The sequence below is a fragment of the Peromyscus eremicus genome, chromosome 17, assembly GCF_949786415.1.
Source record: "Peromyscus eremicus chromosome 17, PerEre_H2_v1, whole genome shotgun sequence".
Classification (NCBI taxonomy): Eukaryota; Metazoa; Chordata; class Mammalia; order Rodentia; family Cricetidae; genus Peromyscus; species Peromyscus eremicus.
The window spans coordinates 31,279,141-31,423,319 of NC_081433.1; the positions used below are offsets into that span (position 1 = coordinate 31,279,141).

At 38.2% G+C, this 144,179-nt stretch overlaps 2 protein-coding genes across 5 annotated transcripts in view; one reads left to right on the forward strand and one right to left on the reverse strand.

Moving 5' to 3' along the window:
• Fgf20 (fibroblast growth factor 20) overlaps nt 1-2,082 on the reverse strand; it is a 7,498-nt gene extending 5,416 nt beyond the window's left edge. The window contains exon 1 of the mRNA XM_059244845.1: nt 1,794-2,082. Within this exon, the coding sequence (XP_059100828.1) occupies nt 1,794-2,082 (289 nt within the window). The remainder of the gene's footprint in view (nt 1-1,793) is intronic.
• Nucleotides 2,083-26,451: 24,369 nt separating this feature from the next.
• Micu3 (mitochondrial calcium uptake family member 3) lies at nt 26,452-112,714 on the forward strand. Of its 4 annotated transcripts, none has more exons than XM_059245053.1 (15): nt 26,452-26,862; nt 62,106-62,259; nt 66,294-66,325; nt 77,184-77,262; nt 80,430-80,477; nt 81,886-81,968; nt 83,739-83,810; nt 86,363-86,401; nt 94,880-94,975; nt 100,949-101,049; nt 101,526-101,697; nt 104,441-104,549; nt 106,837-106,994; nt 109,597-109,665; nt 111,935-112,714. In XM_059245053.1, exons 1-14 carry the CDS (start codon nt 26,485-26,487, stop codon nt 109,663-109,665), a joined length of 1,590 nt encoding a protein of 529 aa, XP_059101036.1. In that variant the 5' UTR covers nt 26,452-26,484; the 3' UTR covers nt 111,935-112,714. The 4 variants fall into 4 exon arrangements, with proteins under 4 accessions (XP_059101036.1, XP_059101037.1, XP_059101039.1 ...); XM_059245056.1 differs by lacking the exon at nt 26,452-26,862 and adding an exon at nt 59,541-60,291; XM_059245055.1 differs by lacking the exon at nt 26,452-26,862 and adding an exon at nt 61,728-61,851.
• The last annotated feature ends 31,465 nt before the right edge of the window (nt 112,715-144,179 follow it).

Below are 144,179 nucleotides of genomic sequence, written 5' to 3' on the forward strand. Positions count from 1 at the left end.
CAGATTTCAATGCAGCTCAAGGAAGGTTACCAAGTCTGCGAGTATTCATTAATCTATTCCAACAGAATCTGTCTTCTAAGGACACAGAACACAGCCGAGGAAGAGGTAACAACTACATTACAAGTGGCTAATAAGAAGAATTTTCTTACTCCATTGGTATGAGGGGGGAAAGTCGGATATTGCTTACATTGAACTCTCAGCTGCTTTGCCTGAAAGAGTTAGCACATTTGGGGAGATTTTTATGTAAGGAGTGGGCTACAGTCATTCTACTGTCAGTCAGTGGGCCACCTGGTCAGCGAATTCTTCGGTGTCAGCCTCCTCCATTTAAAAAACACTTTCCAAAAGTGACCCCAGGTTGGCCACTAGGTCATGACACTCTTGACTCACAGTCAGTGGGAATTTGGAAGAGATCAGTGGAAGCTGCAAACACGTGGGTTTTTAAAAGTCAAGTTTTCTAAGCCCTTAAGTGCTGCCAAATGACCACCACATGCTTATTCTCCCATCTAAGGTTACAAACGCTCCTGAAGTGGAGATTTACACTCTCCAAAGTTTTAATGAGCACTGCAAGTGCGAAAAGAAACGGGAGTGTAAGGCTAAGACGAGCATGAGACAAGAAAGAGCGACACCGAGATGATATACTGTAGAAAAAAAAAAAAGTTATGTAGGGCTTGCTCATGCTGGCGACAAATAAATGATATTATGTATGTATTTTTTAATATAATGACACCCTCCAATGATATCACAGGTTAGATAAGGAAAGTCCCTTGAGCATGTTAGCAGGTTAACTGATGAGAGAGAAAAAAAAAAAGTAGCCACAGGGGAAGTATCCCGGGATATTAGAACCAAAAGGCACCTTTAGCAAACCATGGAATTTAACCTATCTTGTCTGTTGTACAAGCAAGGAAGCAGGACTCACACTGAGGAGAGCGAGCGCTTGCTAGCTACCTGGCTGGCCCAGGAGTAAGGAACAGTAGAAACTTTACTGATCTAATCTAGAATCAGCTTCATCCTATTAACCCCTTCTGCTCCCAGGTACTGCTGGCTGTATGTAGAAACGATTCTCTGTGTTCCCAGCCGTATCTTCTTTCTCTTTCCCATTTCCTCTTACCTAAGGTCAATACCAAGATCTCTGCTTTCGAGTTTCGCAATTTCTAAAGGGAATCTTGGCCAGGTGGGCATGCTCCGTCCTTCTCCCTCCTCCCTCTCTCCATCTCCCTCCACCCCCCACCCCCTAGCCAGGAACTCAGAAAACTGCAGTCAGGCAGTCCTCCAAGTAGAACTGTGAAGTCACATTCTGTTTAAGAACCATCCTCCAGAGTGAGAAACCGGAGGATTAGCCGCATAACTGCGGGGCACGCTTTAAGATATAAGATGCTTCCCGTTATTAATTTCCAAAAAGTGAACACAGAATTACAAGTGTGTAAGGAAGAGAACACGATATAGGTACCTCTTATAATAAAACTGCTTGCGTAGCAAGGACTGCAGGGTAAGGCTGGGGGCGGGTTAGGTGGGTAAAACAAGACTTGGGGCCCCAGGCAGTAGAGAAAACAGAGCAGCATCGTGCCCCCCGGGTGAGGAACCCATCCACGCTTTCTCCTCCCACGCCCTGTATGGGGAGCTGCGCTCCTCCAGGGCAGGACAATTTCTCCCAAGCCCAGAGCCCGGCACCTCACACCCCATGGGTCTAGGGTCTCAGGCAGCCCTTTCTCATTCCGTCAGCGTGGAGGGAGAGAGGTGAGAAGAAGCGGAAGGGAGTTGAGGGCACAAGGGCGGGGCGGGATGCTTGTACCTACCGAAGAGGCTGTGATCCTGCCGGGTGCCCTGCACGCTGCCGTCGGGCAGGATCTGCAGGTGGAAGCCGGTGCGGCAGTAAAGCTGCCGCCGGCGCAGGATACCGTGCAGGTGCGCCAGCTCCACCGAACCCGGCCCGCCGCCTCGGGCACCCCGCTCCAACGCGCCCCGCCGCTCGCCTAGCAGCGGCGGCCGCTCCCCTGCAGGAGGCAGCAAAAAGTGCGACCCCACCTGCTGGCCCAAACCCTCCAAGCCGCCCAAGAAGGCTCCGACTTCGGTTAAGGGAGCCATGGACAGGCCCGGACAGAAAGGTTGAAATTCCGGAAAACAAGAGAACCCCAATCAAAACTGTAGCAAGGGTGGCGAGGCTAATGCAGAAAAACTATAGCAAAATAGGCGCAAAAAGTTAAGGCTGGGTTACTCCTGTGAGGTCTCTGCAGGGACAGTGCACTGCACTGTCTTGGAAGCGATCTTCTCTCTTTGGGTAGGTGAGAGCTGGCTGCTGGCTTTGCAGAAACATCTAGAGCTGAGGCTGCTGATTTGAGGCTGGGGCTGGGGGCTGGGGCTCCAGCTCAGCAAACTGATCAGATCAGAATCCTGTGTACATACACTCCCGGTATATATGCGGGTCCTCTTGACATATGCTAATCAAGTCCTTTCAAGCGCGCCTGGGAGGTTGGTTTTGTTTGAAATCTTAAACCAGCCTCCTCTCAACACGTTTTTTTGCTCTTCGGAAGTGACTAAACCAACCCAGCACTTGGAAAACTCCTTTCTTGCACTTGGCCAAAGTCAGTCAGCCAGCAAATTCGGGGAGGCTCAGCGGACACCCCTGGTCCTCTGGGTTGTCTCTGGGACAACCAGGGTGCTGTCTGGCCGCTGCTGCTGTACAACCCACCTTTGATGTGAGCTCATTTGCAGAGAGATAGGGAGCTGGGGGAAGGAGCCCAGCTTTCAGGCTACAGAGGGGGAGGGGGTACAGAACCGGAGATGGGTGGGAGGAGGAAAAAGAGAGTACAAGAGAATTGGACTCCTTGGGAGCTGCTGGGAACCTGCAGTGGACAGGTGCAAAGAAAGGCAAGGAGAGAGAAGGGGAAGGGAAGGGGCGTTACCCGAGGCTTAGGCCTGCCCAGACACACATGAAAGGAAAATCAAAGCTTTGACAGTTTAACTCACTAATTTTAAAACACTAATAAAATGTACAAGCATTACTCTTTTCTTTTATCATTTAGATGGGGGATTTTCTTTACATAATCAAGCTTAGGTTGGGAACACCCTGCCCCCCCCCACACCTTCTCAAGTTCTCTTTAATGTTTATCTTAACTCAGCAAATGATATAACCAGGATTGCCTTCTATCTATATGGAACTCATAAATGGTGTGTGGAGGTCCTGGGCTTCTCATTGGAATAATGAAATAGCGCAGTATAATCGGGAATCGAGGGATTGCGAGTACATCCAAATAGGCCTGTTCACATTCCTATGATGTGCCGTGAACACAAAACGAACGTCAGGAATAGTGTCATAAACGATAGACGCCTCTGGACCCTTATCCAGTCTAAGAGCACTTCCTTTTTCTTAGTGACAATTTCCTAGAAGCTAGCTTTTCTTTCTTTTTTAATTCACACTTCAAGTATACAACTAAACAGAAATAATATTGGTTCCTGATGAGTGTCTGAGATTTCAAAAATTATTGGTCAAATTTAAGAATACCTAATCATATTTGCAAAACAAGAATTGACCTGAAGGAGTTAGACATATATGTACATGTATCTTAAATGTTAAAACTCTGTATGACTAGCTAGCCTCGAGAGCCAGCTGGTGAAATCTTCAGGTGGCAGAAAAATGGAGAATTGCTAGTCAGATTTATTTTTTTTCCCTATGCAGAGAGTTGTAAAGAATAGCTAATATTAGAATTTCAGTCTTGTTTTGTGCTTTATTCAGCAAAAGCCTAACTTTGGGAGCTCAGATGGATTTGACTGGGTTTATTTTATTTTCTCTAAATGTTGTCTCCTTCCCTCCCTCCTCCTTCCCTTCATCCTCCCTCTCCTTTGGATAATTAATTGGCAGGTGCTCTAAAGGAGGTAAAGTGACACTTTTTTGTCACTCTAGGCCTAACTACTGACCCTTGTGGAACCAGGTTATAAAAGAGTCCTTAAAGCAAGTGATTTACTGTTGATAGACACAAAATAAAACAAAAGCCCAGGCTATAAACAGCGAGCAGATCAATTACTTTAGAAACATATATTGATAAGTGTTTTTTAAGGTTGCACCAGGTAAATGTCATGTTATTTTACCTTTCCAATAACAGCAGCCTGTTTTGTGGTGAGACCCCCAAATCCACCATAATCAAGATTTCAAAGCACATCTGTGTAAACATTATCACATCAGTGTGAAGCATCAGCCAATGGGCTTTTACTTTGAACCAAATCTTCTTAATTGCAGTGTTAAATCAAAGAAAGTTAGATCAAAGTTGTGTGAATCTCATAGCAGGATAATTCAGGTAGCCAGAACATACATTGATCACATTTAAAGAGGGGATGCTTAAAGGTGTTAGACTGAGATCAAGTGCCTTTTAATGAGGTTTGTTTCAAGAACTAAGTGCTATGCAACATTTAACACTGTTAATATTCCACAATGAAGATAGTATTGCCACTTGCTTCTAGAAGTATTAGTTTAGTATGTATTTCCTCACATGAAAACTTTCAGTCTGGTGTTTAATTTACAGCTATTAGAATTCTTAAATTTCTTGTATTACATGCACACACACACACACACACACACACACACACACACACCTTTTCAAGCATAGTCACCAAAGCCCAAATAATGCAATAACAGATCTCCTTTGTCTTTGTGAGCCTTAGCATTTTTGTGTATTTTCTATTACAACAATAACCCAAAACAGAGATAAGTATAACCAGGTTATTAAGGGAGAAAGTTCTATATTCTGTTGGGTTTTAGTTCAGAGCCTAACATCATTTATTTGTAGAATAAAGACAGCACCACTTCATAGTTCGCTGTACTCAAGGTTGCTATGAGACATAAATGTGAAAATACACATTGGAACAAGGTTTTAAAACTATAAAGTTTCCTGTGTATAAAGTCCTGCACAACTTCAATTGTTGAGCAGGATGTTTTTATTTTTTACTTTATAATTCAGCAAATGCAATTTGTCTGAAATGCAAAATAAACTTTTTTAACCCACAACGAGAGCTTTAATGTGCAAGTTTTAAATGGTACTTAATGCTATTTTATAAAAGACCAGAATAGAAACAAAAAGATAAGGATTTCTTTTGTTTGCTCTAGTCATGTGACAGGAAAAGATAACGTTAAAGGGTTTTTTTGCACATGCTGTGATGATATCATGGGAAGTTAAATAATTTTGAAGAGTGTTTTACAAGGGTACATTATTCAACGTTTAAGTATACACTGCAATCTAATCAACTTTACCTATGCTTCCTAGAGACCCCACTTGCCTTGCTGTTATACAAATATATGGTATGATCTTTACTTACACAAAATGTAGTTGCAGTTTTCCAGACCATATAATCGTATACGCCTTTTCAGTCAGCATAGTCTCATAGAAACATTTGTTTTTGTACATTCATTGACTCTACATGTGCTTCACTTGAGAAAAAAATAACTCACTTAAAAGTCATGATTTACACCTTAAATAAAACAAAAATCCCCATTGCAACATTATACATTACATACATACTATAAAACATTGGTAGCAACATAAATTTCTATATATAATAAACTGATTAAATAAATTATAATAAACATAATGAGACATTATATAGATAGTTTAAATGAGAAAGATATATGAAGTAATATCCATTATCTTTAGAATATGATATAAATTAAAAAGTGTACAACCAAAGATTAGATACAGAGTGATATCTTTTCTGTAAGAAGGAAAGTAAAAAGAATTTTACATGTATATGCTTATTAAAAATAAATGAATAAATGCATTAGAAACTAATTAAACTGGTTCCTGGATTAAAAAAGGAAATGGAATGAAAGACTGATGGCACTTCTCTGAGAACTTTTTACAGAACTTCGACTCTTAAAAAAAGTGTTTTTCTTTTAAGTAAAATAAACAAAGGTGATTGGGGGGTAGAATACAATCAGGAACAACAGAATCTAGCTGTATAGGTTAAAGCAAATAAAATGACAAGCACATACACAAAAGACAGTGCTTTCAGAAAGTAAGCGGCCCTGCAAAAGCAGGCCTTTGGTTATAGGACTCTGTTCTAAACACCTAAACAAATAAATATTGAACTTCGGTGAGAAAGATTCTTTTTCCCAGCAGTGCAAGTTAAAGAATGGCACAACAGAAAAAAAAAATGGATAGATACGCTGGGGATGAGAAAGGAGTTTATGTAAGGAAGGAAGACTAGAATTTACTCAGTAGTGTTGAATTACAAGTGGTTACCAGTATTAGTTCTCCCTCTCTCTCTCTCTCTCTCTCTCTCTTTCTCTCTCTCTCTCTCTCTCTCTCTCTCTCTCTCTCTCTCTCTCTCTCTCTCTCTCTCCCCCTCCCTCCCTTCCTTCCTCCCTCCCTCTCTCCTTCTCTTTCCTCTCTTCCTTTTCTTCCCTCTCTCTCCCTCTCTCTTCCCTGTCCACCACCACCCTATAGTGTGTGTGTGTGTGTGTGTGTGTGTGTGTGTGTGTGTACTCTATTCACTAAAAAGGGCCTAGATGCAAATATATGCCCAAGCAATGAGCATACCTAACATCCAGACCTTAGTCTTTTTAATTTATTCACATCCTGAAATGACTGGCAAACTTGAAGAAATTATCATGTTGGTTCTAGGACGGGGGGGGGGGGGGGGATTTTTTAGGTACCAGCTGGCAAGGAAACAGAGAAAATTATAAGAAAGTATGAAAGGGACATTGAGTTTAATCTTTGACAATTTGAGCATCAAAATAAATGATAGAATATGATGTTTATGGAACAAAATAAGAATATTCGCAGGCAACTGTTTAAGGGAACAATCAAATGTTAAAAGGGAATCTTTGTATTGTGGGAAAATACCAACTAACAAATAACAAAAACAAACTATGGAATTAGAGAAGGATCATTTTTTAAAATAAGAACACTGCTGGTCCAGACACAATCATTAGTACATGGTAAAGCTAGGTAGTAAGTTTTGATTCAAACCAGCAACAATAATGACAACTGAAATGGGGGGGGAAATGAAGTGTATCTACCACACAGAGAACTGTAACTGTAGTCCACAAACCTAGTGACTACTGTTCTGCCTGGGTAATAAACACAGCAGTGTGACAGATAAACTCCATTTTCCTCTTATCCCTGTATTAGTTAGTTACCTGAAAGAAAAGCTTAAGTGAGGAAAGTTTTCTTTGGCTGCCTGTTTCAGAGGGTTCAGTCCATAGTTGCTTGACCTCATGTGTTAGGGTGGAACATCATTAACCTCACGTGTTAGGGTGGAACATCATTAACCTCACGTGTTTGGGTGGAACATCATTGGCCTCATGTGTTTGGGTGGAACATCATTGGCCTCATGTGTTTGGATGGAACATCATTAACCTCATGTGTTTGGGTGGAACATCATCGGCCTCATGTGTTTGGGTAGAACATTATTGGCCTCGTGTTTGGATGAAACATCATTGGCCTCATGTGTTTGGGTTGAATATCATTGGCCTCATGTGTTTGGGTAGAACATCATTGGCCTCATGTGTTTGGGTAGAACATCATAACCATGTAAGTGTGTGATGGAAGCAGTTCACCTCATAGCAAGTAGGATGCAAAGCGAGAGGAGATAAAGAAAGACTTCAGGGTAAAAATCTAGCCCTGAGGACATTTCCCTACCTTCTACCTTTTACTACATCCCAATAAGACTGTCATGTTATGATCTCAGCGAGGGATCAATCTACTGATTACATCAGAGCTGTCATGATGCAGCCCTCTCTGGAAATACTTGGTGAACACGGGGTGGTGTATTTTACTAATCACCATAATATAGAGATTTACTAATCACCATAATCTCTCAGTCTTGTCAAGTTGACAATGAGTAGTAACATCATGAATCCTAGGAAGAATACAATGCTACTTTTGTATTATTCCAGTCAAAACTTTATAACCTGATTTTATCATGATATCAAATAAACTCCAACTGAGGGTCAGTGTAGGAAACAACTGGCTTGTGCTTTTTCCAAAATGTCAATGGTTCGATGTCCAGATTAAATAAAACTAAGGCGACCTGGAAATTAAATGTGATGTATAATTCTAGCGTAGAGGTTGAACTAGAAAAATAAAACCATACAAATTGTATTTACACAACTCGTGAATTTGAATATGGGGGTTCCATTTTCCATTTCTTTAACCATAAAGAGGAACAAAATAACAGAAACACATAATATAATGTTAACTTTGTATTTCCCTGTCCCCTTTGCATTTGTTATTTTTTTGTGTGTGTTTTTTTTCTTTCCTTGTCTTGCTCAACATAAGCAGGATAATGCTACTGGCTATTATAAGACCTTGGGAAAATTTTATTATTTCCACAGAACTCAGACTTTTTCCTTTCATAAAATTCAAAGAGTAAAATTTCATCTTTTCAGCTTGTGTGAGTACTGTAGGAATCACACGGGTCACTGTGTGTGAAATATAAGGCATGGTTTTTAGTAACCATATTTGTTACCAATTAGCCCTGACTGTTAGGCCACATAACATTTCATGTACTGATTTAGGTTCCAAGAAGACAAAGATAGAGCATGAGGTTTATAGCATCATGAAAACCAGCAATGATATTTGGAACCCAGAAAGAAAGAAATTGTCTACTTTCTGCTGGGGAAAAAAACTTAATCAACAGCTGGGTTTTCCTTTTGTGGGACAGAGTCTGCTATGTTGCCTAGGCTGGTAGTGAACTCTCAAGCCCAAGTGGTCCTTTCATTTATGCCTCTAAAGTAGCTAAGATACTAGTCAATACTCTTTTGAGATGAGTCTGAGACCTTCAGCAGTAGCCTATGTAACAGCATCTTGATGAACACATGTCCATTAATGCCTCACAAAACCTTTCATTATCATTTGAAAACTCATAAAAAAATTTACCTTGAACATACTTGATACTAATTTCATGGGAGGAACTGGCCAGATCACCTTAATTGAAGAGCTTCATTTGGCAATGAATAAGGTGGCTTAATTATTATTATTATCAATACCATGAAGCTAGTGAAAAATATACATAATTTAAATTAATTCTAACGGTATCTCCTACTTGTCCTGAGGCAGATCAGAGAAGAAAAAGCAATTACATCACTAATGTTAAAAACACAGATCATGAGAGTTTGGTTACTTGAAACTGGCCACATTTAAAAGTTGTCTGGTATCAGTGTCACACTAAAGAGAAACACAGTCCTACTAAAATGAAAGCTCATGCAGGAAGGGGTCTGTATCTGTTTTGTTCATTAACAGTTAATTCTACTTGACAATCAAGCTACAAATATCTAAGGAAGTAATAAAAGTTAATTTTTAAAAAATAATTGAAGTATATGAAAAATGGTTCAAAATGGCAATATTGTTTATACACATTACTTGATGGCTCTAGACTCTGCCATTGAACAGTGGATTAAGGAACATAATTATAGCTACTTTTCATCACTTTTAAGTATCTCATTATGAATGTATCCAGAGATGCTACTAAGTTGTTTGTTTGTTATTTTTCCATTTCAAGTAGAGAAACTGTTCTTTAATAGTCTTCATTCTCTGGAAGAATAATACCACATGAACATTACAGGGATGTTTTTACTATGATGATGTAGAAATTAAATTACCACATTCAAATAAATTAAATTTCCAAGAGAATGAAACTGTCAGTAAAATTTCATTTTAAGTGGTACTCTTTCAAATAATGAATCATTCCATAAAACATAGGGGAAAAATTTAATAACTAATAAATTTGTTGTGTCTTTAGAATTAGATAAAAATAAAACTGCCATTTGAGAGATGGAGGTACATGTTTAATCTGTAATAACATCAGTAATAAGGAAGAATGATGTTGTCTTTGAAAGTCAAAAAATGAACTAGTGACCTATTACTTATTAAGCCACCTCAAGATTTTATATCTTGCAAGCAAAGTGATAAGCTGACTAACGCCTTATTTATGCATTCCTCTCCCTTAATTAGAAGTCTGAGTTAATTAGTCCAGTTTAGGAAAAACTGGAGCCTAGTCTGTGGTTAAAAATCTGCCCAGGAGTTTAGCCAAACTAGAGCTGGGGGAATAGGGAAGAATCCATCCCTCCAGGGGAACAACCAAATAGGAGGAATGAAAAGAAGACTTGAAAATTTCTTAAACTTGGCTCAGGTTAGGAAGACACACACAGCTTTCTACAAAGACCAGTCTAGAGTGAGAAGCACTAGCACATGGCAGCTGAGTGATGCATCTGGCAGAGAGACATGGCTGGTATTTGTCTGGAAAGCAGGTTAGAGGAGATAAGGCAAAGCCAGTTACAGCACTGATGTTACGAGCACAGAGCACGACAGTATGGTTTTTGAAATCATCTGATCTACAAATAGTCTGGTTTGAATTCCATCCTATCGAGAAATGCTGATTCATCATTATATAGTCCTGCTAAAATGTACGTTCCGTGAAGGCAGAGAAAAAGGGAAGGTTAAAGAGGGAGGGGTGGGAGGACAGGCTAGGGGAAAGAGTATGAGGAGGGATAACTAACATCAAAAAACTTTGAAAATACCATATGGAAACTTACTACTGTAGAAACTGCCAGAAATATAGACATACAAAAGGAGTTTAAACAGAGTTATCCTACAATGGGGCAAGGCCTCTTCCAGAGACCATAGGCCATCAAATAAAAAGTCCAGTGCCAGGTATGAGATACTCTTTTTGAATAATTTGTTATAATTGTGATCCCATAATGCCCCCAAAATATTACAAGCTGTTGCCATTGTTCTTGAGTATCTTCCAGAACTTGATGGTAAGACACCATCACTAAAGATACCAACACTCTTGAGTCACAGAACACGGAGGAGTAAAGATGGTACAGACCTGGAAGTTTCATCCCTATTGGCTGGCTTTCATGCTGTCAGGTGCTATGCACACTGCAGGGGTTTAGAAAAGTAGTCAACAGCATTCTATAGCTATGAATTCTGTGACCTGCTCTAACAATAGGCCTGACAAAATAGACTCACTGGTACATTAGTGGCATGAATATCACAGGAGCAACCAGCCACTTTTCAAGATTATTGGATTTAGAGCCTCTCCACAAGATAGAACTCAACTCTATTACCACTAACTGGACAACCCATGACTGGCCAAGGCACAGGACCTACGGCAGAATCTAATACCATATTCTGCAAAATGGACATTGTGATAAACTGCCCAATATGTTCTTACCTTTGTACCCATAGATGAATGCATCTCTCAAGCCTCATTGGAAGATTTTGTTTGTTTGTTTTTTGTGGTAGACGGTAATTAATACAGAGCCCCACAACCAGTCAAACTAGAGAGCATAAGAAACTATGGGCTGGGCTGTGGGGCATATGCCTTTAATTCCAGCACTCGGGAGGCAGAGGCAGGCGGATCTCTGTGAGTTCAAGGTCAGCCTGGGCTACAGAGTGAAGTCCAGGAAAGGTGCCAAAGCTACACAGGGAAACCCTGTTTTTTTTTTTTTGTTTTTTTTTTTTAAAAAAAAAAAGACCAAAAAAACAAAAAATAAAGAAAGAAAAGAAAAAAAGAAAAAGAAAAGAAAGAAACTGTGGAAGATTGAACTTAAAATGGGATATATATATATATATATATATATATATATATATATATATATATACATATATCATACCTTTTGGTCCCCGTGGCTCATGGAATGATCTCAGAAGAGGAAGCAGAAAAATTGTAAGAGCCAAAGGAAATATACATCTGCGGCAAAATAGTATATTTCCGAAATATGACAGCTTCTCTGCACACACGAACTCTTGGAAGCTATGACTGCATGCACATGACCTGCTCAAAATATCACGCCCATCTAAATATCCTAGTTAATGGTGGGGGGGGGAGGGGATCATTAAGTCCTGCAGCTAGCTAAGGTGTTACTGTCAGTTGACAACTACTGGGAGAGAGAGTGAGTTTTCTTCAGGGATGTGGTCTTTGAGGCTGCCCATGTTCCAGGACATAGCCCTACTACACCCATGCACATAAAGGCATCACCAGATGGACTCAGTGGCTTTTAGAAAAACAGAGCACATGAAATTGAGAAAGGAATGATGTGTGGCGGGGAGAGGGAGGGGAGGAAATGAAGAAGTTTGTATAGCGGGGCAGATATAAAACACATTATATGCATGTATGAAATTTTCAAGCAATAAAAATTGAAGAAAGTTAAAAGCCCATAACAGCCTTACATAGCTCTCAATTCTCTGGGCTACTGTAACAAGTGGAAGTGGCCTGGTAAAATATACTGTGAACTCTGGCGTATTTTGCAAGTAATCAATTGTTTTGCTTAATTGATACACACATTAGAACTTTTTTAGAAACCTCAAGTAGTTACTTTAATTTCTTGAATTTACTTTACTATTGCTTACAATTAATAATGATTCTAAATTATAGAATCCAGAGATGTAAAAATGTAACTTGACTCTCAAAAGCAAGTACATTTGGGGGAAAAGACCCTTGATCTTGAAAAAATAACCACACCTAGAGGAACATCCACTTGCTGTTACTGTGGGAAAGTGGTTGCTGGTCTTTTCTGGGTCAGCCACTAGAGGACGGTGTGGTCACATGCCAAGACCTTGATGAGGCCAAGAGGGGACCTTTCAAGGCCAGAATGAATGCTGCCAGGTTTCATTTCCCAGCTTCTAGTCCTACCCTTGGCAAATTCTGCATGTAATTCTGACTTCCAAATGTGGAGAGAAGAAAAAAAAATAGCAAAATTAGAACGCGTAGGTGATTGGCAAGACAAAAAAGTCACAGAAAATTGTGAAATGTCAGTCGTCTTGATGGGGAAGGAAATGCAGGTCAGCAGATACCACACAGCTGTCAGGACACTGAGAAAGTGTTGACGCTGAGAATATTTGACTCGAGCTATTCCTGCGAACAAGCTATAAGGTTCTTGCTGGCAGTGAAACCTGGAAATGAGTTCAAGGACGAGAGCTAAGTCAAGCAAATGAAATGGCAAGGAGCTGGTGGCTGGATTTGGAATCCACTGTGTCAAATAAAATGACTAAAGACTTCTTTAAGAACTGTAACACCCATAGGCTGTGTTTATCAGAATCTGTAACAAAATAACAGAATCATAGCAGCAATCCATTCTGTGGGTTTTATAAAATAAGACACAAAAAAAATTTTGACAGCAGTCTTTTATGTCTTCAGCAAACTCAGATCTAGTATTGTTTCCTCAAAGCTGTCAATTATAAGCTGTAAGTATTTCTAAGGAGCCGTTACAATTGAAATTTGTTTTGCAGCTCGGTCTTATTTTCAACCAGGAGATTGTTGACTTGGTTTCCTGAAGCTAGAATAATAATTCAACCACACTTTCACTGCCCTGAAGAAAGAACTGCTATGCACATTAGATTTGCATGGGTTCTCAGTAATTTTATAAAATTACTTTAAAAAACACATAAGGTTTTTGTTTGTTTGCTGGCTTGTTGAGACAGAGTCTTGCAATATAGCCCTGGCTGACCTCAGGTCCTCCCACACAGATACCTTTTAAAACTTCTTTCACGTCTCCTCTTTTGAGGTTCTGAGGATTGAGCCTAGGACCTTGCAACTGCTCAAATCATAAGTTCTTACTAATTAATAGACAACGGCTATCCTGTTAAAACGTAAAATGAAATCTAACCCTCCTGAAGCTTATAGGCTAGCTGTTGAACACACACAAATGAAAAAGAATCCTATTCTGTATTGGTGGGAGTAGCAGGACAGGGAGTTTGGGTGCTTTGCTGAAACTAGGCAGAGGGTGCATGAGGCCATCACTGGGGGAGGGGAAGCTTTTATGTTAAAACACAGGAGTCCTGAGGAGAGGGCGAGAGAAAGAAGGGGCACCAGACAAAAGCCAGATGACAGAGTTTCTCTTGGAAAGTAGGAATCTATTCAGTTGTCTCCTCTCAATCCTTGTCTACATAGTCTCTAATGCCAGCCAACCTAATGGTCTGATAGCCTACCCAAATTTCACAGTAATATTTAATAGGAGAATATAGTTAAGTAACTTGACTTTCTAGGCCAATTCTCACAAACATGTGTCTTCAAATTACTTAAATTCTCCTTCCTGTAGAGTCAGAGCTCTAAGGGAGATGAAGAAGGTTCTAACTATGGGACTCAAATATTGACAGTTCATCAAAGCAAATCCACATATAAATGTTTTATACGTATAAGAGCATGAAGTTTCCAAAGCTCTCCTAAACATACATAATATTTCTGCAGGTCTATCTACAACTTCCCATTTGTTACTGTATGAAAGTTTTTTGTGTAAAAAAATTTATTTTAACACAACCCACTTATATATAAACGTTTAAATCATGAGTTTTAAATAAATACTGGATTTCAAAACTCAGCTAATTTTCAGGTGATTTTTTTCAAGCAATGCCTCTAGGCATTAGCCACCTAAATTTCAGTAACTACCTTTATGACCTCTGTGTAAGTTATGAAGTAACTAGAATGCTCATAGTGGCTGATGAAAGTGTAAAATGGCACCAGCACTTTGGAAAATGCTTTTGTTTCTTAAGAGGCTAAACAGGTATTTATGCAATTATTCACCAGTTCTACATGCAGGCATTAATCCAAGAAAAATAAAAAGATATGCCCATACAAATGATTATGGGAGCTAAAACTGAATATAGTAACTATGCCCATCAACAGGAGAATAGATCATGATACCATAGCATAAACAAGTAGAATACTATTCTGCAAAAAGAATTATTGGCATAAATGAAAAGATAAATCTAAATAACATGCTGAGTTAAAGTAGCCAGACAATCGGATTGTTTGAAAATGATAACATCAATTTATATAAAACTTCCCAAAAGGTAAATACCACAGTCTGCAAAGACAATTAACTTTACAATAGACATCAGATCAGATCAGTGTTGACTTCTAGATATGAAGGATAGTGAATTAATTGGGAGGGGCATAAGGAAACTTCCCAAGGTAAGAAAAATATTTTCTATCTTGAAATGTCTTTGCCAAAACTATTTGAACAGTACATTTGACATACAAGCATTCCAGACTTTCAATAAATGTCAATTGCATTTCAATGAAAAAATAAAGATGAATTAAACATTCTTTACAAAAGAAAAAGGCGCTTCTCCCAAAGGTATGGTTCATGTCTATGCAGTAGTCTCTTCTAGTTTAATGTCATATCAGCCTGCATAGTCATCAGAAAAAGATTCAAAGAAAATTTAATTTCAATGAACAGACTTGAGATAAGACCAAGGGAGCATTTGTGCCACCTTTTGAGATTTATTGAGCAAGTTTCTACTTACTTAAGACTTAAATGGATAAATTGTCCTATTAAACAATTTTCAACTCTTCATTCTTCATTGGGTGTATTTCCAGTTTAAAAGATCACCTTAGTTTTGGAAAATATCTTGAATTTTGTGGGTTAATTTTTAATTGTACTCTTCCACAATAACAGCTTCACAATAACGACAAATTCTTCTGAAGCTCACCAGTAAGTCAGTGTAACATCTGTATTTAGATGTAGCCATGAGTACAATGATTAATTGTGGGTCTCACAGAGCATAAGTCTCTATGAAATACGTTTTGATCAAAGCATATACTCTGAAACAAATACTACATACATCAAGATGATAGTCAAATGTGGTTTCTTTATATTGCACTCGAGGGAGGAAGGAACAGGCCTCCTTATTCTGGAATAACTTGTCCAAGGAGACCTGTACACCTAAGCAATGAGTCAATCATCTAGTGGTTTTCTAGAAGGTCTTATCACCAAGTAAAAAGTCTACTTCCTTTTCCTTCATGTGGTCATTTGGCGTTTGCAGGGTCCTGAGCACAAGATTTGAGATGACCTTGAAAAACTGGCAATCATTTTTTGAAGTGTATGGGTTTTGATATGCTTCAGTTGCCAAAGAATTTAGAAACACTTACACTTTCAAACTTTGTGTTTAGATCCATCTCTAGTTTCTGAGGCACATTAAATTATTTTAACAGAAAAGAAAGCACATTACATAAATTACTCAAATACTACTTTCTTTTATGTGTGAATACCTTCATGTGGATAATATACAAATTTTTAGGTGGAATAAACTTAAGCATTGGTTAAATGCATTACATCACTGATAAATGAATTTGAAATATATTTTTGATCAAAACTAACAGTTAGTGTTTACGTACACCAAGACCTCATGTCCTGCTATCATAAATAAAAATGTTGCTTTTAGCCAATCCAGCCATAGTAGTCTCTACCTGGTGTGAGTAGTATGTTGTGCCCATGTAGTGTCTGCAGGCCTGAATTAATGAACAATCTTGTTAAAGTGAGAAGAACTGGGATCCTCCTCTTCATTAAAGATGGATAAATTCTTTTGGCTACTTACAGCTAAGTGCAAATCCTCAATCCTGGCCTTCCTGAGTTAGACTAATGTCTTATCTACCCCATCTCGTTCTTATGTCAGTTGTTGAATTTTCCAAAAGGTTTCTAACCAGTTGTATACCACAGATGGTATCAAATGCTAAATTATACAAATTTATCACTAGGTAGATTAAATTACAAGTTAATATAATTTACATTCATTAGCTAAATATGAGTGCAAAGGTAATAAGTACCCAAACTCACCCCTTCCTGTTTATTTTGCTGTCACTTATTGTACCTTTCTTTTGTAAATAGACAGTAGAAAATCTGAATGATGGTACAGCACTCTGCATTTCTTCCCAACTCTACAATCAAGTATATCATATTGGTAGCTTAAGAGCATCATGGTAGGAATATTTTATATCTGATCTGTCCTGCAAATGCTACAAACTATAGTTCCCCATCCCTTCTATTCCCAAACTAGTCATTAAACCTTTACCAACCCACCTGGCCATAGGGTCTTCTAAAAGAGGTTGATCTCTCCTTTTTTCAACAACTTGTTATATGACTCCCCAACTTTTTAACATACTGGCTTAAGCTAATGCTTTCCCTTTATAATTTGAATTAAGATTTACAGAGATTGAATGTTCTTGAACTTTCTAGGATCTTTTCACTGACTTCTACATGATTTCATCTAAAAATACATCTTTTAATTGAGTGAGTGGGATTATGATTGCATTCCTTGCAAATCAATGTGTCTTAATGTGTCTCTCCATTTCTGATGGGTTGAATATAAGAAATTTTTAAGTGCTAGACACAATATTTAGGTTTATGTCTTAGATAACCCAGAGTAAACACAGGCAACCGACGTTTACAACAGCCTTTTAGTTTCCTCATCAGTATAATTAACGAGTATGTCTGCTACTGTTTTTTAAGGCTTTTCCAAGTACCCGAGCTCCTAGACTGGACATTGTAAAGGACACTATATAGATAGGATTTATACCCCTCTCCCTCTTAATGAGGGGCTTTTCACATTATCTACTTTGTATTTCAGGGTTCCATATAAGATTTCTTGACAATTTTCACTAAACACTCTTGGGAAAAAATGTATAAAGGGTTAAAAATTTTAGATTAAGCTATCCCTAAATTCTTTTCAGTATTCTTTGACTTTACAATGTTATCATTACAGAAATATTTAAACATTTCTTTATTTGTCTGTTTGTTCTTGCTGTTATTTGCATTACCATTTTTGGAGGAGTCTTGAAGAAACCGTGGTGATCAGTCTCATTCATATAGCTCACCCTTAGCAGACCTATTCATCCACTTTTTCATGTGAATTCTGAGCTTGCCCTGAAATTTTTACTTGGTCCAAATTCTAATTAAACAATACTAAATCACAGATGTTGGCAAAAGAAGAAACTGGTTTGCTGGCCCACTAATTTTCCCCATTTTTGTACACTGAATTCTCCTTGCTACTTTTGATTCTCTGATGGTTCCCTCTTTGTGCTGAGCTGTCCATCTGTTCCGAAGGTTGTCCTTCTGTTTGGATATCTGCCCTTAAAGCAATTTCCCATCTAACATATGCCAGTCCGGGGTTAGAGCCAGAGACAAGAGTATACACTAGTTGCACTAGGCCTTAAGACCAGGTACCTACTGAGTCTGTCCATATGGACATTTCAGTAGAGAGTTCTGCAACCCACAAAAGGGAAACACTGAGCATTGCTTACAATTCTAAGTTCTTTTTGGCTTTCCTTATGAATAAAAAAAATAGCTAGTGACCATCTTTTGTAGTTTCCAGGCACTGAAAAAGACAGTTTGTAAAACATTCTTTGATTAAAGCTCTGTAGTCCATGCCAAGATCATCTAAATTCCTTTTAGTTTTGAACTCTTCAATTAATTTTATTGTTTTAGTTCACACTAAGCTCCATATGCTCCTAAATTTATAGCTTGTAATTCTACAAGATTTTCTAGTTGATAAAGTGTAAGAGAATCAAGAAGAAAGTTTTTTATTTAAAATAAACATTTTATGCAGTAGCATGTACAAAGGACATGCAAAATTTAAGAGTATAGCTCTATGGTTATTTAGAATGGAGATACTTGGGTCAATTCACCCAGGACATTTGCAGAACTCTGGAAGTCTCTTTTCTTAACTAGTCTCATCAGCATTATCTGTCTAGGGAATCAACTATCCTGAGTTCTAACATTGTAAACAAATGGATAGGGCTGGCTGAGAGAGCAAAGGCATTTGTGGACCCATATGATGGAGGGAGAGAACCAACTCCTGCAAATTGCTCTCTGACCTCTACATGCACATGATTTGCACGCACTTGTGCACATACATACACACACAAAAAAATACATAGGAAGTTTAATTTTTAAATATGTTTTTGTACATGTGACTGTTTTGCCTGCATGGATGTCTATGCATTGCATCTGTGCCTTGTGCCCATAGAAGCCAGAAGCAGGTGTCGGATCCCGTGACTAGAGTTACAGAGAGTTGTGAGCTACCCCATGAGTGCCGGGACTCAAACCAGGTTTGGAAGAGCTGCCAGTTCTTCACCACTGAGCCATCTCTCCAGACCCATAAATGAGTTTTTGTGTTTGACTTCTTAGACTCAATTTTATCCTGTGAAATGAATCAATACGATTACACGCAAACTGCAGTTTAGAATTCTTTCTTATTTATAGTATTCAGTTGCTTAAATAACCTATGCCCTTTATGCCTACACTTCCACTGAGGGACATATGAGTAGCTTATATTCTGTTGACCATTACAAGTGATGCTGTTCTATGCATACTTATGTCTTTGGACAATGTACGTCCTCACTTATGTTATTTCAACTAGGAGTGGAATTAATGGGCCACAGGACAAGCATGTGTTGAGTCTTAGTAAATACTGCCAACAGTTTTCAGAAGCTCATTACATATGTTGCTACTTTGGTATTGTGGTTGTGTAATGGATGACTAGCGTCTAGGAAATAGGGAGCTATTTTCCGCCAGAGGATACCCTCTGATGGGCATGGAGCTTTAATCACTATCACTTCCACCTTAGTCAATGTTCTGTTGCTGTGAAGAGACACCATGACCATGGCAACTCTTAGAAAGGAAAACATTTCATTGAGGTGGCTCACTTACAGTTCAGAGGATCAGTCAGTCATCATCGTGGTGAGAAGCATGGCAGTGCACACAGGCAGACATGGTGCCGCAGAGATAGCTCAGAGATAGCTGAGAGTTCTTCATCTGGATTGGCAGGCAGCAGGAAGAGAGGGGGACATTGGGCCTGGATTGAACATTCTAGACCTCAAAGCCCACCCCCAGTAACACACTTCCTCCAAAAGGGCCACGTCTACGCCAACAAGGGCACACCTCTTCATAGTGACACGCCACTCTCTGTGAGCCTGTGGGGGCCATTTTCATTCAAACCACCACAACACACATGAACAGAAGGAGTATGAGAACAAGGTGGGCTCACTTGCTTTGGACAAGGGGCTTTGCTGGTAGCAAATCTGAGATGCTGTTCCATAATATTCCCTAAATAATGTAAAAGTCCCTACCAGCAAGTGGTAGGCAAAGACAGGAATTTTAAGGACTACCCAACAGGAGTTGAGCAACAAAGCACCAACAGCAAAGACCTTGAAGATTACATTAAAAATGCTAAATAGGTGGAATGGTCATGGTTAGACATGACTTGGTGTTAGAATGGTTGATGTTAGAATATAAATGTGCATTAGTAACAATTTGGTTAATGCTAACAGAGAGATACATGAGAATAAAAAGGGATGTGTGACCAGCCAGGCCAGTGACTTTGCCATGGATGATGCTGGACTTCCTTATGGGATCATAAGAACTGAAATTCAAGGCTCTACTCCAATGTGATTGTGCCAGATAATATTTAAAGTGCTAGCCCCAGCACTAAAATCTCATTCTTGAATTAGGCCTTCTCCATGTCCACTTTCTGCCTCCGATGCTTTCACTTTTCCATTTTGGCCTCTACATTGGGCAATGGGTTTCTGGAGAAACAGAACCAACAGAATGAATGTCTATTATAAAAGGGGAAATTACTTGATTGGCTAACACAATAGGACGAGGGAGTCCAATAGTGGCTATCTGTATGCTTGAGAAGCTGGGAATCTTGGTACCTGCTCATCCCATGAAGCTGGATGCCTCAGTAGTTCCAAACTGACACCAAAGGCCTAAAGATTCTCTGGAAAAATGCTGGTATTTAGCTCATATTGGAAGGCTGAAGAGGCTGGAGTCCGAAGTCATTGGGAAGACTGCAGCAGCTGATAGGCTGGTAGCCACATTCAACTAAGAAGAAGCTCCAGAAGGCTGATGGGAACATACTACTTCCTCCAGAGCTTCCTTGTAGCTTTGTATCTAGGTCACCTTCCATAAGGTGTCTTTGAGGGCAGATATCTGCCCTCTCCTAGTTAATCACCCGCAGTCTCTCTCTGTGTCTTTCTGTCTCTGTCTCTGTGTCTCTCTCTCTCTGTGTCTCTGTCTCTCTCTCTGTCTCTCTCTCTGTGTCTCTCTCTGTCTCTGTCTCTGTCTCTATCTGTCTCTCTCTGTCTCTCTCTCTCTCTCTGTCACACACACACACACACACACACACACACACACACACACACACGGGTATCTCCTATCATTCCAAATCCTGTCACATAGATAATCAAGAACAACCATCGCTGCCTCCAATTTGAACCAACCAGATGTGCAGTTTGATTTTTCAGGAAGTAAAACTAATTTTTTTACTTAACGTAGACATTTTGTTGGAGTCTCACGCATTAAAAAAAGGGCCACTCTAGTTCTGTATCCTCACATTCTCCTCTCTGCTTCACAACCATAATAAAACTCCTTCATTTTAACTGACACTATTGAGGTCCTATCATGCGGCAGAAGCTGAGCTCCACAGATGTTCTGACTCCACGTTGCTCAGCTACAGCTTAGGTAAGAGTAAGGGAAAGAGGCTGAGTGTAGATCATTGTCCATGAAGGTGGGAGCTAGTCAAAATAGAAAGCAGATCCCCAGTGCCTCGGGTAACTTCCTGCCCACAATCTCAAACATTAGGAATTGAGCTCCAGGTCCTGGTGGCTAGCTCTCAGGACAAAAGAGCAAGAGAGGGTTGTAATCACACACAGTCCAAACTGCCTCTAAGTAGCACAGCCTCCAAGACTGGGGGATGATGATTAGTACGGCTTCCTGAAAGAGAAGACTGAGATTATTACAGTCCTGCTGTAGTCAGGGCTGAGTGGACCTGAGGATGAGGGAGAGTATGCACAAATACAGAGCATGTGCTTCTCTTCCAGCTAGTCAGGCTTCAGGAGCTCAAGTGCACAAACTAAGAAAAATGGTAAGCTTCTATAGGAGTTTCGTTGAGCTGTTTTGGACAAGCATACTTAAATTTCACACTTTAAACATGAAAGTTACTTATTTGCAAGATGTCAAGTATCAAACGGCTAACATATTTAGGTCAGGAGATGCAACTCCTTTTTATTTATTTTCAGGACAGGATGTATGAATGTAATTGGCCCCCATAAGCTCATAGGGAGTGGCACTATTAGGAGGTGTGACCTTGTTGGAGTAGGTGTGGTCTTGTTGGAGGAAGTATGTCACTGTAGAAATAGGTGTTGAGGTCTGCCATGCTCAAGCCATGCCCAGTGTGACAGTCTCCTTCTGCTGCCTGTGGATCAAGGTGTGGGACTCTCAGCTCCTTCTCTAGCGCCATGTCTGCCTGCATGCTGCAATGTCCCACCATGATGATAATGGGCTGAACCTCTGAACTGTAAGCCATCCAATTAAATGTTTTCCTTTATGAAAGTTGCCATGGTCATGGTGTCTCTTCACAGCAATAGAAAACCTAACTAAAAGTTGGTACCAGAGACTGGGGTAGGCCTGACAATGCTATTGTTTGAAGGACTATGGACCTTGGGATTGTGGATTAGAAAAGCAGTTGAATCCTTTAAGTGCTGCTTAATGGACCACACTAGTAGGAGCACAGAAGAGAGAGGTGCAGAACGTGATTTGATGAACTATGGAGCCTGGCTCAAGAGCTTTCAGAGATGAATTTTAATATGTTGCCTAGAGACCAGTCTTGTGATATTTTGGTGGAAAATGCGGCTGCTTTTTGCCCTTGTCCAAAGAGTCTGCCTGAGGCTAAAGTGAACAGTTTTGGATTACTTCTGTTGCCAGAGGAAATCTCAAAACAGTGTAGTATAGACTCTGGTGTGTGGTTACTAGTGTTAACTCTAATGAACATTTATAATGAAAAAACAGAAGATGAGCAAGGAAAAACACAAAATGTTCAATTTGAGAAGAAAAAGGAGCACCAGGAAGTGGAATGGAGCTAAGCCTGTGTTCAAGGAGATAAACAGATTGAGAAATGGAATAAAGGGAGTGGTGACCTCAGGGTAAGATTCCACTTAGCTAAATTTCTAACTTGTGTAAAGGAACTAAAGGACAATTCAGAGCCTGGTGTGGTGGTGCATACATTTAATCCCAGTACTGGGAAGGCAGAGGATGCCAGATCTCTGAATTTGAGGCCAGCCTGGTCCACAGAGCAAGTTTCAGGACCAACCAGGCTTAAGCAGTGAAGAACAGAAAGCTGTGAAGATGTAATAGAATGAGGGGGCCATGTTCCAGCCCAAGTAAGCAGCAGGACTTGGCAGCTTCGGCCACATGGTTCTGGCTTTAGAATTAAGGATAGAAGAAGAGTTATGGAATAAAGCTGCTGAGGCCAGGCATGTGTCAGGGGTGTCCCTGAATGGAGGTCTAGTAGAGAGGCCATTTCGTGAAGCTGAGAAGTTGAAGCCTGGATTGCTCTGGAGAACCCAAGATATTAGAGATGCCCGTCATGGGATACCTGCTGAGGAGAGCTGCTAACAGTCCAAGAGAAAGTGTGTTGCAGTCAACAAAGCTGAACAGAGTTGCAGATCTGAAGAGTGTTTGACATCAGACATGGAGATGCAGAGTTTAGAGTTTGCCCAGCTGGTTTCCAGTCTTGCTTTGGTCCAGTATTTCCTCACTATGCTCCCTTCCATGCGATTTGGAATGGTAATGTATATTCTGTGCCATTATATGTTGGAAATCAGTGATCTGTTTTTTTTTAATTTTGATTTAATAGGGGATTACAGTTAAGAGATTACATGAATCTCAGAAGAGACTTTGAACTTTAAAACAGTATTGAGACTGTGATGGACAATAGGGATGTTTGAAGTCGGACTAGATGCATTTTGCATATGATATTATTATAAGCTTATGGGGCCAGGGAGTGGCAATTTGAATGTAATTGGCCCCCATAAACTCATAGGGAGTGGCACTATGAGGAAGTGTGGCTTTGTTAGAGTAGGTATGACCATGTTGGAGGAAGTGTGCCACTGTGGAGGCAGGCTTTGATTTCTTATATATGCTCAAGCCACACTCAGTGTCTTAGTTCACTTCCTGCTGATCAAGATGTAGAATTCTCAGCTCCTTCTCTAACATCATGTCCCACCATGATAATAATGGACTGAATCTCTTAACTGTAAATCACCCAGTTAAATGTTTTCCTTTATAAAAGTTGCCATGGTCATGTTGTCTGTTCATAGCAATAGAAACCCTAAGACATGGGGTTTCTCAGTGTAGCACTGGCTGTCCTGGAACTCACTCTGTAGACCAGGCTGGCCTAGAACTCAGAGATCCACCTGCCTCTGCTTCCCAAGTACTAGGATTAAAGGCATGCAACTCCACCACCCAGCATAGCAGATGTAATTTTTAAGTTGAAAAAAGACAAAGCAAAAAAGGCAATTGCAGATTTCAGGAGATAATATGTAAGAGATACTATGTGCCCTAGAACTGAAAAAAAAATGCTATAAAATGCACGTGTATACATATATAGAAAATGAAATGATATGTAATGAATTCATAAGGTGAACCATCTATTTAGCCCCACTATTTGGTATGAAAGTGTGGCCTCCAAGACACTGCAATTGTTGTCAGGACTAGACTCCAGATCTCTAGCCTGTAATTACTACTTGTCTAAGATACACACGTTCCTTAAGAATCATTTCTGGCTTAATCCTTTCATTTTCATTATTTTTTTTTCAGAACAGTCTTTTTCACTTAGACCATCGCGAATAAATGCAAGTGACTATTTCTTTGAAATTTTGAGTTCTCACTGTGCAGCATGGGCTTTGCGGGGGTGGAGAGATCATCACTGCTTCCCTTTAGAATTGACCCAAAAGAGGAGAAAAATTGGGCTCAATCTATATTTATGCAAGCATGGTATCTGAAACTTCAAAAAGTCCCAAATTCCTAATACCACATTTTCTTTTCACTTTTGCCCTGGGAAGCAAACTTGGAACAATATCCAGAGAGCATAGCAATTTGGCTATTTTGTTGCAGCTGCTGTTACAGAGTATATAACACGGGAAGAAAACAATGATTATTCTTAACAGAGTTTGGGTTTCAAATAAAGAAAGTGTGGGAAGTTGGACAACTTCTGTGCACAATGAGACATTTTTATCTCACATTGAGTATACCCTGTAACTCTTACAACAGAGTTTGGCTTCTCCCCAGAGAAAATACTTGGAGAAAACATGGCCTAAACATTTATTAAAACTGGAGAAAACAGATAACTATGGACATAGGTCATACAGAAATAGCATCATCTTAGCTAATTCATTGTTTTCCTCATTTGTAAGGACAGTATATATTTCTTTTCCATTTCTCTTCATAGCTTCTTAGCTTTTAACACACCATGAATAAAAATCTAGTCTGTTCAAGATTTCTAATAATAGTTCATGTTGGAAAATTACAAAAAATCAGGAAATTGTGTTCAGCTCAAAGAAAACAAATTTAGAGGAACTGTGCTACACTCAATGCTATGTATATGTCTACAGAAACACCTTTGGGAAGTAAGTGCTTTGGGAAATCTAAAAACGCCAGAATTCAGAGACGACAAAAATTGAGGGGAAAAAAAAATCCTGGAAAAATAAGGAGCCGCCACAAGTCTTCCCGGTGGTATTAACAGGCTTAAGTGGAAAAACACAATATCCTAAAATAGATATTGCCCTTATATGTCACAGACATTTCTTTTTACCATTTTTAGTAGCTTTAAGGAAGTAAAATTCTATGAACCCACATTAAAGCAAAGCGTATCGCAGCATATGTGATAGATTACTTGCAGGTAAGGAGTGAGGAACAGAAATAGTAGGATGTAGACCAGAAAACCACATTTCGGTTGCCCCTGAGTCCTTAGTTTTTAGCAAAAATCATAACCGACTAATTGAAACCACTGGACTTTATTGTCTATCCCAGATCTGAAACATTTCAGGGTTTCCTGACACCATTCTACATGAAGAGCAGATCAAACACAACTCGGTTATAAAGTTGACACTGACAATGTGCACACCCAAAAAAGTGTAACGTGCACAAAAATAAAGTACACTTGTCAGCTACAGTTCTATCAACAAACTCACCAAAAAAAAAAAAAAAAAAAAAAAAAAAAGGACAAAACTGAGTCTTGAGGATTTTGAAAATCCTTTGTTTCAGCAGATACTCGACAGTTTTATTGAACTGAGTAAGTAGTATTAGGTATACTAGCGTTTCCGAAACATAAGAACGCTAACTATAAATCATTAGCCTGTCGTTGCCCAAAGTCCAGAAACCATCATCATGTAGTCGAAAAAAAACCTATTTTAAATTCAGAACGGCAGTCTTGACGACTTGAAGCACACGTCTGCACCTTCCTCATTTTGTTTCGTTGACGCGGTGCACGTGCAGCTACATCCAGAAGTTCATTCCCGGGGTGTCGGAGGACGAGGAGGCGCGGTTAAGAGGGAGCCGAGCCCGGGGCGTCTCTCGGAGGGGCGCCGGCTCGCCCCGCAGCCTCCGCTCCGGGAGTTCCGCCGACGAGCGGTTCCCCGCTGCTGTCGGGTTCCCGGAGCGGGTGCGGCCGCCGGCTGCGGGGGTGCCGTTATCTCCGACGACTGCGTGGTTATAGCTGGGGTAGCACGGCGGGGAACAGCCCGGCCATTCTGCGGCTCCGTAGCTCTCCCCGCCGTGCGCGGATCTCCCCAAGGCTGTCCCCGGGAAACGCCGGACGGCTGCGTTCGCCCGGCCGCCCCACGGACTGGGCACCGCACCGACTTCTCGCGAGGTTTCAGCACCGCCCCTCCCGCTCCCGCTCCCCCTCCCCTCCGCTCCGGCCGCAGCTCCCCGCTATGGCTGCGCTCCGGAGGCTCCTGTGGCCGCCTCCCCGGCTGTCGCCGACTCTCGCCCCCCAGCAGCCCTTCCTGTCGCCGTGGGGGCGGCCTGCGGGGACGGCTCCGGGCCTGTCGGGCCGGCCTTTCTCCTGCCGGGAGGACGACGACGACGAGGGGGCCGTGGCTGAGGCGGCGTGGCGGCGGCGGCGGCGGCGGCGCTGGGGGGAGCTGAGCATCGCGGCGGCGGCGGGCGGGGGGCTGGTCGGCCTCGTGTGCTACCAGCTGTATGGGGACCCCCCCAGAGCAGACCCCTCGGAGTTAGCGGCCCCAGAACCCGACGATCCGCCCCGGGCCAGGGGGCTGCTGCCCATCCCGGTGGCGGCTGCTAAGGAGACCGTAAGTGACAGCGCGTGCGCGCGCCTAGCCAGGTGACGCCGCCGGAGGGAGGGTTGGGCTGCCAGGTGTCCCACCTGCGCAGGGAGGGCTTGTGGGGCGGGGTGTCGCCGTGGCATTTGACCTTGGAGGTGGTGGAGGCCCTGTGGACAATGACAGCGAGTGGGCAACCTCCAGTAAGGCGACACACATCAACGCCCCGGGGTCCTTGTTCCCATGGATGCTGGGAAGATGGGGATGATGCTGTCAACTGATGCATCAGGACCAGAAAGGTTGCTGCAGCGACCGTGGAGCAACCAAATGCAAACCAGAACACACACACACACACACACACACACACACACACACACACACACACACACACACCGACCGCACACAAGTGCCCCAAATACAGGACTCGACAGGCATAAACACGAAGAAGGGATGGAGGGCCGCATGAACAAGAGAACAAGACCGCTGGGCCCGGCAAGAGAAAACGATAGGAGAACCAAGTGCAGGATGAGTTTTGAAGGTGTCTTCAGATCAAAATCCGCCGCCTTAGTGTATGGAAACCCCCAAGGAATATGGTGCCAAACTGGAAAAGAAAGAGAAAAATTATTTAAAAGTAGTACATTTCTCTCTTTCATTGAAACCAGAATCCCTGAAGTAGTAGATAAAACAAACTAGAAGATAGGATAGGAAAGATGGTAAACTATGAATGAAGCCAACTCCTGCAGAAGCATCACATGAAGATGTTGCGTTGTAATGTAGTTTGTGGGATACAGTAAGGCAAGAGTAAGGGGTGTGGTGTTTTTGTCACAGCTCTGTATTTAATTGTCATGCAAATGGCTTAGAAAGTTGGTCTAGAAAATATTTCCACTCCAAGACTAGAAGAACGGAAGACTAGATTAGGTGAAAATAATTTAAGAGAATGGCAGCTGTGCCCTTTTTAACCTTATTAAATTTTTATATTGTTTATGCTGTGTGTAAGTATACAGTAGTGAATAGATAGATACAAGTACACAGCTTTTTCTGTATGTTTTGGGTAAAGGTTAGCTGTGCATTTAGGTTAGGGAATCTACACTCTGTACCTTCATTTAGTGCTATATCATAAGTACAAAAAAAAAAATACAGTATTGGCAAACTCATTCAATCCCCACATAACACATGTTCTGTTTTGTGACTTAGGAGAATAGCATGACATTTGTGTCTTGATTGACCATGTAAGAACATTAATTAACTGTAGTTGATCTGGAAACATTAACAAGGCGGGGAACATACAAATAGTGTTTTCTTTCCTTTTTAAAAATTGACTTTATTTTAGATTTGAGAAACTTAATCACAGAGTTACATGACATCTGACTTGGACACTTACTAGTTGTGCCATTATAGATTAAATATGTATGTCTCAATGCCTGTTCCCAACAAGCTCAAAGGGTGCTATGGGAATTATAGAAGTTAATATATTTGGAACAGAATGGAACACCTGGTGTGTAGTAAGCAGTCAGTGAATTTATTTTGCCTTTATTCATATTTCGTAGTTTTTATTTGTTTTTAAGTTACTAATGATCAAGTCCAGGGCATCATGCATGCTACACAAGTTCTCTACCACTGAATAATCTCCTCAGCTCTTTTATTATCTATATTTATTTACTTACATTATTATTGCTTCATCTGTACACAATTTTCTGTGTGTTGTTTTACAAGTAAAATGATACTAAAGTCCTGTATCTTATCCTTCTCAGAGTCTCTGAATCAGTATTATAGCTGTCATACCTTTTGCATGTGATAATTTTTCCTTCTGTAAAACATTTTACAATCTTTTTATTATCTAAATATTGGAATTTTCACCATAATGAGCTTTGGCCTGAACATTTTTTTCATTGCTTGTGCTAGGTATTTAAAGGCTTTTCATTATGGAAATTCATGTTTAAAAGTTTCTTGTAATGTTTCTTATACTATTTCTGTTCTTTTTCTCTTCTGGAACTGCTGTGAGTCTAAATTTAAGCCTGCCATCCTAATTTAATTCTAATGCTAATTTAAATTTAAAAAAGAAAAAGCATCCACAGAGAATTATAACCAGCCTTCAGCAGGACTCCAAAGATACATTCACTTTTAGAAGTCTAGATTTGGCATACAACCTGAAGGAGGAAATATTTATTCTTCTAAATCCATCTAGATTTGGGGTTTTGTATTAGTTACATCTTAGTTGCTGTGATGGGCTATTGACAAAAGCAACTGAAGGAAACAGTCTTATCTTGGCTCACAGTGTCAGGGAGCAGTCCTTCATGGTGGAGGAGTCTTGGCAACACAAGTGTGAGGCAGCTGGTCCCATTGCAGCCACAGTCAGGAAGTGGGGAGAGGTGAAGGCTCATGCTCAGCTCACTGTTTGATTTTTATTCAGTCCAGTGCCAGAATGGTGTCATCCGCAGTTGGGGTGGGTATTTTTTTTCCCCGTACCAATTATCCAGTCTAGAAACTCCCTAATATATATGCTTAGAGTTTGTCTCCTAGGCGTCAAGTTGACAACCAATATTAACCACCTTATGGCTGGGCTGTCTTAAGACAAATGTAGCTACCCTCGTAGAGACTGACTATATAATTTATCTTTAATAATTTTAAAGAAACGTCTATCTAAAGGTTAAAGAGAACAATTGGAGTCATTAAAACAATTATATTAACCCTACACTTCGTTGCATTTATGTATTTATGTGTCATATGTTATTTTGATTTTATACACACACACACACACACACATATATATATATGTATACATATATATATATATATATATTACAGTTTGATTGTGAAATGTCCTCAGTACCCTCATTTGTTTGGATGATTGGTCCCCAGCTGGAAGCATTATTTATTTGGGAAGGTTATAGAATCTATGGAAGGTAGAGCCTTGCTGGAGGAAATGTGTCTGTTGGAAGGCTTTGAGTTTTATAACCTGACCCTACTTCCTGTTCTCCCTCTACTTTCTGTGAGGAAATGAAGTGTGATTTCCCTTCTTCTTGCCAGACTAGCCTGGTGTTTCTGCTACATGCCTTCCCTACAGTGATGGTACCTTACATCTCTGGAACCTTAAGCCCAGTTAACCCCCTTTCTCCTCTAAGTTGCTGTTTTCAGAGTATCCTATCATAGCAACAGAAAAGTAACACATACACATGCTTTGTAGAAAGATTAAGTTGAGCTAATTTACCATATTTACCAACTTTTCCTTTTTTTCTTTCACTTTTAATTTATTAAGCTAAGGCAAACATTTCAAGAAAAAAAAATGTCCAGTGTCTAACTTCAGTTGAGGTTACAGCATGCTAAATCACTTCTTTGGAAAATTCAGATCACTTTTCCCTCTTTAGCTAACAGACAACCAGCACCAGCACTGGAAAGCACCGTGTGTTTTCAGGCTGATGTGTAAATCAGGTCTTGCCAGTAGATGAGAGACAGCTAGTATTTGACCTGTTGTCATTCTTATAGACCCTCACCTCCAATTGTAGTGCTCTTCAAAGGAATAGTTTAAAAATAAAATGGAGTAATTGGTGATGAGTATGAAATGGTAGACTAGGTTATAACCCTGGATAGTCTTACAAAAAAGTATCTCAATGTTTTGAATCTGTGTTCACATTATTTTCTAAGGTGTTTTCTGTCATAGGATCTCATCTTCAGAGCTGTATTTTTATTTTGGAGCTTTTCTTTTCATTGAGGCATAATTTATAAGAGGTAACATTGTTTTGGTAAGACTTAGAACTATGTGTCTTAGGGTTTCTATTGTTGTGAAGAGACACCATGACCACAGTAACTGTTATAAAGAAAAACATTTAATGGAGGTGGCTCACTACAGTTCAGAGGTTCAGTCCATTATTATTATAGTGGGACATGGTGGTGTGCAGGCAGACACGGTGCTGGAAAAGTAGCTGAGAGTCCTACATTGTTCAGGCAGCAGGAAGTGGACTGTCTCATTAGGTGTAGCTTGAGCTTATATGAGACCTCAAAACCTGCCTCCACAGTGACACAGTTCCTCTAACAACATATCTCCAACAAGGCCATACCTCCTAATAGTGCCACTGTCTTTGGGGACCATTTTCTTTCAAGCCACCAGACTATATCTGGACATTTTACTCTAATTTTCAATGAAGAGCCATTTTAGTGTTCAGGGTCACTTCTAAGTTTTGTGAGCCTTTATTTTGGGGAGCTGTTTTGCATATGAATATTAATGAAAATTAAAACCCACTGCATATCACCCCATGAAAGTTGACAGTGGCTGTTGTTCATAGTATGCTGTGTTATTTTGCTGATGCTAGAAATTGAATCCAGGCCCCTGAGCAGACAAATCACATGTCATACAATGTATCTGTGAGGGCTAATGACTAGAAACTTAAGTTACAATATTATGAGCAGGTGTGAACAGAATAATTACAGGTTCTTGCAACAGCATGTACAAAATGTGTGCATTTATTTCATCACTCTAAGCATATGATAAAGTAATTTTCTTTGTATACTTCCTTAGTTTTTCAGCATTAGTGTTTAATCAAATGCTTTTATGTTTTTCTTCCTTTGAGATGTTGCACATGTAAAATTATGTATTGAGACCGCTGACCACCTGGCTCACAATAGCTATCAATTTAGTAATTCTGTCAGCAAGTGGCTCCTTTCATCCCTAATTAGTTACTTCTGCATCACTTTGATCATATAATCTGACATAAAATAAACTTAAGTTAGCAAAGATTTATTATGGCTGAAACTTTTGAAAGTTTTCAACATCTCATGGCAGAGAAGGCATGCAGAGCAGCCCAGTCCACCGTTTAAAAACATATGAAAACAGTTGACATCATGGTGGACCACAAAACAGCCAGGTGGAAACCTTCATAGGCTCACCTCAGTGACACCCCCAAATACACACCAGGCCTCACCTCATAACGGTTCTGAGGGTTCCTTAAAGAGCACCATTAACTGAGAAAGAAGCCTTCAAAACAGAAGCATGTGGGGGTTACATTTCAGACTGAAGCCATGACAGTCCCTCACTTTCTGTTTTTTTTTTTTTTCTCTTTTAAATACACAACATGTTAATTGTCTTTGATAGCCTAAACGGTAGTGCACTTTATAGAGTGATCATTTATGGTAGTGGACATAAGTCTGTGTAAATAAGTGTTTTTGAATTTATTGTGATGATATTGGAGATTGAACCCAGGACCTTGAGCAGGCAAATTATATCCTCTATTATTGATTTGTGCCTCCAGCCCAAAGTAATTAATATTTTTTAAACTATTGTACCAAGCACTTTTTTTTATTTCATGGATATGGTACCAAAATTTCTGTTTCATGTTCCTTTTGGAAGTACAATAAATATATCAATCTGTCCATTGTTCATTTAAATACTTTATTCATAGAGTATTTATTGGGGACAAATATGGTGGTATACATCTGTCACCTCAGCTCTTGTAAGGCAGAGGCAGGAAGATCATGAGTTTGAAGCCAGCCTGAGCAGCATAATGACTTTGAGCTCAGCTTGAGCTGCATAGCAAGACCCTTTCTCAAAAATAATTAAATAAAAATTTAAAATTTAAATGGTACTAGGAATTGAGTGGTAAATAAAATAAAATTCATATATTTTTCAGTTTATAATTTAGTGAGACTACAGAATGACTATAATGTACCACAATAAAATGATGTGATGGGAAAAACAGAATGTACCATGGACTCACACAGGAAAGAAATATACTTTAGACTTCACACCTTAAAACTGTGTCTTCCTGGAATAATTAACATTAAGATGAGACTTGAAAAATGAGTAGGAATTATTAGAGTGGGAAATGAGGGCTGGTGGGTAATAGGAGGTACTTGCCTAGCACCTAGGAAGCCCTGAGTTCAAACCCCAGTACCACCATCAATAAAATAAAATTTTAGAAAATTATTAAAGAGTGGGATGAGGGTAATGATGAAGGAAAAATTTCCACTTGGATACGTAGGTCAGACTCTCATGAGAGCTGTCTGTGTGATAGACATAAAGTTGGGAATCATCAAGTGTTAAAAATCGTAAGACTAGATGGTATGGTTTGCAATATGTGAACAGCAAAGCAGCTTAAGGGGAAAGCCCTGTGAGCATCAGTGACTTAAAGAACTGACCAGCAGAGCAGTGCAGATATGAGAAGAAAGGTCCAGACCTGTGGAAAGGAAAACAAGAGGGTCATGAAAGCCAGTGGAGGATGATACTTAAGGAAAGGGAGCAGTAACAGCGAAGGCTATCACAGAAAGCTACCAGTGGATGTAAAACAACCCTCACCTCAAAGGAAATAAGATATGTTTCAGGAGCCGAATATGAGTAGATGTACTCTAGGGGAACAGATTTAAGATTTCTCACATACCACATTCTAACATGGTAGTAGTTTCATTAATGAAACTTCATGAAATGTTTGTTGTTATAGAACAAAAGAAAGGTGCTTTTCAGATAGTTAGTGGAAACTAGGTAGGTAGAGTTTAGCAAAGTGTGAACTCTGTGCTATACGTTTTTATTTATTTATTTATTTGTAGATGAAATCCTAAATGTTCTTATTAAATAAGAAACACAGAGCCAAATACAGAGTTAAAGCCTAAAGATCAGAGCAAGAGCCACGACTCCCTTTAGCTTACCACTCACTGTCATCGCTTCCCCCTAGAGAGAGACCTTCTTCCTGTGTCCTATCTTTTTATTGCCTTTCTGTTCTGCCTTCTCATTGGCTCTAAACCCAACCACATGACTTCCTTGTCACTGCCTATCTATAAAGACCTCCAGGTCTCTATGGTTGGTACTGGGATTAAAGGCGTGTGTCACCATGCTTGGCTGTGTCCTTGAACACACAGAGACTGTGTCTGCCATGTGATTGGATTAAGGGCATGTGCTACCATTGCCGGACTTCTGCTTAATGGCTATGACCTCTGATCTCCAGGCAACTTTATTTATTAACATACAAATAAAATCACATTTCAGCACAAATAAAATATCACTATATTTACCCCTTCTATTCTAATAAAAAGAAAAAGGAAAAAAGTTATAACTAATATAAGAAAAACTATATACAATAAGTACATAACTAAAAAACTTTTTTTCATTTTACATACCAATCCCAGTTCCCCCTCCCACCCCTTCTCCTGTCCCCCCTCCACACACCTCTCCCAATCCCACCCTCCATCTACTCCTCAGAGAGGGTAAGGCTTCCCTTGGGAAGTCAACAAAGTCTAGCATACTAAGTTGAGGCAGGACCAACTGAGCAAGTTATCCCATCCTAGGAAATGTGTTCCAAAAAGCCATTTCATGCACCAGGGATAAGTCCTGGTCCCACTGCCACACGACTGTCACCCACGTTCAGAGGGCCTAGTTCAGTCCACTATTGGGCATATACCGAAAAGATGCCAGATAAGGGATTTACTACTAGACAATTAGAGAAATTAATGCCTACAAGCTGATAATAACATAAAATGGTATCTCTTCACAACAATAGAAACTTAACTACAACATCTAGCGTGCATAAGGGCTGCCTGGGAAGAAAAGACCAGAAAGGGGACGGAAGGCAAGGGAGAGAGACAGACAAGTTGGGTGCCAGCTAGATTGATTCCATGTTGTCCAAACTTCTGAGAAACTGGAACATGTGCCACCCAATATTCCGGCCAGATTCTGCTCAACTCTTAATACAGGCACATGGTCTCTCTTGTTTTTATGGTAGAAGTTATCTATCAGATGGAAATTTTGTCAATTTATTACTTAAGTAGGTTTGCCTATTTTTCAACTTGCTTCCTTTCTTCCAGTTCTAGGAGAGAATTTTCCCTATAAAGCTACTGAGAAAAGATCATAGTTCATATATTTGCATTTGCTGTCAATTCTGTCAATACCTCATGAGTTAGAGCTACTCTAGCTATAGGGTGATACAGGGTACTTAGAAAATACTGCACCTGTGTCTCAATATTAGGATGTCAGTGAGCTTTGAGGCTGTTACTAAATGAGCAATCTGTTTAACACTGGAGTTATTTCTGATGGGATGTGGGCTGGTGAGGAAGATCATAAATTGTGTATAAAAGTCCTCTTTAACGGTTGAGTAGGAATGCCTACAAGTTGCTACTGGTAGAGTGGTAATCAATATAGAACTAGTGCATACCCACCTTTGTTAGCATTAGTGGCTTAGAACTGCCAGATATAAATGCCAAGTGAGATTAGAGGCAGAGGTGAACAGGGTACTTCCATCATCATTTACCAGAAATTGGTTAGTAGATGACAAGAGAACTTATTAATTTAATTAAATATGTTGAATTCTTGGGGATGTTGAGTTTCTAAAGGTAAATAAAAAATGTTGAAAATGTAAGCATTTTACTTTGGACCAATACAAAATCCTTTAATAAACTCCCCTTAAAGACTAACACACATTCTAGGAAGACTTTTCCCTTGAGATGTGCTCTTCTGTAGCAGTCTTTCTTGGACCACAACTCCCAAATCATGACACAGAGACTTATTATTAGTTATTAATGCTTGGCCTTAGCTTAGGCTTGTTTCTAGCTAGCTATTTTTCTTTAACTTAAATTAACCCATTTCTGTTCATCTAAGTGCTGCCCTGAGACTCATTTACCTTATCTATATACTGTCTATCCTGCTTTCTGCTTCCTCTATGTCTGGCTGGCTAGCTCCAAGCTGGCTGGCTCACTTCCCTTCTCTGCCTGCCAGCCTCACCTATTCCTCCTCTGCCTAGCTATTGGCCATTCAGCTTCTTATTAGACCAATCAGGTGCCTTAGGCAGGCAAGGTAAAACAGGAACACATGTTTACGTAATTAAACAATTATTCTGCAACACAAACAAATGTAACATACCTTTACTTAGTTAAACAAATATTCTATTTCACAACACTCTTCTCCATAAAGTAACAGCTGATTAAGTTATCTGATGATAGGCTTTCATTTTGTTTCACATTAAGACATTCACATCATCTCTAAGACCCAAAGTCAAGTTAATACACAGTATAATAATCTTTTAATATCATTGTATTAGGGTGGATTAGTTTGCAATAACAATTACACCTTCAAATTTCAGTGGATTAACTCAATAGAAGCTTATTTATGTAACCCTTCTTGATAGGTAGGTATATGGTTAATAAGGCTTCTCCATGTTTCTGTCTTCCATATGATTATTCAGGGACCCAGAGTGCAAGGTGAGCTTGTTTTCTTTAACAAGTAGCTTCCAGGATTAATCAGAATGCTGACATTATCATAGTTACAAGGTTGAAAAACAGGAGAAACATAGATGAGGATGTTTTGTGGATCAGGCCTGGTAATGACATATATCCTGTCCATACATAATTATACTTTCTAAATGTAGTAATATGGCTATATCTAAGTGCAAGAAATTAAGAAATGTACTCCTGCTACATGCTTAGGAAGAAGGGAAACAGGTTTGGTTGGAAATTAAAGGAATCTTCCTTAGTGAAGAACCACCTCAAGGTGGGACAGTTTTCTTCCAGTGCACAATATGGTAATTACATTACCCTTTATAGTTTCAGTTTCCTCCAGGTCTGCTCTTCCTGTGTGAACCCCCCTGGAAGCACAACATACTGCCCATCTAAAGCCATGAAGTTAGAATGAACATGCATTCTGTTTTAAACACTTAACGCAAATTTTCTTTTTTTCCAAATTGACACATTGCTGTGTTGGAAATACTCTTGTAAGAAAATATTATTTGTTGTATTAGCCATCAAGAACAACAATTTCCCCTAGTTGAACAAATCTTTGACATGTTTCTGTGTTCCTCCACCCCTTGTCTATACATTTTCAGTAAATGTTTTTTAACTAATTAATAGTCAGTATATTTTCTCTACTACCTACTTCAAATATCATGTCTTAATATTTAAGCTCTCACTTCAAGAATGTTATATTTTACTTAAAAATTATTAAAGGATAAAAAACAGATAAAATCCCAAATCTAAAAAATTTAATAAACATAACTATATCACATATAACATTATATAGGTGTGTGTGTATATGTATGTGTACATATCCATATATGTTCATTCCCTGGTAATTTCAGTCTACAAAAATAGATCCCACTGGCTTGATGAAACTGTGGCATCTGCTTTCCAGTTTTAGCTTCACCATTTCCTCATAGTAGGAGAAATTTATTGACTTTAGTTTTTGTTGAGTTAAACATCTTGATGGTCCTAGAGTCCTTTCCCAAGAGCATTGTATAATCCACTGACAGGTTGGGAGCCTGCTCTGGCAAAGCTATGTTGGTGCTGGAGACCGAGAACTTAAGAGAATTTGATCTATTTCTTTGAATGACAGGTTTTTTCTCTACTTTGTGGGTAACTATCTCATACTGGAAAACATTTCCAACATTTTCTTAGATGGTTTAAAGCATCTGTAAATAGTCTGCAGGAGTGAAATCATAAAAGATAACTTAGAATTGTATGTTAACTATGCCTTTAAAAATGCTTCTCAAATAAGATGGGATGTATAAGAACATTGAGTTCTCTGCCACTTTCTGTCTCTTTGACAATGATTAAACCATGTAACCTTTCAGTGAGATCATTTCGTCACTTCTGAAGTGTCATGGAATTAGGATTCATGAGGTCTGTTTCACCTATAAAGATCTTTAAAGCTAAGTAGCATTCTATTTGGTTAGTGGTTGTTTTAATCATTTCCATTCCATAATCCCCTGTAACTCTCACTTTAAAATCTATTTTAGCTGTATGTGGTTGTGTATGCCTATAATCTCAGCACCCGGGAGACCACAGGATTGCTAAGTCAAAAACCAGCCTGAATTACACAGAAAATTCTTATTATAAACTATCAATCAAGTTATTAATTCAATTTTTATAAATTACTGCTTTTATAAACTTTGTCACAGATAGTGTCTTTTTGACTTTCATTGCTGTTAAATTTAAGTAGCTCTTAGGTAAACAAAACAAACCATCAGTAGGGTGGAAATAGACTGCCAAGACTAAATCATCCCTGTTTTTTTAAAACTTATTCAAGCTCTAAATAGTTGCACATGCCTGTAATTCCAGCTACTTGGGAGGTTGAGGCAGGGATTGCAAATTTGAGACCATTTTTAGACAGTAAGATTCTGTCTCAGAAACAGGGCTGAGTATGTAGTTTAGTATATAGTAAGAACTAAATTAGAATTGTATTTTAATCATTACTTTAAAAATGTTTCTCTGTAGAAGTTCCCGTTTACTACAAAAGGAAGCTTTGTATGTATTTCTTGTTTTTCTTTTTTATAAATCTGATTTATTGGGAGGTTTTGTTTGTTCATTTGTTTGCCTGATTGCTTGTATTCTAGAAAGAGAGGGGAAAAGGGGGGCATGGAATAAGATGGGTTGGGAAATGGAAAGGATCTGGGAGGAGTTGGGGGAGGGGAAAACACTATCAGACTATAATGTACAGAAAAAAAAAACTTTTTCAATAAAAACATAAGGAAATAAATTAGATCATTGTAATAAAAATGTTTCTCAAATGAGTTAGGGTATATAACTTAACTTTTAAGCTCTCATTTTAAGAACTAGCAAAATCTCAAATGTATGCATTTTATAAATGAAACTGTATATCATATATAATAGCATTATATATACAAGGCTATACATCCAATCTCTAGTGTTGTATAAAATCAAAACAATAAGCATTGTTTTGCAATGAGTTCTGCAATGAAAAAAATGAATATTATTTTGAGTTTTTATATCTTTTAATTTTTCATACATTTTTCTTATATACTTTTATGTAATTTTTTCCAAATATAAGAGTTAAAAAGTTGTGTATTTACCATTCAGAATTAAAAAATAATATTTTGACATTTTATACTTTTATTCAGAAATATATACTCCCTAAATGTGCTGTATTTTTTAAGAGCAATATTGAAAAACAGAATTTCCCTTCTCCTTTCAAAAACAAAAACAAAGAAACAGACTATTTTAAAAACAGTTTAATTCACAGCAAATGGAGCAGAAAGTATAGCATTACCATATACTTCCATATGCAATCTCCCCTACTACCAGTACGTGGCTTCATGATATATTTAATACAACTGATAGACTTACATTCACTAATTAGTACTACCCAGTACTGTAGATATAAATATGCATACCCACTAAAGTTCCACTCTTGGTGTTACACATTTGTGGTTTTTAACAAATGTCTAATGGTATGTGTCAACTATTGTAGTTTTATACAAAATTATCACTGTGAGGGGTTAGCTATTAAGAAGAGATTAAAATTTGAAAGAATACTCTAGAAATAAGCAGACTTGGAAGGAAAACCTCCCTAGGTTAGAATTTGAGTCTTCTCAGTAGTTGCAGAATCTCCAGATGCTGGGCCAAGGCTAACAAAGAGACTGGCTTGCTTGGACTGGCAGCGTGAAATCCTACCAGTAGGGTGCCATTTGGTCAAGGCCTTCACTTGGGAGACCTCCTCCCAAACCCTGGGGATGTAGGCCTTTCAAAGGAGGTGGTTGGCTAGTTAACCTTGACATAGGTCAAAGAAGCAGACAGTTCCACTGATGGAGACCAGGTGGCCAAGGATTCTGGATGTGATCTTAAAAACTTCCTTGTTTGTTTTCAGGTGTTCTAATACATTCCCATGGTGAAATGCCCACTTGGTAAGAATGCCTTGCTGGAACATCTTTACAACTTGTATGAGACTGTAGAGAAAGGAGCAGATGAGCTGCTCTATGATTGACAGGATGTACTGAATGCTGGTGTCCTCCACAAGTCCATCTTGAAGCTCTAAGCTGTGTGGCTGTGGCAGAGATTGGGCTGCTAAGGAATAATTGAGGTTAAATGGTAGCATCATCACCTCTTCAGGGAGGACACCACAAGAAAGAGCTTATCCACAAACTAGTAAGAGGACCTTACAGTAAAACAACGTGCCAGCACCTTGTTGTCAGATTTCCACCTGTGTACCGTTGTTATTTAAGCTGACTAGTGGGTGATACTTTGGCAGCCCAAGTTGAGTAATATAGTTGGTAAATTCAGGGTGATTTACTTGGGGGAAAGTAGTGTAAACACTGATGATATATTTATGTTCCTTTCCTTTAATTGCCACCTAGAAAAACTGTCTTAGAGCTTGTATTAGTTTTGTGTACCTGTCACCAAAATATATATAAAACTGACTTAAAAGATTCATTTTGGCTCCAGGTTTCACAGATTTTAGTTTATAGCCCTTGGCTCCTTTATTTAGGGAACCATAAGCAAAACACCATGGCTGCAGGAGCATGAAACATGTGGAAGAAGTGGCTGTTCATGTCAGGGTAGAAAGGAAGCAGTGAGATGAGAGGAAAGGTCTGGGACAAAACACTGCCAGAATAACACCCCCCAAGTGACTGACTTCCTTCATCTAAGCCCCACCTCCTACAGTTCACAGCACCTGCTAAATAGTGCTGCCAGCTGGAGACCACACTTTCAACACATAAGCCTAATGGAGACCTTCATTTTCAAACCATAGCAGAGGCATGGTATAGCCAGGCCTTTCTGGCCGTGGTTGCATGTACAGCTAAAGATTTTGCCTCAGAAAGCTGGCTGTGACTGTCAAGAAGTAAAGAGTGTCACCACATTATATACCCTAGACTTTTGGAACTGAATGAGACCGAGAGAAAAGTGATAGAACGGAAAGTAGATGGGAAGCTCAAGGAAATGCAGGCAGTTGAAACAATTTTATCACCATGGACAAATGTAGTGGGCATCCAACCTAAAGCGCACATGGAGACTTGGTTTAAACCTGCGGCACAAAGCTGAGTATCTAGACTTTCAAGAGTTAGCCAATAAAGAGGGGATTCTCTTGACTATCAGAGAAAGAAGTATTCTCAATAATCTTTGCTTTGTCTTTGTAATTTTAGGCTTAGTATTTATCTATTTTGAAGCTAAAGTTCAGAGAGGTAGTATTTTTCCCAAGGTTACCTAAATAGAAAGTGGTGAAGCTGACATTTGAACGTAAGCCTGAAGGATTGCAAAAGCAGTGTACTTTTATTCCAATCTACCAAGTTGTGTAACAGGAAAGAATACTGGATTGGGTGTCAAAACATCTGACTACTAGTCCTAGATTCATTTGCTGTCTATGTGACCCTGGTGACAACCTCTATAGACTGTTAACTCTTTTTTATCAAAATTAGACTAATACATTTTCTATTTCCATGTTAAAGATAATATGCTGATGTAATTATAATCTTAAAATATATTTTTATAAAAGAGAACACACTACTCTTAAGTAACAGTTGAGTGTTTAGTCCAAAAAAAAAAGGACATTTATACCACCACCTCTGAGGCTAGGGAATCATTGCAGAAGAGGAACAGAAAGACTATAAGAGCCAGAAGATAGGAAGAAAGACTATGAATATTGACTTTTGGAAATGGCAGAGCCAGTGTAGTCATAACCTCCCAGCAGCTGTGGATGTCTCCAATGAACCTTTCACAATACTGACTCCATCAGCAAGCGGTCAGTCATGTATTGCAAAGGGCCCATGGGGCCCACCCCTTCCCAGATGAAGTGAATGTTAGTTACTAATGGATTCCAAGGTCTTTAGTTGTATATTCACTGAGGTGTACACTGGGCTCCAAACCCATGACCACACAATTGATTCCGGTTAAACTCAGTGGGTCTCAGAAACAAAGGAGGAGGTATTTGAAAAGGAATTTTGAGAGGAGAGGGGCTTAGTAGGAGGTTGAAGAGGGAGAGGGTTAAAATAATCAGAATGCACTTGATGTCTGACATTATCAAAGAGCAAATTCAACAAAAGTTACACATTTTTAAAAAAGATAATAGACTATTTTAAATTTTGTTTTATCTATATAAATATACATTTCTATAAACAAAATTTAAGACCAACTTTTCTATAAGTATTTTTGCCAACTATGTGTTTTGTGAATTTTATATTACCCTTAAATCTACTGTATCCATTTCATTGTCCATATTCTTTTTTCAAGTGGTTTTTCCAAGATATACTTCATATACAACTAGTAATAGGCTTCTTTCTGTATTCCACCTTCACTTAATATTGTCCAGTGTTATTTGTACAATTTACTTTCTGTTTCCCTGATAATTAGTGAGGTAAAGACTTTTTTTATTTTTATTTTAAAACAAGGTTTCTCTATGTAGCCTTGGTTGGCCTGAAACTCATATATGGAGCAGGCTGGCCTTGAACTCACAGAGATCCACCTGTCTCTGCCTCCTGAGTCCTGGGATTAAAGGCATGGGCACCATGCTTACTTGAAGTAGAGAACTTTTAAAAGCATCTTTTCTAGAAATTATCTTTTCTTGTATTCTGAGTTTGATTTTACCATTTTCATGCAGGTAATTTTTATTATGAATTACATATCTCTGAACTTTAAGTGCAAATATCTACTGTATAAATATTTCACTAAACTGATAGAATGTCCACATTTTTTCCCCAAGTAACATGGGTGATTTATTTTAATTTTCAGGAATTTTAGCTTCTTATTGAAAATCATTGTGAGATATATACATATATATTTATATGTAAGTACATACATATTTTTATTGATTTTTCAAAACAGGGTTTCTCTGTGTAACAGCCCTAGCTATCCTGGAACTCGTTTTATAGACCAGGATGGCCTCGAACTCACAGAGATCTACCTGCTTCTGCCTCCCAAGTGCTGAGATTAAAGGTGTGCATCACTGCTGCCCAGCCACTGTGATATTTTTAAAATCTTCATGTCATACAGAAATCAACTTTCTACTTTACTTAATTCTTAATACTTCTTTCTTTATTAATTGATTTTCCCCAGCTTGATAACTTTCACATTTTTATATTGTTGATAATTTTGTGAAGAGTAATAAATGATTAGTTTATATGGTCTATTTATTAGAAACAATACTAATAATCATCGTATATGTTTTGTTATTCAGATCTTCTCATATGGTTTATTTCTATTTTAAGAGATTGAAGTCTCTAGCTGGACAGAGGTAGCACACACTTTTAATCCTAGCACTCAGAAGGCAGAGCCAGGTGGATCTCTGTGAGTTCGAGGCCAGCCTGGTGTACAGAGTGAGATCCAGGACAGGCACCAAAACAACACAGAGAAACTCTGTCTTGAAAAAACAAGAGAGCTAGAGAGAGAGAGAGAGAGAGAGAGAGAGAGAGAGAGAGAGAGAGAGAGAGAGAGAGAGAGAAGAAGGAGGAGGAGGAGGAGGAGGAGGAGGAGGAGGAGGAGGAGGAGGAGGAGGAGGAGGAGGGGTGAATTGAGATTGAAGTCTCAGCTCTGGTTTTGAATTCATTTAATTCATATTACATTTCTCTAACAGTTGCTCATTGATCTATAGCTGTTTATTTCATGATTAGTTATGAGTTTTTCATTGTCCCATTTAATACTTATAACTTTTAATTCTATGTATATTCAGATATTATCAGTAATGTTTAACTATGACAGTTCTAAGGGACATTTATTTGGATTTTTGAAAAGTATAACTTGAGAGTTTCTCTTTCTGTATTTGTTTGTGTATGTTGGGGATCTTGTACATAACAAGCCTTCACTGTACTAATGAGCAGTCCCACTAACCCCATGAGGTATTCTTTTTTTAATGAGACATCTTAACAATATTGTATTTGTTGTGATTGGGAACATGTTTACATTTACTTTTGTTGTTTTATGAATGTATGTTCCTTCTGTGTCTTTTGTCATTAGATTGAATCTATTTATTGTGATTAGGAACATGTCTGCATTTGTTTTTGCTCTCTTATGAATATATGTTCCCTTGTTCGTATCCCCTGGCATAGATTGGATCCATTTTCTTGGTTTTGTCCTTTTAGTGGTTTGAAAATTGGATGTTCTGTTTTTAGTTTTAAATTTATTGGCTACACACAAAATTGAATAGTTTATAATTAGGTATCTTAGCTCACACCTTTAATCCCAGCACTTGGGAGGCAGAGGCAGGAGGATCTTCATAAATTTGAAGCCAAACTTGTTTATATAGCAAGTCCCATATCATCAAGGGCTACATGATGAAACCCTATGTCAAATAGTTTGTAATATGTAGATCTGAAAATTAAGGATAAATCATTAAAAGGAAATGTCCCGTCCCAGGGAAGATACATGATTATGTTTTACACTGTTACCTTCTGCATCTATGTTTTTCTTAAGTCAACTAAAGTTTTTTAGCTTTGCGCCTTTCCTGGATCTGTAGACCAGGCTGGCCTCGAACTCACAGAGGTCCGCCTGCCTCTGCCTCCCGAGTGCTGGGATTAATGGTGTGTGCCACTACCACCTGGCCAACTGAAATATTTTTAAGAGATATGTATTTGTTAATTTTCTCATTGCTATGACCAATTACCTGACAAGAAACAGCTAAAGGGAGATGAGGATTTATACAGTCCATCATCCTGGTGGGGAGGGCATGGCAGCTAAGAGGTCCGTGGTGGCAGGAATGGATGCAGTTGGTTCCATCCTTTAGCACTCAGGAAGCAGAAAAACAGGAAGCCTGAAAGGGCAGTAACCTTAAGACTTGCCTCTTCTGTCCTAAGGGATCCACTTCCACCTGGCCCATTTTCCAAAGGTTCCATAGCCTCAGATTAGTGACATGATCCTGGCTTCACAATGCCACTTTCTCCAGCTAGACCCCATGCACTAACAGTTCCACAAATTTCCCAAACTGTCACCAACTGAAGAACAAGGATTCAAATATTAGAACCTCTTGTGTGTGTGTGTGGGGGGGGGGGAACGTTTAACATCTAAACTATAACAAAATAGCAGATTGTTGGCCTTGGTTTGTTTGATATTCTTTTCTCACAGTGCTGAGGATCAGACCCAGGGCCTCACACATGCTCACCTTGCACTCTACCATAGAAGTGCCCCCTAGCCTTGATGCTAACTTTTGCAAATATATTTTAATTGTTAAAAGAATCATCATTTAATACTTACAGTAAGTTTTACAACTACATCCATGCATTGACTCATTCAGCAGAAATTCTTGTAGGCACTGGGAAATCCAAGAAACTAAATAACTAACCATTTCTGCCTGTGTGCTAAATGAGATCATTGTGGGGAATATTATAGATAAAGAGAAAAAGAAAAATTAAGGGCTGACTCTAGGGCATGGTATAAATGAAAAGTACCCAAAAGGAGGGACTAAGAGAGATGGCTCAGTGGTTAAGAGCATTTTCTGTTATTACAGAGTACCAGGGTTTGCTTCCCAGTACCCACAAGTTAGCTCACAATTGTCTATTCTGTAACTCCAGTTCCAGGGGCTCTTACACCCTCTTCTGGCCTCCTTGGTGTCACTGCCCTAGAGGTGGCAGAACTTTGGAGAATGGAGCCAATAAATGAGGCGGACTGAAGTCTCATGCAATAGCCAACTTTATTCAAAGCATCAGACAGTTTATACTCTGAGGGTTAAGAGAAGTCACATGAGTAAAGTGTAGAGTCACAAGGACAAGCTGCACGTGCAGGTAAGCATATGCCTCCATAGAAGCATATAAACAAATAACAATAGTCAGTTGTAATGAATAATCTGAGGTAAACTCACTCCTATCTACTACACCCGGGAGGGTCACAAAAGCCCATTCCAAGAATAACTTCCCGAAGTAGTCCTCCGACGTCCACAGGTGTGGCAGGCACTCACTTATACTACACATACAATCAATCAATCAGTCAATCAATAAATAAATAAATTTGTAATTCAAATACATTAACTGTACAATTTTTTTTAAAAAAAAGAACAGTTCCACGTTTTTGAAGAAACTGAAGTCACAAGACTTTTGTCTTGGTTTCATGCAGTTTTCTCACAAATCTGGCACCTGGGCATTAGGCACAAACATGATGAGCAAAACATATGCAGGCAAACACTCATACATATAAAAAATCAATTTTTAATTAAAAAAAGTACTCAAAAGGAACTGCCAGAAAGACAGAAGACTAGCAGAAGAATGAGGTTTGGGAAATAGACAAAAATGAAATTTTTCAAGGGGGTTACCAACTGTGTCAAATGGTGTAAGATGAAAATTGAGAACTGACCTTTGGATTAAGCAACAAGGAAGTCATTGACAACCTTGACAAACAGTCTTAGTGGAGGAAGAGAGCAGAGCCTGCTTAAGTTCAAAGGAGAATGAGAAGAAATCTGAGACAGGAAATGTAGACTGCTTTCCCCAATAGCTGCTGGAAAAGGTAGGAAAGAAGTAGAAGGGAGAAGAAGGCTAGCTAAATGGAGAAGTAAGACAGGCTTTCTAAGGCCGGAGTAGTAGTGCAATAGGCATCCTCAAAGAGAAGTATTCAGTAGAGGAAGAAAATCATGAAATTGTAGGGCAAGGGAGGTATTAGAGGAATAATGTATTCAATAGACAAGAAGAGATAAGCTCTAAGCAGTACTTTGTGGTGTTGCTCTGCCTTCCTAAGAATGTCCTCACTTATACTTTACCAGCTATTAAGGAATGTACTTGACAAATCTGTAAAGACTAAGGTACCGCAGCAATACAGATAGAAACATAAAAATTGGGGCCAATGAGATGGCTTGTCAGTTAGGAGTACTGGCTGCTCACTTATCAAACCAGGGTTGATTCTTAGCACGCTTGTGGAGGCTCATAGCCATCTGTAACTTCAGTTCCAGAGTATCTGATGCCCTCTTCTGGCCTTCCTGGACATCAGACATGCAAGTGGTGCATAGACATACATGTAGACAAAACACCCATGCACATAAAACAAAACAACCTCTCATAAATGACCAGTTCTTTATTAACACCTTTATTCTTATCTGACCTCAGCCAGGAATATACTACTGGCTTCTCTTCAGCTGTGTTCTTCCATATAGATATATTTGTTAAGCATCAAAACATTTTACCTTGAGTGCTTTGGGATTTTCCCTACACCGGGAATTTGATGATTAACCTTTGGACCACCCAGCAAGCTAAGAAAGTGTTAACTCTTTTATCTTCTTAGACTCTTAAATAAGCCTCAAGCCATATGAGAAAGTTAAACATAATTCTACCATGAACAGCTCTTCTAGCTACTTGAATAAAATCATAAGTATGTCCCATAAGATTCTTGACCAACAGATTCTTAAATGTAAGTGCAAAAAGTTATTTGGTCTTTAATGTTTTATAAAAATGTTGGCACAGTTGCCAGCATCAGAAAGGACCTATACCAGATGGTCCATTTCCTATGTATAATTGAATACATTATTTTTAATTTTCAAATTTAGTATTATTTGATTTAATTAAAATAAATGTATTTTAAATGAAACTGGTAATGATGTCTATTCTAAATAATCTGATTAATACAAATGTTATTTATTTTTCTTGCTATTCTTCATTCTCATTTCTCTGTTTCTTGATTGTTAAAAAGTAATGCAATGTACACTGTTCAGGTAATTGTTTCAAATTACCTTTTTATGGTATTATCAGCTTGTAGGCATTAATTTCTCTAATTGTCTAGTAGTAAATCCCTTATCTGGCATTTAATCTTGCCTCCCTGGGAAAAGCAGACCTTACCACAGAGTAAATTTTCACATTGCTGACCCGAAGTAACTAGAGACTGTGTCTTGGCAGTGAACCTTTGCTTTCTGTTATTCATAGGAAGGATAATGATGTACTCTGTTGCCTGAAGGCCCTAGTTAAACTCCAGTAATAAGTAACGTCTAAATGTTGTTTGCAAAGGTTTGCACTTGGAAATTCCAGGGTGATAATTGCATTGACACATTATTTTTGTTTCTTTTGGAAAGCACGGTAATTAAAAATACAGCTTTTAAAAATTTCTGCAGTAAGCTCATCTTAGTTCTGTCAGCTTGACTTTAGAGGATCTACACAGTAATCTAAAAATGGTCACTAATTTTATTACTAAATTATGTGTGTGTGCACAGGAGCAAGTACACTCACGTGAGTATGCATGCATGAGTAAGCATATGCACTTGCCTGTGTGTACCTGTGTCCAGGAGAAGCCATCAGCTGTGTGTCCTAATAACTCTGCTTTATTCCTTTGGCAAAATGTCACTCATTGAACCTGAAGCTAGTTGGGTGGCCGTTAATCCTCAGTGATTGCTCCCACCCCCAGTTCTGGAGTTATGGGAGCCCATGTACCCATATCCAGCTTTTATGTAGGTGCAGGGGATTTGAAATCAGGTCCTCATTACTGTAAAATAATTATTCTTATCTGCTGAGCCATCTCCTCAGCCCCAAATTCTTCATTTTTTTGAGCTTCGAACCTGAAGTGAAGCTCACAGACTCTTACTAGTGAAGAAATGATAGTTTTTTCTAGAGATGAGATTCCCCAAACATTTGTTGCTAATGTGAAAAAGAATGTCAAATTGTTCTAATTTTCTAGAAAGTGTAAGATATAATTTCTTAGAAAAATATAAAGTTTAAAATTTCTGTTAACTACAGAAGTCTATGATTTTATCTTCTACTCTGTGGCCTTGTGAGTACAGATAATTCATGTGCTAATTGTGAGGCCTATGCTTGGGTAGTTTTAAACAGGTATTTTATAATATCTAATGTGAAAATTTTCCAGTTGATTAATGAAATTGCTACATGTAAAAATCCTTTGGGTCTAGCAAGCCAAATTGGTAGAACACTTGCCTATCATAGATGAGGCTCTTGGTTCAAATCCAAGCACCACATGAAATCAGATGTGGTGGTGCATGTCTGTAATCCCAGAACTTGGGAAGTGGAAACAGGGGTGTCAGAAGGTCATTATCATCCTTAACTGTACAAGAAGCCTGAACTTCCTCAGACCATATTTCAAAACTGCAAAGATTTTTAAAGTACTTTGGCAATGCCTTCCCACAAGTATATGGTGTCAGTATTTTCCTGTTTTGTTAAAAAAAAATAGTGCTATAAGATTTTTCCAATGTCTAATTAGAATATTTCCATGTAAAGCCACAAAATTCTAGTTGTATTACATTTAATTTGTAATATTTGTCAAAATTATTCATGTGTTATTTCATTATTTTGAAATTTGATGATAGTTTATTTTCAGAATGAAATTTGCTAACAATGATGAAAGAAGTTTAACTTTTAGAATTTTAAAGTTAGAATTATAGTTATTTTGGTTGATATTTTAACTATAGCAACTTGTCACCAGATTTAGTTTAGGAATACCTCCATTTCTAATTAGAGAGTAAAATGTAAAGATCATGATCTGCTCACCTATAGTTAGTTGAAATTACTTTTTATAAATTATAGGGCAGTAATGGTAATTACTCTTCACCTTCCTCTAGATACATACATAGGTTTCTGGAAAAAGAACAAAAAGTATATGCGCATCTCTTATGAGTGAAAAACAAAACACGAAGATCTTAACATGCAGGGTTATCATAGGGTAGTGTTTATGGGGGAAAAGAGATACAGAAGTATTTTGACAAATTTGGAAATACAAAGCTCAAAAAAAGGCAAGTACAAACATTGCATTTCAAATTGAAGATGGCTGCATTGAAGACTTTCAGTCAGAGAGACACTGCTTGCATGGTGATAAATGTGCATGTAGACTGTCATCCAGAATTAATCACTGCACCTTTGTGTACCTGCAAACTGATAAAGACAATTTAGATGTTACCTCTCATAGACATTTTAATACCTCAGTTTTGGATTATGTGTTAGTAGTCTAAATCACTCTTACATGCATAATTTTAGTATTTTTCTCTCTCATCCTTTATATTACACTAGTGTTTACCTCTCTAGTTGCTGGTGTGAATCTGGGAGAGCAGGACCTAAAAAAAAAAAAAAAACGAGATAGACTAAAGTCTCATGCCATAGCCAACTTTATTCAGAGCATCGGGCAATTTATACTCTGAGGGTTAAGGAAAGTCACCTGAGTAAAATGTACAATCACAAGCACAAGCTGAATGTGGTAAAAACCATGTTTTTCTTTGGAGGCATATGAACAAATAACAATAGCCAGATATAATGAATAGTAAACTGAAGTAAACTCACTTCAATCCATTACACCTGGGACAGGCACAGAAGCACATTCCAAGAACAATTCCATGTTTTGAAGAAACTGAGGTCACAAGATTCTTGTCTTGTTTTCTTGGAGTTTTCTCATAAGCACTCAGAATTCTCCTCATATGACTTCATTCTTGGACTGTGTTCCAACACATGAGCACTTGATGTTCTAAAAGGTAGTGTGACACAGAGTGTAAACTGTTAGCCATAGTCTCTTCTCTTCCTCTGTAGTAGTTAGGGAATAGTTCATTTTTCATTTGCCAGCATCTCAAAAACTTGTATGGCCAAGTGACTAAACTCTCTTCAGCTCAGTGGTGAGGCAGATTATACCTCTCCTAGTCTGACCATAAGTACTTCCCACATGAACTTCTTGCCATTCTTTCACCCTCTCTTTGGTGTCTTGTGGCAGTCACCATTACACTGGGTCTATGAATTGCTGCATGAAGCAGAGTTCCTTGAGCCCACATCCAACCCTAGTCCAAGAATATTCTTCCTGGATCCATAGATAATAGAGAAATTAACTCTCTTCCATTGTATTTGAGCTGATTATTACATTTGAAAAATTGAGACTAATTGACAAAATAGACAAGTGAAAAGGGCCCTTATCATTGGGAAAGGAGAAGATTTTTTTTTAATGAAGATAATTAACTTTGTCAGATCGACTAGTCTACTATATTCTCCTAGTATGAAAGTTCACCTAACTGTCCACCTGTAGTTCTAACTTCACCACAAACACTACGACCAGTAGAAATACATAAGGAGTGAGTTAATTGCTCATGAGGCCATTTAAACATTGTTGATGGGACTGATCCCTGTGACTTGGTTCAAATTTTGTATCTAAAGAAAGTTCCTAAATTCCTACCTTGTACCCCAGTGACCTTATGTTAGTTTTCCAAGGACTAAATTTCTTCTTCCTGACCCAGACTGCTCTCCTGGCTTGATTTGCTCATCTCTAAAGGGTGGACTGCAGCAGTTTGCATGCTACTTAACCTCTGAGTGCCACCTGTGCCCTAGCTGAGATCCAGAGCTTGATCTTATACTTCCTGGGGACTATGCCAGTTAAGCCATATGCTCCATCTTCTTCAGCTGTCCTGTTCTGGTTTTCCATCCTCTATACTGCTTCTAAGTCCCTTTGTGAAGCTGCTTCTGTATCCTGACAACTTTCAACCCTTTCCAAGTTATCTCCGTATTTGTCTTTTTGTCCAACACCTAGCTGTTTCCCTATGTCTGAACACCTAATATTCATTCAATTTAAAAGCTCTAAATTCTTCTTCAGAATTTCCTGATATATAAACTGGTAAAGTTGTACATAATCCATTTGTTCTTGTTACTTTCGATTTTTTAATTTATTTTTTAAAAGTTATTTCATTTTACATACCAATCCGAGTTTCCCTCTCCCTCCCCTTGTCCCACCACCCTACCTCCCCCGATCCTACCCCCTGATCCACTCCTTAGAGAGGGTAAGGCCTCCCTTGGGGAGTTAATAAAGTCTGACATAGTAAGTTGAGGCAGGGTCAAACCCATCCTCCCTGTGTCAAGGCTGAGCAAGGTATTCCACCATAGGGAATGTGTTCCAAAAAGCCATTTCATGCACCCGGGATAAGTCATGGTCCCACTGCCAGCGGCTCCCCAAACAGATCTAGCCACATAATTGTCACCCACATTCAGAGGGCCTAGTTCAGTCCAATGCATGTTCCCCAGCTAACAGGCCAGAGTCCCCAAGCTCCCACCAGATTGGGTCAGCTGTCTCTGTGGTTTTCCCCATCATGATCTTAACCTCTCTTGCTCCTGTGGTCCCTCCTCCCTCACTTCAGCTGAAGTCTCGGAGCTCAATCCAGTGCTTGGTTGTGGATTACTACATCTGCTTCCATCAGTTACTGGATGTAGGTTCTGTGATGACAATTAGGGTAGTCACTAATCTGACTGTAGGGGAAGGTAAAGTCAGGCACCTTCTCCACTATTGCTAGGAGTCTTAGCTGGTGTCATTCTTGTGGATTCCTGGGAATTTCCCTAGCACCAGGTTTCTCCCTAACCCCCTAATGGTTACCTCTACCAAGATATCTCTTTCATTGCTCTCCTTTTCTGTCCCTCCCTACACACGGCCATCTCAGTCCCTCCCATTCCCATCCCCCATCCTTCCTTTCTACACCCCCCCCCCCTAGTTTACCCAGGAAATCTTAACTATTTTCCCTTCTTGGGGCCCTCCATGCGTGTCCCTCTTAGGGTCTTCCTTTTTTTTTTTTTTTTTTTTTTGGTTTTTCAAGACAGGGTTTCTCTGTGTAGTTTTGCGCCTTTCCTGGAACTCACTTGGTAGCCCAGGCTGGCCTCGAACTCACAGAGATCCGCTGGCCTCTGCCTCCCGAGTGCTGGGATTAAAGGCGTGCGCCACCACCGCCTGGCCTAGGGTCTTCCTTTTTATCTACCTTCTCTGGGGTTGTGGATTGTAGACTGGTTATTCTTTGCTTTGTATATAATATCCATTTAAGAGTCAGTACATATTGTGTTTGTCTTTCTGGGTCTGGGTTACCTCATTGTGGCAGGGTCCTGTGCTGGTGTTCCTTTTGGGGGAGGGGGCAAGTAGGCACAGAGTCAATGACACAGACTTCCCAACTTGAAACAACAAGCTCAGTTTATTCAGGAAGAGGCAAGGCTTATGTACCCTCCACCCCACCCTGGCTGCCTCTCATTGGTCCAGGTCATCTCCAGATTATGTCTCAGCTGCTATTGCTAAGGCCCTTAGGCAGACCCAGGTTGGCTCTCGGAAAGTTTCTTATTACTGGTTTGGGCCAGCTGGCCCCCAGGTCTGTTAGGGATGAGTCATCCCACATCTACTAAGGATGATTCTTTCTAATTCCATCCATTTGCCTACAAACTTCATGATGTCATTATTGTTTTTTAACTGCTGAGTAATACTCCATTGTGTAAATGTACCACATTTTCTTTATCCATTCTTTGGTTGAGGGGCATCTACGTTGCTTCTAGGTTCTTGATATTACAAATAATACTTCTGTGAACATGGTTGAGCAAGTAACCTTGTGGTATGATTGAGCATCTTTTGGGTATATGCCCAGTAGTGGCATTGCTGAGTCTTGAGGTAGATTGATTCCTAATTTCCTGATAAACCGCCATACTGATTTCCAGAGTGGTTGTATAAGTTTGCACTCCCACTAACAATGGAGGAATGTTCCCCTTGCTCCATATCCTCTCCAACATAAGCTGTCATCAGTGGTTTTGATCTTAGTCATTCTGGCAGGTGTAAGATGGTATCTCAGTGTCATTTTGATTTACATTTCCTTGATGACTAAAGATGTTGAACAATTGCTGTGGGATAATGTTTTTGTACACTGGTTTAATAAAATGCTGGTTGACCAGTAGCCAGACAGGAAGTATAGGTGGGATAAGCAGGCAAGGAGAATTCTGGGAAGAGAAGGGCTAAGTCAGGAGACACCAGCCTGCCGTCCAGAGAACAGCATGTAATGGCACACAGGGAAAGCCATGGAACACGTGGCAACATATAGATGAACAGAAATGGATTGAGTTTAAGTGTAAGAGCTTGTCAGTGGTAAGCCTGAGCTAATGGCTGAGCAGTTTTAATTAATGTAAGCTTCTGAGTGATTATTTTATAAGTGACTGTGGGGTCCATGCGGTTGGACAGGACCAGAGAAAACATCAGCTACAAACAATTCCTTAAATGTCTTCCAGCCATTTTAGATTCTTCTGTTGAGAATTCTCTGCTTAGCTCTGTACACCATTTTTAAATTGGATTATTTGGTATTTTGATATCTAGTTTCTTGAGTTCTTTATATATTTTGGAGATCACCCCTATGTCAGATGTGGGGTAAGTGAAGCTCTTTTCCCATTCTGTAGGCTACTATTTTGTCTTGTTGACTGTGTCCTTTGCCTTACAGAAGCTGCTCAGTTTCAGGAGGTCCCATTTATTAATTGTTGCTCTCAGTGTCATTGCTAGTAGTGTTATATTTAGGAAGTGGTCTCCTGTGACAATGCATTCAAGGCTACTTCCCACTTTTTCTTCTGTCAAGTTCAGTGTAACTGGATTTATGTTGAGGTCTTTGATCCATTTGGACTTGAGTTTTGTGCATGGGATTAGATATGGATCTATTTGAATTCTTCTACATGTTGACATCCAGTTATGCCAGCACCATTTGTTGAAGATGCTTTCCTTTTCCATTGTATAATTTTAGCTTCTTTGTCAAAAATCAGGTGTTCATAGGTGTGTGGATTTATGTCAGGATCTTCAGTTTGATTCCATTGATCCACATGTCTGTTTTTATGCTAATACCAAGTGGTTTTATTACTATAGCTCTATAGTAGAGCGTGAGGTCAGAGGTGGTGATACCTCTGTTGGGGGAGCCTACCCATTTCTCTGTGGGAGGCCCACTCCTACTTTTTCCCCAGGGTACTCTTGAGGAGGGAGGAGGGAGAAATATTTAAATAGAAGGATAGAGGGGAGAGAAACAGATAGATACACAGGATAGCCTCAGGAGGGCCTGGATCATAATCCACCAGCCTCTTCAGTATCTTCTAAAGGGCCTTTTGTAGAAATGCCAATGTGTGGAACAGAAGACCTCCCCCTAGCACAGCCAAATGCAGACCTTTCCAATCGCCTGGTAATCACACATGTGGTCAAGCAATCCTCCAGTGAAGCTCTGCTGGGTTCAAGCTCAGATCTCACTATGAAACCTTTGTGGGCCTCCACAACTCCCCGCTCTTGATATAATAAAGGGTCCTCTAGGCTCTTGAGATAGACTGTGCCTGTATTAGGTCATCCTTCTTGATTAATTTTACATACATACATTCAGGAAGCTACCTGTCTTTGGCTACCAGCCTCTGGCAAGAGGGCGTACAGAGCTTAACTCAGCTCTGAACCAGGTTGCTCCTAAGAGCTTGCAAACAACCACAGCAATCTCCATAGTTGCCACATCTCTCAGTAAAGGAGTAGAGAATAATAAAGATGGAATATTCTTTTTTGAATGGGTCTAAGGTGATTACAGCAGTGTTAGCTGCACCCAGCCCTTTTCTAAATCAAAACTCTCTCCTAACAGATGTTCAATAAAAATTTCAAGAGACTATTTTGATTCCCAGGAAAAAACAGTCATTTCAAAACACTTCAAAGTATCAACTCAAGTAAACAAAAGCCCATGATAATTATAAAGACACTTTCAGCTGTTTAAGTAGCTCATATATACTTGTGTTCCTATCACAGCAGTAGAATTTCTGTATAAACTAACTTGATTGTGGGAGGCCTACCCCTTTCTAAACAGAAACAGAGGAGGAGTGGAAACTTTTAGGAAGAAGACAGAAAAGCTCCCCTAATTATGACACCTTCATTTAAGTTTTCCAGGGGCCATTGAGACCATAAAATTATATTTTGAGCTATCCTAAAAAGTGTTCAAGTATATCTTAAGGTAAAGGAGTAATAAAAACTTCAAGATGCTTTTAATTGGATTGATTTGGTTTATTATTTAAAAATTAATGTTACCTAATTTGTCCAGACTAGTTAGATATTGATGGAATAATAAAAACAATTCTAGTATGAACATTAATATACATATTTACACTTTTTAAACTTACATTCAGTATTTACACTTTTTACATATTTATAAGTGGCATGAATATCATATTTACACTTTTTACAAACTTATATTCAAAAGGAAACTCCATTTACACTTTTTACAAACTTACATTCAACATATTTACAAGTAACATGAATATCACTATACATATTTATACTTTTTGCAAATTTATGTTCAAAAGGAAACTCTATGGGACTATTTTACAAACTTTAGCACACATCTAGAAAGACTTTCTTAACAGAACTGTTATATTTTCTTTCAACAAGACAGAGAGTTCCCAAATCATGAGTTACTGCAGTTAAAATTGTAGGTGAACTCAAAACTGCTTCATTTCTGTAGTTCAGAGTTCATGGTCAGCTTTGATATGAGATTCCTGTGGGTAGCCAGCAAGCTTCATTTGGTAACTAAAGGTACAATTTCCCCCTTCTTAATTTTTTGAAGCTGTATCGTAAGATTGCCATGAGCTCTTTCAAGGATGTGTGGTTTTTGATAGATTTTTATTAGACCATAAGTTTTTTGCACACACAAGCAACTTTCTGGTGTTCAGACCATTTTTTCCTTGCTTTCTAAAAGGTTTCAAAGTGGCTTGTTGACAAACAGCTTTAGCATTTTAATTGCCTCCTGACAGGCAAGCTTTCACCTATTTCTTGTTTTCAGGAGGTAAGGCTAACAAGGCTTGTGGTAAATGTGGCATTTTTAACTCCTTAAGCTGTTTAAAATGAATTAAAACATGCATTTGCTCGATATTTTCCTTGGGCATCTTACTACTCTGTTACGGGGAATGAAAGCTTTTGTCTCAGTCTATCTGCATTTTTTTTCTGAGCCTGCTTTCCATGCCACCAGGCTTTTTACCAACTATATTTCACAAGCTACCTTTCTCTATACTGTCACACTGTTACAAAGTGTATTTCCCATGCTACCTTATGAACTGCATTTCCCAGGGTGCCTTTCGGGGTCTGGGAGAAAACTCAGCTGCAGCCAATGACGGTCCTGGTTTTGTTCACACGGTCAAAATCAAGTTTCTGCTCTTTTATCATGAGAAGTTTTTGAATCAAGATTAAGCTTTTCACCTGACACCATCCCCAGAACAGATCACACATGTCCATGTGCACTCAGACATATGCTTTTTACAAGAAGTGAAAACTTCTTAGTGCTTCACTCTCCCACCTCACCAGATCAGTGAATTTTTTTTTCCCCAGATAGAACTTCTTTGTCCCTGCTAGCCTCTTCCCCCAAGATGCAGAGTCACTGATGCTGCTGCCACAGCTCAGGACCTACACTAAGAGCCTCACGCTCTTTTCCCGAATCCGGGACCAACCAAGTGTCCCCACAACAGCCACACCTATAGCTGCTTTTTTTTTATTGTAGGGAGGATCCCAAAGCCTCCACTGCTTCCTCCATGCCAGCAGCCCCTCCCCATGTCCTGCACCACCTCTGCTGGGGCTCCACCCTAGGGAGAAGCTGTCCCTGCTTGGCTTTTTTGCCTGCACTCTCTTGGGCATCAGCTCTGGCCGCAGGGGACTCTGGCTGCTGTTTTTCTAATAATGGCTTGTAGGGGAGATAGGAATAGCAAAGAGGATTTGCCATGTTTCAAGAGGTTTTTTTTTTTTTTTTCTGTTTTTTCTAGGGCCATTACAGGTGATTTTCCCATTCTGATAGATGTTATTTCCAGGTGAATCTAATTTTTGCCCTTACAAGAAGAAAAGAACTCTGAGAAGGAAAGACCTGAAAAGCTTTCAGTTTTTTAGTGAGAGATTACTAGGTTTTTCCCAAGACTATTCCCTATACCCTGCTTTTGCCAAGAGGAAACCAACTCTGATAGTACGATTTATCAGCAAGCATTTTTATCCAGTCACAATAGAGCAGAGGATTTGGTCACATCCTTGTCCACCTCGGAAAAAAAATTTTTTTTCCTGCCACTCAGGCCTTAAAGCTAAGCTATCCACAGGGATCTTTTTCTGCCCATTTTCTTTCAGAGTATTTTTTTTCATGACTTCCATTCTTCCCCCAGGAATCTGCATTCATAGTCCCAAGAACACAGCTCCACTGTCTTGTTGCTTTACTATCTTACCCAAAGCTTTTTCTACATTATATTCCTATATCCTACCTTAAGTTTCTTTTTACACTATATTCCTACCTTACACTTTTTTCCTAGTTTTTATAGATAGAAATTAAGAGAGAGAAAAAAAGAAAGAAACCTAGATAGAGATACTCGCTGCTGCCTAACTTTTCACTTCGGCATTTCTTTCAGCCACCTTACTTTATCTATACTCCTGAAAATAGAATACCCCCATCTTCATTATACTACAAAACTAGACATGCCAAACTGCTTTTTATGGGGCCCCCAACCCTCCTTTCACTAAGTCCCTGGTGCCTATTCTTGGCACCATCTATGGGGAGGGGGGCTATCCATTTCTCTGTGGGAGGCCCAATTCTACTTTTTCCCCAGGGTACTCTTGAGGAGGGAGGAGGGAGAAATATTTAGATAGAAAGATAGAGGGGAGAGAGACAGATAGAAACACAGAATAGCCTCAGGAGGGCCTGGATCATAATTCACTGGCCTCTCCAGTATCTTCTAAAGGGCTTTTTATAGGCACACCAATGGGTAGAGCAAAAGACCTCATCCTAGCACAGCTAAGTACAGACCTTTCCAATCACCTGGTAACTACAAACATCGTCAAGCAATCCTCTAATGCAGCCCTGCTGGGTAAAGCAAGCTCAGATCTCACTATGAAACCTTTGTGGGCCTCCACAAACCTCCAGAAGTTCCTTTATTGTACAGGATTGTTTTGGCTATCCTGGGTTTTTTGTTTTTCCCTATGAAATTGAGTATTGTTCTTTCAAGGTCTATGAAGAATTGTGTTGGAATTTTGATGGAGATTATATTGAATCTGTAGATTGCTTTTCGTAAGATTGACATTTTTGCTATGTTGTTCCTACCTATCCAAGACCATGGGAGATCTTTCCATTATCTGATATCTTCTTCAGTTTCTTTCCTTAAAGACTTAAAGTTCTTGTCATACAAGTCTTTCACTTATTTGGTTAGAGTTACTCCAAGATATTTTATGTTGTTTGTGGCTGTTGTAAAGTGTGATGTTTCTCTGATTTCTTTTTCAGCCTGTTTATCATTTGTATATAGGAGGGCTACTGATTTTTTTTTTAAGTTAATCTTGTATCCTGCCACATTACTGAAGGTGTTTATCAGCTGTAGGAGTTCTCTGGTAGAATTTTGGGGGTCACATGTGTACTATCCTATCATCTACAAATAGTGAAAGTTGGACTTCTTCCTTTCCAATTTGTATCCCCTTGATCTCCTTTTGTTGTCTTATTGCTCTAGCTAGAACTTCAAGTACAATACTGAATAGATATGGAGAGAGTGGACAGCCTTGTCTTGTTCCTGATTTTAGTAGAATCACTTTGAGTTTCTCTCCTTTTAGTTTAATGTTGGCTGTTGGCTTGCTGTATATTGCCTTTATTATGTTTAGGTATGTTCCTTGTATCCTTGGTCTCTCCAAGACTTTTATCATGATTTTGTCTAAGGCTTTTTCAGCATCTAAAGAGATGATCGTGTGGTTTTTTCTTTCAACTTGTTTATATAGTGGATTACATTTACAGATTTTCATATGTTGATCCATCCCTGCATCTCTGGGATGAAGCCTACTTGATCATGGATGATTTTTCTGATGTGTTCTTGGATTCGGTTTGCCAGTATTTTTTTGAGTATTTTTGCATCGATGTTCATGAAGGAGATTGGTCTGTAATTCTCTTTCTTAGTTGTGTCTTTGTGTGGTATGGGTATCAAGGTAATTGTAGCCTCACTAAAAGAATTTGGCATTGTTCCTTCTGTTTCTATTGTGTGGAACAATTTGAGGAGTATTGGTATTAGCTCTTTGAAATTCTGGTAGAATTCTGTGCTGAAACCATCTGGCCCTGGGCTTTTTTTCATCGGGAGACTTTTTATGACTGCTTTTATTTCCTTAGGGGTTATAGGTTTATTTAAATTGTTTATAATCTTGTCTTGATTTAATTTTGGTTGTGGTACCTATCCAGAAAATTGTCCATTTCTTTTACATTTTCCAATTTTGTGCAGTACAGGTTTTCAAAGTATGACCTGATTATTCTCTGGATTTCCTCAGTGTCTGTTGTTATGTCTGCCTTTTCATTTCTGATTTTGTTAATTTGGATGCTCTCTCTCTGCCTTTTGGTTAGTTTGGATAAGGATTTGGCTAAACAAGTGAAGGACCTGTATGACAAGAACTTTAAGTCCTGGAAGAAAGAAATTGAAGAAGATGTCAGAAAATGGAAAGATCTCCCATGCTCATGGATAGGTAGGATTAACATAGTAAAAATGGTAATCTTACCAAAAGCAATCAAAAACCCAACAGTTCAATTTAAAAGTGGGCTATAGAACTGAAAAGAGAATTCTCAACAGAGGAAGCTCAAATGGCTGAAATACATTTAAGGAATTGCTCAACGTCCTTTAGTCATCAGGGAAATGCAAATCAAAATGACTCTGAGATACCATCTTACACTCATCAGAATGGCTAAGATCGAAAATGCTGAAGATAGCTTATGTTGGAGAGGATGTGGAGCAAGGGGAACACTCCTCCACTGTTGGTGGGAATGCAAACTTGTACAGCCACTTTGGAAATCAGTATGGCGCTTTCTTAGAAAATTGGAAATCAACCTCCCTCAAGACCCATCCACCCTTGGGCATATACCCAAGGAATGCTCAATCATACCCCAAGGATACATGCTCAACTATGTTCATAGCAGCATTATTTGTCATAGCCAGAACCTGGAAACAACCTAGATGCCCTTCAACTGAAGAATGGATAAAGAAAATGTACATATACACAATGGAGTACTACTCAGCAGAGAAAAACAATGACATCATGAGGTTTGTAGGCAAATGGATGGAACTAGAAAAAAAATCATCCTGAGTGATGTAACCCAGACTCAGAGAGACAAATATGGTATGTACTCAATCATAAGTGGATACTAGATGTAAAGCAAAGGATAACCAGATTGCAACTCACAACTCCAGGGAGGTTACCTAGTAAAGAGGACCCTGAGAAAGACACAGGGATTGCTCAATGACAGAAAAATGGATGAGATCTACATGAGCAAACTGAGGATAGGAGGGGGATAATGGAGGGCAAGGGTCAGGAGAAAGAGCGCTTAGGGGAGAGGGAGGTACCAGCTGGATCAGGAGCAGAGTGGGAGAACGGGGAGGGAGATACCATGATGAATGAAGACCCCAAGGGAATAGGAAAAAGCAGAGTGCTAGAGAGGTCCCCAGAAATCCACAAAGTTACATCCACTGTAGACTACTGGCAATGGTCTAGAGAAAGCCTGAGCTTTCCTGCCCTGGTGATTGGGTGGCCAAACACCCTGGCTGTCATGATAGAACTCTCATCCAGTGTCTGATGGAAGCAGATGCAGAGATCCATGGCCGAGCCCCAGGTAGAGCTCCAGGAGCCCAATCGGCGAGAGAGAGGAGGGATTGTATGAGCAAGAATTATTGAGACCATGATTGGAAAAAGCACAGGGACAAATAGCCAAACTTGTGGAAACGCATGAACTGTGAACCAATGGCTGAGGAGCCCCCTTGGAACTGGACCAGGCCCTCTGGATAAGTGGGACAGTTGATTAGCTTGAACTGTTTGGGAGGCCTTCAGGCAGTGGAGCCAGGACCTGTCCTTGGTGCATGGGCTGGCTTTTTGGAGCCTGGGACCTATGCTGGGACACTTTGCTCAGCCTTGGTGTAGGGAGGAGGGGACTGGACCTGCCTCGGTTGAGTCTGCCAGGCTGGGATGACTCCCCAGGGGAGACCTTGCCTTGGGAGAGGTGGGAATGGAGGGTGGATTGGGGGGTGAGAGGAGGGAGGACGAGGGAATCTGTGGCTGATATGTGAAATCAAGTTAATTATAAAATATATAAAAATAATAAATAACTTCATGGCAAAAAGTAAAGACAAATAATCTTCTCATTCTAAGGAAGATTTATTTCTAATATAAATATGTTTTTAACATGTAAAAACTTAATTTATAATCACATAAATAAATTTCTTCAAGGCAACTTGCTAGTATCTCAGAGATAGTTTGACCAGTCAGTTGTATAAATTTATCCTAAAGTATCCTTTGTAGATACTGTTAAATATTTTCAAGCCTTGTGCTTCTGTCTACAAAGAAAGGCCTTGAGGGAAGTAGAGGACTCTCCGAATGCCTATGTACAAGTACCTGCTAATCCTATTCATTTTGACTCTATGCAAAATTCAGAAATACCGTTGATGCTGTATTCTGCTAGAACTGTACTTTGTTCTAGATTATGATCTCAGCTCTAACCCTCAAGCATCACTGTCCCAAGGCTTCTGTAGTGATAGTCACAGCCATAAGCAACAACCCTGAAGGCACTGGTTTCTCCCTAGATAAGACATAGACAAGATCATGGAGCACACACTAAGCACTCAGCAAGGACTGGTGTCCCAATGCCACTGGATATGTAATGTTCTCTCCAACTAAACCTGATGGATGGTAGTTTAAAACTCCTCAATCCCTTAGCAACACCATGTGGTAGGATCCTTCAAACATCAATTCATTTTATTACTGTAAACATTTTCCTTATGAAGAGATTGAGGTTTTATGAAGGGATTGAGGTTATAAGAAAGTAAGTTTTCACTCTTTTACATTTACTTGAGCAATTGACTTTTAATAATTTAAAAGCATCCATCTTCTTAAAGGTGGTGGTGTTCCTCCAAGTTAATATTTTCCTGCTCTCTTGACCATAGGTTGCTACTGGCAGAGCTGTTACTGAAGATTTGGACCTCTATGCTACATCTCGAGAGAGACGATTTCGTTTATTTGCATCTATAGAATGTGAAGGACAGTTATTCATGACTCCATATGATTTTATTTTGGCTGTTACAACAGATGAACCCAAATGTAAGTAAAGACTTTAAATTGCCTTTATAATTTTACTTTCATAATAATTTAAAATATATTAATAATATCGTGATAATTTTCAAAGACTTCCAAAGATGATGGTAAAAGTAATGGATACTAAGCAGTTCTGGTCAGGTTAAATAGATGACAATAAAAATGAACTTTGAAGAGAAGAATCTCAAGTTTGTAAAAATATGGGATAGTATACATATTTTAGAATACATAACAAAAGCAATGTGACAACTCAGAATTCATTGTGTTATGCAATGTTTGCAGACTGATATTTCTTATAAACCTTTATTATGTCTAAAATTGCAGAAATTTTGAGTCACTTCCTTGTATATTGAACTTCAACACCACCTTCTTTTAGATATTCTTATAAGAGATTAATGTTCTACCTTTTATTTCTTGTATCCAAAATGAGTAAAGTAATTTAGAGGACTGGCATTGAAGTTAGTCTTGCTCAAGAATTCTACTTTTCTGTCTTCTACATTTGGCTTAACTCCTGAAGTATAAAGATGGGCTAATTCTGTCCCACTTTTCCATATGTTAAAGGAGTGGTTTTCAAACATTTGGACAGCTGCATAGTTTTTGGAAATGCTTTATTACTGACTTAATAAAAAAAAGTAGCAAGATTCTTGTTGGGCGGTGGTGGCGCACGCCTTTAATCCCAGCACTCGGGAGGCAGAGCCAAGTGGAGCTCTGTGAGTTCGAGGCCATCCTGGTGTACAAAGCGAGATCCAGGACAGGCACCAAAACTACACAGAGAAACCCTATCTTGAAAAAAAACTAAAAAAAAAAAAGTAGCAAGATTCTTGTATACACTTTTATATCCAACCAATTTTAATATGTTCTTTTCAATGAAGTGTATAAAGAAAATCCACTTCACAGATAACAGGTGGTTAGGAAAGGGAAGACTACTTTCTTCTGACCTTGGGCATTCTCTTTTTACATTGTCACAACTTGCTAGTGGTAGTTCAGGCTTTCAAACTCTCCAAAGATGGTTTTGAAAGATTCTCTAGAATGAAGGGATTTGGGCTAGATTAACTGGATGGCTGGTTGGTTAGAATGAGATTGAGAAGGAAAAAAAAGTCACTGAATTTTTGACTGATGTATCAAATATGTAAAAGTTGGATTTATCTAGTTTCAGCTCACTGAAAGATAACTAACTAAAAATTAATGCACCAAATAAACTGGCTAATATTTGCTTCAATTTTTCATAAAAATATGTGATAACTTAGACTAGAGCAGTTATAGCCATTTTCCTCCAGAGCAAAACCAAACTTTAAAATTTTTTCAATAATTTGACAAACTTGTGCAAACTAGCTTTTAATTCTTTCTAACCCCTCAGTGCTGGACATTAGATCCAGGGCTTTGTATATGCTGCGCAAGTGCTTTTCTGCTGAGTTTCATCACAACCCTCAATGAATTTAGATGCTTTGAATTCTCAACAGTGAAGATCAGGGAGAGGTCTGAACATTTGGGATTTGTCTGTACATGATTTGTAGTTAATGCTATGTATGTTGAAGTTGTCCAGAGAAATACTATACTATTTTACATGACAGGGGACCAATCCTTGAGGAACTCTTACACTTCCAAAGATGGATATACAAATGCTAGCAAAGGGTAGGCCTCAAGAGCACTATCCAGAGACACAAGAAAAAACAAACAAAACCCAACATAGAGTGGTACAGTCATGGAGGCCAAAGAAAATGGTTGGGGTGGTCCAGTGAGTGGAACACTGCTGAGAAGTCAGTTAGACGAGGATAGAGTAGATTCTAGACTTAGCAATATGAAGGTTGCTGAGGATTTCAGGGAATTGACGAGGACAAACACTAGGATACAGAGTGGAATACAGAGGAGGAACTGAAGGCAGTGACTGGCAAGTATCTAGTCCAGATGCTCGGCTCTGACAGGGAAAGGAAATGCAGCTGCATTGGAATTTGAGGTAGAGGCTTGATCATGCAAGATTTTAAATCCCCCAAAATTTTAAAAGTAGAATTTGGTTTTGATTAGAGGGAAAGGCCTGAGAAAAACACACAATCAAGACAGTAGTGGTGTATTTACAGTAGCCACTTTGGAAATGTGTAGGGGAGAAAAAGCTGAAAATTAAGTAGGGCTCTTTAAATAGTAATTATAAGGCTAAGATAAGCTGTATAGCCCTTTGACTTAATTAACATGGTATAATATGAGTTATTCTTTAATTTTGAGTAACCTCATGAAGAATTTTTTGAGAATACATTGTGTGTGGCTAGTAGACTAGAACCAGTATTGGATCTGTCATCATCATTGTGATCACTTGAATTCATAATTAAGATTTTTAACATCTCTGATATAATTTTATGATGACATTCAATAAGAAAATGCATTTAAGTATTTACTTAGTAATTGTAGCTCAAATGTTAATTGTAAAATATACCACATTGTTATTGGTAACTTCTTTAGAAATTATTTTTTCTTATTTTTCCCTTTAAAGTAGAGTTTAAAAGGTAAATTTCTCTTCTAGGATTAGAATATGTAGTTATTTTCCTATAGCATCAAGAACCATTTTAGTTTATATGTTTAAAAATACACTATTAATTCAGACACAAAAATATATCACAGATATGATTAACATCAGCCTATAACTTGAGAAATAAAATACTTCTAATATTAAATCTACTATAAATTTAATGCCTCCCTCCACCTGTTATATTTATATACTCAGTGATTTCTTATGATAAAGGAATTTAGAAAGTCAGAACACCCTTTGAAGACTTATCTTAATGGTTCTTTAGTCTTTATTTCTTTAACAGCTAATAATATTAAACATGGTACATTTCCTGCAGAATGAATATGTCTTTTGTGAATAATCTACTCTGGAAATCTCATGAAACCACAAACTCAAGAGTAAATCTAACTTCCTCGTTGGATAAATAGCTTCTGAGCATTGCATAAGAACATGTCCATGTAGTTTTACTTTTTATGTATTTTTCTTACACTCTTTCCGAACTGTTATTTCATTGTTCTTCTTACTAAAAGGAGCCATGCAGAATTATGTGTACAGTAGCATAGGTAAGGTTACATGTCAATCCTGTGATTTCTGTGCTTGATCTCTATTCATATATACTACCTAGGTAAAAGAAAGATTTATTATAAAATAGAAGAGAATTGATCTCCAAGAAAAATTAGTTTCAAAATTTATAAAAGTATATTTTCACCTTTAATCTCAAGATGAGTTAGTATATTGCCTTAAAAAGAGAGTTGCATAGCAATGTGCCTTCTGTATAACTTTAGATTTGGTATATTTTTAATTATACAGACTTGCTATGTAGAAACAATTACTGATAGTCCACCAGTTTTTCTAATGATGGTATACTGTAGAACTTAATTCCTACCAACCTGGAGATATTCTTAGCCATTTACAATGTCAGAATCTGAACAAAAGAAGCAACAATTTGGGCTGTGCATCTGTCCATGTATTTACTGTTTAAACTGAGATCATCGACATGACAAAGAAAATGGTATTTTATTCAGCTACTACACTTGTGTCTCCAAACTACTTCTAGAACAGCCATATACAGAAGGGAGAATGTAAATTGGATAAGAACTTTCCCAGCTCTCTGTTAGCTCCTCTTCTCTTTGCCACTATCATTTTTATCCTGGACAGACCTTCACCGATGAATTACTTCCACAAATGCTCACTCATCTGATTCCAGCATGAATATTTTATAAGTATCATTATTTGTCCTTCAAGTCCCATAAAATATTTAACATTAAGTAGCTTAACTTAACATGGATCCTGAAAGGCCCAGCCATAACCCAGTTATGGGGAGAAAAAAAATCCTGTGACACTGATTTTACTTATTATAAGTTACAGTATTTTAAACAAGTAGATACCATGAAAAGATCCTATCTTAGACTCAAATATTGAGGGTAAAAAACTTATGCCTTTTGAACATAAAAGCTTGATTTTGAGTTATGGTTATATATGGTTACTAAATATGGATAGACATTACATACAATATTATCTAATTATTTTATATTTATTTTAGTTGCTAAAACGTGGAAGTCACTTTCTAAACAGGTAAGTTAAAGCTCTTGGTATACAACATATGCATGTACACACATGATACACACGTGTAGGCACACATGCACATTATCTGATTATATATAATTATATGTTTATATGTATGTGTGTGTGTTTTACAAATTGAAATTACATAATGGTGGTATTTTTTAGTCTTCATAGTGTCAGTAAATAAAGGTTGGCAATTCCATGTGCTAGTGAAGATAGAGGTTAATTGTCATGTGTGAGTATAAATTAGTCTTCCTTGTTTAGAAACAATTATCATTTCTGCTAAATTGAAGCTGTATAGACTCTTTACCCAACAGGTCCATGCCTGAGGTTAAATTCTACAACAGTACATTCACATGTACCTAGCAAAGTCCAACTTAATATACTTTATAACTAGGTCATTTCACATCTGTGTTCATACCTAGAGAAATCTTCAGTTACATACAGAAGAGGGTTCAGAAGTCCATAGACTACTCATCATGCTTTAAAAAACAAGCACATGAGTAATAGACCTAATACATTTTCAAAAAATATAACTCCATTCAGACAGAATTCAAAACTGGGAAAAGGAGACTACACTATTAAAGGATTCATCCACAGTTGGCAATACTAAGAGAAAAATTAACATAAAATTCAGACAGTAGAAACATCAGGAAGGGCCTCAAAGTAGCTTCTAATATACTAATGAGTGTCTGCTTTTAACTTAGCTACTTTTAACTTCCTTAACTAGTAAAAGGCAAATAAATGCTTCCTTGTGAAACTTCAGAAACATTCTCTTCACAGTTAAATGTAAGATAAAGGTACATGCTATCATAGCAAGAGAGCTAGCAAAGAGACATACCTCATTAGCTGAGAATTCTAGACTGCCCTGATAAAGTACCACAGCCTAGCGACTGAAACTGAATTTATCATTTCGTAGTTCTGCAAACTAGAAACTTAAAGTCAGGGCATTAGCAGGTTGGTTTATTCTGAGGATTTCCCCCTTTTCTCTGGCTGTCTTCTCACTCTGTTTCCACTTGGTCTTTCCTCTAATAATTTAGGGGGATCTCATAACAGTAGTATTTTTGAAGGACCTGTCTCCAAAGTAGCCAGGTTCTTAGGTACTGCATTAGGGCCATAGTATATAGTATGTCGAGGAGAAGGGGGAGGGTAAGAGTAGAGAGGAGGCATTGTAAGGACGACAGTAGTGGGAATAATACAATTAAAAATCATATCCAATGAAAGTTTTGCAGGTTACTACTCTATATAAAAATAAATAAATCAAAGTTAATAACAGGCTGATATTCAATTTTAAATTAATAATGACAATTATAAAAACTGCATTAAGATACATTTCACAATAGCAACAAAATCTATCATGTACTTAAAAGTGTACCATCTTAGCTGCTTTTCTATTTCTGTGACAAAGCACTAAGGCAACTTAGGATAGAAATGATTTCCTTGAGGTTGTGGTTCAAGATGGCAGGTCAAAGATGTGGCAGCAGAAACAGCTGAGAGCCCTCACCTTGATCCAAAAATAGGAAGTAGAGAGCTAGCTCAAAATGGAACAAGTCTTGGAAACCTCATATCTCACCCGCAGTGACATACTTCCTCCAGCAAGGTCACACCTTCTTCTTTTTTTGGTTTGTTTGTTTTTTGTTTTTGTTGTTATAATTTCTTAAAATTTTTTCATTTTACATACCAACCACAGTTCTCCTTCCCTACACTCTTCCCATTCCCTCCTCCCCACTCCACTCCTCCCACCCCCATTCACTCCTCAGTGAGGGTAAGGCCTCCCATGGGAAGTCAACAAAGTCTGGCACATCATGTTGAAGGCAGGACCAAGCCCCTCCCTGCTGCATCAAGGCTGAGCAAGGTATTCTACCATAGGGAATGGGCTCCAAAAAGCCAGTTCATACACTAGAGATAGATCTTGGTCCCACTGCCAGGAGCCCCACAAACAGACCAAGCCACACAGCTGTCACCCACATTCAGAGAGCCTAGTTTGGTCCCCTGCAGGTTCCCCAGCCTTCAGTCCAGAGTCCCTGAACTTCCACTAGCTCAGGTCAGCTGTCTCTGGGTTTCCCCATCATGATCCTAAACCCCCACCCACTGCTCATACAATCCCTTCTACCTCTCTTTGACTGGACTCCAGGAGCTCAGCCCAGTGCTTGGTTGTGGATCTCCACATTTACTTCCATCAGTCACTAGATGAAGGCTCTATAATGACAATTAGGGTAGTCACCAATCTGATTATAGAGGAAGGCCAGTTCAGGCATCCTCTCCACTATTGCTAGGAGTCTTAGCTGGAGTCATCCTTGTGGATTCTTCCTAGCACTAGGTTTCTCCCTAACCCCTTAATGGCTCCCTCTATCAAGATGGCTCTTTCATTGCTCTTCTTTTCTGTCCCTCCCTCTAGTACCTCCCCTCACACCCTCATGTTCTCATCCCCATCCCTACACCTCTCCCCTCTTCCCAGTTTACCCAAGAGATTTTATCTATTTCCCCCTCCCAAGGTGATTCATGTGAGTCCCTCTTAGAGTCCTCCATGTTACCTAGTTTCTCCGGGGTTGTGGACTGTAGCCTGGTTATCCTTTGCTTTACATGTAGTATTCATTTATGAGTAAGTACATACCATGCTTGTCTTTCTGGGTCTGGGTTACCTCACTCGGGATGATTTTTTTCTAGTTTGATCTGTTTGCCTGAAAATTTCATGATGTCATTTCTTTTTACAGCTGAGTAATACTCCATTATGTAAATGTACCACATTTTCTTTATCCATTCTTCAGTTGAGGGTCATCTAGTTTGTTTCCAGATTCTGGCTATTACAAATAATGTACTATGAACATAGTTAAGCAAGTGTCCTCGGGTTATGATTGTGCATCCTTTGGGTATATGCCCAAGAGTGGTATTGTTGGGTCTTGAGGTAGATTGATTCCCAATTTTCTGAGAAACCGCCATACTGATTTCCAAAGTGGCTGTTGTTTTGTCTCATTTACTGTCCTTTGCTTTACAGAAGCTTCTCGTTTTCAGGAGGTCCCATTTATTAATCATTTGCTCCCATTGTCTGTGCTACTGGTGTTATATTTAGGAAATGGCCCCCTGTACCACTGAATTCAAGGCTACTTACTGCTTTCTCTTCTATCAGGTTCAGTGTAGCTGGATTTATGTTGAGGTCTTTGAACCACTTAGATTTGAGTTTTGTGCATGGTGATAGATATGGACCTATTTGCAATCTTCTACGTGTTGACATCCAGTTATGCCAGCACCATTTGTTGAAGATAGTTTCTTTTTTCCAAGTTTTGGCTTCTTTGTCCAAAATCAGGTATTCATAAGTATGTGAATTAATGTCAGGGTCTTCAATTTGATTCCATTGATCCACATGTCTGTTTTTATGCCAATACCAAGCTGTTTTTATTACTATAGCTCTATAGTAGAGCTTTTGAAGTCAGGGATGTGATAAGGCCGCCCACACCTTTTAAAAACTCCCTAAACAGCCATCAACAAGAAACATATTATACTCTGGGGCCATTCTCATTCAAACCACCAAATTCTACTTCTTGGCCCCCATGACCTCTGGTGGCCATATCATAATGCAAAATGAGTTTAGTGCAACATCAGAAATCCTCATAGTCTTTCAGTTTCAACACCAATTTAAAGTCCAAAGTCTAACATCTCTTCTGAGACTCAAGGCAATTTCTTAATTTTAACACCTACAAAATCGAGCTGGGCGGTAGTGGCACACACCTTTAATCCCAGCACTCAGAAGGCAGAGGCAGGCGAATCTCTGTGATTTTGAGGCCAGCCTCGTCTACAGAGTGAGCTCCAGGGCAGGCACTAAACTACACAGAGAAACCCTGTCTCAAAAAACCAAAAAATAAAAAATAAAAAAAGTATATAACACCTACAAAATCAAAAGGAAATTACATACTTCCAACATACAGTGGCACAGAATATGATTGCCATTCCATAAGGGAGGCATTGCAGCATAGTGCGGGAATTCTGGACCGAAGCAGGACTGAAGACAGAAGGGCAAACTCCAAATCCTGTAGTTTTGTGTCTGGTGTCAGAGGGCTGAAATGGCTCTGCCCCTCCAGCTTTGCTCTTGGGATGGTTTCACTCCCTGTTGGCGCCTCTCCGCAGAAGCTCTCTCATGTCTCCAGCACCTCTAACATCTTGGAGATTCCAGCACAATCCAGGCTTCACTTTTACAGCTTCACACAATGTGGCCTTCAGGACCCTTCATGCAGTGCCTGGCCTCAGCCGTTCTCCTTTTTCGTGGAAGAAGATTGATAACCCCTTTAAAGCCAGAACCATGTAGCTGAGGCTGCTGGGTTCAGCTGCCCACTGGGATGGAGCCTTCTTGAATCAGATTTGCAGCAGCTTTCCTTTGTTGTTGATTTTTAGGAGGGGGAATCCCTTAGGCCTTTCCCCTTCACAAGTTGATAGCTACTTGCGACCTCCCCTTGAGGACACCACTCTCTATATTCTATTTTCAGTCAGGCCTTGCTTCAGTTTTATCTCTTTCAGCACAAGCCTTGACTTTATCATTAAATTTCTTGATGTTATTTTTCTCTTCCAACTGTACACTTCATATTTCTTTTGTTCCACATGTGCTTTTTCATTGTAGACCTGCATAGTAATTATAAATAACCATGTGATAGAGTCAATATCAGACTGTCTTGAAATCTCCTCTGCCAAAGAAATTAGTCCATTGCTTTTTAACTTAGCCTTAGGAAAATTCTTAGGACAAGGGCAGAAAGCAGCCACATTCTTTCCCACAACAGCACAAGAATGGCCTCTAGTTCAGTTGCTGTTAAAGCCCTTGCTTCCCTCTAAAGTCTCTTGAGCTGGGCCTCCACAGTCCACATACCTCTCAGGACTGTGTCCCAGGCTCCTAGTAGGATGGTCCATTAAGCCCTGTTTATAGTATTCAACCACTTTACTAGTCCAAAACCCCGAAGTCTTCCATATTCATCCAAAACCACATGGCCAGGTATGTCACAGCAACAGCCCACTCCCTTACCCCAACTTCTATCTTAGTTACTTTTCTGTTGATGTGACAAAACCCCAGGACCAAGGCCCCTTACAAAAGAAAGTGTTTAAGTGGGTTTGTGGTTTCAAAGGATCGGACACCATGATGGCAGAGCAAAGTCATAGCAGCAGGAATAGCTGAGAGCTTACATCTTGATCTGAAAGCCTCAAAGCTGATTCCCAGTGACATACCTCTTCCAGCAAGGCCACATCTCCTAATCCTCCCCAAACAGCCACCAAGTATATACTAGAGCCCAAGTATTCAAAGATTTGTCTATGGGGCCCATTTGCATTCAAACCACTACATGTACTTAACAGAGTATGTACAACATTTTTAAAATGTCTTTCAAGGACAGGAATAGATATAGTATCATGTTCATGGGTACTGAACTATTTATAATAATACTTATATCCAAATTTATGTACAAATTATTGTTAATATTAGTCTTACTCTAATATAATTTCAACAGATTCAATAAATTGATTTTAATTTTCACTTTTTGAAACATTTCAGTAAGGACTCTAAAATACTTAGAATGGTTTTGAAAAGGAAATAAAGAGGTGACAGGAATGAAAACAAGTGATTCATATTAATAAGATTGATAAAGATTAATAGTAGGTTGATAATTAAAATGATACTGTATCATTGCAAGAATATTTTAAGTAGATGAAGATGAATAATAATAGTAACAGAAAAATCCAGAGGCATTTTAGGGAAGATCTGTAAATCAGTAGAGAAAAGCCCCAATCATATGTAAGAATAATAGGCTTTCCCTATGGGGGCAAATGAAGCTAATCCTCATAATCCACCATCATATATAAAAGCTAATTGAAGATGGATTGTGTTCTTTTTTTTCCAAGCATCATGGCTAGTAACTTTAGGTTTCATTAAAATATATTTCACATACTTAGAAGGATGAACACGTCATAATACGCCATGGCAGTTGTGTATATGTACTATGAAAATCATCTCAAATTTGTAAAAGTACATATTGTATTTGTCACAGCATAGATACTTACCAACAGTGTTCATACTTTACCAATGGTTCATTCACATATATGATGATTATGTTTAAATAACCTATTATGTATCAAATACTGTCAGAGCTATCTAAGTAAATTGATAGTCCAGTGAACAGTTGGCTATAATTGTAAACAAATTCGAGAATTGTGCATATATTGGCTGTCTTATTCTTCCACCAATAAACATTAACGTATCAGTTGACTGTTAGTATCAAAAGAGATAATGTTCATGCTCAGAGGTAATGGAGATAATAAGTTTCAGGGAACTGGGAAATAGAATTGGAGATGCTTGTATATGTCCTTGCCTATAGTTATATTTTACCCTTATTAATTCTCAGGACTACACCTCACTCCACATAAACATAACTTTGGTACAGCACTGACAGATTTCTTAAATTGTGGGCCATTGTAAAGTATCATCAGATGCTTTCATGTGCAGGAGAAGAGAAGAACACAGTGCAAGCAGTTGAGCCTCGCAGTCCTGGCTACCAAGTGCTAGTGGTGCAGTTGGCACCTAGAAACGCTTTTCACAAAGATTCAGAGAATTTCAGTGCAGCACCTTCTCTCTTGCCTTCAAAATGTGATTTAAAAAAAATAACAACTTCTACCCACCTGAGTCTCAAGTCCTACCACCTTAGAATTTCCAAAAGGGGGGAAAAAAAAGAGTAACCTCTCCCCACATATACATCTTAGCTGAAAGGTCAGGTCTGAGTATCATGCAAATGTACTCATTCAGAAGATTCTTCTACCAAAAAGTGATATTCACTCCCATGAAGGGAGTGATACTTGTACCGACCAAAGAAAATAATGTCTTGAAAAGTATATGTGATTATTGTTGAGAGAAGTGAATGTCAGAAACTTTTATCCAACCCTAAAAGAATTCCATGATGCCCGAACTCAAAAATGTTTAAAGATTGTCATAATGAATATAGACTTGTTACACAGAGGAACAGGACGTCACCAAAAGTAATAGCAGAGTTATCAATGCCAGTTGGGTTTTTGTTTGGTGTTATATTGTGTTTTATTTATGACTAAAAACTATAAATGCTAAAATGTAAAAATTGAAGAACACATAAGAGGATCTTTTTAGATAAGATACATGAAGCAAACCACAAAAGAAATTACTGGCAGATTTTACTAAATTAAATAACTTAAACTGTAGCTACCCAAACAACAACACTAAAAGATATTTGATGCATAGGAAAATGCATTCATAATTTATTATCCAAAAAACAACTTTAAAAGAGGACCTTATAGTTGTCTAGAACTTGTGTAAATTGATACTAAAAAGATAATCATCTTAATAAGAAATGGACAACATAGCTTGAATAGCTAGCAAATACATATGAAATAGTTCAACTAATAACCAAAGACATGCAAATTAAAGCAGTGATGTTCTATTCCACAGACACCAGATGGCTAGCTTCCAGAAATTTGACAGTGTCAATACTGAGCAAGGGCATGAAGGAACCAATTAAAAAAATAGATGATGCCTTTGCTTTGGGGAGGGATATGGTAATGGCTGATGAAATTTAAAATGTATATTTGAGGTCCTATTAATAGGTATGTATGCTAAAGAAAGGTTTAAATGTTCACACCTGCTCTCTTATTCATGTTTCCTGACACACTGATGGAAGAGTGAAAAATTTAGAAACCATATAATCATTGGGGAAATGGATCAAATAATTGTAAGTAGCATACCATGGATAACATAGTAATACAGAATGAAATAAATGTGTTAGAGCTGTGTGTATCCAGTTTTAGACCTAACAGATACAGTTAAGCAAACAGCTAGTGGCAGGATGCTGATGTTTTCTAGGCCCTAGGAAGTCAAAATAATTTTCCTGATTCTGGGAAGCTGTTTTATTCAGTCTCATTCTCTCACAGGTGTCAGTAGATTTTTCTAAAGGCTGTATGATGAGTGATGTTATCACTCTTGACAGCTAATGGAGTGTGTGGTTGTGTGTGCTTGTACTTTAGTTTTTCATTTTTCACATTTAAATAAACATTGATGAATACTATACAGATAAACATCTTTTGTGTCCTTAGTATTTTAAAAATGTAAACAGCTAACTTTCAAAAGTGCCGTTTTAAAAATCCACTGTGTAGGCATTAACATCAAAATAAAGACTGTTTGACATGAAGATATATTCATATTATGTAAAAAACAAAGTAAAATACAAAACAGTATATAGAGAATAAAGATTTAATATTTACAATAATAAATGGCTATATACAGTATCTATGAGAGAGTTAGATTAAAAGAATATTAAATAAAATTGAAGTGTGTTTTGTCTTTGAATATAATTTTTCTTTTCTAAACCTACAGTTTTCCTATGCAGTGTGTGTGTGTGTGTGTGTGTTTGTTTGTGTGTGTGTGCACTAACTATATTACTAAAAAACTATACTCATAATTTTAGAAAATTATGTAAGTACTTTAAAAACACCTATAACTTTAGGAAAGTAAAATTAATTCAGCAAATGTGTATTTGTTTCCTACTTGCAATGCTGCAATGTAATTGTGGCACTGGACGCCCCAGAATTAGTATCTGACTCCAGTAATTTAAAGACATAGTGCCCAACAGACTGCTCTCTTTACAGGTGTGTACCCCAGTTCAGAAGTCTCAAGGTGCCTCACTTCTGACCTTACAGGCTACAGTTCCAGGATTTTCCTACATCTGGTGTAGTAGTTTACTAAAATGACCCATAGAACTCAGAAAATGCTGTAGTTGGGATTACAGATAAATAACATTTATTAAGACATCCCAACTGAAGAGACAGACTAGTAGGTCTGGAAGCGTCCTGACCAAGAATGTCTGTCCTCTCTGCATGTGGAGGCAGTCTGTCGCTCTCCGAGCATCTTCATGGGCTCCAGTGAGCTCAGAGTCTAGACTTGTCTTGGGTTTTACTTCTGAGGTGTAAGTTTCCAAACTGTTGATCATGTCTTTATCTCTGTCTCCACCTCTCCTTGCTCCCATCCTTTGTTCTGGTGAACAAACACCATCCTGAGTTATTTCCTTAGTGTACACTCAAGTGTAACTAATGGATTTCGTCTTCCTCACAGGAGTTGGAGACAAAGGCCAAATTCATTTTATGTGGAACAGTAGTATAATAGAAAAGATAAGTATTGTGAGTGAGGAAACAAATTTCCAGCATGAATGGATATACAAAGATTTTAGTAAATGTTAAGAATCAAAATTAGCAGATAACAAAAATGATCACTAAAGCAATTAGATGACCTAGGCCTGGAGAAACTATATTTTTATTAAAAATAACTACTTGAAATCAATGAGAAGCAGTTTCTGTAATTTGCTTCTATGTGCCTGACTTGTGAAAATTACTTGTCCAGTTTAGGTCTAAGTAAAATATGTGTGAGAATTGGTTACTAGAATTAAATAAGCTATTACGAGTCGATTGTTAATCACATAAAGGACTCTCAAAAAAAGTAATTGATTTTTAAAATCAGAACAGAGATTGGAGTACATAGTTATAATAGGAGAAGATCAATATTTATACAAGAGAAATAGTATAAATTTAAGTATGTACAGTGTATTGAGGATTTTTTAATCTCTTAATTTGACAAAAATATTTTAGTTTCATCTAAACAGTAAATAGCCTAGTCTTACCTGTTTGCCATGGTCCCCTATTGGACACTGCTCATCAGCTTGGCATCTGTTACCTGCAGTGCAGATAAATCCCTGTGAAGGGAATGAATGCTAGAATCTACACACAGGCTTCCAGGAGTCTGGAAAGCCCCTCAGAATGCCCCTGCTTTTGACATCCCAAAGGTTTCTTTTTTTCCTGATACCTCAGCTTTGCAATTTAAAAATATTGTTTATAAACACCACAGAGCACTTTCTAGATTCCACTTACCAGGAAAAGTCTGTTTGAAGTATTCTCAAACTTGAATGTGCATAAAAATCACCTGGAGGTCAGGGAAAATGCAAGTCTAGTTCAGAAGGTCGAGAGGAAATGCTACTCTGCATTTCCATAAGCTTTCAGATGACACTGGGATTGTTGGAAACCAGTGTGACAAATAAGGATCAGATCTAGAATTGGAAGTGACTTCTACATTAAAAATGTTTTACTGAGAAAAGTAATTTTTAAACTTCAAATTATCCTTTCACTGGTTTTCCTTATAGTCAATCATTTTATAGTTGTTTCCTTTTTATTTTTATTATTTTTGCAGAATATGTATAATCTGTCCAAATATTTTTATATAAGCAATGTTCAACTGTTTAAATTCTCCAATAATTTCTCACCAGCAGTGATAATTTACTTTAAGAAAGATGAGTACAAATCAATATTCCATTTACCCAGTATTAAGATTCTTTGCATTACCATTAAAATACTCTATTCATTCTTAGCATATTCCTTTGCTCATACGTTTCTTTTGCTCAAACTCAGATAAATCCAGGCATGCAGCAAAGAAGAATATGGAGACAGCTGGTCACCTGATTTTAATGAGGAAATCTACATGGCTTTTATAAAACAATCCCTTGTTCCTCGCTCCAGAACTCAAGCTTGCTGTTTTATCTTAACTTAGTTGTCTTGCTATATGCATCTAGTTAGGAAATTTATCTGAAATTTTGAATAGTTCTAATTAAGTTTAATATAGCATCTTTAGCATATATTTGATATTTGCATTGTGGTCAAGTATTTGCCCACAATGTAGTGGAATAAAGTGCAGGTATAGAATAAGATGATTAATGTCACATTTCTGGTCATTTAAAAGGAGAATTTCCTGGGGAGGATGCTTACATTTTTTTAAGATTCATGTTGAAAGAAAGTGATTTGACTACTAATCAGTATTCCAATCCTTCTTTTATAGGAATTAAGTCAGATGCTCTCAGAAACACCACCAGTTTGGAAGGGATCATCAAAGCTCTTTCGAAATCTTAAAGAAAGAGGTAAGCTAACCTTAGTGTCTGTGTATTTTAATATTGACATGGATTGAAAATTGTATAGATATATTTTCAATCCATATATATATATATATATATATATATATATATATATATAAAACCAAATGCAAATGTTTCTGGGTTACTAATAAAATTTGGTATAGTGTGATTAAGGACTATGTTGTCACTATATACGTACACAAATATATATACTTTCAGACCTCTTTAGCATCATTTTCAACCATACTGAAAAGCATTTTAAATTTGCTCATAGGAAATACTTTTCAAAAATATTAGATCTTCAAATGTTAGTTTTTATCATTCCATTTTGCATCTAAGGAATAATAGTTACTTCTCCAGTTCATGAACATACAAGGCTAGCTTGTGCTACGTGATGCCTTGATTAAAAGAAAAAGAAAGAAAGAAAAAAAGTATCTTGGATTTAATTGCAGTTTCCTTTTATAATATTTTCCCAGTTGTTCACATGAATGAAAGAGACACTTTTATTGTGGACATTTTTAAAAACTAGGATTGAAATACTAGATTCAGGTATATTAAAATACTCCTTGGATATCTGGGCATGGTGGTACATTTCACTATTCTCAGCTTCTCTGGAGCCTGAAGAAGGAGGATTTTGAGTTTACAGCCAAAGTAGACTACATAAGCAAATACATCTCAAAAAACAAAAATATTCTTAGAACATTGTATTCATATTTTAGAGTGAGATAATAGCACTGAGAATGTTCAAAACTTAAAAAGAATAGGTAAGTATAATAAATTTTAAATTTTTTGCCTTAATATATCTCATGGGAAAATAAATGAATCAAATATAATCTGAAAAAATTGCATGGAAGAAATAAATCTTTTTACCTAAGAAAAGGTTAGCCTGGAAGACCTAACCCTCTACATGTTATATGCATTTTTTTATATTTTCTTTCTGCCTTTGTTTATTTTTCAGGAGAGTATTCATTTAGCACTGTTCAGTAAAAGTTTCTACAGTGATGGAAGTGTCCATATTTCTTTTCTATTTTGTATAGAAACCATTGGCCAGTTATGATTACTGAGGTCTTCAAATGTTGCTGCTGTAATGGAGGAATGAAATTTTATTTGGATTAGTCTAAATTTCAATACTACACCTGCTCATTAATTACCTATGGGATATTTTGTATCTGTCTCATATTCTTGATATTAGCAAGATCATTAAACCATAGTCTTATAAGACTTTAGAACCAGCTTGCTAGGTGGTTGAGAAATACTGAACTTGATTTGTGTGTGTGTGTGTGTGTGTGTGTGTGTGTGTGTGTGTGTGTGTGTGTGTATACAGAGATTAAGTGGTGGGAAATTTTTAAAGCTAAATCTTCACAGCTACTAAATATTAATTTAAAAATTTATTTTATCTTTTTAGCTATAACTGAGTAAAAAATTAAGCAACTTCTTATAAAAGCAGTATGTAACACTTAGGAAAACATGCAATAGATCAAGAAATAGTAATTTAACACTGTCATGTTTTTAAGGAAATTCTTAAAAATTTTTAATTGAATTTTTAAAACCTAGTTGTCATTTCTTCTCCCTTCCTCTCCACTACTCAAGACAAAGCCTCTTTAAATAGCCCAGAGCTGTCCTTGAACTTACAATCCTCCTGCTTAAGGCTCCTGATTGCTCTGCTTTAGTTGACATCTTCTGTATCCTTTACTTAGAAAGACTGTACCATTACTATATAGTACCAATTGATGTTATGTTATTGTTTGTCCTACTTTTAGCCTTAAGCAAATCAAAGGGTTAATCTTCTAATTTTTTTTTCTGGTTTTCTGTTTATAGTTAGGAAGCATTGGGAGTCTGTAGTTCAGGTTCAGCAGTATTTTCTTTTATCCTTGACCATTTTCTTTAAATTATATCACTTTCTTCTCACTTCCTGTGTGCATAGTAATCCAACTCAGTAACCAGGTAGCCCTACAGAAAAATGTCTGACATGACTCTCTGCAGTCAGTTAGTCATTCTGTTAATTAATCCTTTCATAAGAGAAACCTTGAATTAGTCATCATTAAGTATATGGTATTTTAAAGTTCTTTATATCAACTATAATATTTTGTCATCTACTAAGTAAACTAGAACAGTAAGAGGACTCTTAAATAATTATATTTTTACAGCCATTGACTATTTCAGAATCTCTCTCCCATAACGTTCATGGCAGTCATCCAGAACTATCTGTCTCTAGGTCACAATATTCTAGTATAAACAGAAGAGAATCCTTTCCCAGTCTCATGGGTAGTTCCCTTCATGTCCCTGACAAACTGCCTGAGTGACTCCTAATCTCTTCATTCTGTAACAAAGAGTTAATGGAGCCTCAAAGAACATCAGATAAGTGGAGATTTAAAGTCCACAATCTATTTAAGGGTGCTTTTTTTAATACCTTTTACCGAACATCAGATTGACTGCAATCTAGGTAAATATTGTAGATTTATTCCTGAACTTAATTTTTTCAGTCTTTTCTTGGCCAATTAAGCTATTAATTCTAGCTTTAAAAGTAGAAAAGAGTAGCCTTGAAGTGAAAAATGTGATAACAGAATGTGTATTTATTTACTTCATATACATTCTTGGTAAAACTTATAGTTATGGGATACAGAGAACTCTCAATGCAAAAAACATAAAGTGAGGGCCACTGAATTAAAAAATCCTTAGAGTCAATTAACGATAAAAACTGTTATAAAAGTAGCAAATGATCATTTGACAGAAAAAAAACTGGGAAATGTAAGGTTTTATTTTTGAATGTTACACATCAAATTTCTAAGCAAGTAAATATAAGTGTCTTATTCAAGTGTTACTAAAAAGTGACTAGGTTTTTCTGACCTTTTTATGTTTCACATAGTAACAACAAGTAACAAATTTCAGAGTTAAACTATAAATAAACATTAGCATGTTGCTTTTGTTGCCAGTATTTTTATCATGAATGGATGTTTTGTAGGAATTTTTATAGTGGCATGTGGAAAAATTTAAATAAAATGAATTTTGCTACATTTGCAATGATTTTATAATATTGTAGTCCCATTTAAAACAATATTTAGCATATACTTTAAAACTATTCATAGTTTTTATTATATACAATATTTAACTTTTATGTTTGTGAAATGTAAGTTAATATTTTATAAAGCATAATTGACACTATTTTCTTCTAGGTGTGATTTCTTACACCGAATATCTTTTTCTTTTATGTATTTTAACAAGTAAGTAAACTCATTAAATTTATTTCTAGATGTATTTTTCCTTATGATCTTAAAAATATACCATAGCATACTATTGGAAATTACCTGTGTATGTCAGTTGTTGAGCAAATTCATGTCTAGATATCACAGGAAAATGTCAAGTATAACACTGTCAGTGTCAAGAACCTCTATATTTTGGCTTGTGACAATAATAAAATGTTCATCAATTATATATTACTCTTTGGGGTATAAGCTACATGAGACCCTAAAGATCAGAACTTACAGTAATTTATAAAGTTTCTATTATATGCATTTAAACCAGGTTTCTGCAAGTCTAATGTGAAAGAGTAGCAAGTCTTGAGTCTCCTAACTGCTGGTGAGTCTGTCCAGATGCCCGTCGTCCGTCTGCTGCAGTGGTTTAATCTAGCACACACGCAGCAGTGTGTATGACATGTATGGAAGGTTGCCTAGAGCTTGGGTTCAGTTTCTTTTCGTGCAGTGGAGGACACTGTGTGTTGCACTCCCTGTGCTGCACTCCCTGTGCTGCACTCCCTGTGCTGCACTCCCTGTGCTGCACTCCCTGTGCTGCAGCTGCCTGGCCTTCCCATGCCTTGGGCTCCCTCCCCAGGGGGCAGTCCTGGTCAGTCCTGCTCTCAAGAGCTCCCTGAGAGTAGTAGCGTTCTGGTTTCCTTTTGAAACACCAGAGTCCTTGCTTGGCCCCACTCTTCAGACAGCTCTCTGGCCCTTCTCTTTAATCCCTGCATCATGCTTCATTTTCTTCATAGAACTCAGGTTGTTTGAAATGATTGGTTATGTGGTCAGTCTTGTGGTGGCTGTGAAAGGTCAAAAAGAAAATTGTTTCTTGGACTTTGGAGGGCCTGGAATTACACATGAAAACATTTTATAAAAGCTTCTGATTTTTCAAGCTCCTGAAAGTTTAACCCCAGATCTGTACTCTCATGATCACATTTATTCCACAGGTGGTCTTAGATCATTTTTTCTGAAGAATTTGAGCTGGTGCATTGTGCTGTATCACTCTTTTCTGCCACTTTACGTAGTTGGAAATACTGAAAAAACATTCAAATGCAGTGACCTCCTAGTTCCTTTTTAACAAATAGGCAGAATTTGGATATTTGTTTAGAGGGACAGATGTCAAATATTTCCTTTAATGCGATGCAATAAGTAACAGTCAAGTACTTTGAGATCTTATTTTCAGTTCTGTTACTAAGTCTGCAATACATGAAGCAGAAATATGTATCCTTTAGTATAACTGTAATTGTACTTAATTTATAGTAACATAATGCTTTTCATTTGTTGTTTATTTTCTGCAGTATATGTGTCTGTCTGTTGAATGCATGGATTTTATACTTTTAAATACATTTTTTCCATTTTATGAAAACTTTCTGTTGTTTTTTTTTTTTTCTGGCAGAACCTCATGCAGGTTTTAGAATAGCTTTCAACATGTTTGACACTGATGGAAATGAGATGGTGGATAAAAAAGAATTCTTGGTGGTATGTACATGATATACTGACGTTTCTAACACTTAAATACTGCTTACTTATATGTTATGTTTTTGTGTTATTAGGACCATTAATTACTATAATGTGATGTTTCACCTGAATCTAATAAGCAAGTATGTACTTCAAGTAATGTTTACATTATGGAAGTCTAAGTGATATTGGGTTTTTAAAGTTGAATATAGTTGGAAGTTTGGAATTTGTCAGATATCTTCTACTTGATGGATAATAGGCTGTCCTGAGATTATGTTTGTCCAGCTAACACTCAGTTTCTGTCACATCGGCCACCTTGCCGTAGCTCTTTACCATAGGAACCTTTCCTTTTGTCAGTTTGACCTCACTTTTCCCTTTCCTTTTCTCTTCACTCACTGTTACCTTAGACTTTAAGTGTGCAGACCCACTTCCCTGTTCCCTTCCTTTTCTGTGACCAAGAGCTTTGACCTCTGGTCTTCCTCTTCTGCTTACTCATTTTCCCATCGCCCCTTCCAAATTGTTTTTTTCTTCTACTTCTGTATCCAACGTCTGTTTCTGTGGCAAAATGCTTTCTCTGGTTGTCTTTTTTTTTCTTCTGAAAATGTGTGTGATAGAGGGTCTTTGTAGACATCACGGCCAACAGAGTAATGATTCGCATGAGGCAAGAAGGAAGTCCAGTTCAACATAACTCAGTAGCTTGTGTTGATTCAAACTTCTAGAATCTGATGCGGGGCAATTTATTTTAGGCATATTTAAGCACAGCACAATTTGGGGAAAGTTTTCTGATGATAATTGACTCAATCCCCTACACACAATAAAGCTTAAGTCATGACTACATCAAAACTCTTTGTAAGTTACATGTAACCTCTTCCATAAAGATGGGTTCTATAGATTAACCACATGTGACTTCTTAAGGGTCTTGGGGAGGATCTGGTGTGGCCTGACCATACAGATAGCACAATCACCAGGCAGTTAACCACATCCGTGCCCTGCTTTCTGGGTGGAACACAGGTTATTTTTTAAACATTAAAACATCTCTTCCTTTGGAGAGAGACCACCCTGTGTGTTTACCGTTCTTAGTTTCCATTGTGCTCATCTGTGAGCACAAAGACCTCATGGCCTCTACAGTAATGGAAGCAGGGTCAGAGTTTAAAGATGAATAATACTGTTTACAGCTGTAGCTGGCATTTATTTAGAAATAATAGACAAAGTGCTAGGTAATTTTTTGTGATATTTATTTTGTATAGCACTCTATAAGGCAAGAGATTTTCCTTATTTTTCAAGTATGGAAAATGAGCCTTGGACAATTTATCTGAGAAATGATATCAGCAGTATACTCTCTACAATGTACAGTTACTGCAAGAACTTTACAGGTGATCTTGTCCTTTGTTCATACATCAACAAATCAGAGCAGTGAGAGCTGTGTGGCCTGAAACAACATTAGTGTGAGACCAAAGCTGGACTCTACCAGAGTCCTTGGGGACTGCTTCCATGTTCTCTACAGCCCAACAGTTCCATCTCTTCTGTCTATGCCTCAGACTCAGATCTCATGCCTTTGTGTTGAGATCTAGGGAAATGATAACATTAGAGACATTTAATTCAACTGTGAGTTTCCAGTACCAAAGAATGTATTTTTTCTTGTGAAAAATGTTTCAGTCAGAAAATATACCTAGAGTAGTTTAAATGTTGGTGAAATTACGTTGCTTGTTTTTAGGATGTATTTAGCATAGAGTAATGTATAGGTACCTCAAAATTCTGATGGAATTCAATTCCAGATTCATTTTCTTATAGCTTCAGGAGATATTCAGGAAAAAAAATGAAAAGAGAGAAACTAAAGGAGATGAAGAGAAGCGTGCATTGCTGGTAAGACATGCCTTATAGTAGTTTCAGGTGGGTTTTCCAGGTGAGAATTACTTGGTACATGTTGAAAGAGTGTAACATCTAAAATTTGAATCTTTTCCTTTATTGAAACCTTTCCAAAGGTTTAATGTAGTAAAATTACTTCAGTATCTTATACATCAATATCAATATTTATGTAAATATTGATATTAAATATCTGTACCCACAGTCATATTCATTAAACCACTTTCATCCATGCTGTTGTTATTTGTGAGATTTGAAGGGTATATATCATATAGTAGATTAATAAGATCATTATGCATGTAAAAATTTAAAGGTGAATATGCAAAGGTTTAATTATGTGAATGAATTTAATGATAATGTAACATAATGAATGGTAAATATAAGGGATTAATAATAATAATAATAATAATAATAATAATAATAATAATATGGACTTTCTGCATCTCTTAGAAGTAGTATAGATTCCTCTGGGTTACATATTAGTGCTTTGTTCTGAAGTTAGAATTGACAGTGTTTTATCCTTTCAGTCTTCATTTTATTTTCCCAAATATTTCAGTCTTGATTAACAGGCCAGTTTACATAATAAAAACAACAGACTGGCCCTAAGCCTTTACTATCAACTGCAGGACTAGGTTCTTTTCATGCATTTTGTCATTTAATCTATCCAACAACCTTCCTGTTGTACATAATTATGGATGATGAAACTGACCATTATAAAGTTTAAATATTTTATCCAAAGCTATAATACTGTTCAATGGCAAAGTCACAGTTTGAACCTGTGGTGGCCAGCTCTGAATTCCATACTTTTACCCATCTTCAGTTATTCATTTGCTACTTAAATACCAGAAAATGCTATATTTTTGTTGCCATATAACAGACACTTGGCTAGAAGTATGGTTCTGGTCATTAGCATTTTTAAAATACATTGGATAGCAAAGGGAGAGGGAACTGGAAAACTGCCACCAGCACACAGTGGGGAGTCAGCATCAGCACGAAAGCCAAGATGAAGGAATTTTAAGACATTCAAAGCAAGTATGTCATGATAGTGATGGAATCACATTAACTTGGATTAATTAGGCAAAGTCTAGGTAAATTATGAAAGCTCTATTTGATCATCTTATCCTAGATGATCTCTTATTTCCGTATGTTAGTGATGCATTCCCTAGCAAATATATTGGGAAAGAAATGTAGTTTTAAAGTTTAAAACATAGTTTTAAACAAGTAAAAATAACACATAAGTTGTATAGAACTTTATATTATATATGTAAATGATTTCATTACAGTATTTAATCTCAAAGGCACCTCAGAGATGTTAACCTTAATCTAAATAGCACTGTTAAAAGTTCATTATTTAATTTAGTCATCAGATGTTCCTCTCAGTGATTCTGAAGTAGTCTTTAGTTTACCTCTCACTGATAGCACCATTCAGCAGCACAGTGCTCTACAAATCCTCATTTCTGTATTTGATAGTGACAGTCCTTGGTTTCAGTATATTAGTCATATTTCAAATAATACAAATCTGAATTGATTTTATACTATTTTATCTATAGAGGATCAAGTAAAATACAGATGGTTTTGTCAAGTTAATACAAATGATAGTAAACATGTACATGTATTCTAAACATTAGGTTGAACTTGAAGCAACTAAAATTTATCTTATAGCAAAAAATAAGAAAAATCCCCAAAAGAAAGTAAACCAGGCTCCTAAGCTAACTTTGGAGGGTTTGAATATTACCTCTATGATGCGTTACCTGTGTGATCTTCAGCAAGATTCTTAACCTCTCTTCTCAGTATTTTTAGTTTTACAAATGGTAGAATAATGTGGTCACCATCTGTAATTTTATGAGGATTAAATAAGCTAAAATGCTTAGCTATTTACCAGTAGAATATATAGTTATAAAAATAAACATTAAAAATGTTAGCTAATGGACTTGATAGCAACCTCATGGTTTCTTTAGCCAAAAATTAGCATATGCAAATCAAAATTATAAAATACTTCCATGTCAATAAAACCCATAAATGAACATTGTGTTCTGAAGCCTGTGCTAAGACCACACAAAGTTCTACTCCCCTGTAGTCTTCATCACATTTCTGCCGGTAAGTATATGCTCACTGCTTCCCAGGGGAGCAGAGTCTGTTGTCCTACAGTGATAGTGCCACTAGGGTTCCAGAGCAGGCCTCTCATACCATTGTCACCAGCATGCTGCTGAATCTACCATTCCCATCTTAGGGAAGATCCTGGGACCTCTCCACAGCATCCATGCCTAAGAGGAACATGTTTACTCACAGCCGTAGTTCTTTCACATATATCTGAAATGGCTGAAATGAGCACAGATTCATTTGATGTTTAATTATATTAGATTTTCAAAACTTTGCTACTCATCTTTAACATTTATCTCACTTGTGTGTGTGTGTGCTTTATAGAGAATTTAGCATAATGATTTGCCCTTCCTAATTGATTATTTTTGTCGTCTTTTTCTTTTTTTCTTTTGCTGTACTTGGGTTCATTCTGAAATGTGACACTTCATTTGGCCCTTTGTGCTGTATGTCAGCGTCTTCAACTTTATGGATACCATTCTCCTACTAATAGTGTATGTACAACACTTTAAATGTTCCTTATGTATATAGCCCTCACCTGTTGTATTAGATAATGTTATTTCTTCGTATAAAGCAATATCTGCTATTTAAACTGTTTTGGAATTTGTTAATACAGTAGGATGCGATCAACCCAAAATTTCTTTTCTTGATTTATGAGACAAAAATATAAAAAGCAATTGTATATCTTTATTAGTTATATATCTGTAAATTAAAATAAATGTGAGTGAATAAGTACCACTAGAAATTTTGGTAGAGTAATTGAAATTTTATATTTTTCAGCAATTTATGAAGCATTATACAAAAATAATAGAGCAGATAGGCTCTCTTCCTGAAGAACACAGGTATTTTAAGAACTAAATTCAGACTTCAGTCAATGCCAATAAAAGCATGTTAATGAATAGACTTTTCAATTTTCAGTTTTCATCTTTTTCTGAAACTCTGTTGCCTGCCTACTTTCTCTGATCTATTAAAAGGATGTATAAGATGCTACTCGTTACATTACTACACAAAGATGATTACGAGTTTTGTTCTTTTGTTGTGAAAATTTCTATAAGTGCTCTTCTTAATTGCTATAATTGCTCTTGCTTAATTCTTAATTTAGAAAAAATTCTTAATTTTCTGTTCTCTTGAGAATAAACTTATTGGTTAGCCCAGCACATAAGAACTTGCCCAGAATAGACCTAACCTTTTCCTATAAACATATGCAGTTCATTTGATTTTCCCAGGTATCCTTCAAGCCTATAAAGGATTCCTCAAACTATAGAAATTCTACCTGAAAGTCCTTAAATTCAGGGACAAGTGTTTAAGGTGTCATGTACAATTCTAAAAGTGGGCATATGACCTTAGTACTATTTAATTAGCTACTCTAAACTGTAAAAATACTTATTTGGATTTGAACAAATACTGGAGGCAGTTTCAGCATCAAGTAAGCACAGGGTATCCTGCCTACTCATAAGGAACAACAGGGAATAATTGGAGAGCAAGGCAAATCTATGGGGCTCACATATCTGATTGTTTAAATTTGTCTAAGAAATGGAAACATTTTCTATAAAATGTACAGCTGCTTCCCAATAAGAGAAATTTTTAGTTAATTTTAGAAGTATTTCCCTGATAATCATTTAAAATTTTGTAAGAACTTATAGAATGAAAATCTTTGGAATATCATATGTACTTTTAAACATATTGTTAATAGTATTTATGACATTATGGTTTATTATCCATGTCATTGTATGAGCCACTTTTTAACCATGGCAGTTTCAATGCTTCCTTTAATTTCATAAGTAGTTACCATATAGTTCAAACTGTACAGACTTTACAGTCTCAGGGGTTAAGAGATTATCAATAGCCAGATTTAAACAGTGTATATTTTATTTATATTATCCTTGATGAGGAAAACATATTATCTTTTTTATTTTATTGGTTAGCACATTTTTCATTTTATTTTATTGAAGACAGCTTCTGTCCTCATGTGAAATGCATGTGAATGTGATGTAACTTCATGATCTTCTGATCTACATGGTCAAATGGATGACATAATTTAACTCTCTTAAGAACTGGTTTGATTTTATGAAATTTTTTCTATAGTAGAAGTCAGTCAGTAATGATTTTCCTGAAGTGCCTTCAGCAAGGAGGTGGGATCTGGACTGGAGACAGACACTCTGACCTCTCAAGTAGCCTGTTCCAAGATGAATTCTTCCTGCAGTCGGTTCTGCCTGTTTTCTTACCCTGCTGCAGTGAAAGACTGAGGCTATTCCCTTGTGTCTATGAATATAGCAGTTACTTCAGTAGCTCTTCTGCTCAAAATAACCCAGATTCTTTTCATTTTTCTCATGTAGTCAAGTCTTGGTTATTTTTCCACCGTGATGAAAAAAATACAAAAAGAAGGTCAAAAGAATGAATAATTCAAATAACTCAAAGATCAAGAATGTTTGACTTCAGCATCCCCCATACAGTTTTTTAGAATATTGTTCTTAACTACCCTAATTACATTACTATCAGAAAATACGTCAATTTTTAATACCATTTCTCTGGTATTTCATCATATGTTGAACTGTGTTTTATGGGCTAAATGTTGATATTCATAAATAATCTCTATTTTAAAAGAATGTGTCTTTTTTGGTTTATGATGCAGAGCTATAATATATCTGTACATATATTTTAAAATATATGTATATTTTTAAAATATATATTACCATGCATGTTAATTGTGTGTTTGCAGTTTTCTCTGTCATTACTGGCAGTTTTGCCTGCTTGATCTGTCAATTGGTATATTAAACTAAATGTTACATTTATAGATTTATTGTCTACTCAAAATGTTCTTCATTTTTATTTTACCTATTCTGAGACATTATTACATGTGTAAAAATATAGATTAATTATGTCTTAGCCAAATCTCTAGTAGGTATTATACTAGATTTCTGGGTATATTTTGCCTTATACAACCTCTAGTTTAGTTATTAAGTATAGACTACATTTTTAATTCATATTTTAGGTTTTTTAATCATCATTTCCTGTAATGATAATGAAGCTTTTCTTGATTTTAAAAATGTATTTTAACTCAAACTTAATACAAATTAAAATGAATAATTATAAAATAGCTCAAGAAATACAATGTTGCTATGCTCCAAAATCCCCTTTATACTCTCTCCAGTCATAATTCTTCTCTGCCCCCCAAATGATCACTGTAACCGTGGATTATAGATAGATCTTTGCTTCGCTACCTGTGCATTCTGAAAACTATGCTTTAGTTTACTCATTTTGCACGTTACATGAATGGAATCCTTGTAGGTAGTTCCAGCTCAGTCTCCTTTATTGCTGCAAGCATGGCTTTATTAGTTGTTCTGTCAAGAGAACGTGGTGGTTCATGGAGAAAGTAGCTAGTTGAACTTGTAACACATACTGTCTTGCTGGGCAGTTCCAGCACCTGAGTATGCAGCAGAAGTGCCCCATGAATTCTTCCTGTATTGCCACACCAGATACTGAAAATCTGTACTCAAAGTTTCCAGCAAGTGCATTCTTAAGTGGAGTCTTCTTTTCTCCAGCTGTGAGTGTGTGGCACTGAAGATTGTGGTGACTTTGGTCTTTGATGACACGGTCTCTTCTCATTGTACACAGTTACCAGGACTTTTGTTCCTTTTTTACTATCAGTACAAGTACGAATACAAAACCAAAGGCAAATAGCTTTTGTAAGACTCTGTAGGATGTGTTCATGTTAGATTTTGTCTGGTCTTTTCATTTATTCTCAGTGAGCAAGCTGGTGCTAATTACTGCTCTCTCATCAACAGTAGCCTGTTATACCTTTTTAACTTTGCATTTCTCATTAACTGGGAAATTTTTTTTTTAACTGGGAAATTTTTTTTTAACTGGGAAATTTTTAATGGTATATTTTGTGAATTACACTCATCTCTCTTCTCCTGGCTGGTAGCCTGTGCCTTTTAATTAAAAAATTCAGTTGATTTACATTAGTATGATTACTTTCTGATGTGGAATTTAGTTATCTTTCTCTGTAAATCATTCTTTTTTCCTTGCTTTACCTTGCCTTCTCTAGATTAACTGAAATTTATTTTTTATTTAAGTTTAGAAGATACTTAATATATTTCTGTGTTTGCCTTCTGAGTTTTTGATGAATATACCTAAACTAATAGTCTTAGGCAATGTCTTTATGCCCTTCCTTAGTTATAAGCTTAGGATGCTTACCCATCTTTGATGTCTCTCAGCATAGTTAATTGGAATTCTTGTATAGTGTCTGCATTATTCTTTTTTCTAATATCTCAAATTAGATATTTTAAATACATACCATCAGTGTCTATGATAATTTTACTGTGTAGCTTGGACTGCCTTTATGCTCTTGATTCTCCAGCCTCAGCCTCTCAAGTGCTGGGATGACAGGCTTGTGCCACCACTCACGGCCATTGATGCTCATTTAGAATTACCTGCATATTTACCTTTCTTTACTCCATTTCTGTGTGGAGCTAAGATGGCTCCATTTGTAAAGTACCTGCATTCTGAGTTCTGATGCCCAGAGTCCACATCAAGGCCACGTAGGTGGGACTTGTATGTAACCCCTGCACAAGGGACTGTGGGACAAGAGTAGATGGGTCCCTGAAGCTCATGGCCAGCCAGTCTAAAAAACTGATGAACTCCAGGGACCGTGTCTTGTCTCAGAACGTAAGGTGAGGAGTAAAGGAGGAAGATAACTATTGTTGACATCTGCCCTAAGCATACATACATTAATGCATGTATATTCCTGTGTATCCACCAGTCCACATGATCAATTTAACCTCACCCCTTTCTAAACCTTGTAGTCTAATAGTCATAAAATGTGTCCTCAAGAGCGAGTCCCTCTGTAAATTCAAAAATAAAACAATGATTTAGCAATATAGCTCTGCCATTGAGCTTTAGCACGTCTAAGGCCCTGAGTTCAATGCACATCACAACCAAAAAGAAAAAGTCAAAACCTCTCTTCTAAAATGTCTTTATTCTAACTTAACATGTGATGATAAAATTTATACACTGGTTTTGGGCTTCTATAATTGAAATTAAAAAGGTCAACTCTGAACGTAATTATTTTTCTTTTGTAGGTAACCTGGGTCTCCTCCCAGCCCAGCTTTCCTCCCGCTTTTTATTGAATATAGATTTTTTTCTCATATAATACATCCTGAATTCAGTTTCCCCTCCCTCTACTTCTCCCAGTTCCTCCCTACCTCTCCTTATTTCCAGATTCACACCCTTTCTCTCTCTCATTAGAAAAAGTACAGCCTTTAAGGAATAATAGTAAAACATTATAAAATAAGATAAAACTAACACATCAGAATTGGACAAGAGAAACCAACAGAAGGATGTGTTAGTTTTGATAAGATCCTCTCTAGGGTGGAGTGTTCCAAGATCTCTCACTCTCTCCATAATTTCTGCTGTGGGTCTCTGTGTTAGCTCCCATCTCCTGCAGGAGGAAGCTTCTCTGATGATGGTGGAGCAAAGCGCTGATCCCAATGAGTACCGCAGAAGGTCATTTTAAGTCTTCTCTGACTTTGTTCTCTGTAGTCTGGCTGCAGTGAGCCTCTGTCCTCCTTTTATCTGGGTGAGATTTGTTGAGCTTCTAAAAGAGGAAATTCTTTTCTCCCTTTTATTATTGAGAATTCACTGTCTTTACCTACATGGTATTTCCCATCTTTCTCTGTTACTCCTTTCTGGAGCCTTCATGGACACTTGTTTTGTCTTACATGTCTGTTAGCTTCTCTCTGAGAGTTTCACAGACCTGGAGAAAACTAGTCCAAGACAACACAAAATATAAAGAGAGTTTTGTTTTTGTTTGTGGGTTTGAGTATGTAAAGTATTTGTTCAGTTGTGGATGGCTTTCGGCAGTCATTATTCTGCTTATCACAGTGATAGCTCACTACCTCTAAGTCTTCCGAACTTTCTTTGACCTTCGACACTGCTCTTTCCTCCTTCTCTGCACTCCTTTCTTCCTGTCACAGGTGTCAGTGACAAGATATTAGAGAACCACTCGAGTCGGACCCTGCTTTGACCGAAAACAGAAAACAACTTAGAAATTCTCAAATCTGCAAAGTTTAAGACGTTTCATTTATACCTAGCCTCTGGGTTTTGACCAAAATATATAGATAGAGATAGATAAAGATATAGATATCAGTCAGACTTAGGAGGTAGAACATTTTACCTGCTCCATCCTTTTTTGAAGTTCTTTTGAATAGTCCATGCATTCTTTTCTCTCTTTTAATGAAAGTCCACAGTTAACTCGTTCCACTGGTAAGGGCTGAAAGCTGAGATAGCACAGTGAGATGTCTTCAGGAAGCCTGTACATGCTGCCTTCTGTTTATCCACCCAAGCATCGGCGCTGTCTGTCTCATTACATCTTAGGGCCTGGTTACAGTTGTAATTTTCTATCTTTCTGTACACCCGTATTCGGATATTGAATTTGCTCTACATTTCTTCCTTTTAAATTCTAGTTTGAGCTTCTTATTTACTTGAAGATAAGGGCTTTATTACAAAGCCCTACTTATATTTTTTTCTGCTATTAAATCTTCCTACTAGTTTTGCATGTTACAAAAGCTCACTCTTAATTATAGCATTAAAGTTATTCATTAAAAATTAAATACTAGCTTAAAACCAGACATATATGGGCATCAGTGAGGATGCCCAGCAGGAAGTGATCTAGCAAATATCTTTTAATTGCAATAATAATTGCTCTGAGAATATTGGATCTTCCCTCAGAAGCATTATATTTTAAAAGATGGTATAAGATAAAACAGAAAATATAGACAATCACAGCATTCTGGAAACTCATATTCTAGCATGATTTCAACTCTGGAGCTAAGTGAAGAATGAGAGAAAAAGCTTTGAGGGGGGCTATGTGTTGTCCTCTTTTTTAAATTGTTGCTGCCTTTTAAGCCACCACCACTACCAGTGTTGGTTAGGTCGCAAGGGCCATAGCTAGAGGGAATTCTGTTCCATCAGGCTCCAACTCTTTCAGAGTTACAAGGGAACTTAACTAAATCTCTGTCCTTCTAAAGAACTCAAGATTCAGAGGTTAAGGTGGAATTAATTCTGCTCTTCAGAGAGGCTGAACAGCAAGTAGCTCACCTCCTCTCCTTGCTCAGGGCCTCCAAAAAAGCCCTCGTGCTTCTCCTCGCCCCTCCTTAAAAACCCTTCTCCCCCTGGCTCCTCCCTGCCACTTCCTGTCAGCTAGTTGCTGACTCAGCCTCCTGACTGCAGGTGGATTTTATATAATCAAACACATCTTTGCTTCATTAAACAAATGTTCCAGAGCATAAACAAAAGTAATATACCTTAAAATACTTTTCTGTAACAGCTATAAAACTGTTATGTTTTAATATCTAAATTTTAAAATAGTAAAGTACACAGACAAATATACATTTTAGTGTTTTTAACTGTAAGGAAGTTGAAAGGGGCAGAAAGTCTGATACTGAACCATGCAGGGTATTGCTCTAATTTCATAAATCTGGTTCTTTTCTATACATGTAAAAACCTACTAGCGTGGTTTCACTAAGTTGTTTCTATTAGCTCTTATGATAGTGGCCAATAAGCCATATTTTCTAGTTTAGTGAGTTTAATAAACCTTTTTTAAATCGTGTTTTAATGTTCTAAGTGACAGGTAAAATGCAAAAATGTTCAAAATAGGTCAATAAAATGAGAGTAAGTTGTTAATCTAGCATCTTTTGAGGTTATTTCTAGTTTGAGTAAGGGAAATGCGCTGTGCTGCTTTTTTTAAACCCAGTTTTCCCAGTGCAGTTTGTAACTGCTTACTGCCAGTTCAGTTAGAAAAAGCTGTAATGACAGATCCTTGTCCTGGGACCACACTGATACACAAGCGTGTATGTCTGGTACCCATTTCCAGCTACATAATACTTTATTATCAGCAAATTATTAGCAGTGGACATGTTGTCTAGTTAATTATGAAGTGTGAAGCTGGCTAAAATTAAAAAATACCTTTGAAATATTCCTAGTACATGCTATAGTTTTAATATTCCCTCCAGATTTCCTGTCTGTTTGCTTGAGACGGAATCTCACTATGTTGTCCAATCAGGCCTTGAGCTTTTAGGATCAAACAGCCTTCTGCCCTGGATTCTAAAGTATCTGGTAATATAATCACATGCACCACACCTCACGATACCCACTTTTTAAAAGTAAGACAGAAGAAAAAGAGAAAAGTTCTATTATCCTGCCATGGTACATTTTTATCTCTCAGTAACCAAAAGATCTATAAGCCTAATAACTTGAGTATTCATTGAAAGTCCAGACAGAACAGAAGCTGATTTTAATGATTTTTGTTTAGAGTTTCAGGTTAGGCTTGTAGTTTTTAACCTTAGAAATTCCATCACACCAGCCAATAATGAGATGAAAATGAGTGTCCTGCCCTTGTAAGCATTAAATGTACCTTATCTTTCATCACAGACACAGCTGTCAAATCCTGGGATAGGTTTACAACATTTGATTTAAACAGTTACATATATTTTTTACAAGCTTTGTATTAAAGTTTATATCTACTAATATGGATAAGTTTATTTTGATTTTGTTAGTCAAACAAGATGGATGATTAAACAACTAATTTCTGATTTAGATAAGCATTTAACAGGTTACTACAAATTTACAAAGATCTCCATATACCACTTCACACAACGTGTAAATAAAAATTTTATGTCATACTTTTGTAGAAGTTAATGTATGCCTCAACAACGAGGAAGACGAGATTGGAGAGCATGATTCTTTTTGACATAGCCACATTGTGCTTAGAAACAGGTTATATACCATTTCATCCCTGAAAGCACCATGGCTCTGCTAGCTGCATAATATAATACTGTTGTGTACAGTAGAAAGACAATAAAGATAAGTGAATGGTCTCTCTTCTCTTGGTTAAAAGAGACATAAAGCATGTAAGTTATTGTTCACTGTGACAATTCTTTAGATTTATGATGTTGTTCTTAAAACTTCTACAGGTACTTAAAACAGATACTGAGGAACTCGTCTCCAGAAGCTACTGGGATACCCTGAGACGTAACACAAGCCAAGCGCTCTTTTCAGACCTTGCAGAGGTACTACAATGAAACCTCCATGTGGTCCTTGCACTAGATCCATTTTGTTAATCTAATCTTCGTTTGCTTTTAGACTCACAAAATGAAGCAAAAACAATGTACTATTTATTCTACTTTTTTTGCTTTTTTTTAGTAAATTGATAAGTACTATGTGCCATATATAATTACTATATAGAAAGAGTATTTTAATATATTTATTATACTGATAGAAGATGCCTGTTATTATTGTCTGTGTTGATTGAACTTGTTTATTATATAAAGCATAACTTTCCAACTTATTTAAAAGGGAATAATAGTAAGTTTTAATTAAGGACCACTTCCTAGAAACTTGAAATAGTAATAGAGATTTGTAAATCCACTGAAACTATTTATCTTCCAACGTAATAGTGTTACATGAAATACTAAAATGCTTCACTTATAAAAGATGGCTGGCTCTTATGTTAGATTTTAACAATTAAACTTCCTCAACTAATAGTGAACAGTTTACCAAGGGCAGGGGTGCAGATGTATGAGATGGTGTGATATGAACATTCAGTCAAAGAGTGGAGAAGTTGTTTACCATTATATTACTTAAGATTGCCAGTCCATGTTTAAATAAAAATCCAACCAACTCAGATTCTGTTTTATGATTGTTTGAATTTGATGCTGGCAGACACTTTAGTACTGCACTCGGGACGGACTGCCTCTCTTCCTCTACTCCTGTAGTGCCACCATCAACAGGCTTTAAATCTGAATTTTAAACTTAACATCTCATTTCTTTTCTAAACATTAACTGTGTGATTCAGTGTTAGAGGGCCTGACATGCAAGTGTGAGGACCTGAGTTCAACCCTCCTGCATTCACAGAGAGGGCTGGTGCAAAGGCACATTATATATTCTTTAGTGCCAACAGTGAGGAGGAGACTGGAGGACAGTTGCTGCTGCTTGCTGGCCGCAATCTAGCTGCATTGACAAAGCCCAGGTTCATTGAGAGACCCTGTCTTAAAAAAACAAAACTAAAGTACATCACAACCATTTGTGACTTCTTTTGCTTTTCTCTTTCTTTAAACTTTGAGGTGAAGCCTTATTTAGAGATTATCTCTGTTACTGCACTCCTACATTGTAGAAAATGAGGATTAACTATGTCACAACTTATTATAATTTCTCATGTTACTATGGATACTAGTATGATAGAATTATTTTTAGTATCTTATTTCAAGATTCAGCTGATTCAGAAGGAAAGCTTAGAAATTTACTTCTGTATTTCTTCATTACATATAATATACAACGTTTAAAATATTATAGGTAAATTAGATCTTAGCCTCTTTTTTTCTCATTCCACTGTGGTGATAGATTGTGTATCCTAATAAAATTTGCGTGAAGATCAGAGAACAGAACAAGCCACTAGATTAAACATAGAGGCCAGACAGTGGTGGCACACACCTTTAATCCTAGCACTTTTAATTCAAAGCCACCTAGGAGTACGTGAGATTGACTCAGTCTAGGACAGAGACAGAGGCAGGCAGTGGTGGCACATGCCTTTAATCCCAGCATTTGAGAACTCATGCCTTTGCTTAGGAAGCACACGTTCCTTTAATTCCAGCACTAAGAAGGAAGTGATATGACTGAGTGGAAAAAGGTATATAAGGCATGAGGAGACAGGAACTAAGGTCCCTTTTCAGCTAAGAAAGCTTTCAGGCCAAGGATTCAGAGGCTTTCAAACAGAGGATTCCTGCAGTTGGCAAGGTGAGACATGGCAGTGGTTTGTTCCTTTGTCTCTCTGATCTTCCAGCATTTACCCCAATATCTGGCTCCGGGTCTCTATTAAAAGACCATTATAGATTTCGAGCAACATTCCATAGCAGCTTACAACTATTGGTATTTTAAGTCATAGAGAAATCATGTTTTTAAAATTACTGTAAAATTATATAAAGAAAATTTGCATATGTCATAGCTGGCACTAATTTCTGACCAAAATAATTCAGAGTACAATATGACAGGTATATCATACAGTTACTGAAATCAGTTTATCAATACCAGTATTTTAAAAATTATTTTGATTTTTACAAATAAAATTTAATTTTTTTATGCTATAAGTTCTACTTATACATTGGATTATTCAGAAACGTCATTATATTATGTTTAAAGGTTTCCCTTTGCTGGAGATTAAGGTTATTTTCACTTTGTAATCAATAGAATTTGTTAAAAGACTATGTTAAAACTTTATTTATTTATTTTTGTATTTTTTGGTTTTCTTCGAGACAGGGTTTCTCTATGTAGCTTTGGAGCCTGTCCTGGAACTCACTTTTTAGACCAGGCTGGCCTCGAACTCACAGAGATCTGCCTGCCTCTGCCTCCTGAGTGCTGGGATTAAAGGCATGCACCACCACTGCCCAGCAAAACTTTATAGTTTGATGAATTTGTATTTTATATAAATTTTGAAATTTAAAATAACTTTGGTCATGCATTTATTATTGGGCTGAGGACTGAACCATGCTAACACATACTACCACTGACCGATACCCCACTACCTCTGAACTAAGTCCTCTGAGCTACTTCTCAGCTGATAGAACTTTTAGCCAAAAAAAGAAGATTTAAATAGTGAACTTGTGTGTAAATGGCCCATGGGGATTTCTTTGGTTTTTTTCGCTTTGTTATGAAAACATCTGAACTCATTTTTTAACAATAAGCACAAGAATCAGAAGGATAAAGTCTTTTATTTTTGCTTCCACCTTCTTGTAATTTATGTAAATCGCTAGGATACCAGAACACTGGTATACCTTTCAATGGCTCCAGGGCTCAGATTTCCTAAGGGAATGCGGTCCCCATTTGCATTTTCTGGTGTTTTGTTTAGTTTTGTTTTTTCTCTAATGTCCAGTGTTACTTATCCTCTGTTGAACTGGATTTCCTGAATGAGTGCAAACTGAAGCTAATAAGATCGGACACTGAAGACTGGGAGTGAGGGTCTTCCCTGCTCAGTGAGGCCATTCCAGCAGCCTGTGTACACAGTCCTCATAGTAGGCTAGTGTCATCCTGACATGGGGGACATCACAGCACTGAAGGCAGTACTACATTACCCATGCCCCTCACCTGTGGTGCTCCTGCAGCCTCTCAATTTGAAAATCTTGTTTGAAGTTTATGCAGATTTCATTTCGGTAACAAAGAAGTAAGCATGTACCATGTAACAGTCTTTTTTTCCCATTATCTTTGGAAATTACTTTCGTTTTGTCATCTAAGTCATGTTTCAACTTCTTAAACTTGACAAAAGTAAGTAAAACATGATCACAATAGACTATATGAAAACAATTTTCAACTAAGAAACAGGAAAAATTCTGCTCCATTTCTCTAGCTTCCAGACAGGTGCACTGGTTTTTTCATGCTAATAGGCTAGTGCCTACTCTTAAGCTCAACTTGAGCATGCCTTCAACTTGAGCATGCCTCCAAGATCTCTTTGACCACCCTGTTTACAGCTGAGCTCTTCAGAGCAAAATAAAATGATTGGGTGAGACTATACAAAAATCATGAAAGTATATATGAGTAACATCATTTGATTTTCCCAGTGATATTTTGCACCTGTGACTACCAAGAGGAACATGTGTACACTTTATTTATCTTCATAGTGTAGCATTCGCTTCCAAGTTGTTATAGACAAGATTGTCAGTGAAGTCGATACCTCTGATTTGAAATCCTGTCCTTTTCCCACTAGAACAGTCTACCTTCTCCACCCAGTTACTGGTGAATTAGTGTCTTTCAGGGTTACCCTTTCCTTGCATGGGACACTGAAAGAAAGGCTGGTATCTCCCTCATTATTTGACATTCATAATATGCTTTTCAAACAAATTTTTTTTTTTTTTTTTTTTTAATTTTCCGAGACAGGGTTTCTCTGTGTAGCTTTGCGCCTTTCCTGGAACTCACTTGGTAGTCCAGGCTGGCCTCGAACTCACAGAGATCCGCCTGGCTCTGCCTCCTGAGTGCTGGGATTAAAGGCGTGCGCCACCACCGCCCGGCTTCAAACAAATATTTTTAGGATAGTATGCAGTACTCAGCTACCTGTATTATTTTCTCCACTAACAACCGGATGGGGCTGTTAGCCAATCTTCAGGGACGTTGTAGCATAGTAGGGCTTTCTTCAGGGATTTGGACCACTGAGGATGCTTTGGATTTCTCTGTAAATTAAAATGAGAATGGGTACTAGGGTTCTTTCAAAGTATAAGGAAGCTGTATACTGGAGACCAGTAAGAAAATCCATACTTAATTATTAAAAAATGGGTAATTACTGAAGAATTTAAATAATTTTAACTTATTTCAAGTACAGATTCTCTACAAGATAAGAGTTTTTGGCATTTTGAGGGGAGTGTTGGATTTGGGTTTGGATTTAGTTTTTTGAAATAGGGTTTCATACAGCACCAGCTGGGCTGGAACTCAGTAGGTGGCTAAGGCTGGCCTTGAATTCCTGATTCTCCTGTCTCAGCCTCCCAAGTTCTGGAATTAAAGTCATGTGCAGTCACACCTGGCTCACTTTTGAAGAAAGACATGAATAATCCAAGTAGCATGGATCACTTTTTAGAAAGCACTTTAATGGAGTGCAAGAGGAACATCTAAGAGGGGAAGTAGGCAATCTAATTCTGCCACTAATTCTGTCCAAGAGAAAGGAAGTGAGATCCGACTAATGTTGACAACTAGAACTACCTTTGTGAAAGACAGGGGAGAGCATTTTGAGGAATCAAACTAATATCAAAATGTACCTTGTAGATGATGAGTGAGACACAATTGCCACAAGACCCATCTCTTTTAGAAAACCATTCTGCTTCGTGACTTCTGCTCAGTGCTATTTCAGCTCCTCACCTTCAGTGGCCACACACAACTGCTTACTAATATTGAAAATGGTGGCCCTGCCTCCTTTCCTTACGCTTCCTGTGAGTTGTAATCAGTTGAATTTCCTGACCTGTGTACTTGAATCTATAAAGCAGGTATGGGTTGATGACAAAGTAGATAGGGAAGGAGAAGAAGAGGAAAAGGCTAATGAATCCCTGAAGTGGGAAGTTGCATAAAGTAATTCCATTATGTGAGGCCATAATCAGACACATTAGGAGTGTGTGTGCTGAGACACAGTTCAGTAAGTTGAGTAAAGAATGGAAATCCTGCGCAATTAACTTCTTGACCATTCAAAAAAATTACATCATGCTTCGTGTTGAAAAAAGTATAGTGATAAAATTACTACTCTAGTTCCTCTTTCTAAAAGCAGTATCACATTTATAAAATCAGTTGTTACATAATAGATATGGTTAGAAGAAGCTGTTTTATGAAAGTTTGGGTTTATTCTCTGTCATCTCCGTATAGTCAGTATTTTTGGAGAATATCCATCTTTTGAATGAATTTTTCAGGTTGTTTAGAAAAAAAACCTAACTACTTAAATAAAACAGCATAATTAAATGATGTCTAAGTAACTGAACTATTTTAGATAATATAAAGTGTAGGTACCCTATGTGCATAATAATTTCAGATAGAATACTTTTAAAATATAACTATGACTTTAACATTTTCGAGAATAAAGATCAATATTGCTCAAATTTCTGTTTTTAAAATTTGACCACTTTTGTTAGTTATATTCATAGTTACATTCATGAATATAGCCTTTGCTCTTCATTCTAATGTTTGTACATTACATTCTTGGTTTTTTAGGTGTTTTTATTTTTATATGTAAAAGTGTTTAGCCTGCATGTATGTATGTGTACCATGTATGTGCCTAAGCCTGTGGAGATGAGAAGAAGGTTTTAGATGCCCTGGAGCTGGAGTTGTGGGTGGTTGTGAGCCACTTTGTGGGTGTTGGGAACCAAATCTGGGTCTCCTGGAAAAGGAACAAGTGCTCTTAACCACTGACCCATCTCTCCAGCCCCTCTTGATTTATATTTTGATAAAATTCTTCGAGGGATATTGAGTATCCTGCTTTGCTTTATTTTTTCTTTTTATTGCTAATTTTAAATTATGTTTTTAAGCGTGCTGATGACATCACAAGCTTAGTAGCAGACACTACACTTCTGGTACACTTTTTTGGAAAGAAAGGAAAAGCTGAGCTCAACTTTGAAGATTTTTATAGGTGAGCTAAATTTCTGTTGAAAATGATTAGACTGCTAAAGTCAAGTGATCTTGGGAAATCATCTAGTACAGTGATACTGTGCCACTCTGGTCTTAACAGAAAATACTCCATGTCCTATCCACTGGTACTGCTCTCTCTGGTTATATTTATCATATATAGTGACTGAAAGATAAAAACGAGGACATATGGATTGTTATAGCTTGTGTATTTAGAAGAAAATTCCTCAGTATCAATGAGCCATAGTAATAATGGCCAGCATCATTTCTACCCAACAAGGTGCTGTTAATCATTTTGCAGATGGGCAGGCTCAGGCCCCAAGAAAGAAGCTATATGTTCATGTAACACAGTCACTGAGCAGTAATTCCTCAGTGTGAAGTTTTGAGCCATTATATAGTTAAATTATTTCCATGTAACCTTTTCTAGGACAGTAAATATTTGATCATTTACCTTGTTCATTTTTCATTATTTTATCACAGATTTATGGATAACCTACAAACAGAAGTTCTAGAAATAGAATTTCTTTCCTACTCTAATGGAATGAATACTATCAGTGAAGAGGATTTTGCCCATATTCTTCTACGGTATACTAATGTGGAAAATACATCAGTATTTTTGGAAAATGTGCGCTACAGTATACCTGAAGAAAAGGTGTTTAACCCCTTATGTTTATTTTGTTACATCCATTATATTGAAACACATTATCCAGTAAATGGCATTTTTATACACTGATTAAGTAATTTTATTAGTTTAGCTTCTCTGTGAATTAAAAACTATTTTTGGATATATTACATTCTTTCCCTCTGTATCCCAAGGACTGTTAATTTTGAATTTAAGTAGAGATCAGTATTCTTAGAAATACAGAAAAATCTTTAAGACTATTTGTTTTTTCAAGTTATGACTATTGTTATTTTTCAAGAGAATTCTGGTGAGTTAGGTATTTTGACTAGTATGGAAACATGTAAGGCAGCTGATATTGACATTATTCCTGTCACCCTCTGCTCATTTGGATAGCACCTCTAATAAAAGGTCATTTGAAAGGTGCCATTGCTGAGTGAATGATCTTATCTGCATTTGAAGTGAGGCTTTTCAACAAGTTTGGATGCTGTGAATGGTTAAGAACCCAGGACAATTCCTTGTGTATTTGCTTGGTAGCCAATGTGCTGTCAGCCCTTTGGAGCAGTTGCATTATCTAGTGGTGTTTGAATGCTTCATTGCAACCAAATAGAAACTGCTGTCACAAGTATCCCTTTAAGCCTGGGATGTTTGGGATGGATTGCCTTCTGTTTGTTTATGGAAGGATCAGGTTAAACTGTTCAAGGAAACTTGCAAATAGTTTGAGTTTGTTTATAGAGTGGACACACTGTGACAGTGTTAACAATTCTCAGACTACTCTAAGGAATGAAAAAAAAAGGCTTGATGCATTTGGCTATTACTTTACATTATCTTTTAATCAAAGGACTTTTATCTGTTTTGCCGACTAAGCTGGATTTTTTCCAACCAGTAGATAATTTCCTTGAAATAAAAATTATAAATTATGCTATTCAAGCTATATAATATTATATAGGACTTTTAATCTATTTGTTTTCTTTTTCTAATGGAAACATGAAAAACTAATTCAGAAGATCAAATTGCAGGATGACCTTATAGAAACTTTTTATAGTTTTTTTACAATTAATTTTTGTGTCTAAAATTATTTCAAAATAAAAAAATCTGAAGTTAAATTCAGCTTTTCTATAAACCTAATTTATGGAAGTATCTCTGCAATTCTTATCACATGATGATAGCTTGTTCTGGATTCTTCTGTCATCTCTCAGAACAATCTTGCAGGCATTGGCATATTTCTTTTGGAAAAGGAGGAACTAAGGACTTTGGCCACTTGTCCACTCAAACCCAAGATTCTCTAAGCAACTGATTCTTCTACTATACTCTACTGAAATCTTTCCCTTCCATCCACCCTCATCCTCTTCCCCCCAGCAACAGAAAAGAAAGACAAGCTGATACCTGAATGGCACTTAACATTTCTAAACTAATTTCATTTTCATTCACAGATATTAAATATAAGGCCTTATTCAAGGCACAAATGATAAAATGACAAGATAGGCAAATCCTTCTTCAATTGAAATATATTTTACTAGAAAAACAAAATAAGTAAACAAAAAGAGATGTACTTCCAAATAAAGAGAAATGCTATGAAAAGGAATATGGAGACTAAAAAGAAGGCAGGCTGTTAGAGTTCTTCTGAAGTAGCTTTGAACAGAGCCTGTTACTAATGAGCTGTGCAAAAATCGGACGGAGAGTACTTTAGACAGGAGAGCAATAAATAGCAAGGGCCTGGGGACAGAGCAAGCTTAGTTTATTTAAGAAAAAGCTTTGACATTTCATAAATAACCAGGAAAATAGCAGGTGATGAGAAGGGAGAGTTAGACACATGTCGGGTCTGATAGAACTCAGGAAACTAAAAGGGGGCTTAGATGTAATTCTAATGGTGATACTAAGAGTAAATAGAAAGCTGTCACCATGCTTATAAATTTTAATGTTGGGGGTCTGGAAAACTACCTTCCTCATTCGTTCCCTGGCCACCCAGCACTTCCTTACTGATGCTCCTCTTCACTTACCCCTGCAGTCAAAGCTAGGATTTGGAAAGCTGGAACTGTTGGCTCTGTGGAGTTTTTTTTCCCTGTATATTTCTTGATTACTTAAATTTTGCTGATTATATCCAAACCTGAGATGCATTACTTTTATTTCAAATACTGTTCCTATTTAACTGAAGTAACACCAATGGTAGAATTGCAGCCATGAACCATCCCAGAACAGGTGGTTCTGAGCACACTCCTTCATTGTTTAGTGCCCTCCTGTGTTGGACCTCTTGGTGCCTTCCTGTGCAGTCACTGCACTTCCCCCTGGTGACTTGGCTGCATTTGAATGACTGAACAGGTTCAATAGATGACAGTTGACGCTTCCTCAGCTTCCTAATTTGTGTATTATTATTATTATAAACCTATTGACAGCCCGATGCCGAATCATGTGAAAGAATATATACACAAAGCAAGCATGTTTTTATGGGTTTCTTATAGGTTTAGGAAATGGTGTTTAGAGGATTATCGTAATTGGAACTTTTACAGCCATTTTTATTGAAGCACTTTTTGAAACTTGGTGTTGACAGGGCAATGTCTTAAAACAGTTTACTATTAACAGAGGAACAGCACTACCCAATGGAAATAAGTCTGAGTGAGTCCTGCAGTTTATTTAAAGAAAATTTTCCAAGTATGCCTGGAGTGCTTACTTATGAAATGTATTACAGATCCTAATGTTTCCCTCTATTAAGTATGTTGCACTTAATTTTAATACATTTGTCAATACTAATTGTTTCACCTTTACTTTTCCAAAATAGGGCATCACATTTGATGAGTTCAGGTCATTTTTCCAATTTCTGAACAACTTAGAAGACTTTGCAATAGCCCTCAATATGTATAACTTTGCAAGCCGTTCTATAGGACAAGGTAAGAAATCATTCTTCAAAATTTGAAAGTCAAAATGTCCCTACCTTGTTCCCAGAGACTTTGGAAGAGGCTAGTGAGGGATGTTTGATCATGCATCAGCTTACCTGAAAGTCTGGTTTTATAATTTCTGTGGGAAATCAGTGCTGAAACTTAAAAGTATGCAAACTCTAGGGGAATGTGCTGTTTTCTTACTGGGTTTATTTTTGCCCTTTAATTTCATGTTATGAGGAAGAACTAATAATGTGTATTGTAAAAGGTCTAAGAAGAAACCTTGAGGCTTCTTGGTAACATCAGGGAACACATGGCAACCTGTAGAAGCTGCTGCTGGCCATTCACCAGCTCCACAAATTCTCACTGATCTTTGCCTAATCAGAAACCAGAAATACATGAGCAGAAACACTTAGCCTTTAACTTAAATTAACGAATTTTTGAGACTGATATATAAAATTGATTACTTTTTTTTAATTTTCAAAGAAACACATCTGTCATATAACTTCAAATATTGATGTCTTCAGGACTACCTCACCCCTTGCTCATGGGTTGACTAAAAAGCTAAATCCTTTTTCTAGGATTCTCTCCCTTGTAACCACGTCCTTATTAAAACTTCTTGCTGAGTAGGGTCTGATTGTGTCTTTAAGGCAACTTTACCTGCCTCTGCCAGAATCTACTATGTTAGATCTCAAATTATAGTCTTTAGTTTTTTTATTCTCAAATTCTAGGGAAAAGCCAAACTACACCCCCTAAACATTAATGATAATTACTTCTCTCAAAAGCATAGTAGGGGTAGGAGCATTGAAACATGAGGGCCTGGATTCAAATTGCCTGTTTCAAAAACACTCAACACCCACATGTTAACGTCTTTTGTATAGCCTCATTTTATTCATTTAATTAAGAGAAACCTGAAAATTTTTTATATTTCATTCTTTCTCTAAACTATATGCTCAAACATTGGAAGGCATGTCTTCACAAATGATGTATTTTATCACAAATTTTATATATATGTATATATATATATATATATATATATATATATATATATACACACACACACACATCCACAAATTACATATATGACATAAATATTTATATCACAAATGATATAAATATATCATATATTTAATATGTAGTATATGTTACTAGAATAATATATCCTTTAAAAGAAATTAGTTTATTTGGTTCAGAGCAGAAAGTTGCTTTCTTATTTTCTGGAACTAGGAAAAAAGAAAAATTTCATTGTGTCGCTTTTTCAAATGTATGGAATAATATCTTTTGCCTTTGTTGCTATTGGCACATCAATTCAGGCAGTTACTTCTTAAAAGGTATTTGCAGGCTGGGCGGTGGTGGCGCACGCCTTTAATCCCAGCACTCAGGAGGCAGAGGCAGGTGGATCTCTGTGAGTTCCAGGACAGCCTGGTCTATAGAGCTAGTCCAGGACAGGCTCCAAAGCTACAGAGAAACCCTGTCTCCAAAAACCACAAAAAAAAAAAAAAAAAAAAAAAGGTATTTGCAGTAGCCACCTAAGTGGCATTCCTTCCGCTAGCTAGTCCTGAAACACATGGAAGACTCCCCTCAAACAGAAATGAACCTTTCTTTGGTATAACAGCTGTGGAAAACTTCAAGTTTCCCAATTGTCTGTTGGAGAGTGGACAGGTTCCTGACCTCACCATCTATGCAGCGCTTCCCCGGGCCCCCAGTGCTCTGTTCTCCCTCACCAGGACATCCCATTATCAACACACTCTGCAGTCTCTACTCCCTCAAAGCACAGGTTCCTTCAGTTCTCTCATGTCCTCTGCTGAAACCATCCTCCCTTTGGGGCTTAGCTCAATGCATAATCATAGCCTTTTGAAATCACTCCCTGCCCCTTCCTCCCTCCTCCCTCATCCACGCTGTAGACAGAATTAATCTCTCGTCTCTAAATTCTCAAGAGCATTTTTCCAGAATGTTTTGTGGGATCCTGTGTAATGGTTATATCTGCCAATCTTGTCTCCCATCTGAACTGTGTCTTGGGAATTATTTATCCTAATAACCTCTAAAGTGTCTCTTGCTGACAGTAGCTGCTCCTCAACATTCATTGATTGAGAGTGTGTTAATAACCATAGAGCCATGCCTCGTTCATTAAACCACAGTGTCTTCTTTTTCCCTGAAAGACAGCAGGCTTAGTGGAAGTCATGTGCTGTCTACCATCGTGGCTCATGTTTAGGAACAAAAAAAACTTGTTACTGCCTTTTCGGTAATGGGCATCATATACTAAAAAAGATCCTGCATTTCTTTTGGGACTCTTATCCAGATGAGTTTAAACGTGCCGTCTATGTAGCTACGGGACTGAAACTTTCCCCACATTTGGTCAACACCGTCTTCAAGATTTTTGATGTGGACAAAGATGACCAGTTAAGTTATAAAGAATTCATTGGAATTATGAAAGACAGACTCCATAGAGGATTCCGGGTAAGTCTGCAGATTTTAACCCTATTGATAATCCTGTTTAACTCTTAAGTTCAAAAAGAATTTGTGACATTTTAAGGTTATAAACATTAAATGGTTTTTTAACTAAGATTATATAGGCCTTACCTACTTTAAAAACAATGCAAGATGATAAAAGATAATTTTTATTTTATTTTTTTACCTAAATTTTTTTCATTTTACATAACAACCACAATTCCCCCTCTTTCCCCTTCTCTCACTTTCCCCCAACTCCCCCCACCCCCATCCACTCTTCATGGCGAGTAAGGCCTCCCTTGGGGAGTCAACACAGGCTGGCATACCAAGTTGGGGCAGGACCAAGCCCCTCCCCCCTACGTCAAGGCTGAGCAAGATATCCCACCATAGGGAAAAGATAATTTAAATATATATATATATATATATATATATATATATATATATATATAATTTTAACTCTTTTTTCAGGTTTTTGGGTTTTGTTTGTTTTGGTTTGGGGGTTTTTTTTGGGGGGGGGAGGGTGTTGAGACGGGGTTTCTCTGTGTAGCCTTGGCTGTTCTGGACCTCACTCTGTAGACCAGTCTGGCCTCGAACTCACAGAGATCCACCCATCTCTGCCTCCTTAGTGCTGGACTAAAGGTGTGCACCACCAGCGCCCATTTACTTGATTTTTATATTCAGTTAGAGAACGTCTGTTGCTGTTTGGGGGAAGGGCATTGCCAGTTGTTGTCATTTTCATGTAATCCTTTCATTGGCTTCAGACTTGGGAGCTAACAGGAAACTGTCCTTGTTGCACATTGGATGTTTCCGTTAGGAAACTGAGGCTCTTAAGTCACTGCATACACACTCCTATGAATAAAATAAACTGGAAATAATTTTTCCTGTCTATTTTTCCTGTTGACGTACTAATAAATGACAGAAGATCATCTTCCCTTTTCTAAAAAACTCTTTTTAAAATTTCAACTATAATGTGGCTTAATAAAGGCTTACACTGCTAACATACTTACTGGACATTCCAGAAATAGAAGAGGAAAAATCCTTTTAAAATTAACAGCTGCTGTAGTCAGTCAGAGATAAACATTTGAAGTATAGAAATATATAGAAATATATATATATATATATATAGAAAATTATCACTTAGAAATTGTCATTCAAAAATTTAATGACTTCCTGTCCAAGCTGTCTTGGAGAAGATGCTGTTGTACTTAAGTGCCACCTAGTGGTAGCTTGTTAACATTTCACATGCTGCTACAGACACTTGTAAGGATGTTCATAGAAATCCATTCATCTCTCCTCAAAAATAGCCAGGTCCAATTTAGTATGGACCCCACTGCAAGCCTGGGCACAGCTTTCCCTCCAACTACCATGAGTCTCATTCTGTCCACTAATCTGCATGTGCCTATGTTCCCATAGTGTTTTACTAGTATTCGCCCATTGTTACATGAACACATTGTAGCGCAATTATCTTTTTTTTTTTTTTTTAATTTTTATTTTGCAATACAATTAAGTTCTACATACAGGCACAGATTCCCTTGTTCTCCCCCCTCACGCCCCCCTCACCTTCCCCCCAGCCCGCCTCCCATTCCAATCTCCTCCAGGGCAAAGCCTTCCCCACAGACTGAGATCAACCTGGTGGACTCAGTCCAGGTAGGTCCAGTCCCCTCCTCCCAGGCCGAGCCAAGCGACCCTGCATAGGCCCCAGGTTTCAAACAGCCGACTCATGCAATGAGCACAGGACCCAGTGCCAGTGCCTGGATGCCTCCCAAACAGATCAGGCCAATCAACTGTCTCACCCACTCAGAGGGCCTGATCCAGTTGGTGACCCCTCAGCCATTGGTTCATATTTCATGTGTTTCCGTTTGTTTGGCTATTTGTCTCTGTGCTTTATCCAACCTTGGTCTCAACAATTCTCTCTCATATAAACCCTCCTCATTCTCGCTAATTGGACTCCCAGAGATCCACCTGGGGCCTAGTCATGATCTCTGCATCCAGATCCCTCAGTAGTTGGATGAGGTTTCTAGCACGACAATTAGGGTGTTTGGCCATCCCATCACCAGAGTAGGTCAATTCGGACTGTCTCTCGACCATTGCCAGCAGTCTGTTGTGGGGGTATCTTTGTGGATTTCTGTGGGCCTCTCTAGCACTTTGTTTCTTCCTATTCTCATACAGGAGTGGGGGTAGTGAAGGACGAGGGTCGAGGGAAAGAGAGCTTGGGTGAGTGGGAGATTCCACCTAGATCAACAACAGAGAGGGAGAACAAGGAATAGGAGACCATGGTAAATGTAGCGCAATTATCTTAATCCAGTTAATATAATCTTGCACTTCTTTGTAGTGTGAGGCATCTAAATCTATTTTTAAGCAGCTTTGAAATACACATGGTTATTAGCTATGGCCACCATTCTATGCAATTGATCTTGAAAATGCATTTTTCCTGTGTGACTGGAATTTGTACCTATGGTTCACTTCTTCCTGTGTCTGCAAACCTTCCCATCCTGAAAACCAGCATCCTGCTCTATGTCCATAAGTTTGGCTTATAGATTCAACATATAAATTAAATTATACTGGATCTCTCTCATGTACATGTGCACATTTGTAATCCTTTATTCCACAGGGTTATAAAACAGTCCAGAAGTATCCGACCTTCAAATCCTGCCTGAAAAAAGAACTTCACAGCAGATAAGTATGTTAACTTAGGTTTATTCTAATTTCTCAGTAATAATTGAGAATAGATACATTTTTATAACATCTAAACAACAGATGAGAATGGATTAGGGTTGGGGCTCAGTGGTAGAGCACACGTTAAATCCCATGTTCCACAAGAGAAGAAAACAGCTAAAAGAAATGTAATTGTCACCTACAATTTGGTGGAGACAGAGAGGGTGTCGTGGTTTAAAAACTGTATATTCAGGAGCTGAGGACATAGCTTTGTTGGTAGAGTGCTCACCTGGCATGCATGAGGCTCTGGTTTGATCTCCAGAATCACAGGTGTAGTAGTGCATGGCCCCTTCTCCCAACATTGGAGGTAGAAGCAGGAGAGTCAGAAATTCAGGGTCATTCTCAGCTACATATCCAGTTCCAAGCCAAGCTGGGATACGTGAGAGACTGTCTCAAGAAGGAAAAAGGAAGGAAAGAAGGAATTTTTTATGTTAAGTTTGTAGCTCGGTCCCTGTGCAGGTACAATACTCTGTAATAGATTAGCACCTAGGGAATTGGTGTTAGTTTTTTGAGAGAGCGTGGTTCTAAATGTTGCCACAAAAATGGCAGCTTTACTTTTAAAGAATGAGCTTAGGTGTGTGGCACTATGCTAAGCATTGTTCTTACTTAATTCTCACACATAGATCTGTTTCTCGCCCTTCTTTGCATTGCTGAGAATCAAACCTAGTGCCTTGGGCGTGCGAGGCAGCCACTCTGCCACTGGTTCTCATCCCGAGCCCTTGGTTCTTGTGGTCTTGAAGTCATGACCTTCCTGCTTCTGCTTTCAGAGTACATGGACCATAGGCTTTAACAGCTGTGCCCCTGAGTCATTCAGGAAGTCAAAGAAATATCTCAAACTTGTAGACTCCCAGAATCAAGATTGGTTTTGATTTTAAGTATCAATAATAACTGTATAATTTTGGTCAGTCATTTTAGGCTCCCATGATGGAGGTTTTGCTGCTCATTTAGAATGAGAATATGTTCTTATGTATATTTCTAACTATTTCCCTCAAGCTTAAACCTTTTATGTTTCCCAAAGTGGCTCCTCATGGTACTGGTAAACAGTTTTTAAGAGAAAAGACAAGTTACTTTGTGTCTTTATATTTCCACGGCTGTGATAAAGTACTTCAGGAAAAGCAGTTTAAGGGGGAAAGGTTTACTCTGGCTCACGACCTAAGGGTACTCAGTCCATCCTGGCAAGAGGGCAGCAGGAGCATGCAGCAGCTGCTCACACCTCCTCCGCAGTCGGAAAGCAGAGAGCGGTGACTGCGTACTGCTGCTCACTGCCCTGCCCCATTTATAGGTTCAGAGTCCCGGTCAGAGCGGTGAATCCTCCCATCTCCACCCATGCAGTCCATGCCACTCCCGCAAGTGTGCCCAGAGGCTTGTCTCCTTGGGTGATTTCAGGTTCTCTCAAGTTGTCAACACTAACCAACCATCACACTTTGTCAACTTTGAGAAACGTCAAAGAAATGGCCACATTACTATGTTCCTCATAGATTTATCAGCTTTCACTGCTGCTATTAGTTTTTGTCTTTCTACAGAGAAACTGCAGTATGAGTGTTTTGTGGGGTAGTTTGGAGGCCTAGTATTATATGGAATCCACTTTGGGAAGCAGTGGTCCAAGACATTGAGAGACAAGCAGGCTTATTTATCTGTTAAGGTAACTTGTGATTTAGCTACCTAAGGTCGTCCATACTTCTATTTTAAGAAACTGTGTACTACCTTATGGAACAAGAACAACTCACTGAAAAATTAGTACCATCCCATTTATACATCTCTCTGTATATAGTGTCCCCATCATAGTTGTGATAGCATCACACGGACCCTACTGGTAATATGTATTAGTGCGTAGAACCATAGATCAAAATGATTACCTAAATCAATGCCTTTCTGAAACTGAGTATTAAAGAAGTGTCTTAACAAAATATGCACTGGGGCCAGTGAAATGTCTTAGTGAATAAATGCACTTGGCCCAAAGCCTGACAACCTTAACCCACATGATGGAAGGTGATAATAGACTCCCACATGCATACATTCACATGCTGCCCCCATGCACAAGTATGAATAGATAAATACAGTTTTTAAAAAGCTATGAACTTTTAAATACTTTATTTTTATATTTCATATGCTCAGTTTTTAATTAAATGCCTGACTGCTTCATGTAATTTTTGTAAAAATTGGATTAATGTCATTACCTTGAGTTACATTATATAACTATTGCTTTGGCATTGTGGGTTTTTTTTTTTAACTAGATCCTCCTAAAACAAAGATTGAAGGATTATGATCTATGTGACAAGGCAAGAAGCAAGTTTCTGAGTGTGGATCCAAGTGTGAAGTCAGAGCATGCAGAAAATAAAGGGAAAGTGAAACACTATGAAATTACATTTTTTTCCTTAAACTGAGTCTGTCAATGTGAAACAGAGGAGAATTGAATCTTCTAATTACAAGGTTTAACCCTGGGTTTGATCCCTAGTGCCACCAAGAGAACACTTACTGCAGATGCTGAATATGATCAGTTGACCTTTCACCTTGACTGATGGAAGTCTGAACTTTTTCATTCCCTTCACAAGTACATGGGTAGTTCCAGTAACTGAGAATGTATTTAGATGTCTATTTATTTATTAGAAATGTCTTTATTTCAAAAGAATTTATGAATGATAGAATATAGATAGCTTAAAAACAGAAACACATTTTCTTCTGGTTTGGACTGTGAACCTGTTTTCAGGCAATGAATATTGCTTCCAACTTGTCTTAGGGCCCTTAAACTTGTTTGTAAGTCCCTGTTATTTACCTTGTATTTAATTACACTGAAGTAATTTCAGAAAACAAGTGAAAATTTACTAGATAATATGATGGTTTACATTGTACTTTCAACTTTTAAAAGTACTTATGTAATATACATTGTTGGATTTGTGTAAATTTTTCTTTGTTTTTGCTCTTCTTTATGTGTTTTGTTTTATTTCTGTACCAAAGTCAACAGGATTTCAGGTATTTTATTTTAAAAAAAACAATTTAGATTTTTTTTTTTTTTTTTTTAAGAAAGCGTAGTGATCACAGGCTGATGCTAGAAGCCAGGACAGTGGTAGTAGTAATTACCATGGGGTAAACGTGGTGCTGCTCCTAATTGCAAGTAGAATATGTGGAAATAATATTAGTAATATACTGGATATTATTAATATGTCTATAGCATCAAAACTAATATAAATGATTTAGAAGATTGATGTACATTTAATAGGTAGAAGATAATCTTTTGTTTCTTGCAAAAGGACCACATGCAAAATTGATCCAAACAGCCAGTAGTGATGAATCATTTATATATAACTCATTATGTCAAAATAATATGTCCTAAAAGGGAAAATAAAACTTTCTATTGGAAAAACCCACTTGAGAAACTGGACAAGACAGTCACAACTCAAGGCCTGCCTGGGCTGTAACACAAGCTCAAGGCACTTGGGCAACTTAGAAGAACCCTGCCAAAAATAAAAATGCTGGGGAAATAAGTAGCTGGCAGAGTACTTGCCTACCATGTGTGAGGCCTCAGGTGTAATTCCCAACACTGCAAACAAATTTTTTTTTTTTTTCAGAGCTGAGGACTGAACCCAGGGCCTGGTGCTTGCTAGGCAATCGCTCTACCACTGAGCTAAATCCCCAACCCCACAAATTTCTTAAAAATAAGAAAGGAAGGAAGGAAGGAAAGAAGGAAGGAAGGAAGGAAGGAAGGAAGGAAGGAAGGAAGGAAGGAAGGAAGGGAGGGAGGAAGGAAGGAAGGAAAGAGGAAAAAGAAATATTAGATTTTTCACATTAAAAAAGAATTTTAGAATACTTAATAGAACTTTGGCTACCTGATAAAATTGGTTTATACAAAGGTATTATAAAATAAAGCAATGAGTTTAAGTTAATATATTTATATATTGCATGTATTATGTTATTAATCTAATTTCTAAAAGATTAATATATTCATTTATCTTCTTCCATAAGACTTATTTAGTATAAATTGCATACACTCCAACCATTACTTTCTTTTGCATATGAAAATAGGAAACACTGGCTTTATTTTTCTAAGTTATTGACTGTGAACTTGATCTGCATCAGCTTATTTATAAAAGTAATGTTATTTCGGTGTTATTAGTATTGATTGATTTTGTGTTTTTTAGACTTTTCCACATTCTTTGTCTGGTATTATTTATTGCACCAATATAGAAATATAATGTACAAAATAGTATAGTATACTTATTTAATTTGACCAGCTTTGAAATTTTAGTCATTTGATGTCTAGACTGAGATGCCTACCTACCTACTCATTTATCATGCCTCAGGCCTGGAATGTTCTTGGTAATATATGAAATGTAAAATAATTGAAAAAGTACAAATTAGTCTTTGGCATTTATCATAAATAAATGGAAACCTTGTTAATATGGATTAAGAATTAAATAACCCATTTAAAGATCCTTTATAAGTCTTGTCATTGTCCCAAGGAAATAACACCCATAATATAAGCATAGTCACTATTCTTTATTGCTTTATTGTGAATGGGTCAGTTTACAAGGTGGCAAGATAATATAAAAATGAAAATAAATAAAATATTCTGATGAATTAATATGGTAAGAGAATAGTGAATTACAATGATTCCCTGTGTATTACTCTTAAACATTTTTGTGTATAAAATGGAGGTAGAAATATCTCACTGGGGTGTTGGTTACATCAACTGAAATATTTTGAATGTTTTGCAAATAATGCACTAAATACACATATGTTAGCTTCAATTTTTTCCTCTACAAATTATACAGATTTGACAAACATTAAACTCTACATAAAATTTTAGTGTTATGCTTCTTAAAGAAAGTCTACATGATAAATGATACTTGGTACTTTTCAGAATAGTTTATAATAAATTGTTTTAGCTTGAAGTCTGATTGTTACTATAAATCTTAATTTTAAAGCTACATGTCTTACATTGTTTTATTATCTTAAAATAAATGTACCTTCTTTGAACCAAGAAACATTGGAGTTTGCTATTGTGTATATCAGTGAACTAATTTCTTTCTGAAAATATTATTTCCTAAATTGGGAATCTTTGTGAGTTACCATTGATCTTAAATCCACTTCCATAGTTTTCCATGCCATCAAATTGAACTTACGAATACCTCTGTAGAGAAGTAAACTGCAGAGTCTTGGAGCCTTCTCAAAGTGTCTCAGAGAGATCCCTATCGTATAGAACTATAGCTGTTATTAATAGAAAGATTTTCAGAAAGTTGACATGTGACTTAACAGATAGTCTATTTTGTTTCACAGAACTAAACATTTAAATGGCTTAAAGCCAAAACTATAGTAGCCCATGTTACTAGTATTGCTATTTTTCATAGGAGTTATCTTGTTAAGAGGACACCTAGAAATTATATTTTAAAAGTCTGTTAGTTATCTTTCTCTCCTGTTTTATTTTGGTTTGGTTTTAGTTTAATTAAAGTCTTGCTTTATAGCCAAGGATGGTGTTTTAGTAAGGGTTTTTATTGTTGTGAAGAGAGACCACGAACACAGCAACTCTTAAAAAGGAAAATATTTCATTGGGGTGGCTTACATTTTCAGAGATTTAGTCCATTATCATCAGGACATGGTGGCATGCAGGCAGACATAGTGCTGGTGAAGTAGCTGAGTGTCCTACACTTTGACTTGCTGTTAACAGGAAGTGGTCTGTCTCACTGGGTGTGGCTTGAGCATATATGAGAGCTCAAAGCCCACCTCCGCAGTGGCACACTTCCTCCTATAAAACTACACCTACTCCAACAAGGCCACGCCTCCTAACAGTGCCACTCTCTTTGGGGGCCGCTTTCTTTCAAACCACTGCAGATGGACTCAAATTCCTTGGCTCTAGCCATCCTCCGACCTCAGCCTCCTGAGTTCTTGGAATTTCGATGTGTGTCACCATACCTCATCCCACTTCTGCTGTCAGTAAATACACAGTTATAAAATTGCAGTGTTTGTATTCCCAAAGGATGTGAAACTGTGAATTGTATAATATTCAGTAAGTAAAGTGAAAACCATAAGCATTAAGAAAGTATTATATTTTCTTTTTCTTTTATGAGCAGCATTTTTACTTTCTTAGCAGCTCATGAAATAATGGCTTATCCTGCAGTGTCACATGTTGTATTCTGTGAAATATCTTTGTAATTGTCTTTATATTATAATAAATATTTTTGACATCTTAAAAATAAGAACATAGCTATAAAATTGTAACTTTATGCATATAAGTATGCAATGCTTGTAGAACATAAAAAGGTTACTAGGAAGGGGAGCTGTCTCCACCCCCTCACCCGAGGTCAATGGCCCCAGAATTACCAGCATGGCTACCAACCAGGCCCACAGCCAGGTCTTGGGTTGACCCACCCCAGCATCTCCTCCATCTAGGACCTGCTGGAGCTGCTGAAGGGACTGGTCCTATGGAACAATACTCGAAAGACTCATGGCAGCCACAGAATATCCCAAAGGAGTTCTGGTGAGGGTCCAGTGATGTTGGTGTACCAGAATCCAGAGGCCTTGAACCAGAGCAGTGACTCATTGCAATAAACATTTGCCAGTAAAACAATGGGACAAAGAGGTGGACTATATGGCACACTGAAGCCTCCATTGCCACCAGGACAAATGAAGAGATGTTGGAAAAGCAGAAAACCAGAAGCAAAGAGATTTGTCTATTGTGATTTGTGGCTTGGTTTGGTTTGGGTTTGGGTTGGTTTGTTTGTATGTTTTTGCTTTTGCTTTTGTTCCCTTGTTTGCATACTTTGATTGGTTTCCTTATGTGGGGGGTGTGGCAGGGATGAGGGGAGGATATGGGGGAAGTGGGAGGTGAACAGAATTGGGGTGCATGATGTGAAACTCCCAAACAGTCAATAAAGAAGTTAAACTTAAAAAAAAAAAAAAAAGGTACTATGAAATTCATCTTGCAGGGATAATTTTGTCCACTTTGTGAAGGACAAAAGGGACACATGCTAATGAGAAATAAGGTACATGGAAAAAGGATCTGAAGGGGAAGAGTTTTTTTTTTTAATTGGGACACAGCAGGAAAAATAATTTTAAGTACAACATGCACATAAAGGTAAAAAGTGATACGTGTTTTCATGTGAGTTCCAGATGGCAACGATGGTTTTGTAGTATGTAGGGCTCATGAGTATGTGGGGTGGTTTGGTGCCCTCCACCAGTGCTGGTGAAGCTGTCTGAATGAAACAAAATTATTCCCCCAGATTTTACCTCTGGAACACAGTATCACGATGTATACACTTACATTTATACTTTTATATGTCCACAAGTCTATGGTTTCAGTGAAATGGTATATCATGGAAAAATAGGGAGTTTGTTTATGGTGTTGGTATGATATGATCTGCAAGATACTTATATGACAACACAGTGGGGTTTAAAATGTGTACTCTGCCACTGTTGTGCTCAAAATATATTTTCATTACATAGTACTGTATTGCAATTGTATTCATTATATCAGTTATTCTCAACCTGTGGGTCACAACCCCTTGGGGGGATTGAATGACCCTTTCACAGAGGTCACCTTAGACCATCTGAAAATACAAATATTTATATTACAATTCCTAACGGCCACAAAATTACAGTTATGGAGTAGCAACAAAAATAATTTAGTGATTGGGGTCACCACAACATGAAGAACTGTATTAAAAGGTTGTGGCATTAGGAAGGTTGACAGCCACTTCATTGTATATATTTTAAAAGCCAAAGAGCTATAAACTCTCCTTTTTAGTCAAAATTGATAACTTTCCCCATTTCAGTTTGCTGAAAATTTTATGTACCTCATTTGCCTGTCACTAATTCATTCTAGATTCATCTCACCTGGTTCCCTTTCCTCTTGGAAGCTGCAGGCAGGCTTTTGCTAACCCCCATTCCAGTAAGGCTCTCCTTGCTGCACCTTGATCCAGCAGGCCTTTTATCCGTTGGTGGTGCTGGCACAGCAGTGGTTCATCTGTGGACTCAACATCCAGTTTTGAAAGGAATGTTTGAAGTAAGTATTTTGAGAATGCCCTCTCCTTTCGTCCTCTCTGCCTGTTTTTTTCCTGAAAGGACCTGTTACTCAGACACTGCACCTTCTACACTCAACCTGTAATCTTTTCCTCCCCACTATTCATCCCTGTCTCCTTGAGATACCTTTTTGTCTTTATCCATCTGTTTAGATACTTTTTAAATGTTTTTAGTTATTTATTTTATGTGTGTCTGGATGTTTTGTCAGCATGTCTGTCTGTTTGCTACATGTGTGCCTGTTGCTTGTGGAGGTCAGAAGGGGGCATCGGATCCCTTGGAACTGGAGTTACAAGTGGTTGTGAGCCACCATGTGGGTGCTGGGATTTGAACCTTGGTCTTCTGCAAGAGCAGCCAGTGCTCTTATCCACTGAACCATCTCTCCAGCACCCAGATTTTTCTTAATTCTACCATTTATGTTCTGAATTTTTCTGTCTTCTCTTTTTGTTCCATATGTACATTACTTATTTCTAATTGTCTAATTTTCATTTATTTGATGTCTTCTACTTCTTTTATTGCCTCATTCTTTTTTGTGAATTTGTGCATCAGGCCTCTCATGTTACAAGCTTTTGTTCAATGTCTAGTAGTTCTTTGCTGTATGCTTGTATTTTACAACACATTGGAGTCTGTGTGTGGATAGGGTGAGGTCTGAAGGGATAGATTTCCCTTTCTGCTCTTCTGGCCAGCCTGCCTGGCTGTGAAGCCCTTTACTATCAGTGCTAACAGGTCTTTTCTCTGGCTAGGATTCTGTCAGATAGTTCAAAGCTTCATTTTGATTTTGTTCAGAGCTGAATACACGAAAGAGATCTTGAACCACCTCCCACCCCCTTTGTTCCTCAGAGCTTTCCCTTCTGTGCATGGAATCCTTTGGAAGCTTTGGAGGGCTCTCTGCTGGTGGACGTTAGGGAGGAGGAAGAAGGGAAGGACAGGGAGGACCCTGATCAGCCTTTCAGCCAGCCATGTATTTATAATGCAAGCTTTGTGGTGCCATCATCCTTCATCTCGAGCTTTGGGAACTCAACTCGGGGAATCCACCTCTACACAGTTCTCCCCTACTATAGGCATTTGCATGCATTTGACCTAAGTTAGTTACTGCCCATTTCTGAAATTAAAATTTAAAAAAATCCTTTCCCTGTATGATCATTTCCAGTATTCTTGTCCATGAAGAAGAAAACTTTACTTTAAAAAAAAAATCAGCTTTTATTCTGTTATTTTGGTATCATTTCAAGGAATGGCAGAAATGTGTGTCCAAAACGACATAGAGTACTTAAACTCCATCTTCTGAATATATCTGGAAATATATATAAGAAACTTAAAAATGGTTGCCTTTGAAAATTTGAACTTTTGTTATTTTTTTTTATTTAATGAGCTGCTATGGAACTATTTTTGAATATTTTTAACATAACTACTTTTTTTATATGTATGATTGTTTATCTATATGTATGTATGTCACTACATGTGTGTCTGGTGCACTGAAAGTCCAAACAATGAAGTCAGGTTCCATGGAACTAGAGTTCCACTTAGTTGTGTCTCCATGTGGATGCTCAGAACCAAACCTGGGTCCTCTCTCTGCAAGAGCACCAACTGCTCTGAAACACTGAGCTGTGCCTTTGCAGCCTCATGTTTACTTCACGGAAGTTTAAGGTTTATTTTATTTTTGATTATGTGTTTATGTAAGGAGGTTCCCACAGAGTCCAGAAAAGGGGAGCAGATCCCATATAGCTGGAGCTACAGCAGTTGTGAGCCATCCAACGTGAGTGCCGAGAACTGACCCTAGGTCCTCTGTGAGAGCAGTACATGTTTTTACTCACGTTATTTATAATCAAGACAATTTTAAAATTTTTCTTTTTTTCTATATTTTTTCAACGCTGAGCACGTCAGCTTGATAATTTTTTTTTTTTGATTTTTCGAGACAGGGTTTCTCTGTGTAGCTTTGTGCCTTTCCTGGAACTCACTTGGTAGCCCAGGCTGGCCTTGAACTCACAGAGATCCGCCTGGCTCTGCCTCCCAAGTGCTGGGATTAAAGGCGTGCACCACCACCGCCCAGCGATAAATATTTTTAATCACATTTATTTGTGAGACACTAAACTTAATGGCGACTGTACTTCAGCATGGCGTCTCTGTAGGAATATTTCCAGACAAGCAGCTTGAAGCATGCAGGTAAGGAAGCAGGGAGCTTAAAGGTAAACAGATTAATATGATAGCGGTTTTAGACCAGGTAAAATGAGAGTTTGGGGCAGAGTGGAAGACAATGAAAATCTCCACTCTGTGCTGTATATTGCTCTGGGTGTACTATGAGAGTTAAAAGTTCAAGCTGAAAACCTAAAAATAAGTGCCATGAAATCTATACTTTTATGTCACTGCTCTTTGGTGCTGAGAAGTTCTCAAGAAGGTGGGTATATTATGTACCATTTGTGCTGTAATATTTAATTACAGTGAGTGTACAGATTAGCTGTCTCAAAGATCCTTTTGAAATCAGATTGCACATCAAATCTGCATTGTGCCTGCTAAGCAAGTGAATGTAGGAAAGAGGAGAAGGTGATGTCAAGTCTTATTGCAAAAGGAACAAATAGAAGAATAGGATTTACTAGTTGTTCAGCCTATTAAAGCATAGCCGATTGTCAGCCTTCATTTGTCACGTGTGTATTTCTAACATTTACAGCAGCTCGGGCCATGCGAAGTGTTTAGTTTATATTTGCACTGAGAAGTAAATTAGGAAACAAACAAATGCTACATAGGCTATGCTAACAACAAAGTTTCTGATACTCACTTTGCTGAACAGAAAATGGACATGTGTGTTTTTGCTTCTAGACACATGCAGTTTCAAAGCTAAGCTTAATTCCTATGCACAGTTGTTGGACCCCAAATATGTTCTAGTGATTATAGTATCCAGGGATATTTTCCCCCTTTAGAAAAAATATAGAAAAAAAGAAAAATTTTAAAAATCTGAGAGTTGAGCTTCAGGTAGTCATGGGTGGGAACCAGATAGCTCAGAACTCAACTTGCTATAAGCAAGCAGGAACCAGAATGTACAGAAGAGGAGCCTGGGCCAGAGCAAAGGGATGGAGTGGCAGTTGGAACTTTAACAGTAGTGAGCCAGCAATGGGGGGAGGGGGGGATTTTCTCTGAACCCACAGTTTTCTACTACCAATATGAATATAATGTGCTTGAAATGGCAATTAGACTTCTCTGAGTTGGAAATCTTAAGGAAGGGGTCCTGAGATAAGTATGCACAAGCACATGTGTGTGTACACATACAACTGGCTGAAGCAGAAAAAAATCATCGGAGTTTCTCATAGGTTACAAACACAGTGTGTGGTGCTTGTGTGTGCCTGTTTGCTGAGTGTTAAACCCAGGGCCTCATGCTTGCTAGGCGAGTGAGTATTCTACAACTGGGCGAGTATTCTACAACTGGGCGACACTCCTATCCACAGCATGACTTCTTTAAAAAGATTTTATGTTTATTTTATGTGTATAGGTACCAAGTATATGCAGTTCCTGTGGAAGCTAGAAAAGGGCATAAAATCATCTGGAACTAGAGTTATACAAGGTTGTTAGCTGCCATGTAGGTGCTGGGAACCAAACCTTGGCCCTCTGGAAAAGCAACAAGAACTCTTACTGCTGAGGCACCTCTCCAGCCCCAAGCATAATCTTTTTTAAAAAGATTCTGACAAATGCAGAACAGGAAAGCAACTATGGATCAGAATTAACAGCAGCATTGAATTTAGACTCCAAGAATATAGATGTTAGAACAGAGCTATGGTTGTATTTTATTTGTGCAACCAAATAAAGTTTATCTGAGGATCAGAAGAAAAAGCCAGCCACTATATATTAAACATAGAAGTCAGGCAATGGTAGCACACGCCTTTAATCCTATCATTTGGGAGGCAGGGATCTGTCTGGATCTCTGTGAGTTCAAGACCACACTGGGAACAGAGCCAGGCATGGTGGCACATGTCTGAAATTCCAACATTCCAACACTAGTTAACTATAAAGGTTTAGAGGTCTGTACAGACAGACAGGAAGTGACAGAGCTGGGCAGGAAGAGGAGTTGATGTAACTGAACAGAGAGAGCAAATGAGATAGCAGAACAGAAAGGCATATAGGCATGGGTATACAGGAAGTAGGTCTCTGGAAGCTGAGGTTCGGTAAGGTGAGATTGGTTGTGGCTTTCCATATTCCTCTGATCTCTCAGGTTTTAACCTCAATATCTGGCTCTGGGTTTTTTTATTTAGTAAGACCATTTAGCAATTCATCTACACAGAGTACAAAATGCAAAAGAGATACATTTGAAGTAAACCAGGGAAATGCATAGAGTATTTTTTAAAATACTAGGAATTAAATAAGTACAGTAGGTAGCATTTCTAGAAAATAAACAATAGAGTTGAAATTGAAATCACTGGATAGTTTTGGCCAAGTAACTGTTATCAAATGGATCTTCCACCACAAAGAGCTACAACATTGTACAACAAAGAACAAAGGAACAACAGTTCGGGATTTTGTTCTTTACTTGAGAGAAAGGAAACCTATATTCACCTCTACATTCATTCTGGCTTTCTGCTTTGGTGTACATTGTAGGTAACCAGAACTCAACAAAGAAGAAAAAAGGTTGGGGTGGCAGAAATGAGACCAGAATTCAGTTACTTGGTAGTTGTGTATGGGGGAGAGCTTGACCAAAGAAAACTACACAGAGAAGCCCTGAGGTCTGCTGAGCACCAAGTCTTTGACGGAATGTCAAGATGAACATTAGCAGGGTAAAATGCAGGGGAGCATGGCAGAAAACAGCTCCTGGCAGTCACAGTGCTAAGAGGTTCTGACTCCAAATCAGAACTTACAGGTCTCACTAAGTATCCCAAATATTAAAGACAAAACTTCTACCTTTGATAAAGTAGTATCTGTCTTAGCTATGGTTTCTATTTCTGTGATAAAACACCATGGCCAAGTGTTGTAGAATATTACTTTAAGGTGTATTACTTTTGTTTATGCTCTGGAACATTTGTTTAATGATGCAAAGATGTGTTTGATTAAATAAAATTCACCTGCAGTCAGGAGACTTCGTCAGCAACTAGCTGACAGGAAGTGGCAGGGAGGAGCCAGGGGGAGAAGGGTTTTTAACAGAGGGGCGAGGAGAAGCATGAGGGCTTTTTTGGAGGACGTGAGTAAGGAGAGGAGGTGAGCTACTTGCTATTCAGCCTCTCTGAAGGGCAGAATTCTACCTTAACCTCTGAATCTGGAGTTTTTTAGAGGTACAGAGATTTAGTTAAGTTCTGTTGTAGCTTTGAAAGGGTCAGTGCCTGACGGATCAGAATTCCCTCCAGCTATGGCCCTTGCAGCCTAACAGCTGCTGGTAGCAGCTGAGCTGCAGTTGCTGTTTTGGACAGCTGTGGCTTATTAAAGGCAGCAACAACTGAATAAAAGGACAACAGGCAAGGGCAACTTGGGAGGAAGGGGTTTGTTTGAGCTCACAGCTTGTGGTCAGTCGGTCATTCAGGGAGGTCACGTGGAACTTCAGGTGGGAACCTGGAGGTAGGAACTGCTACAGAGGCCATGGAGGAACACTGCTCACTGACTTGCTCTGCCTGCTTTTGTATGCACTCAGGCACACCTGCCCAATGGTGGCACTGCCCACGGTGGGATGGGCCCTCCTACACCAACCCTAATGAACAAAATGCCTAACAGACTTGCCTACTGGCCAATCTTATAGAGGCGTTTTCTCAATAGTGATTCCCTCTTCTCAGAATATGTCTGTTTGTGTCAAGCTGACAAAACCCAACCAGCACAGTGTCCATTGCCCCCACTATGAAGTAAAAAGGTGTTGTACCTACTAAGAAACAGGAAAATAGGACCCTTAAGTACAGGGGAAATTCAGTCCACAGAAGTATGTCTAGAAATGACCCCATATTTGAATTAATAGATTAAAAACCTGGCATGCTATGGTAATCTCAGTTCAAGAGACTAAATAAAAAATTGAACATAATAGAAATATGAATTATATGTAGAAAAATGAAAACTGCAAAATCCAAAGGAAATTATAGGTGTAGATATTTTTGGCTGGGTTTGGTGGTGTATACCTATAATTCCAGTACTCAGAAGGCAGAGACAAGCAGAACTTAGTGAGTTTGAGTCCAGGCTGGCCTACATGCTGAATTTTACGCCAGCCAAGCCTACATAATAATACCTCATCAAAAAAAAAAGTAACTGAGTTAATGAAAGTTTAGGGGAGGAATAAAAGACTGCTAATCTTGAAGGCAAGAAGATACAAGCCATCTAAATGGATGCACAAAGAAAAAATATACTCAAAAAATAGCATCTTACTGATTGATAGATGGAAGCTCATAAAACAGCTCCCTAAGGATAACGGGATGAAGAAGGAGTAGGCACCAAAGGAACATTAAGGAAGTAATAGCCAATTTGTTTTCCATATTTAAAGAGCTATATAAACCAGAGTTTCAAATTTAATGACTCCTAAACAAAACCCACACTTGATGGCATCCTAATCAGATTTCTGGGAAAACAATTGTCTTGAAACTGGTAACAAAAGATGGAGACGACACAAAAGAACAGAAGACAGTGGTGCCATACCCATAAAGTACAGAGTTAACCTAGAAGGCTTTATCCAGAAGAATTGCCTTTCACCGTAATGATGGTAGGAAAGAACCTTCATATAAAGACTAAGAGAGAAAGCCAGCAGATTGGCACCATAGGAAAAACTAGAAGTTGTCCAGACATGGAAAATAAAACCATCCAAAAACCTTGATGGGTACAAAATGATCTTTCAGTAAATACATAGTCCTCTTAAATGTATAGAAAGGCAATTAACTGATTAAAGAAGAATAATGTATTATTGAATTTATCACTTAAATGTTTGCTAATGATACCACAAAGAACAGAAAGTGATAAGTGGAAGCAGGTTGTTGTAAAATCCTTACATCACAGTTGTGGTGATGGAACAGTTCATTCAGCTAATGTATGGTATAACCACAGGGCCATAAACCAGATAAGATGCAGTGATGAAGTTACCCATGAGGCAGGAAAGAACAAACAAGAAAAAAATACATAGAAAAATAATTGCATGAATCCAACAAGTTAATAATAATTCCATGCTGTGGTGTGTGATATGATTTGACTCTGAAGGAAGGGTTTGTATGTTATATGTTTGGTCCCCTGTGCTGTCCATGTTGGGGAATATGGAACCCTTTGGAGGTGGAACCTAGGGGGAAGCCCCTACTTGGTTCACTGTGGACCTTGCTCTCAAGGGAAGACTGGTATCTTGGAAGTGAGTTTTTGCAAGATTGAGATTTTTTAGGAGGGTACTAACCCCTGACCCATGCTTTTGCCCTCATCTGGTGATGTGACCTTTTCCTCCCACATATGCTCCTGCTAGTAATAACCCTGTCCACTCAGGCCTTACCACCAAGCTGATATTAGCACCACGGTTTCTAAAGCCCAGAACTGGGACCGAATCAGTCTTTATAGTACTGAATTTGGGGGCAGGAAGAACAGCTCCATTAGCAGAGTGCTTGCTCAGCACTCATGAAGCACTGAGCTTGGCCTTCATTTCAGCACCACATAAACCAGGCATGGCACCCACTTGTAATCCCAGTGGAGGCAAGAGGATAAAGAGTTCAAGGTCATCCTCAACTACATAGCAAGTTCAAGGCCAACCTGGGATAGGTACGATCTTGTATCAAAAGAACTAAATGAATAAATGAAAGTAAAAACAAAGTCACTCAGTTTCACGTATTTAGCTGTAGCGATGACAGATTAATACTTACATTAACTAGAAGCTGACTCAACATTTCAATACAATAAAATATTGTATTTTTAAAATGGTCTCTATTTTATGTATGAGTGTCTTGTCTGCATATGTGTCTGTACATGCTTGGTGAGATCTTCTGGAACTTGAGTTACAGATGGTTGTGAGCCACCATATGGGTTCTGGGAATTGTACACAGGTCATTTGGAATAGCAGCCAGTGCTATTAACTACTGAGTCATCTCCCTAGCCCCCTAAATACTGAATTTTTAATAAGTATTATTTACTATCTAGTGGTGATATACTTTACTTATATAAAGACATAGATAGTGTATACAAAAGATGATGGAGAAAACCACTAATAATAAGGAACTAAAGTGGTTATACTGGCCTCAGACAAAGTAGACAACTAGGCATGGAATGTCACCAGATACATTTGTTGGAGTCATTAGGAGACAGAAGCCATACAACAATTTCAACAGGAAAATAATTTCAACTCTTTTATCCACCATAAAAGAGTACAGGAACAGTAGAAAGGTAACTTGTGAAAGTTGAAGAGAATTCTAACTATACCTTACCAAGAACAACTTTATTAGTTCATTTTCTCAGTACTGTGACAAAATACCTCACAAAAGCAATTATTCCGGCTTGCAATTTGAAGGGACAGTCCCTTAAGGCATGGTGTTGAGGGTGGCTGTGGTAGCTGGGGCAGGAACATGACTCAGCTGGTCACATTTCATCAATCAGGAAGCCACAAGAGATGAATGCTGCCCCCTCCCCCATTTTATTTTTTGATTTTATTTTCCCATTTAATTTTTCCCCTTTTCCCATTTTATTCAGTCTGGCACTCGAGTGTCCATGGACTGGCGCCACCCACATTCATAGTGTGTCTTTCCACCTCAATAAATCCTCCCTGGAAACTGTCAATGAGAGGATTCCAAATATAGTGCACACAGTAATGGAAATAAGCATCACTGCTAGGGTTGAGACGGGCTCCTGAGGTAGCACTCCCACTACTACAGCTGAGATCCAGACTGCTTGAGAAAGTCATAGCTTGTTCCCTGCATCAGAGAGAAGTCACGTAGGCGTCTCCTAAGTTGGAGCATAATTGGGATTTGCTGAGAGTCTCCAGGATGCCAGGGAGGCTGTCTATACAAAAAAAGATCCTCAATCGTCAGAGGCCCCGACTGTTGTCTCAACTCTGTAAGAACCAAGGCAGCTGCTGATAGCTAGGCATTGTTGGAGCTGTGACCTGGAGAAGGCAGCCCTCTTCAGGAGCCTAGAACACTGGCAGAGTAGCTTTGCCACAATAAGGCTAAAGAGTGAGTGTGGGGAATAATGGCCTTGGTTGGGGCAATTGATGGCATGGTCATGGAATCTAAGATACCACCCCAGTCTAAGGAAGTCCTGGAGAATGTTGTAACCTGCAGGCACCTAGACCACATAAGAAATATATATATATATGCCAGTAGAATAGAAAGTGCACTTTGAAAGACTCCAGAAGTACCAGAATCAGGGAGGGAAAGTTCATCTAGAATCTTCTACCTGCAAGATTTAACCAGGCTACCCAGCAACAGAAATGTTTGCAAAGCCCAGCTTTGTGATTACAGAGTAAGAGGAAATAAATCGATGAACATCACACTACCCCTTTGACCACTCAATCCTCCTCCATATGTACCCTGCACAGTGTGTCACATCCCACAGGACAGTAAACAGCCCTTTATTTCCCCCAACAGAAGACTCACTGCCTTCTCAAACTGAAATACAAAGCCCGATATAATACATCATAAGCTCTATATTAATTGCCCCTCAAAATCCATCATATTTTCAATAATTGGTCTGTTGCATTAAAACTCAATTATAGAGTTAACCTCTAGCAACTTGTGTGTAATTAAGGGAAAGAAAAAGATTAGTTAATTCACATATGAATAAAAAACAAGAAAAAACACAAAACCATGATATTCCTTTGATCTCCTTTGTTACACGGGGCCCACGTCACTCTTCTTTTTGCCTCCACTGTTAGCCAGAGCCTCTGCTGAGGTTTCTTTAGCTGGTTGACTAATTCAGATCTTCATTCCTAGAAGGTCTGAGTCCTCTGCCACTCTATTTCATTTGAGTTGCTGTAGGTCCTTTCCTATGTGATGCTGAGTACTAATAACCCCAGAGAATCTCCTGACTTCCTTAGTCCTCCAAACTGAAATGTACAGCAGTAACCCATTTTCCTATTGTTAATAGAGACCAAATTGTTCCAACTCTAAGAGCAACCTACCTTTCTGCACATTGGTCTCCGTGCATAAGAAATGCAAAACAGCCAAACGGGAATCTCTTTTTCTCCAGTTGAGAACAATTCTTGTGTCACCTAGAGGAACCGTGCCCCATTCAGGAAGTAAGATATGCTGCTGGGGGCGGTGTATAGCTCAGTGGTGGAGTTCTTGACCAACAGCCATGAAGTCGGCCTGAGTTGACAGGCTACACAAATCCGACTATTTTCTGCCTAGGTCCCTGTGGCCTGAGAACTGGGGAGCTGATAGCACTCTGGAGGCTGGCAGAGCAAAAGACTCAGGAAACCTGATGGTTCAAAGACAGTCTTTTGGGAAGGATTCCCTCTCACTCGAGATGAGCCTTTGTGTTCTTTTCTGGAGTTCAAATGATTGGATGTGGCTTACCCATTCAGCAAAAAATGCTTTACCCAGATGACTGATTATAATGCAAATCTCATTGAAAAATTCCCTCACAGAGGCATCCAGAATAATGCTTGAGCAAATATCTGGTCACCAAATGTCAAAGTGACCCAGCATTAAACATCAGAATACCTTTATAATTTTGTCCCATCATCTCAATTATCTATTCTGCTCTCATACCACAGTTTATGGCTGTCACCCCCTAAGACAGACTGCCTTCTCAGAGGATCTGTAATAGATCATAAATACTTATGAAGAAAGGGAATTTTCTCATTAACTTTTCAACCTGACCGCTGTTGGTGTATGGCAGAGAAATTGGTATGTTCAGCCATTCAGCTGAACTCTTGGTCACTCTGAGAGTTTTTCAGCTGATCCCCCTCAGTTTTGTGGTATTATAGGCAAGTGAGCTCACAGATGTCTTTTTTATTTTTATCCATGTTTATTGTTCTTAGACACATTTCCTGTATTCTTGGGTTAATAATGTCTTCCAGAACAATATAAAATACTAATACACATAGCAGAGATTGTTCGGTAACCTGATTTTATGTCTTCAAATTCTATCAACTCATCAAATAAGACAGCGCCTCTTCTCCTTCCTCCCTAAGAAGTCCTGACACCTGTGGGGTTGGGAAATATGGCAATGTGGGATTTTGATTTCTTAAAAATATTGCTTTTAAAATATTTATTTATAGCCTGATAGTGGTGACGCATGCCTTTAATCTGAGCACTCAGGTGGCAGAGCCAGTCGGATCTCTGTGAGTTCGAGGCCAGCCTGGTCTACAGAGTGAGATCCAGGACCAGCACCAAAACTACACAGGGAAACCCTGTCTCAAAAAACAAAACAAAAAAATATTTATTTATTATTTATATGGATGCCTTACCTGCTGTATGGCTGTGCACCATATTTGTGCCTGGTGTTCTCAGAGGCCAGCATTGGATCCCTCAGGGCTGGAATTACAGATAGTTGTAAGCTGTCAGGTAGGTATTAAGAACTGAACTCAGGGGGCTGGAGAGATGCCGCAGAGGTTAAGAGCACCGACTGCTCTTCCAGAGGTCCTGAGTTCAATTCCCAGCAACTACATGGTGGCTCACTACCATCTGTAATGAGGTCTGGCGCCCTCTTCTGTGTACATAATAAACAAATAAATCTTAAAAAAAAAACTGAACTCAGGTACTGAACCCTAAAACTGTATTTTTAAGGACTTTTAGAAATATTTATTAGAGGTGATTTAAAAATAAAATAGGCCTTTAATTTTGTGTGTGTGTGAACTATAGGAAACCACTATTTCAAACAGTTATCTTCTCATTTTTAAAAAGTTGTTTATTTACACTTTTGCTTCTTTGTGAATTACAAACCAATTCCTTCACAGTGCTCCTGCACAGTTTGGCTTCATGCTGTTGTACCAAGCCCCTTCAAAAGACCCACACACATGGATTTTATTGTCTGTTGCCACACTCCTGAAATTCTTCATAATTTTTGAAGATTTACTTTGTTTTTTAATTTTTTATTATTTTAATTATGTGTATATATGTATATCTGTGTGTGGGTACATGCATATGATTGCAGGTGTCCCTGGAAGCCAGGAGGCATCAGATCCCCTGGAGGGAGAGATGATTCTTTGGAAGAGCAACAAGTGCTGAGCCATCTCTCCTGCCCCACAAAGTTCTTAATAAGTTGATCTCTGGTTCTGCGCTTTGTTTGTGAAGTCCGTGGGGGAGTGGAGCTCGTGGAGTGGCTTACTAACCTGGACCAGCAACTCATCTTTCTGTGACAGGTTCCTGAGAGAACAGACCAGGGAACCAGAAAATAAAGATAATATTAGGATCATAAGGTCTTTACAAGCTATGTCTTATGCTAAGCAAGCTTATTAAGAAATACAGCATTTTGTATAGAATTTGTAGGGAGAGAATAGGATAGTCATTAGAAAGCTGATTAAGCAATAGAGAAAGAACAGAGGATAATCAGACACAGCTGCCCGAGGACTGATAATCACAGCCGAGGGGTAAGAGTTGAGTTCCCAGAAACCACAAACTTGAGTCCTTTGAGGACTTGGCCGCAGCCCCAGACTGGACTTTGCCAAGTCTGCCCCTGGGCAAAAACACAGAACTAACATTCCTTTTGTCCTTTCACTGGGGCCTCTGAGAAAGCCTCAGATTGGCCTGGCTCCCAACAGGCACCCGAGGTAAACTGACAGCCACCAGTCAGTCAGTCCTGAGCAGAGGCCTGAACATCCTACATCATGGCATAGAGTCTCAGGCACCTACAGTGGCACTCTCCTTGCCAGGATCCTGTGTCAAGGGAGTATTTCCTCAGCTAGTCACATGCTGGATAAACTTTTTCCTCTCAATCTTCATGAGCCTGGCTGATGTATGCATTCTGAGCAGTTGGATACAACATCTGGCACTGTGTCATGAAATATGAGTTGTGTGATTTCAGTGAGTCTACATAGCAGTTAAATATTCTGAAATATTTTTAAAGTGACATTTTACAGTATAAACAGTAAAAGTCATACTAATTATTTAACCATTAAAGAATAAATAAAACAAGGCAGAGTCTTGCTAGATAGCCCTGAGTGGCTGAGAACTTAGTATGTACATCAGACTAGACTTCAACTTGTAACAATCCTCCTGCCTCAGCCTCCTAAGTATAGCCATGTCTAGCAACAATTACTTAACATTTTACAAATTTTATTGACACAGAATGAATTAAATAGTAAAGAACATTAAAAGTTGAGAGAAATGCAGAAGGGGGAAGTTTTATCATAGTAATATCATAACCACACTTTTTCTTCCTTCCTTCCTTCCTTCCTTCCTTCCTTCCTTCCTTCCTTCCTTTCTTTCTTTCTTTCTTTTGTTTTTTTTTTTTAATTGGGTCTACATTTTCAGTTTGCTCTGGGCTCCCAAATTTATCTAGCTGGTTTTTTCCTGAGATGAAGAATTTTAGTGGTCTTTGTTTTCTGTGAAAAGAAGCTTCTTTGATTTTGTGTGAAGGCTACACTTGTCTGTTAGAGGGAAAGTATTTGGAGTTCACTTAGAAATTAACCTGGTTTAGGAAACTGGCAGTGGTAGGTTCTTCTCCAGGATCCATGACCTCACCAGCCATGGGTACTTGGCCAGGCTTACAGTACCAGGCATCAACGCCCTTATTGAGAGGGTCTTATGTCCACTTAGATGGCAGCTGATACCCCTAAAATGTAAGTGCCATTATTGTATCCTTGGAGATTTCTTGCCAGGCTAGTTAGTGTTGTGGTTCATAGGCTTTACACTTGGGTAATACTATTGGTTGCTTTTCGGCCTTGACAGCTTGCACAGCATCCTTAGATACTATGAGAGCTGAGATACTATCCTCAGACTTTCAGGTCAGTTCCAGCTTGATTCTGCAAAGTCCTGTGTCCAAAGTGTGTGGTGTCTTCAACAAAAGAGTCTTACCGTCACCTTCTGGGAGGCAAGCAATGGTTGCAGCAATAACATAGTTTGTTGTTGTTGTTGTTGTTGTTTTGCTGTTTTTGAGTTGCTTGTACTCCCCTGGCCAACAACTCAAAAGGAGGTTTCCCATTCTGGCACTGGGTGTTTTATGGCTCTTGAGGGGAACATTATCACCCTAAGTGGCATAAGTTGACTCAAGCTATATACCTATATGTATGCATGTATATCCATACATTTATAAAAAACTATCTATGTATTTCTAAGTAAATATAAAATATAAACCTGTGGGAACCCACAGAGGTTTCCTAGTGAGATCTGAGCTTGCTTTACCCAGTAGGGCTGCATGAAGGGATGGATTGACCACGTGCGTGGTTCCCAGGTGTTTGGAAGGGGCTGCACTTGGATGTGCGGTGTGCTTTGATCTGGCAAGGGGGAGGTCTTTTGCTCCACTCCTTGGCATTTCTATAAAAAGCCCTTAGACGAACCCTCCTGAGGCTATCCTGTCTCTCTCTCTCTCTCTCTCTCTCTCTCTCTCTCTCTCTCTCTCTCTCCCCTTTATATTTCTATCTAAATCTCTCTCTCTCTCTCTCTCTCTCTCTCTCTCTCTCTCTCTCTCTCCCCTCTATATTTCTATCTAAATATCTTATCCCTCATTCCTCAAGAGTATCCTGAGGGGTAAAGATGGGGGCCTGTCCCCCACAATTACCTAAGGGTCTTTAAAACAAGCTTAGTGGTATGATCCCCCTCTCCCTGTGCTGCTCTACCACCCCCTTTCTCAGTTATAGCCTACCCCATTTCCCCATTTTCCTCCTCAGAGCACCTGTGTCCTACTATCCCCACCCCTTTAGTGTTCCTCCCACAACCTCCCATTGGTCCCTTTTTACTTTCCTGGAGGTCATTACAGAAATCCAAAACTCGTCAAAATACAGAGGACAGCAGACAGATGCCCAACACCAATAGATACTTCTACAGCTCAGGCCCTCTGCCTAAGACTCAGAGAACAGAGCAGATAAAAGATGTTAAGAGCCAGAAGACATGGGCATATGTTGGAAAATAGTGTCTTTTATGTACCACAGGGAAGCTGCACCTAATAAATCTCAGACATCTGATCACTTAAACAAGATTTTCACAATGACAGCATCAGTTGCCATGCCAACGTAGATTGGGGCTCACAGGCTCTACCCTAGATGAAGAGCTATAGACAATTATTAACTGCTGCTAAGAGGGGGGAATCAGTCTTTTACAGGGTTGAGCCCTGGATAGGTTATCCAATCAGTGCTCTGCCCTAAACACAGATGCATACATGCAACACTAAATGGATGAAGCAGGCTATGTGTGTGTAATACACACACACACACACACACACACACACACACACACACACACACCACACAGCAATATTATGTAACAATGAGAAAGAAGAAGAGGTCATGAATTTGGGAGTAAGTGGAGGAAACATGTAAAGGAAGTATGCATTGTAGGAAATTCTGAAAACAAAAAAATTAAAGAGAAGTTGCGTCATTGTGTGAGTGTGTCTGAGTTTGAAGAAATATAAAATATTAAGAAGCAGGTAAAGGAGAGATTAATATTTTATGCTATTCAGAGGCAGAGATTGGCTTTTTCTGCAAGATGTAAATTTACAACAAATAAATAATAGCAAGTTGCTGTGATATTTTTTCATGAAATACAGAGTATGAAAAGATGAGGCTTGCAAAGAATATCTTTCAGCTGACAGTGGAACCATGGGCTGTTGGCCACGGTTATCCCAGATCAGCTGGGATAAAGCATGGAGGAAGTGATGAGTGACAGTCGGGGAGAAAAGGAAAAGGAGGAGAAAACTGCAAGGACTAACAAATAATGATGGCATTGTCTTTATCCAATGCCAGGAAGACGCTGGTCGCCTCACCTCTTAGTAATAAATATCCACATCATCATCTTCAAGTACAGTGGAAGAAATGTTTTATAGTCGTGGCAGAGCTTCCCACAGCTCTCACTGCGTTGGTAGACGAAGAACTGCCAGAGAGGAGTTTCATTCAAGATGAATATGTAGCTAATTAGCACTTCAAGAAAATTGAGGTTTCCTGGTACCAATTACTCATTAAGATGATTCATGAAAATTTTCAATTAGGTTCCCGGTATTTTAAAAAATGGATTTGGATTGTACCTTTCAACTAAACGAATGAGTCGGTATATCATCAAGACAGGCGTAAGTTTGCATAATTATAAAGTTAAATGATTCTGGGAGAGAACCGAGAAAGTAGGGCAAGTCTAAAACCCAACAGATATAACTACTTCCAAGGAGGATAGTTAGAACACACGCAAACGGGTCTACCCTTGAGCCACCCAGCAAGAAGAGCATGGTGAATAAGCCTAGGCTGCAAGAAGAGCATGGTAAGCCTAGTCTGCAAGAAAAGCATGGTGAGTAAGCCTGGGCTTTCAGTGTCCCTGTGCCTCTGTCACTGCCTACCTCATAGACAGGGATTCAGTTCAGTGGTGAGGTAAGTGCCCACCAAGTATGCCCAAAACCAGGAATTTGAGTCTCAGCACCAGAAAAAAATAAAACCCAAAAATAAAGACAGGAATCATCATTGTAGCCCAAAGCCCAAGACCCCAGCTCCAGTGCCACAAAGAACCAGTCATTCCCCTAGTAGTGAAGCAAGGTTCCCATGGTTTGCAGTCTCAGCCTCAGTTCAAAGATGCTGGGAGAATTGCACTGGGAATTCCCATAAGACAGCAATTGTAGCACAGGCTAAACACTTAGCAAGTGTTAGTCATTATTCTACAATAAGACTGTTCACGTCAAATCAGCTTATCTATAATCATAAATAACTTGACCTTGAGGATTACAAAAAGGTAAACAAGTCATGAGTTATTAGAAATATAAAGTAATACTCATTATTGACATCAAATAGAATCAATGAAAAGAAAAAAATTAGCAATTTCATTGGGTAAATATTGCTGTGACACTGTTCTGTAAAGGGAAAATGATAAATTTTAGTGGATATTGCCACTTTTATTTATTGGAGTCTCTTGGCTTTTAGACACTTGGGGTTTATTGAACATTTTATGCTGTGCTTGTAAAATATATAGTTCATGTATGCAGGACGATTTCTATTTCTGTCTACTAGTTTTCCTTGTTTCTAAAAACAGAAATGAAGAATGACTATGACAAAAAAAAAAAAAAAAAAACAGAAAGAAACAAGGAGCAAGTGAGCTGTCTCCTGTCAGCTCTTTTCCCTGGAATCCCTAAGATTTCAAATTATACATTTGCATTTTCCCCACTCTTTGTTTAAAAAAAGAAATTAAGTCAAAAGCAAAAATGAATTCCTTTTATAGCACAAAGTTGATGTTATTGCTCAAAGCTAATTTAAAATAAAATTTGATCAATGGAAAATATATATATATATATAAGTATATATAACATTTTTTAATTTGGCTTCAGACCTCTAATTAATACTCCCACATATACTTTGTAAACTTAATCTAAGGGTTTTCCTTTCAGAAATGGAAATAAGGCTTTGTACTTTCTGAAAATCACTATTCAGTTCTGTGCATTACAAAATACCTGGCATTTGGTAGATAACGGATGAATTTGTTTTGAAGGTGTAAATGAACCTAATGTAAGGAAAGAGGGAGGGAGAGAGGAAGGAAGGAGGAAAGGAAGGAAGAAATAGCAAGCCTTAAGGGCAAGTACTATTTTTGCCTGACTTTTAAACTCCTTGGCACATTTCATAAACCTCATCTGTGTTCTAACATTAAAATTATAAATGCAGTTACCATTCTTGAGGTGCTCATAGTCAAATCCATGTCCTGTCTCAGGTTTTCCAGTGTTAAGGAGGCAGTTTTTGTTCTGTGATGGTAAATACTGATATTAACTAACATTCAATATACATATGTACATATATAGCTTGTACATATGTATTATGCACATAAAATTCTCAGTGCATACATATATATACACATATGGTAAACATTTTATATGCATACTATTATCAATATCCCCAACAATCCTATGGAGGGGTAGATTAGGTATTATATTCCTTGTATTTGAAGTCTAAGGTAGTCAAATAATCCCCCCGAGGTCATATATCAGTAAATATAAAACCAATACTCATCCCCACATTTGCCTAACTCCCAAGGCAGGTTCTTAATATTTGTGATAGATTGCTTATTGTGGTACAAAAACATGGAAAAGTGACTTGGAGTGAAGAGGTGCTCCTAAGAGGTTATGCTTTCATGGGAAGTTGAGTCAACTGAGCCAGTGCTCTGGCGCTGGCACAGATTTGGCACAAAGTACTGGGAAAGGTAAGATAGTAAGGCAGAAAACTGGGTTGCACGAAGGAGACAGCTAAATCGGTAAAATGCTTACTATACAAACCTGGGAAGTTGAGTGCAGTCCCCAGAACCTCTATTTAAAAGGCTGGGCTGTAATCCTACCTCCAAGAAGGCAGGGAGGAGGATCCTTAAGGCTGGCTGCCCAGACAGTCTAGCCAAGTCAGTGAGCCCCAGGTTCAGGGAGAGACCTCATCCCAAAATAATATGTTAAAGAGCATTTGAGGAAGATACTAATGATGACCTTGGCTGCCACATGTGTGCATAGCCTGCACACACACACACACACACACACACACACACACACACACACACACACACACCTACCTGTGCCTGGGTTGGAAAAATGCCAACATAATATCCTCTCTAGGGATATATAATTTGTTATTCAAATGAAGTCACTTCCAAAATGAAAAGGGGATGCCACAAATGAGAATTATTCAGGGTAAACTAGAATATGGCTACCTTCTCTGTGTTCCTTTCTTGCTAATATTTCTTTTTCTCCAATGTTTTTCTTTCTTTTCTCTCCTTCATTTCCCTGTGTCTCTGGCTGGCTGTTTTCTCAGTATCAATCATTTGCTGACTGCTTCAAGTTGGAATGTTTGCTCATGCCTCATATTTGAACCCAATGCTATAAAGCACTGGGTCTTTTGCTGCAGTAGCACCTACTAAAGCATTAAAAATGATCCCAGAAGGCAGTGGGAAAAAACGCATATCTCCGCCGGGTGGTGGTGGCGCACGCCTTAAATCCCAGCACTCGGGAGGCAGAGCCAGGCGGATCTCTGTGAGTTCGAGGCCAGCCTGGGCTACCAAGTGAGTCCCAGGAAAGGCGCAAAGTTACACAGAGAAACCCTGTCTCGAAAAAACCAAAAAACAAAAACAAAAAAACAAACAAAAAAAAAAACCAAAAAACAAAAAACGCATATCTCCTACAATGTTCCATTCAGGAGCAGTTTAGCTTAGCTCATGAGATTGCACTTACTGTCCGATGAAACCAGAGGCATCTGACAGAACAGTTCCAGAACTACTTACTCAGCAAGCTATAGGCTCATGGCATGGCTTCCAGGCTCTCAGGGATCTGTCATTGAGATGTAGAGGAGAAAGTCACAGTGGCTTTTCCTAGTCCAAAGTTACTCACGTTAATTCCAGTTCATTCTGATAAGTAGAGGTGAGGCACTGACTGCGGAGGTCTGAGTGTGTCAAATGCCTGTGCTGAAATCCTAGCCCCCAGAGAGATGTCATCCTAATCAAGGGGTGATTAGCTTGGAGTGATGGAGCCCTTGGATAGAGTCAGGACCTTTTTGAAGGATGCCAAAGAAAGCTTGTTTGTCTCTTACACCCTCAGAGGACATGGCCAAAAGATGCCTTCTAGAATCAGAAAGCAGCCAGCACTGGCCATCACATCACCAAGCATCTGGGTTTTTGTTTAGATGGTTTTTTTTCTTTGTTTTGTTTTGAGTTAGGGTCTTACTGCGTGGCTCAGAGTAGCCTCCAATTCGGTCTCCTGTTCTTGTCCTTCCATGTGCTAGGATTACAGGTATATGCAACCATGCCCAGTTAGCCTCTATAACAGGAAGACTCTCAAAGAACTTGTGTACATATGTTGTCACTTCAACTCCAACAAAATAAGCAAAAGAGACCAAGTAGAAGCAAAGTTAATTTGCAAATTCTTGAAATGCCAAGAAGTTTTCATCCTTTTTTTCTAGATTTTCTGTTCTATAGTTGTTATGTTTTATTCCACAATGTTTAACACATGTTGTGAATTTTTATTCATTTTTAAATCAATAATTAAAGATAGTACAGACTTTCTAAACAAGGACTCAGTAGAAATTTGTATATTTGTATGTAGCAAAACGTAGACTGCTTAGATTTATAGGTAGGTTGAATGTGTTATATTAAGAATGAAAGGATCAGAAAAGAGGTGACACAATCATAACTGATCATTGAAAAAAACTTAATTAAAGAAAGCAAACAGCATGGACCACTGGATTAGTTTGGTGATGATGCTATTCAGTATTGATTGCCAAGTAGGCAGGATCAAAAATCACCTAGGAGACCAACATCTAGGCATGTCTGTAAGATTTATAGATTGCCTTGAAGAGGGAAATCACACACTACATGTGAGCAATCCCATTCCACGGACTGGGTCCCCGGCAGAGTACAAAGGAGAAGGTGAACTGAGCAGCAGCATTATCTTTCTTTGCTTCCTGACGGCGGATGTGCTGTAGCAGCGGCCATGCCTCCCCCACCATGATAGACTGGACCCCTGCAATCAGGACCCTGAATAAATCATTCCTCCATGAAGTTTCCCTTTTCAGCTATTTTGTCACAGGCTCAAGAAAAGTAATGCAGGGGGCTGGAGAGATGGCTCAGTGGTTAAGAGCACTGGCTGCTCTTGTAAAGGATCTGGGTTCAGTTCCCAGCACCCACAGGGCGGCTCACAACTGTCTGTAACTCCTGTTCCAGGAAATTTATGTTCTCTTCTGATTTACACAGAGACAAAACAAAAATACAAGCAGGCAAAACGTCCATACAATAAAAATGAATAAGGATCCAAAGTTTTTTTTTTTTAAATTGAAAAGTAATACAGTGATTGACCTCCATGCAAAGAGAGGTGATGGCCATTATCTCCCATAAGCTGTGACCTCTCCTGTCAAGCTAAAGGAGATGGAACCGACACCCGCAGGTTATTTTTTGACCCTCTGATCTCCCTCCTAATGAGTGAGCCAGCTAGAATCCCGAATGCAAAGAAGTCCATTGACATGAATTGGAGATGAGCCTCCTATAAATCAGGGAAGATCTGGACGGGCAAATGGAAATATCTGACATGGTAAATTATTCAAATGAGCTGGAGATCACACTGTTTTGATGAGAAGATTCCAGAGCTGTTGCATATAATTTACACCTTTATGCTCAAAATGGACACCAGCAAGTTCTGAGAAATATATATCAGCACCAAAATGTTCATAGAAATTATGTCCAGATTTCACATGAGTTATGGACAATCTTACTTTTAGATGTAAAAATGTCTATGTTTTAGGTCACAGCAATTCAAAATAACTCTGAATCTTGGATATGTGTATTTTATATCAAGTTTTAGCTACGTTTAGAAGTATACAAATAGAACATTTTTAATAATACGTGCACAAGTGACGATCCTGATAAACTTACCTCTGTTCAAGGAAGAGACACAAACGGGGGTGTTTTTTTGCTATACTGTGCCATCCACTGTGCCAAACCCCTTAGTCCAACTCAGATTTCCTCACATCAACGCTTGGAGGAAAACCGAACTCTAATGCTGATACTTCGGTTTATTCTAAAAGTCTAGCCTGCAATACGATGTCTCAAGGCATATAAGACAATATTTTGCCTTCTCTTCAGTATCTCTGGAAATAGATTTAATCTTCTTCTGAAAGAAGAACATTCCATTATATAATCGACATAATTTTTTCTATATGAAGAAACATTATGGTAAAAATAATCTCACCCACCACTGTCTATTTAAGATGGGACTTGTGTAGCTTTCTTTGGTCTACCAGTGGCTATCTTGAAGTTAATCCTATCTTCCTAACCCTCCGACCATCCCCCCCCCCCAGCCCCTATAGGGTAAGTGAGTACCTTTGTTTGTCATAAAATGTAAGAAAAGTTCAAGCAGTTAATGTGTACCAGGCATTGTAAATGATGCACAGTGCTCAGCTGGGTCCTCGACAATAAGTAATTATCTTACTGAAAATGCTACAGAATCTTAGTCCTCAGCTATTCATTCTTTCTCTCTTCCCTCCCTCCCTCCCTCCCTGCATTCCTTCCTTCCTTCCTTTTGTGTGTGTGTATTATATACATGTGTATAAATATGTTTGTGTGTGTGTATTATATACATGTGTATAAACACATATATGTGTGTGTGTGTATGCTTGCCCATGTGGGAATGTGTGGAGGCCAAAGGTCAAAGTCAGATGTCTTCCTTCATCACTCCTTGCCTTATTTTTTTGATGGTCTCTCACTGAATCTTTACTATTTTATTGAATTAGAGGAAAAAACAAACAGAATGAAAACTTACCCAAATGTATCATTTTGTTCTATGCACAAAATCCCAAATCTCTAAACATTTGGGTTCTGAACCTTCAACAGCTATACTGCATGTTTGGAAAAGCCTCAAAGCCACATTCTCTCATATTCTGTATATAAATGGTTTTGTTTGTCCACTGCCAATGTTGTGTTTTATAGCATGGCCTGTTATCAAGAATTGAATATAAACAAACAGAAAAGCATTTTCAGCCAGTGAGATAATCCAAAGATATTCAGAATATGGCATGCCTAAGTAACAGTTGAAAACAATTATAGATTCAAGAACTCCTGGGTTTAGGATGTAATTTACACTGGATAAATTCTTGCTGATGGGAATCCCTCATAATCATATTTTTTTTTTACTACTAATCCAAAGTAAACAAGCTTTTTGGGTTAAATGTCATCACTGAATATTTATTCTTTATTTTTAACTGCCCTTTTCAAAAGCTGGGGTGATGACAGAGGAGAAACTCCTGCTTAGGTGTTTTTCTGATTCCACAATTGTAAGTTGTATTAGGGGCTTTGTCTTCAAATTCAATCTGGGTCTTTGACAACACTTGGAAATATTCACTCAAATAAAACATTGTTTTCAAAGTTAATAGAGATAACTTTTGTTATTTTTCTTCTCTTTCTTTCCTTTTCTTCCTTTTTCCAAGAGAAGGTGTTTTGAACCAGAGTCAAGTGGGTTTACACCAGTCACTGGGTGTGACTTAGTAGTCCCCACAGCCTTCCACATCTGCCATAAACAAAACTCGGTGTCACTAATCCAGGCTGAAACTCCACAGAGTCACTGAACTCAACCAGCATTTTTCAGATGCTTCAATGGTGACCTCACCAAGTAGCCAAACAGAAAGAATTCTGATGGCCCTGAATGAAAGTAGATCATTCTGTGTCCCAAGGCTCATGCTAGCCAGAACCGAGACCAGGGAAAGCACTGCTGGTTTAGAATATAAACCCAATGTTTACCTTTAAAAGTTTGTGTAGCTAGTGGATTCTTCTAAGTTTCTCGAACACTTTCAAAGTAATCATTTGTACACAAGTTTGTTCAAGACTATGTTATCTCAGTTATCACCCAACTGGTCTTCAGCCTTCAGACTTGTCTTCAAGTATAAGACAGTTTCTAGTATCATAAACCTAAAAGTATCAGCTCTCTGTTACTTTGCATTTTTGTTTCTGTATAATAGTAGAGTTAAGATTAGATGGGAGGGGGTTCCTTTTCTTTCTTACATGTACAAATATAAACCCAGCCTTGTGAATATTCAGAGAAGAGAAAATGTCAAGTTCTGTCTAACTCTATTTCCTGTGGTGATGGAACTGTCCTACATCTGCACTGCCCAATGGAACATTGGAATATTGAACATTGGAGGATGGCTTCCCCAGCCAAGGAACTGAGAATTTATCTTATTTAAATTTAGCTTTTTATTTTATTTGAATAAGTATGTATGGTTGATGACTGCTTAGTGGGCAGTGCAGATTTCAAGAATGACGCGATGGACTTGGTTCCTGTATTCCTGTGTCTCTGTTTCTCAGAGCACCTCAGCCTGTCAGCTGAATGGATCTGAAGTAGCCTGAGGCTAAAGTATATGTTATATATACAATATATATATATATATATATATATATATATATATATATATATATATATATATATATAATCTCATCTTATACTAATGTCCTCAGCAGCCTCTTTTACCTGCATGTCCTTACATACACACACACACACACACACACTGTGCCTAGCAACCTCAGAACCCACTTCTAACACTGATCTGCATTGAGCTCCATATCTGCCATCTCCAAACAGTAGTATAAGCTTTTCTTCTAATAATAATAATGAAATGTAGACAAATATATTTCCAATGTATCAAAGTAAGAAGAACAGAAATACTGATTTGGGAACCATATGCATTAAGGAAAATTGTGTCCTTCAAATGAACTTTTTGCAACAATGCACAATTTACTATCTTATGCCTATGCATAATTGGCCATGCATATGATTAAAATCAAATGCATTTTGGGAAGGAACAGGTATATAGGAAAAGATAATATATGACCTAATCAATCAATCAAAATGGGGACTACCCAAACATGCCCCTTAGTAACCATCCCTTCCTTCATTTACATTATATAAAAAGACTGTAGCTCTTGAATACCTTCACTCATGTGGCCTCTTGCCGTTCCTGAAAGTGTATCCCTGGTTAAAAAATCTTTTGAACATATGTAGTGTGGAAGGCAAGAACCCACCTTTCATAGGAACTCTTGAGGACAGAGGGATAAGAAACATTAAGTAGAAAGAGAGACCTAGCTGATGAGAGGAAAGATAGAAACACAGGTAGCTTTGGGAGGACACCCAACAGCCCAGAACTTTATTCAAAAAGGCTTTTTATAACAATGCCAAGGGGAGGGGCAAAAGACCTCCCCCTTGCTAAATACAACCAAGCATAGACCCTTCCAAACGCCTGGTACCCAGGTCCATGGTCCAATCATCCTCTTATGCAGTCCTGCTGGGTAAAGCAAGCTCAGATTTCACCAGGAAACCTCTGTGGACTCCCATAATGTAGTATGTGTGTTTGGGGGGTATTCACACACATGTGCATATCCTAAAATGTGTGTGTAAGACAGAGGACAACTTGAGGGAGTCTCTGCGTCTACCATGTAGGTTCCGAGAACTGAACTCAGGTTTTTAGGCTTGCAGGCAAGTGTTGTTACCCATTAAGTCCTCTTATCAACCCTGTGTACCTCTGTAATCTATACTTTGCTTCACATAGAATAAAGTTAACTGGCTACTTTTGCAAAATGCCATGAGCCCTTCTTTCCAGTTCTTTGGATGAAAGACCAAGAACCTAGAAATACCCAGCCCAGACCTCAATACTGATAACAACTCCTTTAATAAATGCAATGCAGAACAAAACTAAAACTCTGACAGAGCTGTAAACATAAATAAAATCTAATTGATCACACACACACACACACACACACACACACACACACACACACACACACAAAATGTCTTTTTAGCTATCCAGGTCCCCTGCAGAATCAACAGGAAGAGCAGATAGTCCAGCTTGAGCTGGAACAAAGGAAGCGGGTGCATGGCCAAGACGCTGGCACCAAAATAGGTCTGCCTAGAATACCACTGTCATCCTTGGCATCGCCAGGATACTTGCCACCACACTGCAGGGTTCTGTTGCTTTGGGTCAGTCTGCTGGCCTCTGAATGGTCACTCACGGATGGCAAATTCTGCCACTGGACTGGTGCCACTGATTCGCCATGTTAAAAAGAAATCTATGATTTTCTTTCGTATGTGGAGTCTGGATTTACATACACATGTATATGATACACATGCAGTTATGACAAAGAGGGAACTATCTGGAGGGGGAAAAGGACCACAAGTAGAGGATGAGAATGTATGCTAGAAGGTGGGATGGGGAAAGTAAATGCATGGTATGAACGAAGTAGAGTATGTGTGTTGGGAAAATGTCAGAGTGAAACCCATCATTTTGTATTCCAACCAACAAATTAATATGAAAACCAAATTATTTTTAAACTATCCATGCCAGAGATGCCGATCCATGAAGGGGGACATTTGCCCACCTTTGGGGTTAATGAGTTCTGCCCTTCCCCATTTACAGGTGAGAGAGGGGATCAGTTTAGGCAAGATTAATTATTTAAATAAAAAATTCTTATTTTCAGATATTACTCTTACTTCACATTACCCGAAGTGGAATCAGAATCCAGGTGACTTCCTGTATTGAAAGATTACTTTTGCCTTTTTAATTTCTACTTAAGGTTAATATTTTTATTCATTAGCCACTAAATTATAATGTGAAATTCTATAATTATAAGTGGTGATAATTATGTGTAGTTGATCATTAAGTCATAATTTATAATTGCTATGGTGAAGTTAATGTTTCATGCGATTTAATCTATGAAGAAAGTGCCAAGAGAACGGCACTGCTTAGGATGCTCCTGCCATCTAGTGGCCGGACACATTAACAAGTGCACAGACATTCTAGGGTGCTTGATAGGGAATTGACCAATTTACCCTCATTTACAATTTTCTCAGTGTTTTCACCCAATCGACCACATAGTGAAGCGTCCTTGGACCCTGGAAGTGGTCTTTCATTCTATGCAATCAATTCCAGAGCAAATGAAAACCTAACTCTTGAGAGCCAAGGCATTTTTCTGCATCAGCATCTAAGCATCATTT

Bases quoted from the DNA above. Each gene is read 5' to 3' on its own strand.
- Micu3 (XM_059245053.1), top strand. From the start codon at position 26,485: ATGGCTGCGCTCCGGAGGCTCCTGTGGCCGCCTCCCCGGCTGTCGCCG. The intron at 94,976-100,948 runs GTACTACAATGA...TATGTTTTTAAG, and splicing joins TCTTTTCAGACCTTGCAGAG to CGTGCTGATGACATCACAAG. The intron at 101,050-101,525 runs GTGAGCTAAATT...ATTTTATCACAG, and splicing joins AACTTTGAAGATTTTTATAG to ATTTATGGATAACCTACAAA.